A 144,179-nucleotide genomic window follows, 5' to 3' on the forward strand; every position below is an offset into this window, starting at 1 on the left:
ATTTTATTCCATCCTTCTTTGCTAAATTGCTCAAACTCTGTCAGGTTGTATTGGGATTGAGCATGAACAGCCCTTTTCAAATCCGGCAACAAATTTGATTGAGGTCTGGACTTTGACTCAGCCCCTCCAGAATATTCCCCTTGTTGTCTTTAAGAGATTTCTGTGTAGCTTTTGTTGTATACTCCCAGTCATCAAATCTTCTCTCATAGTTCTCTTGCAGACTGAATAAGATTGTACTTCGGGATTTTCCAATATTTTATTTATTTATTTTCCCCTCTATCTTTACAAGCCTTCCAGGGCAGACTGCCGAGAAGAATCCACACAACATGATGCTGCCATCACCATGCTTCACAGTGGGGATGGTGTGTTTGTGGTGATATGCAATGTTTGGTGTCCACCGTGTTGTCTGATGGCCAAAAAGTACCATTTTGGTCTCATCAAACCAAAGAAGCTTCTTCTACTTGACCATGAAGTCTCCCACATGCTTTTTGGCAAACTCTAGTGGAGATTTAATAGGATTTTTTTTTCAACAATGGCTTTCTTTTTGCCACTTTCTCATAAAGCTTTGACTGATATAGAACCTGGGTAATCTGTGTATGCAGGGTCTCTCCCATCTCATCTATCTCACCTATGGCTACTCCTTGGTGACCTCTCTCTCTAGTCTCCTCCTGCGCTGTCACTTAATTTGTGAGGATGACTTGATCTAAGCAGATTTAAAACATGTCTCCTATTCCCTCCATTTTTTGATGATAGATTTAGTTGAACTTTGGAGGATGTTCAGTGCCTGGGATTCTTCTGTGTTAATATCCTGGCTTTCTAGTAACCTTGTCTCTGATTTCAGTGGAGTGTTCTTTTGTCTTCATGGTGTAATGGTAGCCAGGAATACTAATTAACCAGTGAGTATATCTTCCACATACAGGTATCTTTATACTATAACCACTTGAGACTTTTTCACTGCACTCAGGCAATCCCCATTTCACCAACTGTCAGACTGCTAGCACCATTTGTCTGGACCTCTGTTGAATTAGGTCAGTCACTTCAAAGAGGGTGAATATTTATGCGTCACTTATTTTAAAAACATACTTTTTATACTGCATGTGGATGATGTTGATAAGCTGATTTTTCTCCATTCCTATCACCTCATATAGACCATGTGCTTGTCCTGTCCTCTACCCTCTCCTACCTCTTCTTTAAGCCATGCTTAGCTGCTGCTTCTTGGCTTATTGCTACATTTACCACCAACTGTAGGCATTCAGTTGGCGTAGCCTCTTTCCAGGAAGTTTTGCTTGCTGCCAGACCAAAGCCCCCTTTGTGTTGTTGGACATGGCTCTCTATATCCCAGTGTCAGAGTGGGGACGTTGTATTCAAGGCTGCTGTGGCCTCTCTGTTGCTAAGGTTGGAGTAGCGCCTTTTACCAGGGTGTCCCAGAATTCTGTACGTTATGTCCAGCCTGGTTCGGCACATTTGTATTCCTGTAGCACACTACAGACTGGAATCTCTGCATGAGGCATCCTGGAAGCCCAAGCCCGGTCCTTATGTGTGCATTCAACACTCTGTTCAGCCAACTGACATGAGATAATGACATCATGGATGGTCATTTACTTTACTTCCACCATTATTGTTTGGCAGCAGATTTGAAGGCAAACATTTGCCAACATTCCCACTAACATAATGAGAAATAAGAGATAAACCTGATCCCTGTGTCAAAGGAAATAGAGAAAATGTATTTTTTCCACCAAATGTTCCAGCAAGCAGTGGGAGAGAGTCCAGGACACATGATTCATACAAATCCCCCTGGACCCAAATCTATTCATAATGGGTTCATATCCATCCATTTGAGGGTAATAACCCTTTTTTGTTCTGAGAAATATGATTGCCATAGCTAAAGAGATTTATTGCCCTGTCAGGGCAAAATGTCAGTATGCTGAGTTTGGGTTAAAGGATTTCTGAATTATATAGGACTCAAACCTTAAACTAAATACTCTCAGGTTATTTCCACAACATCTGGAGTCCTTGCTACTATATTCAGAAGACAGACAAGCCAATATGAAGGAAGCAGCTGGGAACATTAAAGTAGCCCTCTACAAATAGGCAGTGTTATTTGTGGATGCAGGATAACATGATGTTACTCAATGTTTTGACCATTAAGATCTTCTTAAAACAATCTTAGTAGGAAAAAAGTATGATGTGGCTGTATGGCTACAGATTCAGCATGATTAAGAAATTAAGATAAGCACCTTAGTTGCTTTGAGTTGATGATTATACAACATGCTGAAAGTGTGAAATTGTTAATTTGTTAAAGGAAGAAGATTTAGGGTCCCTCAGACCAGACTGAACCGATACAAACATTCATTTGTGCCCATGTCCATTAAATTTCTGAACAACTGGTGATGTAAGATGTGCCAAGAGGTTGTGCAATATGCCAGTATGCCACTGCTGCCAGATGTTTGCTTTAAATGTAGATGTAGAAAACTGTTAGATGGATATGCTGCTGCTACAGGATGTAATGTTATAAGTTCTGTATGATCTTTATGTATGTATTTACTGATTTTGTAACTGTGGGACAGAGTCCAGGATAAATTTCCCTACGAGGAACTTAAAGTCTATCTTATCTTATCTTATCTTATCTTAATTTATCAGTATATCAATTGATTCATAGAAACATTAAGAGTTTTTGAGGAATCATTTCAGATGAGTTAGTCTAAAAGTCATTTTTGAGTTAAACTGAAGGGCAGCTTGTTGTCAGGTCAGTGGATGTGTTTTTGTTTGACTCAGCTAAATGAATCTCACACCTTCTTACTTGAGTTTTCAATCACTACACATAGACTTAAAACTTGTCTTTTTGCATGGTGTTAATGATGACGTTGTAGATTTTAGCTTCACATCAGGAATTTCATATTAGAACATTTTTGCAATATGTGGCTGTTAAATAAAAATCCAGAAGCATGATTATGAAAATATGAAGGGCTGCACACATGCATGAGGCTGATCATGTTTACATGCTGTTGGAAAAGGTTGAATTATTGAGTTAGTTTGACCAAAACAGGATTTGCAGAGGAATATTAACATGTCAGCACAACTCTAACGGTGCAAAATTGACTTTGTCAAAGTTGGACTAACACAGGGCAGCACAGTGGTTAGCACTATTGCACCACTGTAAGAAAGTTCCTCTTCTGAATCCTGGTCTGACAGGGCCTCTGTGTGGAGTTGTTCTTCCCATGCATGTGTGGGTTCTCTTTCTGTGTGGTTAATATTTCAGTTTCAAACATTTCAGAGTTGCTTTTAACACACAAAGTTTAATTTTACCTCTGAGTGATGGTCACCAGTGTTGGAGTAATATAACAGTGTTGGTCCATCAGTGTTAATCCAACCCTCTAGAGAGTCAATTTATCTGAGCTTCTCCCACTGTCTTTTTAAGCCTGGGTGGTATGTGGGCAGAGTTTTCCCATCATGCCCATGGGCAGAGTGTTGTTATGTCCATAAGATGTGTTTAAATATGTTTAAAAGTATTTATATTTATTTGAATATGTTTAGATGTTATCTTTGATTACTGGGGTTCCTTATAAAATAACACTGTTAGTGTTAAAATTGATCACTATAAGAATGTTAGTGTTAAAATTGATCACTATAAGAGCGTCATGGCATCAACACCTTCTAATGTGTAAATTTAACTCAGAACCTGTGAGAATTACATTAACTCAGGGAAAGTGTTAAATTTAACATAATGGGATTTAAACCAACATTAATGATTTTTCTGTGTGTGTGTATATCAGCCCTGTGAGTGACTGGAAACCTGTCCATGATGTACTTTGCAGTGTAGCTGCAAAGCTACCTTACTTGGGCAGTGGTAGTTCAGATATAGATAATGGATGGGACAAGCACACTTGAATCATGTGGCTCAAGATTAATTCACTTGCATGAACACAGCTCATTTAAAGCAGACTGAACATGCTCAATGCTCTACAGCGGTGGTTTTAAAGCTTTTCTTTGCTGAAGGGACACCTGAGAACAAGCCAAAATCCCAATGCACAGCATATCCAAATCCACGCAAAATAGCCTATTCAAAACATGTTACACTAACTTTAGTTGTTGTCAACTTGTAGTTTTAATGTATGGTTGTACAAGTTCCCATTGTTCATCAAGACCTGCCTCAAGGCAATCCTGCTCAACTCAGCTTTATTTTTATTTGTGTAGCACCTTCCATACATAAGACATGTAGCCCAAATGCTTTACAGGGAACAAACAGACATCAAAGATCAATAAAAACAAAAAAGAACAACTGATAGTTGGGAATAGAAATTTAAAAAATGAGGAAATAAAATTAATACAGTAAAGAGAATAAAATATTAAAAAGCCAATAAAATACAAAAACATAAGTTAAACAGTGAAAACACTAAGGTAAAAATATACAAGTGTAAAAATGACTTAATGTTAGAAGTCTTCAGTTTTCTTTTAAAAACATCACTGGAGCTGGTTAGTCTAATGTCCAGAGGGATTGAATTCAAAAGTTATGGGGCATAAAAACAGAAAGCTCTCTCCCCTGTGCTTGTGTGAGTTACATGAGGGACATTTAAAAGTGAAGCAGTCGAGGACCTAAGGGATCTAGCAGGGACATAAAATGAAAGGAGGTCTGTGATGTATGGACCATGTACAGCTTTAAAAGCAAATAAAATAACTTTAAAATCAATTCTAAAAGAAACTAGAAGCCAATGCAGAGTTTTTAAAAGGGTGGTAATGTGCTCATCTCTCTTCTTTCTGGTTAAAACTATTGCAGCAGAATTCTGAATCAGCTGTAGTTTTTTTTTTTTTTTTTTTTTACTTTTGGGGTTGTCCAATAAAAAGGGAGTTACAATAATCCAAATGGTTGGTTAATAAAAGCGTGAATTAAAAAAGTCAGCGTTTTTTTGTGTTAAAAGAAAAGTCTTTCTTTGATAATGTTTCTAAGATGGAAAAAAAGATGTACTTATTACCTTATTAGAATGTGGGTTAAAATTTAAATCTGGATTTAAACCCACTCCCATGTTTGTGACACTTGTTTGAATGCTCTACAGTTTTTCAACTTTGACCAAGAAGTCAAATAACACTCATGATAACCAGCAGAAGTTGCGCTGCTGTTGTTATCCTCATCAGCCAGAAGGATTAAATCCACTGTATTTGTACCTAATGTAAATGGTAGGACTATAAGTAATGCTAATAAAATACCCATGTTTTTGCCATTCGACTTACATACAGTTGGCTGCTTGCTACATTTTTAACAAAGTGAACTGGAACTTATTTCTGCAGGTAACAAGCACCAGAATTGTCCGTTGATAAATCCTATTTTTTCCAGTGCTGGGACAAGGACAGTAGTCCAGCTAAACTGAAGTGTAATTACAGCGGTAAATGGACTTGAGCTTGTATTTGGAAATGGAGTTTAATTAACACTGTCAATTTTGCTGTGTAATTTCCTTTATTATGAAGGTGTGGCTTTACCTGAAAAACCTGGTTGGAGATCTATTGTCATGTTGTTCTTTCCAACAAGGAAATATCACATTTTACTGTCAAACTCCTTAGAAGTTACTCTGTACGTTTAGGAAATCTTAAATTCAATTCTTGTACTTACTAGGCTTGAGTACCTTTATGTAATTGTCTGTCTCATGATGACAAAGCATGTTAAATAAGACATTCAATAAGTCATTTCACATGCAGCTGCACAAACAGCTGTCTTTGTGTAACCCTATAGCTTATCATTCTTGTAACACACCCTTGCTTTGTTTTGCTTTGTCACTGGGATATTTTGTGATTCTTATATTTTCTTCTTTACAAAAGAAGAGCTCTATTTGAGCTTCCAAACTCTCCTTTTAAATGGCTCAGAACAATTCACTGTTAATTTTGTCATAAGAGATTTTAAGTGGTTAAAAAAATACAGACCCTAGCAAATGTAAAGCAATGTTTTTGCTGCAGTAATCCTTTGACAACTGATATCAAGTCAAAACCATGTTAAATCCAGTGACAGCTGGAAACTCAAGAAGTTTAGGGTTGCTGAAAAGTTATTAAGGAATAAGAGGCTGATTACCTCTGGTGATTAGGTGATATGCAAACATTAAATCTAAGAGCGCCCTGTTGTACAACAGGAAGTATTTAAGATCTTTCTTGCCATGTCACATTAATTAGAAACAAATAAATCTTATTTAACTGATTTGAACATTCCCAACTGGAGATTCTGACACAGTACAAACAGCTGCACTCACTCTTTTCTCAGTTTACCATCTGACTTCTGCAGATTTAAACATTATTATTTAACATATCTGCACAGTGAGAGTCCCTGACAGAGCCAGATGTTGTTGGCACACTTAAAAGGTGCATTTTTCTCCCACACATTAACACTGTGCTGTAGAGTAATTATGAGCTGAGTGTTTGCTTGTGTTGCACAGAGGCATTATCATGAGGGTAGAGAAATGTGGCACATACCAGAGGCTGTTCAGGGCTGGAAACCAAATGGAAAAAATGTTACAGAGCAGACTGAAGCACTTCTTGTATAAAATGATCAAATCAGTGTCTGACTCTCTAACTTGCTCTTTTTAAATGTATCTTTGCCTTGCTGTCATGCTCTAGATAACAGTTCCCAGTCTTTCCTTTATTTAGTCTTTTCTTTTATAATCACCATTTCCACTACATTGTCCTCAAATTGGGTTTTTCTGTACCCTCTCGCTCTTTTTTCTGTACATATTAGCTGCCAAAAGACCCCCTCGACTCTGGGGCCCCATTTGCCTCTTGGCTAAAAGAAATCCCCATCCATCACAGCATGAATAAGCAACAGACACACTAAAATGTGACTGAAACCCACACAAACATATACACAAACATAATGCAAATTAAAGAGTTTGCACACACACACTGCAGGTCTTTGGCTCCCCAATAAAATACAGCATTTCCACGCTTGGATTGGTCATGCTTCCTCTTCTTTCCTTTTGTATTTTTTATGAATGAATAATTAATGGATCCCTGTTGTTTTTCAGCTGACCAGGACAGAAGAAAATTGGTTAAAAAACTTATGCATGGCGGGGTAACCACAGTAAAAAGCCTATCCCACTCTCTTCCACTGTTATGCTCTTTGTTTACTCCTGACAATTACTTAAGTGAAATGACTTCAAACTGCACAAACCTGTTTGAAAGCTGCCATACTTGAGCAGCTTGCATCTGATTTTTCTCCTGGAACTATTTAGCTGCTGCGCCTGGACTGTTTGAATGAAACAGTCTCAACAAGTGTTGAATAAGCTGAAAGTAACTGAATATTGTGTGACCTATGCCATGAAGAACATGTAGCCTAAATAAACGAGTGGTTGAACTGTTTCTGTTAAAAAAAAAAATCATATGTAGAATGTGCATGCTTGATTTATGCTTTTTTTTCCTTAGGTTTGAAAAGAAATGCATTTCTCTTACCAGAAACATTATTTTTTGGTTAACTATCTCATTATCTTACAGACTGTACATCTTATCTTCTGAATTTCTCAAAAATGCATTTATTCTCCTGGAGGGGATCGACTTCTATATTTTGGGGCATTTGTTTCAGGGCTTAAGCTGTAACAGATGAAAAATCTGATACCCGATCTCCATAATATGTGGATCGTCTGGATAAAATTTGTCGTACAGTGTTATACTGATCTGTGAGCTGACGCATGCGCAGCTCACAGGAAAGGGCTTATGGGTACAGGAAGTGCAAAATGGCGATGGACGGAATGATGTCCACGTCTTCGGGTCTATCTTACCACAATGCCGGGGATTTTTACCCCAGAAAGTTCGGCCCAAAGCCGGACGTGGTACCGTCCGGGGTTACCGAGAGGAAAGTGGGACCGCTGGATAAACCTGACATGGTGTCCGTGGACGTTATTAATATCAGCGATTCAGGTTTGTTATGCTAACCGGCTAACGGCTAACAACACGTAATCAATCAGACGGCTTTGCTAACGAGGCTAACAGCTGATTCTGAGCTTGACTGTAAACGTCAATTCACTTTTAGCTGTTTCATAGGCTGTTTATTGTCAGGAGTTGTTATTGATATAACAACGTTGGCTTGAACAGCGTCTTTTGACTAGCTAACCGGTCAACGTGTCCGTCTGAGTCCCTGTTCTTCCTCTGTTTTGACTTTTGCATCTCAGTAAGAAGCGCTTTAACAACCGTGAATACACAATAATGGGGCACCCTGCTCTGCAGTGTAGCTTGGGGCTAACATTCATTTTGGACCTCGTGATAATGCTTAGAGTTTTATTTGGGATAACGAAACGCAGCAGGAAATGAAAGTCTCGTTAAAAACAATCAACACAAACTCAAGGTGAAATAGTAGCAACAAGAACAGACGCTTAGTACAATCCTGTATAGTAAAAATAGAAATTAAACATATTAACACAATCTAAACTAAAGACAGATGTAAACAAACGAGTTCTCAGCCTTGTTTTTGACATAGGATAAAGAATTTGTGCAAATTGTTTTGTTTGGGAAATCTTTATGTCATGGAACATTAGTGCATAAAATGAATCTCAATAATGGGAGTGCAAACTATATGAAAGCCAAACGGGCTTGCATGTTTATACACTGACCTAAAGCCTCCTCTAGCCACTCTGCCATTTGCCCAGATCAGTGAAGGGCTGCAGTGACGGTTGTTCTTCTGGAGCTTTGTCCCATCTTCACACAGGATCTCTGGAGCTCAGTCATGTGACCATTGGGTTCTTGTTCACCTCTTACTAAAGACTTTCTCCCCTGATTGCTCAGTTTGACCACCAGCTCTTTGAAGAGTCTGTTGTGGTGTGTTTAGATTGTGCCTAGAATTATGGAGGCCACTGTGCTCTTGGGAACCTTCAGTGCAGCAGGATTTTTTTTGTAGCCATCTGCAGATCTGTGTGTAGGAACAACACTGTCTTTGAGCTCTGCAGGCTTTTTACTTTGACCTCATGGTGTACTCTGATATGCAATGTCAGCTGTGAGGCCTTCTACAGAGAGATGTGTGCCTTTCCAAATCATATCCAGTCAGTTTAATTAAACACAGGTGGAGTCCAATCAAGGTGTAGAAACATCTCAGCAAAGACTGACAGAAATGTAAAGAACTTGTGCTGAATTTCAAAGTATATCTGCAAAGGGTATGAATACTTATGTCAATGTGATATTTTAGTTGTTATCTTTTTAGTAAGTTTACACACTATTCTAAAATTTTGTTTTTCTTTTGTCATGATTGGGTATTGGGTGTACATACACATAACAAAATTGAAAATGTGAAGGGGGTCTGAATACCTTCTAAATGCACTGAGCATGCAGATTGTAATAAAAGCATGTGTGCAGGGTTTCTCTAAAGGATATTAACTTGTGGAGTTTTTAAGAAGTTTTTGGAACTCTGTCATGATGATTTTACCAACCATATAATTCAGTTAATAAATGGAGTTTGATGTAGTTCTGTGGTTTGATTCTAGAGAAGCTGCTTTTTCATCAGGCAGTAGCATCTATGTTATAAATTGCTGCAAAAGTTTAATGGTCTCATGTTATATGGTGGTTCACCTAAAGCTTTACTGAGATATTACTGCATGTAAAATTGTCTTATAGCACGTTAATTTTTTAGCACATAAGTTAAAAGTTTATGATAGGCCAAATTGCAAGATTAATATGTAATGTTGTTTTGTACTGGCAGAAAGTTTGAACAACGCTCTAATAATAAGACAAGTTACATTATGAAGTACCAACTTTTTTTTGCAAAGGAAAGAACACACAAAAACTTTGTGTCTCTGTCAGACAGACTTTCTGGTTTTGTTGCTGCATGTGGGTGATTGTATCTGTATTCCTCCACAGATGTCCACTTACACAGGAAGAAGCATGAACACGACACATATGTCTTGGTGAGTGTCCTTCAGAGTTTCGTGAATTATATAGGTTTCAGTAGTGCTCACCTTTTATTTTGGCTTAGTATCTTTTATCTCCGCTCTATCATCACTCTATTTGTTTTCTCATACAGTTTCATTGTTTTGATTTAAAATTGACAATCAATCAAGGAAGATTACATACAGTTGTCAAAATATTTGATAGATATTATGTGCTTTAGTGATTTGTGTCAGGTCATACTTAAAATGCTGAGGTTTTTAAGGGAAAAAGAGTATTTGTTTTTTTAACTCAGAGATTACATTGATGGAAAACCAATAAGAGTGAGTGCCTGCAACCTGTTGCTTAAACAAAGTAGTGATATGGAGAGAGAAGATGTTGTGTTCCGATTGTTTCACAGGGGATACACTTTAAAGAAGTCCTTCAAGTCTGCATGGACATTAAGGAAGATTCTGGATTTTGTTTGACTGATGCTGAGGACATGCCTCTCTCTGTCTGCTACTTGTCTCTCCAATCAACCCTCCATTGCACCCTCTGACAGTTTAAAAATAAAAAGACAAAATAAAAAGCAATCAAATAATCCTGTAGTTTGCCTTAATCTGAAGATGTACTGACACAAAAATAGTCTGATCCGATGTTACAGGACAGTGTTGGGCTTTGCTCTCTCATAATAATCAGATATGCAGATTTATAAGAAATCTGTCCATGTTTTTTTCCTTTGGTTTGTGCAAATATCCACAGCCCCTTTTTTGCAGAGATGCTCTGTAATATCATCTAGCTGTCGTACACTGACTCACCACATGGTGTCAGTATAGATCACAATTTGTGTCTAACTCTGCTTTACAGTCACAGTCAAGATAAACCTGATTGTACTCTGATTCATCTTCCTGAAAACAAAACAATAATTTCTGATAGCACTTAATTTGCTGCTCACTCTTTCTACACCCAATTAAGTGTGATATTGTATCATTTCTGTGAATTTAGGTTTGATAATTGATTATTTTTTATGTTTTTACATTTGCAGGGAACCATTCATCCATTCAGGCGGACGCACCGGTCCATCTTTGGGAAACTTTTGCAGGAATTCAGACTTGTGTCCTCAGATAGACGAGTAAGTGTTTTAGAAATTAGTGGCGCATATTTCTTTCATGTGCTTGTTATCTTTTGGAGGCTTTTACCTTTTGATCATTGGCCAACTTCGTCCACCTGGTCCATATTATCCGAACTTCATTGTCTTGGTTTTCCCTGACTAGTTATCATCCAAAGAATCCTTGTTTTTTAATCCCATTCTGCTCTAATCTGTTGCTGTTTGGCTGTGTAAGACAAAAAAACAGAATCCAAACACCTCCAGTAATCCTGTTTGCCTAGCAGGTCACCATGTTCCAGTGAAAACCTTAAAGTAAAATACAAAGGGTTATACACTGAAAGCTGGTCCTCTTTGGCTAACCTGCTATGACTGATAATTTTAAACTGCAGTCTTAGTTTCTGTATAGTTTATGATGTGTCTGCTCAGGCTGAAGCTTTTCCTGTAGTGATTCTATGCATGTTAAAAACCCCCAGAGATATTAGGAATTAATTTCTGTACCAGTTTGAACCATCTACAAAATGTGTAAGCTGTAATGTAGTTTGAACACAAGGCCTAACTTGATGGAAGATGAAATAATTTCTTTCTTTTTCCACAAGAAGAGGCATAGTCTCTGTCCAACAACAAAATATGGTGTAATCAACTAATGCTTTACTAGAAAATTAAGCCATTTGATGTTTTTATTTTTGCACTATCTGTAGATTAAGATGTAGCTTCTTTTTTCCATAATCATACATCCTCATGTTTTATTCATGTTTTGTGGCTTAACTGCAGTTAATGGAAGTTATTGTCATCTAATTCCTGTAGAACTTTAAAATTAGTTTGGAATGTAAAGTGCTTCACAATGTATAATAATAATAATGATAATAATACTAATAGTAATGATATAATCATTTTTGTTATTGTTATTATTATTATTATAGATGCACAAAATGTAAGAGTCTGGGCTGATGCCATTACTGATGTTTGTCTCTTTTTTACTTCTTTAAGTGTAACACTCCCACAATGCCAACATTTCTCCCGGATTTGACCGCGAAAACAGACCACAGTTTGAAAAAAAAAAAAAAACACACCTTCTACAAAATAATACATCTGATTTAGCTGCTAGCTGTGCAGAATGGCAGCATTACATTGATACAACACAACAGAGAAACATCCGCTACTGACATCGGTTCTTCCTCACATCGGTTGTTAATGGCCAGTGTTTGTCAAAACAGTTATTATTAATGTGGATCGATGCATCTGTGCATCTCTTATTTTTGTTTTCATTTCTATTCATTTTCTTACTCTAATTGTTTTTGAAAAACATTTTCTGTTTTTTTGCCTTATTTAAGAGAGGACAGCAGAAGAGAGACAGGGAACATGGGGAGAGAGAGTGTGTGTGTGTGTGGGGCACCAAACAACGACACCACCGGGAATCCTTTCCAGGACCATGGTCTGTACATATAGGCATCTACTGTAAATACTGAGCCAATCCGGCTTCCGTTCTTATTCTTATGTAAAAATTAATCCATTCAGATTAGGGCTGTCAATATTTATCAACAGTCCTATTCGAATTTGATTGATTATTTTTTACAGGTTACGAATTATATTTAAGTATGTATGCACATTTTTTAATATGTATGTAAAACGTTCAGTTGCTTTAATCACTGTGTAGTTACACATTTGTCCACTAGAGGACCCTCCAATATTACGTTACAGATTGCAATGAAGAAATAATGAGCTAAAAGCAAAAGTAGTTAATGTTAATTTTTATGTACTTTTTTTTTTTTTTTTTTAAGATTGATTTTTGGGCTTTTTCGTGCCTTTATTAAATTGAACCCAGGTCGCTTGTGTATATGGTGCGCGCCTTAACCACTCGACTACTGGCGCGGCCCAATTTTTATGTACTTTTTTAGTGCAAACACAGCCACTTGCACCATTTAGAGGCTTTTAACAAGTGTTTTGGTACTGATGGTCAACTTTAAAACAAACGGGTTAGAAATTAAATGTGAAACAAAAGTAAATTAAATTGCGCCGCAATTTATCATCATTTATACATCATGTTTATAGTAACCAAAACATTAAAAAATGTTGGTACCATCTTGTTCCTGCAAATTTTTACCTAAAAACGGGAGGTGATCCTCGTCTTCTGAATAAAGAACGGAGCGTTTTTTTGTTCACTATCGTCCCAGCCATAAAGAAAACCCTCTCCACCCCGACAGAGGTGACCGGGATGCACAGGTTACAGCGTACTTCTTGACAAAAGAAAATTCTGAAAAGGTTGAAAAATGTCTTAATTTTCCATTAATTATCAAAGAGAAAAGTGTGTGTTCCTAAGTAAATTTAACAAGCACAGTGCATATCTTTACCAGAGCTCAAAGCAAACAGATCACTTCACCAACAGAGTCACCTCTTAAGTGTGTGTGTGTGGGGGTGGGTGGGTGTGCGTGTGTGTGTGAGAGAGTGTATTCCAGTTCTCAGTGGCACCTCGTCCTCTGACTGCTGGTTAAAAGTATTAACGTTACTGTCATGGGCTTGGTCTGGGTCAATGTGTGTACGTTTAGTACTTGAGATTGGTCTCGACACTTTTAAGGTCTCAACTTGACCTGAACTCCATTTTAACTCAGGCTTGTCTTTATGTTGGACAAAGAGGACTCTTAGTTCTATTTAAAGACTGGCCAAGACCACAACATTTCATTAGCCTGTATGAATAATGTCTCATTAGAAATACTGTGACTGACCTCAATCCTCCCTTGTGTCTAAAGTGTATTGATTTAAAGTGTAAGTGAACCCCCAGCTCAGAGCTAATTCTGCCCACCTCCGTAATTCAAAAAATGCACAGAAAGTGAACAGTTTGGTTCTGAGAGGAGGGAGGGGAAAAGGACGGCGTTTTCCAGATGAGGTGGGAGTGACAGTGATGTCCCCTTGTCAGAGAGATACACGGACACAGTCCCACAGCACTGCTGCCTCATAGCGAACTTTTAAAGTGGAGTTTTCCCCTCTAGCATCCCCCTAACGCAGGCTATAATGTCGTGGTGGACCGCGGTGGTTCTGAGTACTACCTGTTCAGTCCATTGGCTCCAGCAGTGGCGTTACTATAGCTGGAGCTCTCAGAGCCGAGACAGTGCAGGTGCAGGCGGGAGAGGATGGGAGTGGTCTCTGTATTGTAAAGTCAGTTAGAGGCGGTAACGCTCTACCTTTTATAAAGTGTTTGTGACGTAGAAACCAACCATCGGTCGGTTTCTACATCACATAAGCCCCACCTTTTCAGAAAAGATTTTTCAAGGCAGATGTCTGCTTGAGCTAATTAAAAGCCATAAAATCCAGACTTTTATCAGTTTGGTGCAAATTTCAGCTATAATACCAACACTGATGTGTTTTATTATAGTTCAGTCAGATACATCAGTGTACAGTTGAAAAAAAAATGTTGAAATGTTCACTACCTCTTTAATACTCTAAAGACAATTGTTTTTTCAGTCAAACAGAAGGATGGTTAAGTGGTTTAGGTGGATGGTAAAAAAATGGAAAAGTAGTAATGATTAACAAAGTTAAAATTAATATAAAAACAGTTATATTATTAAATCAATACATATTGTATATAGAACCTAAATATGCATATGTACATGTGTGAATTCGGCTCATAGGCAGTACAGTTACAGGATGGAATATTGGATGGATATTTTGGGTCTCATTTTGGGAGTAAATCTCTAAAGCCCTGGTCTTCTCTTGGTCGGAATATCCTGGTCTGATATCCTACTTTTAGTCATCAGTTGTACCAGGTTTTGGAAGTCTTGACTAGACTATACATAGTATGCATAATATATGCATAATACATGCATACCTTGGTCTTGGGAGGCCTGATTGTTTTCCAACATGCAGATTAAACCTTAGAAATTGCCATTTGCATGTCAACAGCACAACTTTGGAATACAAGTTTATTAGTACAGCTTTTTTTGGCATTTTGTGGGTGGTCTGTTGGGGTCTCTCCCCCATTTAATACAATACCACCAGTGTAAACATCAACAAATCTGCAGTGTGTAATTTGCCTGATAAACATGAATTACATATTCCACCTCAGAAAAAAACACTGAATTTACCACTGTGAAAACAGGACACAACAATAGAGACTGCTGTAGTTTTTTCCACCTTAGAAACAGGTTTAACCTTAAAAACTTGTCTAACCTTAAAAAACATGTTTAGTTCAAATAATTGGATTTATTTTTTACTTAAGCTGTATTTAAAAATGTAATTACTGTGTTGACAACAAAACAGGGGCAGATGTACACTCTGAGCTGGAATGCTTCCAAGTGATAATGTATGTTAGAGGATCTCAAACAGGATTGTTTTATGTGATTGGTTGTGTGTGTGTCAGCGTTATTGTACTATAATCCACTTTGACCTAACACTGGCGGGGGTCTTGCTTCCCCAAAGAGCCTTGGATTGGATTACACGGTGTCGTACACGGCTTAGGGGCCAAACATAGTTCAAAGGGGCGAAAGTTGAGATGTTCTTCCTCAGCACCCATTTTCTGTTTCTGTGCAGAAATAAAATCCAAGTCAGTTTCAGGTCCAAAGTCAGTGATGGGGAGTACTCTGCTGAAATCTGTTGTCTTCAAAGCTTAACTTTTCATGACGTTTTGGGCCACGTCTGGCAATAATCAGACAAGCAAACTATAAGTCCTGATTTGTCATTTGTCTAAAATACCTTTGGATAAGAAACTGTGTACAAACTAAGCTACCATCCAGATTTGAATATTGGCTCCTAACATCTTTTCTCATTAAAACAATGATCATCATACCTTCAAATGTTACCCTACAGAACAGATGTTGACACTCATCAGGAACATTTATGCCTTTAATTCAGCAGAACCATGATGCTTAGAAGCAAAACTAGAACACAACGATAGTAGTGTTTTATTTTAACTGTCTTTAAAGCACCACTGTAACCAGAGATTTTACTATTTGTTCCTTTTGAAATTCAAATTGAAGGGTAAACTGCGTGGACAGACGATATTAGGTTTTTTTTTTTTTCTTTTTGCCAAACTTTCTGTAAAATTTCCATTTAAATGGTTTAGCTTTTTGGGTTCAACAGGCATCCATATACTAGTACAGAGGCTGTTGTCGTCATCACATTTTTGTCAAGAAGTAAAACATTATAAAATGACATGTTGAAATGAATTAGCTGTATTTAGTTCTCAACATCCAGCATGTAAATATTAATACACACATCTTGTTTTTTCAGCTTACAGCTCTACTGTCTAGTAGAGACCTGATCAGAAACACAGGCTTGTTGCACCAGCCATGTGTAGATTCTTGCTGTAGAGGATATGGACACTAGACCCTACATGGAAACTCAATAGTTTTGAACGTCTTTAGTTGTGTCATTTTTTAGCACTGCATGGGTCATAAGGTTTCTCATATCTAGAGGAGCAAAAAGAAAAAAAACTGTTATTGATACAGATAAGATGCTTTCCAATGATCAAAAAGAATTTTTCTTAATACAAAGTTAGTTCCAGTGTCATCTTTCAGGTCCAATTGTATCTGAACAGATTCATTCCTACATAAGAATAAGAAGAAGAACAGGAGCCGGATTGGCTCAGCTGGCATGGCAGGCGCCTATGTGTAGAGGTGATGGTCCTTGACACACTGATCGTGGGAAGGATCCCCAGTCTTGGTGCTGTTTGGTGCATGTCCTCCCCGCCACTCTCTCTCCCCATATTTACTGTATCTCATTGGCTATCCTATCTAAGTAAAGGCAGAAAAGCCAGAAAAATAGTCTTTTAAAGAATCCACTTAAAGACAAGGTAAGTCAATGAATGAATGAATGCAGCAGAAAATATATATATACAAAAAGTCACCATGAGTTGGGGTTGATTAGGTCACGCTGCGTGTACTCGGGCAGCCCAAGTTTAAGTACGGCCTGCGGCTTCTTTCCTGCATGTCTCACCCCCACTCTCTAAATTTCCAACTCTTATCAACTATCCTCTCTAAATGAAGGCATAAAAAACTCTAAATATATCTTAAAAAACTGAATGAATGGGAAGCAGTGATCACGTTACACAACCACTGTGCAGTCAGTTCAGTGTTGCATGTAATGAAGCTGGTTATACATGTATATATTAGGGATGTTTCCAGGTGAATCCTTTCATATCTGGTTAAACACAACTTTTCCTTGTGCTTAGCTGACTCGTCTAAAGTTAAGAAAAAAAACTGTCAAAATTGAACAGTGTTAATGTCACACAGGATCACAGCATTAGTGGGTAAACCTTGCTAAATTGATTTGCTGAGTGAAGCTCATGTTAGCAGAGCTATCACTGCAGCTGACTGTCTACATTCCTATGCTGGATGTGCTGACACATTGCTTTAGTCAAGTGGTTAATATGTGCAAGTTTTACCTGGCACAGCCAGCAGCATCTCAAGCCTTGTCCACAAATTTGTAAGTATTTTTAAGACTGGGGGTTTTTCTCCATCTGCATTCAAAACAAATTCCATCCACCTGCAGCATTTTGCAAACATCTATGTCCACAGGACGATGCCAATACTACTGTACAGAGCACACATATCAACAGTAGTCCATCCTTTACTGTGCAAGTAGGGCTGCTTACTCACAGACAGTGGTAATGTCCTATGTGGGAAAATTCTCTCACTGTTCCTCTGAAATGCCTTTTTCATTTTCACAGTTGTCTCAAGATCAACCAGGTCTTATCCAAAGTACCAACATTAGAAGTGAGTTGTGTCTTTGTAGTGTTTACTAAAGCTGCAGTGAGCTTCGTTGTCCATGCGTCTCTGTTTATCAGCATAGCGAGAACTGCAATTGTGCTAGTACATGTGAGCATGAAGAAAGTTCTGTAGCAAGTCCAGTTAGCACAAGTTTGGCTACGTCCACTGTTGCACGAAACCAAAAGTAACATCCCGTGATGTCAAACAGATGGGAAAACAGCACACAATGTGACGTTACAGGCCAAATACCCAGTTTCCTCATCTACCTGGAAATGCAGTATAGAGTTTCAACAAATCTTCACTCTGAAGGGAGTTTTCAAAAAGTTGTACCGGAAGGTCACACACACCTATGTGTGGACAAGGCCTCAGTTTTCTAGATCAAATACTGCTGAAATAAACTGTTGGCACGAGATGCTGATGTGCTATTATCCATCTAACATACTTTGTTTAAATCTTGGTTGTGGAGCTCTATGGCAGCAATGTAGTTGCCATTAACTGGAGCCTCAGCTAGTTGGGGGTGACTGTGTTACAGTCTAAGCGCGCTTTCACATTAGACCCAGTTGTTTCCCGGCTTGCTTTCGCACTAGCGACATCAAACTGTGCCAGGGCGCACTTGCGTCTGAAATAGCAGGTGGCAGTATGCACGTAGCTGTTTTACAACCCCGCAAAGGAGGAGAAAGAAGAAGAAGCTACCATGGCAACCACAGGGGTCATGACCTGAGCAAAGATTATTTTTGTTTTTACCCGGCAAAGAGTCCATCCTGCAGCCATGGATGATTAAAATCACTTTTAAGATGCCAGCAACTTAGCTCTTCGTATCTGCGCATCTTCTACAGCTCAGAGGATTAAATGGGCTCGTGCTGCACAGATACAGCGGTTTTTGAGGTGACAGGAGACTTTTATTGCCTTTGGACCCCCTCTCACTGACTCCAACTTGTGTTCATCTGTAAGGTGAGTCACAACAGACCATTTATTGGCTAGATTCTGATGATTTTCGCCCTTTATTGAGGAAAAATGTGAACAAACAACTGCGCTGTGAAAATAAGTTTAGTTTTTACGATGATGTCATGAAGCTGATACATCGCTCTGCCCCATATCCGAGCACGGTTGCATTCACATCTCATCCGAACCGTGCCAGAGTCCACTTGAAACACACCCAAGACGACCTCCTGGGCCCGGGCCCGTTGCCAGGGCATGGTTTGTTTGCATTCACACTGCCCAAACGAACCAGACTTTGGGCTCAAGTGCACTCAGATCCGAGACCGGGCCCCTAGTGTGAAAGCCACCTAAGTGACTGTTTGGCTTTAACTTAATTTTGACTCTTTTGTTGATAATGTAAATATGTCCAGTAACAAGTATTAAAAACAGTCATCATAGTGTTGGACTACTTTCCCTTGTCTGCAGTGTTCGATATGTTAAAAACCTTAGACTTTGAATTACATTACACATCTTTGATGTCATGTCTTGCCTCCCAAGAACACCCCTGCTGTCCAACAGTGGAAATACACTACTTTGAGAGATGTATGAAAGAGCACCTCAGGATTTCAGAGGCCCTCTGTCCTGTCATTTTTTTAGAATGGCTGAGGAGGACCTGTGTAAAAAGGATCATTCACTCCAGTTGATTATCACACTGCTCCCTAACCATAACAAGCCATGAAAATAGGCCTGTGTAAACCCAGAGGATGGCTAAAGATATGCAGTTTCTGTAAATTAAGACATTGTGCCAGCACACTCATGAAATTCTAGTGTACTCAAAATTATCTGTCATGTAGTATGTGATGCAACCATAGACTGTAGAAAAAATTGGACAAACCCCGTGTGACATCAGCCGTCTGCTTACAATAGGCAGACTCAAACAGCTCTTGAAGCCAATCCGTGGAGGCTTCCATATTGGAATCGCGGTCTCAACCAAACTTTGGCTCAACCTAACAGCCCGCCCACTAAGCGTGACTTCCTGTCAGCTAGTTAGCTAGCATTCTGGTTGACAGAAAGGGAGCCTCTGCCTGTTGAGCTATCTGTCAATCAAATGAGATGGGCCAATCAGCGCGAAGTAAGGTTTATCCTAAATATAATCTAAACTGTCGTGGTACAAAAACATTCACCCCCTGAACAGTGAGAGCACAATAAGACACTAGCTAAAGAGACACGTTTGGTTTTATGAACCAGGCTGTAAACTGGTTTATTTCTAGTGTGTAAACCGGTTGTTTAACAGGTGTCCAGACGGGACTTCCGGTGTTCCTGCAGCCAGCCTCAAGTGGACATTCATGGTATTGCAATTTTTTGCACTTCTGCATTGGCTTCATTTTTCAGGATCGGAGGGTGCCGCTTGGATGCTACTGAGCGAACAAGTGGATACAGAGCAAGAAACTTTCCTCAGAGTAAAACAATGTCAGCCTCTGCTACAGCCACTAGTATTTATTCATCTTTTGTTGACCATATTTTCAGACTCTTAACAGAAAGTTAGAGTCGAACACAATGCCTGTTGAACAGGAAATGTGTTTGTTGCTGTTGTTCATCAGACACTCCTGCAGGAACACAGTGTCCTGATGAAAGTGGAACATGGACAGAGGCGGAGGAAAGACATGACTGCAGGACAGATGACAGTGAGGACCAGGCGTCATCTCGTTTCTGCTACTGCAACTGAGTTAGAAAACTCCGCTGTCCCCGGTTAACAATCCGCCACCACCATCGCTGCCCAGATTCATTATATAAGTAGGTTTATTTTGAGAGGGGAACACAGCCGCCCTGGAGACACGGAGTCCTGATGGCTCTGATTTGAGCAGACAAAGAACGGGAGAGGACGTTTTTCCTGTTTCACTTAGATCGCTAGAAGCGAACCCCTGCAGGAGGCAGTGGCGGCACACTTCAGGTATCAGTTTGGTCCAAAACTCCCACAAATCCCTTGGCACACACTCCTGCCTGTCAGGTTGAAACTGACCTCCTATTCCTGCTCTCCCTCTTGTCTTCAGAGGCTAAAATGAGTCACGCCTCTGCTCACTACTATGACACACATTTGCTTGGCGCTGCCCAATGATGCAGCAGCATACCACAGCGCTCAGAGATGATGTAATCAGTCCTGGCATCAGCATGGGCTTCTTATTTATTACAGTACCTGGTGACTGAGCCGCTGTACAGGCGCTGCAACTCTGTCACTTCGATGTCACATATAACCTCAATATGCTGGCTCACGGTGACGCCACAGGACAGCCGGTGAGGCCGCTGACAGACAGATGGGGGCAGCAGAGCGTCAAGGATTTAACAACGTCCTCTCTCCTTCAGGCCCTCTGTGTACGTGAAGGGGGGTGGGGAATGTTTTGGGCCAAGCGCTGTCTCTCTGTTTGCACACACAGACACGTGCACGCAGGCATGCTCGTGCACACACACATGTGCACCCACACATGTGCAAGCAAACACACACACACACACATTATGGGTCTCCCATGCCTGTCGCTGGCTAGTACTGTCACCAGACGCCCCAGTGCTGTCATAACACAGCACACCACAGTAATTGTAGATTTCACAGCACTCTGCGCTCCCCACCACGGCATATGACTGCAACATGAAGTGACAGTTCAGGACACACACACACACACTCTCACACATGCACGCGCATGAACACACGTGTACATGTTCCCTTGTTCTCCTCCTTGTCTCTGCTTTGTCTGACAAACACAGACTCAATCCTACTTTCTACTGAGAGTGCCAGTTTAAACTCACGGTTTGGTGTTTTTCTTCATTCAAAATGTTATTGCTCTATCCAATCTGATTGGTCTTTCTGACTAGGATGTGCTCATAATGAATATATCTGCATAAAATAACGTTTTAACCAGTTATTTTCTTAATGTTTGACTTGTACTTACTGCTGACAGACAAAGGCAAAGGAGCGAGTAAAAGCATTCATTCATGATGGAGCTCAAATCCAGAGGTCGCAATTTGCATTGTGCCTTCTCCTACAGCCAGTGTTGGTTCCTTTTATAACTATGAATATAATCTTTACTACTTTTTTTACTAACAGCACACAAAACCCCTTTTCTCCATATTGACATTTTGTAGTCTATTCATTAAACAAAACTACAACTCAAAAAAAAAACAGTTTTGAGCAGAGCAGGAAAGAGCACAAGACGACTGTACTCAGGTAAAAGTACAGCTACTTTGGTTAGAATTTACTTAAGTAGAGGTAAAGTTACTGGTCTAAAACTCTACCCAAGTAAAAGCAAAAAGTAATACATTTTAAGTTCACTCAAGGTACTGAGCACTGAGTTGCTTTTATGATGCCTAAAGGGTGATACAGTAAGATCTTTCCTTAATGCACATTGACAACAAGAATATACAGTATCTTTAACCAGGTTGTTTGGGTAAAGGCCCACCTTCATAAAAAAGTGAAATGCAATAGCTGTTACTGCCCCTGCAGTCACATGTCAATGTGTCCTTGGGCAAAATGATATAACTCTAATATTTAACTAGAAAACATACAAAAATGAAGAATTTTTTTTTGTACACTATTTTAAAAATATGCAGCTAGAATGATTGCAAGATACACAAACCAAAACTGTTCTCTCACCCATCCAAATAATTGAAATCAGGTGTTCCAATCACTTCCATGGCCACAGGTGTATAAAATCAAGCACCTAGGCATGCAGACTGTTTCTACAAACATTTGTGAAAGAATGGGTCGCTCTCAGGAGCTCAGTGAATTCCAGCATGGTACTGTGATAGGATGCCACTTGTGCAACAAGTCCAGTTGTGAAATTTCCTCACTCCTAAATATTCCACAGTCAACTGTCAGTGGTATTATAACAAAGTGGAAGTGACTGGGAACGACAGCAACTCAGCCATGAAGTTGTAAAATATTTCTAAGGCTAAAATGCAAATGCACTGTAAGAGATAGTGTTATGCCTAAGATGTGAAGGTTTAGGTCAGCTCAGTGAATTGATTGTACAATTGAGAGATAAGACAGTTAACACAGAAGGGTGGCTGCATGCTTACAAGACAACACATTGTATTTTCCATATATAGTCAACATTTTTCCACTGCTAAGGTTAGAGTTGTAAGTGAGTGGCTCTTTTTGTATACATTGAGGAGAACAGCTAAGGTTAATGTAAGTGAGACCACTCTTTGTTATACATTAGGGAGGCTAGGCCACAATGGACCAGAAAGTGTTGTAATTCACAGGACTCCTCCTTGCCAGGAAGTGCTTTAGGATCCTTTCACTGTGATAAAGGGAGAGACTTGGCTTTGCTCGGGAGCTTTTCTTCTCTGGGAGCTAACTTTTTCCTGTCTCTGTGCAGAGTGAGGGTGAAGACACACAGATGGGTGATGTTTATGACATTTGTAACTTTATATGTAATCTTTAATAAACTTTGGGTCAATGACCATTTAAGCTGAACTAATCCTTTCTTTGTCCTTCTGCCAATAAAAGAAGAGCGCAAAAGTCTAACAAAGTGATAGGCCACATAAAATGGTGGAGCGGGTTAGCAGATGCTGAGGCGCATAGTGTGCAGACCTCCAGACTTCATGTGGCCTTCAAATTAGCTCAAGAACAGTGGAGAGCTTCATGGAATGGGTTTCCATGGCTGAGTAGCTGCATCCAAGCCATACATCACCAAGTGCAATGCAAAGCGTCAAATGCTTGGTGGAGGGATTATGGTGTGGGGTTGTTTTACAGGAGGTGGGCTTGGCCCCTTAGTTCCAGTGAAAGGAACTCTGAATGCTTCAGCATACCAAGAGATTTTGGACCATTCCATGCTCCCACCTTTGTGGGAACAGTTTGGGGATGGCCCCTTCCTGTTCCAACATGACTGTGCAGCAGTGCACAAAGCAAGGTCCATAAAGACGTGGATGACAGAGTTTGGTGTGGATGAACTTGACTGGCCTGCACAGAGTCTTAACCTCATCTCGATAGAACACCTTTGGGATGAATTAGAGCAGAGACTGAGAGCCAGGACTTCTTGTCCAACATCAGTGTGTGACCTCACAAATGCGCTTCTGGAAGAATGGTCAAAAATTCCCATAAACACACTCCTACACTTTGTGGAAAGCCTTCTCAGAAGAGTTGAAGCTGTTATAGCTGCAAAGGGTAGACCGATGTCATATTAAACCCCATGGATTAAAAATGGGATAAGTTCATATGCGAGTAAAAGCAGGTGAGTGAATACTTTCGGAATATAGTGTATGTAATGCAAAATGTGTCTGCTGCTGCTGCTGCAAAAAGTTTTAAACTGGTATTTTGACACAAATTACAGGTTAGAGAACTATTGCACCATCTGCGATTTGAAAATTGCAGCAGGCCATATTGTGATTTAATCTGATATGAATGGGATTAGCTAATACACATGGTGTGATGGGATCCTGCAAGATCAAAATAAAACAAGATTTCTTGTTGAGGTGAAAACTGTCTTGTGGGATAAGTACACCGAAGCTGTGTAATGCACCAGCTGCCATAACAGAAAAAAAATACTAAACTGGAAAATACGAAGCTATCAAAGGGGAAATGGATGATAAGTTAATTGTAACAGTGTGAAATAATTAAATGCTCCAAGGGGAGAATATATTGTTTATTTAGTTCATGTATGCACTCAGACCTTCTCATAAAGTTGCTCACTTTGTAACTTTGATTAAATCACTGTCTCATCATGTCTTGTTCTTATCTCACCAGTCACTCATCCATCAGATGTTGGCTGCATGAAACATCAGTCAGAAACTTGGCTTGTGTGGTACAGTGGGCCTGTATAGCCTACTGCAGTTGTAAATTCAACAAAACAAACTGTGTGTGCTGTAGAGTGCATAGTTCATTCAGAACACTAAAGTTATAGCCACTTGTAAACACATCCTGTTGTCTCTCACATGCAGAGTAGACAGACACACGTGCATATACATTAACATGCAAAAGCACATCAACATCTTATGTCTAATAAAACCAAAACCTGCTGGGAGTAGCATGTAATAATAACACTGGCTTTATACAGCTACTCGACAGTTGTCCTGCTCATCTGCATTGTGGCATATTGGGATCAAGAAAGTAAAGAAACTAAGAAAGTAAGTAAAGAAACAAAATATGATATGCAGCAACTTTATCAGTATCGGTCCTAATATCTACATCAGTGCATCTCTACTACGTAGATGATAGCCAGTGGGCTCTGGGATTACATTACACAGTCTGCCTCTTCTGCTCTCCACTCAGGCTGCCTTTCTGCCAAAGCCCGCTGAGAGGAATTGGTCTAAACTAGTTGGACCACATGCAGGAACTGGAATGCCTCTTAGCACACAAATTTTGCCTATTCCCTAAAAGTTCTTTCATTATGATTACATAAAATTCTAAGATCTTTGTAAAGTTTGATATGCAGGCTGCTCTTTCTTAGCACTGTTTTCCGCCCTTTCATCCTCTGAAAGTGACCTTCCCTTGAGCCGGTGTGTCTGTGATTCAGACTGCAGTGAACATGTTCGCCTGCATGGCCAGACTCTGTTGACTCCCAGAATTCACCCAAATACTCAAGCACAGCAGGTCAACCGTAGGGCAGGAAACTCACTCTCCATCAGCAGCTCCGAGTCGGTTTGTAGGTTTGGATTGAGATAAGAGGACAGCTGGTCATCTGCCAGAGTGTCGGCTACAGGAAGCTGACTGACAGTCAGGGAAACCCTTTTCTCAGAATACAGTCTGTGAGCACAGTTATAAAAGACTCTGCAGGAGCTTTTTGTCTTTGCATTTTTCATTTGCAGGGGACCATGTAACTTTTTGGGTACCAGGAGATGATATTTTCACTCACCCCATACATAGCAAGGCCTTTTTTAAGTGTACTCTCCCTCACTGTCCTCTACTTCAGCCTCTTGTATGGTAGATGATGAAGATGCATCTCCCTGCCCTTGGTTGAGCGTTCAGTTAGCCTGGTCCAGGTGAATTTATACATCAGGGCTGAGATGCATGTGTGTGGTGGGGTTTCTGTCACAGAAAATGCAAATGTATAGCTAACTAGTACTGTTATGTTGGGATGACTATCAAAATCTGGTACTGACATGGTACCGGTACCAACACATGCAATACCTACCACCTACAGATACCAAATTACAACTCAGAAATTGATACTTCATTTCAATACCCTTTGTATTGAATAAAAGGCAAGAAATATATTGTAGAATTTGTGTAATTTATGTTTTTTTTTATAACTTTCAACACACATTTTTGTCTCAGAAGTAGCTACTTGGATACTGTTTAGGAACTGGCACCATATAAAAGGAATCAATTTAATACCTGCCTACCTGTCAGATGTAAATCACTTTTGACAAAAGTGTCTGCTAAATGACATTGTAACATTGTAATAACTGGTGATGAGTCTTGCATCGCTGTGGAGGAATTTTGGCCCATTCTTCATCATCGAATTGTTTTAACTCAGCCATATTGGAGGTTTTTCCATCATGAACTGCCCATTTAAGGTCCCACCACAGCATCTCAGTTGGACTTAAGCACAGACTATGACTTGGCCACTCCAAAACCTTTTATTTATTTATTTATTTATTTATTTATTTTTTGGAGCTATTCTGGGGTGGACTTGTTGGTATGTTTCGGGTGATGATGTTTATGATGTTCTTTTTATCAAAGGTGTGTTATTTTTACGCCAGATGCAATGGGCCGCACCCGGTTTTTCAGGATGCTATGGATGCCATTTTTTGCCCAGTGTCTTTCTTATGGTTGAGTCATGAACTCTGACCTTAACTGAGGCCAGTGAGGCATGCAGTTCTTTGGATGTCATTCTGGGTTCTTTTGTGACCTCCTGGATGAGTCGTCATTGTACTCTTGGAGTCATTTTGTTTGGCCGACTCCTGGGAAGGTTCACCACTGTTCTCAGTTTTCTCCATTTGTGGATATGTTTGTTTGTTTGTTTGTTTGTTTGTTTGTTAGCAACATAACTCAAAAAGTCATGGACGGATTTTGATGAAATTTTCAGGAAATGTCAGAAAGGGCATAAAGAAGAACTGATTCGATTTTGGGAGTGATACGGATCACCGTCTGGATCCAGGAATTTTTTAAAAGGATTCTGTACTATTGGGAGATAGGGCTAATGGCGGAGGTCTGTGCTGTTACCACTTTACACCAGGAGATGGCGGACATGAGTAACTTATTCAAAGTTTTGGAGTCTATAGAGTGACAAGTCGGAGCGTAACAGAGAGAAAGTCAGTGAATTTTAGCAAGAATACTCACAATGCTGGGAGGAATAGAGAAATATTCACCCTCTGCCATGACTTCCACACGCAGCGAAGCCAATGCTTTGAATCACCATGTCTCCACCCCATCGGGGAGGGAGTAATTAGCGAATTAGATTTTGGGAGTGATCCAGATCACCGTTTGGATCCAGGACTGTTATTAAAGGATTCCTCACTATTGGGAGATAGGGCTGATGGCAGAGGTCTGTGCTTTCTGAGTGCTTTTCTAGTTTCAACCGTTAGGCCAAAAAAAGTTGAGTCATCAAAGTCATCAAGGGAACCCACAGCACCTGACTAGTTGACTAATTGTTTCAGTGGACGGTGACTAGTCGACCATAGGAATAGTCATTAGTTGCATCCCTACTGTTATCTGAGTACGTTGAGAACAGGTGGCACAATTCAGGAAGGAAAAAAAAAAAAAAAGAAAGAGACGAGGCTTAATACCATGTAGCAGTATGGTCTATAGCAACTGCCACCAAGCTTTGAATGCAGGAATGCAATATTTATCTCCTTCAGTGCAGTAGTAGTATTTTCATACCTGATGTACAAAAAGTGTTTATCCAATCACATTGAGTCCATGATGAATGACCCTGACTGGGTCCAGATTCAGAGGTTGAGTTTCTCTGCTCCTTCTATTCTTGTTCTTTAACATATATTTTTTTTGTTTGTCATTTTCAGTCATGGAGGATCCTGCTGTTTGGGGCCCTCAACCTTCTGTGCACTGGCTGTCTGCTGATGTGGTGCAGCTCTACCAACAGCATGGGTGAGCACACAGAACACAGTTATACACATGTAAAACAAATAGATGCAGATAGACACATTCAAACTCTAACTCTATGCACATACTCACACAAAGATGTACACAAACTGACAGAGAGACACAAAGAAAAACACTCATAGTGAGATGTGGACAGAGACACTGACATGCAGAGATACCTGTCTACACACAGTAGACTCTGATTGATGGCTACACTCTCTGTACATGCAGGGATGTACTACATTCACACAGAACGAGTCTTTAAATGTGTGTTAGCAGGGTCAGCTCACCAGAGGGGTGTAGGCTGATCCTGCTACTAACACTGCAGGTGTGTGTGTCTGTATACAGCACGTGTACGCTCGATGGGGGTCGCCTCAGTTAAAATATGGCATTTTAAAGGGCATGCTGTCGAACCGGAGTCCTTCACAGTGTCTCTTTTCACCCTCTGGTGCTACAGCACAGAGAACACATCTGTCACTGTGACGTGTCTGTTGTGTTTTTTTGTACAGCTGCAGCAGAGCATGGCCATGTCCACTGTTTGGCCAATTACATTTAAAACAAGATGTTTAAAGCTTATTCAGGATTCATCACAACTCTTATTTTTATAGCTTTGTATCGGAATAAAAGCAATCTTGAACTCTCCTTCAATTGGAAACAACCAAAAGTTTAGAAGAGAAAATGAAGGCTTTCCATAAAATTGTTATCAAAGCTGTCCTTTCACATACTATGAGAACTTTTTCCAGTCTGACTTTTAGTTTAGGTTATCATGCCCCAGCTGAGAATGGACAGAAACACTGCTATTAGGAGAAAAAAATGTACTAAGTGTATTATTTGAATCATAATGCTTTACTGCTCAATACTCGCAAGTGCATGGGTATTTTCTTAGGCTCAAATTTGTGTTTTACTGAGTTCATCCCTTTTGTCTTTTTTCAATGTAGGACTTTTATCTACTCTAATTTATGTGTCTGCCTGAAGATATATACTCAGTAGATATTAAGCCCATGAAGCACACATGCAGAGATGTTTAGTAGTTCTTTCACATAACTGGGAACGAACTGTCCTTAGAAGAGATGCACCATTGTGAGAAGTAGGACTGATCCCAATACCGGTGTTTAAAATATCAATTTAGTCGACGTCTGATGCCAGTTTGTGTTTTTTCATCACTTCTCTGGTGAAAAGAAAGCAGATCACAATGTCTAAAAAGTCACACCTTTCTCACAGTAAAGCCTCTTTGTTTTATTCAGTAGTTAGGTGATCTGATGATGTGAAGTAATGTTACATGTGCTTTTAATAGGATTAAGTTCAACAATATTTATTTATTTGTCTGTTTGCTGATTAATTAAAACAGATAGACTCTGTTTTGGCTTGCTTAATAAACACAGACTGTGTCCAGTATGTATGTATTACTATCCTTAAGCTCAGCAGTACAGCAGTACTCTGGTCCATCATAAAGGTTATTAAACCATCTTTTCACATCTTGAATAAGATCAGAAAAATATTATTAAACCATACATTACCACAGATCAGTCATTCAAGTCTAGGTCCCGACCCAGGGCTGGGTCAATGCAAATTGTATTTTGGGTCACCAAATAAGTTTTCAGAACTTGACTGACATTTATGATGCAGTACATGTCGAGCTGGATGGGGGAGACTATCCTATCACTCCTGCCCTCTTCACCATAACAAATCACAAAAACAAGGCTCTGCTAACCACTGGATTGTAGGAGAGCCACAGCCACAGTCATGGATTCTTGGCTATTAAAAAAGAAACACATTGTTCCAGACAGCTACTGATGGCCTATGAGGCCAAACATACTAAGAAAGCCTATGCGACGTGCAGTAGGTGGCAACAGAAAGTGCCAGGTCAAGACCAGAATGAGTCCAGCAAAGGAAAAGACATCAGCTAATGTAGGTCTGCTGGCCCAGCCTAAAACTCCTCTAACTTATTTGTTTGTACAGCCAATATTTACAGCTGATATAGGCAGATTTTTGGAGCCAAGTATTGGTTAGAAACATCGTCAGAAATTGTCACATCTGCTGGTACCAATAGCATGCTGATAGTATTGTGCATCCCTACCATATGAGGCCTACATCATTAACATGTGTTCTTTCATCACTTTTACAGCATCCTCAAACACAGGCAGTGCTGCTGCTGGAAACAGTCACACTAAAGGCTTTCTAATAAACATGCGCACATTACACTGCAGCCTTTTTTCATAATGGTCTTTTAAGGGGTTACCATGGCTATTCTTAAATATCTGGGGTTATTACTGACATATTCTACTTCATTGATCAACAAGTTGAATATCTTAACTAAGTAGAAAAAAACAATTAATGTTCACAGTTAAGTTGGATGAACATGTATGACTCAGTTTTGTGTTTTCTGCCCTGAGATCATCAAGTACCAAGGATTTGGGACGTAGAAATTTTGAATACATGCATGAAGTATTAGTTGTCAGCAGCTTCCATAATCTCAGTGTGTGTTAGCTGTGAAAGTGTGTTTGTGTTATCTCATGGGCTGTGTGAGTAGAGCAGCAGAACTTAAAACCATTTCTCTGCTTCACTTGAACCGTCCACTGGCCTCACTCTAGATGTTGTGACAAGCTCATATTGAGGAGGCTAAAACACACACATATGCACAGGCACACACACATGCTTGCTCTCATTCACTCAAACACATCCAAAGTTTCACACAGGGAGCAGTACTTGCAGATTTTAATGGCTATAGAACATCTGCGCTGATTTTGAGTTGGATGATGAGTTAAACTAACGTGACAGGCCAGATAGGCTGTTTCACATATCCATTGTATTGGATTTTTCGCATCTATCTGGGAAACAGTTGATGGTCTGTGTTTGGAAAGGGCAGAACTTCGTCACTGTTCAGCTTAGCCAGCTGGTCAAACTCAGTTGGGAGAAGAGCAAAAAGACCTCCTCCACTAAGAAAAGTTTTCAGTGTAGCTCTCTTCTTGTCTTTTACTAAAGAAATGTGGCCCATTTTTGATTAAACAGCTGCTATGGCTAAATTTGTGCTAACCGGCAGCTGTTGTTTTCAGCCATGCTGTAAAACTAAAGCCAGTTTTGTTCTCCTAAAATTGCTGAATGGTCCATCTGTTTTCAGACCAGCTACAGTTGTGCAATACCATTAAACCTTCCCCAAATGTTCCCACAGTGTGCGATATTACTGCCAGGTGTTCAAAAACCACATTATACAAGAAGCAGGTTTGACCAAGCACTTGCTGGCATGCAAGCAAAGCAAGCCTCTTCAGGTGTTTCATTCAATCCTTCTTCAGAAAGCTTAGTATGTTTTCACTCTTTACTAGGAAACTGAGTTAAATCAGGACAGAGGGTCAGTTGTTGTTTGCTCCTCTTCCTGTGTGAACAATTGCGCATATGCTCCCTCTTTTTTCCCCTGAGATTTTATGTGGAAAAAAAATCCCTAACTTTTCTAAGACAGGCTCTAGATTAAGAAGTACTGTTTTGTGCGCTTTACAGATAAAGATTGGCAATAAACATTTTTTTGCATTTATGATTAAACCAAGCAAACACAGCAAAACCTTGCATACAATTGTGCAGTGCGACAGATGCACATTGAGACAGCTGTTTAGTGAGAAGCAGTGTTTATAGTGAGTGAGGCTCATGTCTGCCACCAACATTAAATCCTCTCAGGGATTCCATCACTCAGGAAAATGCTGCGGTGAAAAGCACAACATGCAACCTTATCCCAGCCCAGCATCTCCGCCTGCAGATACTGCAGAATAAGCCTTACACACATGCACACACACTCACAGCAGTGGCGTCAGGTGTCGTGCAGACAGGAAGCGGAGGACAGAGGTATCGAACACAGGGGGAAGGCGACACCCTTGTCAATACTCGGCCCCAGTGAGAACAGCAGGAGCAGACAGCGACCCGGTCTCAATACTACCAGTCAGATTCATCCTCTTGTAGGAAGTGTGTTTCACTCAGATTCACCAGGACTGGCAGGACTGCAGCTCTCACTCATTTATAGGTTGTTTCCACCAAGCGGTCCGGTTCTGTTTGGTACGGCACGGCAAACTTTTTTTGTAGTTCCATGTATTAAAAGTTGGAAATAGTCCCAAAAACCAACACCTACTGTCCCACTTTTTGGTACCCTTCCGTAGGGATACTAGTCTTATCTATGTGTTCCAAAAAAGTGGAGCTATGCTCACAACTATAGGGGTTTGTACTGACACCACTTTCAGCGCTTGACGTTACTGGTCAGCCGGGCTACAAAACCAAACACAGCTGTCTGCACTATGAGGAGTGGGTGAAAACGAGAGAAAAACTATCGACTTAAATTAGACATATTTGGACTTGACAGAGATCCAGGCTGTTTCCTGGACTGTGGATATTGCTATGTGGCCACAAATCAAGTTTCCTGATGTTAATTTAGACCTGATTTGAAGAACATGAAGCAGAGCCTAAAGGCACACATTAGCTCGGTTCGCCAGGAAAGAATGTGAGAGTAAATTAATATTAAAGTTTTGTAAATACGAAGCTTTAGATTAATTGATTCCCTGTATTGTAGCTAGTTATTTATCTGCTTCTTACTTTAGATAACCTTGGCCAGGTCTCCCTTGAAAAATAGATCTTTGATCTCAGTGGGACTAACCTGGTTAAATACAAGTTAAATAAATAAAACCTATAAAAAGATCGCTCTGCGGTTGTTGAACATGTTTATATAACTTTTAATATTGAATATATTTATATTTATAACTTCAGGCTGCAGCCTAATTTAAAACAAGATCAACGTACCCAGGAGTTCCTACGTAATGTTTGATTTAACATCATATAAACCTTTGATTAATTTTTAAAGTGACAAATTCTCCTAGTACAGCTTTAAACTTTTATATTATGTTGTATAAACTGTTATAGACTGGATATATTTATTTACGTACTTCAGTGTTTAAAAACATTTCTGTACACAAAGTCCATTAGCTGATGATCTGTCTGTGATCAAGATAGTTAAGATGTAATTATTTACAAAACAGAACTTGTCAGATGACATAAAGCTTTTTACTGCTTTACAGCCCATCCTTTCTTCAACTCAGCAGCAGGAACGTCACATGCATAGCCGGGACAGCCTGGGTATCTTTGGAAACTATTTTGGGGTTTTGCATACCGAACCATACCAAACAGTACCCAATCAAACAGAACCTCCTGATGAAAATGTGGCTTCACACTATGCCCACCTGTGTCTTTACTCAGGTATCCATATTATTTTATTTGACCGTATTAATCTTACAGCTAGAAGTTCTGGTTTGCATGTTAAGCTAATGCAGTTTAAACTCTAGTTACCTTTACCACACATAGTAACACATTAGCACAGTTTTTTAAGCACTGAAAGAGTTTTTGTGCTGCTACTTTTGATAAGCAGACTTACTTAAGGAGCATTTTTATGCACTCTACTCCACACACGATGTAAACAGGGCAATGCAATATTTCAAATATCAGTGTATTTCCTGTAGGATTTGTGGTAGTACATGTACAGATAAGTGTTAATGTGTCCATCTTGAGGCTGTCTGAGTACATCCTGTCCTTTCTACTCTACTGTCACATGAACAGACTGCTCTGAGGTCCATTAAATGTATTTACTTCAATGTCGATGCATCACACTGTCACAGTAATCACTGTCTGTTTTCTACTTCTATGTGCTGTTATATACCTTATTATGACTGTATATGTGTGTGTGCGTCAGGGCCAATGAGATCTCTTCATGCCCTCAGCTGTTTGTGAACTCCTATGATGTGGAGCGCTCAGTGTTTGTCTTCTACCTCATTAGTCTAAGGAAACACACATTTACATCTGCTATGCATATTTATTTATATACACCTCATAGAAGGACTAGCACACATACACAAATATGGTTTGTCCACAGGCACATGCAGGAAAAAATCTGTTTATCCTTCCAAAGTATTAGTGTCAACAGAGTCCCGTTCAATGAATGTAGACATGTTTTAGATTTATACTTATTTTTAATCTCCAGTCAGCAAGTGTTTAAAGAGGAGGGGTAAACATTTCAGATACTTTGTGTCACTCTTTAGTTTTCTTTCAAACCCATTTGCCCCTTTTATATTGACAGTATATTCTCTACACACCATCTTTTCATCCTACTCTGCTGTATTATTTGATTCAACTTGAATAATACTGCAGAAAGGGGATGGTAAAAATCTACATTCCTGCTGACCTACTGACCATTTATAACTTTTTGTTAATGCTTGTGAAGTACAAATATAGAACCAGAGCAGGGATGCATGCGAGGGCATAACTGGAAGTCTTGTATAAACACGGCTTAGCCCAAACAGTCGAGGATGCAGGGATATGTGCCCTGGAAAATTGTTGCTAATCGGGTAATCACTGGCTCTGTTGGTCAGCCATTTTGAATACATGCTTATATATTTGTTTGTCTTCAAGAATGAAATGTCCATGTTGTGATCAGCAGAGTCCATTTTTTAAATTCTAATATGTTTAGTTTTTGCATTTTTCTGTCAAAACACCATAGGCAGTACTATCCTTTGAACAAACCTGAAAGATTCAGTCCTTTTGAGAAAACATCCATGGCCTAAGCCCTTTAAGCCACCCCCAGCTCTGCCTATAGATGCACAGTATTGAATTTTTGCAGATGTAGCCGATATACATATAATTCCTAACTAATTTTTCGAATGCTTACACAATAAATACTCAACTTTTTTCTGTAAAGAGCGCCAAATGTCTCCTGTCCAAAAAATGTCTGAGTCAAGCGTAACTTGGAGAGAAGCGGGAAGTAGACAGTCTGGTAGAGCTCTAGGCAACCACCACCTCAACCTGATGGTATATTTGTACATTCTACCAATATTTAAGGCTGATTTCTGATTTATATTGCTAATATGTATAGCTGATATATCAGCTGTGATTATAAGCTGAAATGTTCATATCTACCAACACCATTATATTCCTTTTAAGCCATTATCTTCTAATACCGATAGCTTGAAGAAAAAAAAAAAAAAACCAATTCTACATGCCTTAACAAGAGTAGGAACTCTCTATATGACCAGTATTTAATCTAGATAATTACAACTTAAAGCTCCTCTGACTAACTTTGGTGGTTATCCTTTTTATTTATTTATTTATTGCCATTTATTTTTTGGCACCTATTGTGGAAAAAAAAGGCACGTTTTATTTCTTGCCATTCTTGTTCTGTACATGTTTGTCATCTTTAATAACAAAAACTTCTGATCTTTTTTTAAATGTCTGAACTCACAGTAAATCTTTAGCATGGACACCTTAAAAAGTGCTGTTTCTACAGTGCTCTGACTAATTCCCTACCTGTGACTGGTTAGCAAGCTTCAAAATAATAAAGTAGAAATAATCAATCTTCAAACTAACGGTGTAGTTTGTAGAGATCTAATGGGATCAAATTCTCACAGTATGATAATACTTTAGTCACAGGATCACAGTATGGTATTAATTGCTTTATCAAATAAACCCAAACAACAAATTCAGACTTGGAAAGAAAGTGACATCGGCATTTATTAAACAACAATTGCACTTTAAACATCACAAAATGTGCTAAAGTGCAGCCGGTGTGCATTAGGCTTAAAAATATGAACTTGTACTTTGGCTCCAGTGTTTACTAACCATCTAAAACCTTCATTGTCTATCACCGAAAATGGACGTAGGTCTATGGTGATACATTCACTGATGCACCTTGTGATCTCTTGAGCCCTAGCGCTGTTGTGGGGAAGTATGATCATGAACGGTTCCTTGACAGTGTTGGCTTGGTAAGATTCTTCTCCTCACATCTCTGCAAATCTTTTCAGGGTGATGATTTGCCAAGTGGCTCCTTATGTTACTTGTATTCCCCATCAAGTGTGTCACTGCAGTATGGCGGTGTCTGCATATTGCTTCTCGTTTGTCCGTCTCCTTTCTCATTTGCTGACAACAGGAAACCAAAAGGCTTCCGCATGTCACATTAAAAGTTGCTGGAGACTTCAAAAATCTTGAAACTTGTCTCTCTGTTCCCCTTCACCACTCGTAGCATCCACCATATTAGACCAAGCCAGCGCCTGTGCTCCAGGCCTGAGCACAGTTACCTCTTGTACATATTGTCATCAGATAATATGACACATGCTTGGCTTTGCTTAGAAGAAGTGTGATCTGAATCAGCATAACTGAGAACAACACTGAGTCTGCAGCTTTACAGTCTTGTCCACCACACCTTTTCCTGTGCATGAGTATCCATACTGCTGAAACCTACCCCTGTCATCTGTGCCGGTGCTAAGGAAGTGTACCATGCTTGAGTACAGTATGGAGCACTTGCACACAGGTAATACAAACTGGACTTTGGCTGCGAAACATACCGGGGTAACTTAAGGATTGCGTGGTGTGAGTCCGCACTTGATTTCAGTTTTTAGCAGCCAGAAACTCCTTACAGTAGCTTTGAAGATCAAATTTTATTTAGATTTAAGTAAAATCTTGTCCATTTTTAAAACAGAAGATTTTTTTTCTGGTAAGTGTTTGGTGTATTTACATGGACCAATACCAACAAGCAACTTGTAAACATCAAACCTTAAAACTAGTGAATGTTTGAAGAACGTGTTCTGTAAGAATATACATTATCCATGGAGAATGTGGGTAGGTCTTATGATAATGTTAGATTAATATTGAGATGGACTGTTCTAAGAGGGGTATATATAACATGATCATGTTGGACTTCAGCTAATGGCTTAAGTTGCAGGCTTTGAATTATTGTGATTATTTTCAGCTCATTATTTTGCAGTTCAGATTTTTAATAATTTCTGTGTTTGTTTCAGTGCAGGATGGACAGTCAGAGCCCTCTCTGCGTTTGCTAAGATGTGTTCATCCAACGCCTTCGGTGCACTTCTACCGTTACTTTAAATGAAGCATAACCTATATGAAAGCCCCCCCCACACGCACACACACACCCCACACACCCACACACACACCCACACACACACCCCAAACACATACATACACACACGTAAATGTCCCTGCTGACCCCCCTCTGTGAGCATAATACCAAGTTCTAGACCAACTGCCACACCGAAGCACAGAAAGCCTCATATATACATACTGTACATGTTCCTGCACATGCTGCAGGATCTCATGCATGGAAACACACACATGCCGCACACACGCACATACACTGCTGTGCCCCCATTAGATCATGGCTAACGGCTTAACAGACGAGTTAATGCACTCAGTATTCCACACACACACACATACAACAATCTGTTCCATGTTCTCCTCTTGGCTGTCAGCATGTTTGCAAACACATACACACATGCACACACACAGAGCCGTATGGACTCTATACATGCCTAGCTAGCGCTGAGGCGGTTAACCTCTTGTTGACCTGTGAAGCTGCTGAAAGAGATAATCATTGTGCAGCTCATGCAGACCCTCCAATCCTGACGTCCAGCCCTCTGTATGCATGTTAGTTAGATCATGGGACAGATTGTCGTATGTGGGTTGGGGTTAAACTAATAATGTCTTACAAGTAGGATGACCTAATCCTTATTTGAATGAGAAGCAGGGCATGTATTGACTAGATCAGAATTTAAAATGTAAATGCTACCAATAACCTGACGCTACCACATGCTTTGAATATGAGTCAGTGCTGAAAACGTTTGCACTTCAACAAAATTTCTTAAAGCTACATTGTTTTTTTCCTCCACCCCTGGGTTAGCAGAGTAAACTAATGCCATTCATTATTGGCCAAGCACAGAGCAGGATTATCACACCATTTGGGGGGGGGGGGTGAACTTGATGAATGTTGCAGTCAAACATTTCAGCTTACTGGTGGTTTCGCTCTTGTTTGGTCTACAAAAACTGTGTAGAAATGGTCTTTTAATGTTTGACCATCTTCATCAGCTATTAGCTAACCATGTCTGCTAAATGCTGATGCTGCAAAAGTCAGTAATACCGTATGCTGGCGTATTAAAAAATAGACATGGTATTGCTGTAATTACCCTCACTAAGACAGTGCTGTGTGATAAATGAATATATAATAAATTCCTCTATAGCATGTGTCTTTTCCTTCAGCAGCACCACTGCCTGAGTGAAGATGCTTTTAAAGTGACGACAGAAATGTTAATGATGTTGGGCTAATTTGGCAAACAACGAACGCGAGCATATGCTGTATATGGCACATATGTATGCGCCATGGCCGTGCATGGCTGGTACAATGCTGGCACAGTGGCATGGTCCTCTCTCAAGTTAAAATGATTAAAGAGGATCGTTTATGAATATCTATAGGTGCTGCATCCAACAACAGCAAGACATGTCCAACCATGAGCTCCATGAACCTCTTCAATCAGGATTTCACACTAACCACAGCACTGAGACCGCCCTTATCAAAATAACCAACGACCTCCTCACAGCTGCAGATTCTGGACACATCAGCCTCCTCATTCTCCTTGACCTAACCGCTGCCTTCGACACAATATCCCACACCATCCTCCTTGACCGCCTGTCTCACCATCTTGGCATCACTGGTACAGCTCTCTCCTGGTTTCACTCAAATCTCTCACAAAGAAAACAGTTTGTTACCATCGGCACCTCTCACTCACCCCCCGCCCCAGTTAACCAGGGCGTGCCTCAAGGCCCTGTTCTTGGATCTCTCCTTTTCACCATCTACATGCTTCCCCTTGGACAGATTATTCACAAACACGGTCTCAGCTTCCACTCTTATGCAGATGACACCCAACTCTATCTCAGCACCAAACCATCCACTCAGCTCCCTCCGCACTCCCTGGTAAACTGCCTCCACGACATCAAAGCCTGGATGACCTCTAACCAACTCAAACTCAACAGCAATAAAACAGAGCTCATGGTGGTGGCCCCCAAAGCGCTGCTGCAGAAGGTTGGAGATCTCATGCTCGATGTGGACGGGACCTCCATCTGTCCGTCCTCCGAGGTCCGAAACCTGAGCATCATCCTGGACTCCACCCTCTCCTTCCAGTCCCACATAAAGTCTGTCACCAAATCTGCCTTCTATCATCTCAAGAACATCTCCAGACTCCGACCATCACTCCCTGATTCTGTGGCTGAAACACTCATTCATGCTTTCATAACCTCCCGCCTGGACTACTGTAATGGAGTCCTGTCTGGAGTTCCCAGCAAAACCCTGGACAGGCTTCAGTACATCCAAAACTCTGCAGCTAGAGTTCTCACCCGCACTAGACCCTGGCAACACATCACTCCGACCCTCATCCACCTCCACTGGCTCCCTATCAAGTCCCGTATCAACCACAAAGTCCTCCTCCTCACATACAAATCTCTCCATGCTCTGGCTCCCCAGTACCTTTCTGATCTCCTCCATCCATACACACCATCCCGCAACCTTCGATTTTCAGACACTGGCCTACTTTCCATGCCCAAAACCAAACTCCGAACCTATGGAGACAGAGCCTTCAGTGCTGCAGCCCCCACCCTCTGGAACACTCTGCCTGCAGACATTCGTAGCACTTCATCTCTGGACATTTTCAAAAAATGTCTCAAGCACCACCTGTTCACCACAGCCTACAGTCTTCACTAAACCACCCTACACTCATCCTATGCTCACATAGTTTGTCCATGTATATGTGTTCCTGTAAAGCATCCTTGGGTTTCTTGAAAGGCGCTATATAAATCCAAGATATTATTATTATTATTATTAACAATTAAAACCATTGCATGGTTTGTAAAAAAACAAACTTAATATCCCTGTATGTGAAATGTAGATGAAGTTAATCGGTGCTTGTTGGTTATTTAGGAGCTGAGGCATTCTGTAACTTTTTATAAGCTTCCTAATTTTTAATTCCAATCTTGATCTGTTTGAAAGCAGACAGAAAATTACTTTATATTCCCAGATCCTTAATAATACTAGTTGATTATTATTTCTCATGTCCTGTCTGGGAGGAACTGGAAGTGAGGGAGGAGGAAGGAAGAAAAGGTGCATACAGTATGTGTTATATAGGGGGAGGAACAAGAAAGAAACTTAATTTGGTCCTCTTTCCTAATGTAGCTCATTTTACTTAAGTATAAAAAAATGCTTCAACTATAAATCACTTCCATCCTGTACATGCTGCCTCATAAACGTTGCTTCTTTTTTTAGACTTGTAACATTTTGTTAAAGGTATGAAGGAAGTGCCTGTAGATGGGTGTAAATAATGCAACACCTGGCAGTAAAACCATATACCCTGGTAAAACTTGGGGAGGATATGACGGTATGAAAAATGAATATCCTAGTCTTCAGTTTGGTGATGGTACTAGGGCTCACTCCAAATAATGCTGCAGCTTGGTTTTGTGAACACCAACTTGAAGTTGGCCTGTCACACGGGGGCTATCCAGATCAGTCAAATGCAGCATGCCGATTCTTGGAGCAGACACCTACTGACCACTGAAGCAGGGCCTATCACACACCTGATTGTCAGGCGTACCAGCAGTTAAAGACAAGAGTCAGTAGCAACAGCAAAATAAGCTGTTTGGCAAGAAGATTTGGCAAATGGGTACAGCCTACATGCCCAGCTCTGCTGCTCATCCCACAAATACATATTCCTTCCAAATGAGGCACCATCTAAAAGGGAAATAAACACACTTTCCAATGGTGTAAGATTTATTGTCTAGAAGACTGTTACAATAAGGAACTAATATATTAAACACAAATGTTCCTACTTTTTGTGTGAATGTCATATATTTATACATCTAAAATGTAATTATTCACTGTTTATTTATTTATAAGTTAATTGGTATATTTTACAGCTGAAAAATTTGGCCATCAATGTTTTTTTGGTGGGTATTTGTTTATTTATTTGGCCTTTGCGTCCAAGACATAGAATGTCTTTTTTGCCAGGACAGAATGAAGAGTGTGTCATCTTATCAGTCTTTTAAAGTTGTTTAAAATTTTGAATGGGGCTCTACTTTATTTATTTTTCTTTGAAAATGTCTGTTCTTAATTTTTTTCCTCTTTTTTGTGCACATAGAGGCTTTTTGTGTGTGTTAGTGCTGTTTAAGCAGAGCCTTTGTTGCACTGTAGCTGAAACCTAAGCTGATGATGATCCTACACAACTGTGTGTGTGTGTGTGTGCATGTAGTCAAGCCAGTCCTCCCATATCAAATTTTGCAGTGGATAACTAGATCAGCTTTCAGCCCTTTTACAAAGTAAAAGTCATCAGCTTTTTGTCTTACTCAAAGCAACCACAGACACACACACTGCAGTTTGGGTGTTGATGTGTCTGTCCGTCAGTCTGTCTGCTTCTTTTTTCAATCCAACACACACAGACAGCCCACCTCTCTGTGTCACTTACACCCACACACAAACCTCTCAGCTGTCTCTCACCTTAACTCACCTCTCTCTCTTTCTCTCTCTCTCTCTCTTTCTCTTTCTCTCTCTCTCTCTCTCTCTCTCTCTCTCTCTCTCTCTCTCTCTCTCTCTCTCTCTCACACACACACACACCCCCCACCCACACACACATTCTCTTTCCTCTCTCCCTCGGTCTGTCTACCAAAACTTGTCTACCTGACTGCAATCTCCTGTCTTTTCCTCTCCTCCCAGCTGATTGATGGGTGGGCTTCCCTCCATCTCCACAGCATGTGTGTGTCCTGGCATTTAAGATTTCTTTTTATCAATGAGTGTTTAGATAAAAATAAACCCAAACAAGCCCAAAATCCTTAAAAGTTATTACATTGTGTCAAATGCAAAGAAAATAGCACACATTAATTGTCAAATCCTTTCTCACACATTTTCAGTTGAATACTGTAGAAAACAAAATATTGAGTGTTTAAACAGAATTTTTTTTTTAAATATATAGATATTCTTAATTTTTTGTTTGCAACATCTGAAAAAGATGAAGTACATGAGCATGTTTACCACTGAGTTACATGGCCTTATCTTATATTAACAACACCTTAAGCATCTGAGGACACAAGACATTAATTTTTATGCTGTTAAGAATGGATTTCTTTCCCATCCTTGATTGAGGTTCATTTTAAGCTACTCAACAGAGCAGGGCTTCTGTTGTATTTCTTGCTTTATAATGCACCATACATTTTCAGTGGGAGACTAATACCCGCACTCTCTTCTGTGAAAACATGTTATTGTAACGAATGCAGAGTGTAGCTTGGCATTGCCTAGCTGAAATAAGGAGGAAAATCTCTGAAAAGATGTGTGAATGTAAGCAGATAATGCTCCAAAACTTGTATGTACCTCTCAGTATTAATGTTGCCTTCACAGATGTGCAAGTTACCTCATGCCACAGGTACTAATACACCCCCACGCCATCACAAATTTTAGCTTTTTAACTTTGCATTGATAACAATTTGGATGTTCCTTTTCATTTTAAGTCCAGAAAAATCAACAGTCATTATTTCATAAAATAATTTGCAATGTTGAGCTGTCAGACCACAGCACACTTGTCTGCTTTAGATCAGTCCATCTCAGATGAGCTCGAGCCCAGAGAAATTGGCACCACTTCTTGATGTTGTTGATATGGCTTTAGCTTTGCATGGTAGAGTCCTAACTGACATTTGGAGACCCAACTCTATTCTGTATTAACTAATAATGGTTTTCCATTGTGTTCCTGAGCTCATTTTATGATATCCATCACTGAATGATGTGTTTTTTTAATGCAGTACCTTCTGTTGGATCAAAGGTTACAGGGCATTCAGTGTTTTTCGGCCTTATCCAGTTTGTGCAGAGACTTACAGATTCTCTGAAACTTGTGATATTATGGACTATAAATGGTAAATTCTTTAGATGTGCATGTTTAGTGCATGTTTGGAAACAGTGAAAAACTGTTGGACTGCTTATCTGAGCAGTCTTTCACAAAGTGGAGAACCTTGTGCCATTGTTGGTTGTGAACATTGTGAACATTGTGAACTCTCAGGTGTGCTCCTTTTATTCCCAATCATGCTACTTTTACCTGCTGCAAATCACCCTTATTAACTTGTAAAATGTCTCAGGTGTTTTTTTGTCTTTTTCTACACACATCCCAACTTTTTTGGAAAGTTTTGCAGGTATGAATTCAAACTGTGTGCACATAAAAAACTAAGTCCATCAGTTTGAACATTAATAATCTTGTCTCTGTGCTGGTTTTGATTTTATATAGGTTGAAAAGGTTTGCAAATCACTGTATTCTGTTTTACACAATGTTCCAAAATTTTTTGTAATTGGGGTTTGGATATTATAAAACTGGAAACAAGTTGTATTACATGGGAAACAGGCTTTATATGTTTCTTAATCAAGGCATGTGACATTATGGGCTGTAATGGTTCAAAGACTATGTGTCTATCAGTTCCTCAGTAAAGGAGCGCACATTTTGTGCAGGAGAATGCAAAACTTAGTAGTATGAATAATTTTACTGAATTACTTCCCATTCCTAGTGTATTTTTGGTTGAGGTGGCTGCCTGTGTGTCTGTGTGAATCCTCTGAATGAGTGTAACTGTTGAGTGAGTCAGTGTTTTTGTGTGTGTGAGTGCGTTTCCAGCTGTTTTTTGTCCCAGAGCGGAGCTGAGAAACCAGGTCAAGTGTCTGCTCCACAGACCAATAAACACACCCTCCTCCTCCTCCTCCTCCTCCTCCTCCTCCTCCTCACTTCCCTGCTATTTTTCTCCTTCATATTCTCTCCTCCTCATCCTCATCCAAATAATTTTTTTTTCATTTATTAGAACATGAAAATGGCCAGTGAACAGCGGTTTGGTATAATGATAATATTTGAATACTGAGACAGATTTGATCTGTTAAAAATGACCTATGTAAACAAGGCTTGTCTTTGATTTTGTGATTTCATCATGTGCGTCATCACCATGTGTTTGTGCATATCCATAAGTTTGTTTTTCATTAGTTGGTTGAGTGTGCACATGTGATCTGTGGATGTGTGGATGCGTATAAGTCTGTGTGTGTGTGTGTGGGATGTCCCCAGGCCCTCGATGTTCCTGTGTGTCAGAACACAGCTGGTGAAGCAGTGCGTCCCACGGGCCCTTCAGTTCAGCTAGAGCACTCACAGTAACACACTCCTGTGTGCGTCTGCGTCTGTGTGTTTGTCATCAGCTTCTCTTACTCCCAAAACAGCCACCACATCTGCTTTGCTCTCAGTACGGCTCATTCACCTACACAGGCTGATGATGTCTGTGAGTCTGCTCCTATGGGATCCTAAATTGTGAAGGGACAACCCCCTCCAAAGCACTTAGCATTATACAACAATCATTTGTATTATTTATAAATATTTTTAAGCTTTGGCCTATAAATGTGAAACCAATCATAAATGGTTTCTGACTAAAGTTCCAAACCAAAAAGAGATTTATGGTTTAAATGATGTAAAACCAAATAAAACAGCAAATCCTCAAACCTGAGAAACTGGAGCAAACTGAAAAAGCAGACTTCTATTGCTCTCTGTCTTCATGGTCTTTTGCACCCTTGACTTTACATTTAGCTTACCCCAGCTTTCTACAAAATCAATTTGTGCAGTGTTCTGTCAGTTCCTCTTTTTTGAACACACCTTTTAACAGTTGTTTAAGCCATTTTAAAACTGAACCTAATTCAGCAGAATCCTTAACATACCACCACTTTGTTTTTCTAATAGCCATTTTGTTCAACAGATGATGTTACATTGATTATTATCAGCAGGGGGTTTGCAGGGTAAAGGGTCAGGGCACAGGGGGCATGGGGTGGGGTATGTAGCAGTGCTTTTGGTTTAACATGTCACTGCCAGCTGCCTCCCAAATCCCATGAGTAGATAAGAGAATCCATTTTAGTCTGCTCTGGTTTCATATCGACATAAGCTTCTTCTTATTTGGGGATGACAAACAGTCTGTGTGGGCCATTGATGGGCCAGCATGATGTTTGCATTAAGTTTGGTCCACTTTGTTAAAAGTCTTTACAATTACAATTTGTTTTCAATTATTTAAATTTACCAATAAATCAGTGATGGAGTAGTGAATGAAATACCTGTGTGTGTGAGTTAGTTTGTTTTCATGGTATATAATAGTCGTGCTGTGTACATACTCTAAGTTTGTATGAGTTTGTCAAGTATTTTTTGTGTATGTTGGTGTAGCCTGTGGTGGCAGTGTTCCTGACCTCCTCTTTCTCATCCTCTTCTTCTATCACTCTATCCTGCTGTGCTCCTCACAGTGTTTCATCTTCTTCCTCATCTCCTCCTCCTCATTCTCCCTGGGGGAGCCTCCTCACCGCAGCATTTGAGGCGTTCGATAGAAGCTTTTAGTTTACATCTGCAGTGCACATGAGCTGACCTGACACCACGACCCACTGCGTGTGTGCCAGTGCTGTGTGTCTTTGTGGGTGTGAGTGTGTAAGTGTTTGATCTTGGTCTCGGTTTACTGTTTACCGGAACCAGTGACACTAAGCTGCTATTTGCTGTGGTTTGCACATCCTGTTCCTCAATCTGAATGTGTGTGCTTGTTTTTGTATGTTTGTGTGTTTGTATAACTCATTAAGTCAGAAGAACATGAGAAAAATTTGACTTTCCCACAACTAAACATTTTTTATCCCTTTCTTGACATAACAGCATTACACTTAATATTCTGTTTATAATCTTTATTAGCACAGAAGACACAAATACCTCATTGTGACGTATTTGCGCTCTGATCAGTAAATCCTACATCACGTAAAGCCAGCCCTGCTGCATGTATAACATTGCTGTACTTTGCGTTCTTTGAGTATTACTAGTATAGTATTCTCTTTATTACAAACATAATTTATCCAGATAAAGTTCTGACCCACTCACTTACTTTTCTTGAACCATAAGCTTGGCAAAAATTAAACCTGACACCTGATGATCCTGTTCCTGTTTCCTCTGACCCCACCTGCACGAGTGTTTCCTAAAAATGCAACTATAGCCGTGTAAAAAAAAGTCAGTTCATCTCAGAATCACATGAGTTTCTCAGGTACTGAATCAATTCAAAACACTCAGAAACCAAAAGTTGAAAAAAAATTGTTTTGTAACAGCCGGTTTGAGTAAGTCAAACCTGCTGCTGGCATTTTCTTCCATGGACCCACTCCACAGGGGTTGCATGTGGTTAGCCAGCTTAACCCTCTGAGACCAACGTTGTTGTACATGACAAGAAAAGACACAGGCAATTTAGAGTTTAACAACTTTTGAACAATAAATCATATTTGCGTACTTTTTTCCTCTGGAAGCCCTCTGTATTGCTGTTCTAATGACTCTATCCATGCCTTTGTAGCACTTATGGCAGATTCTCTAGCAAGCCTGGAATTTAGGGAACTTTCTGGGATCTTTTAAGATTAAATCCACACCAGTAACTCTGATATTGAATATCTTTATCTATTTTGAAATCCATTTTCAATTGTTTCTGCTGCCAGCTTAGCATGCTAATCCACCTTATTGTCTTCCCACAAAGCTTTGTGGCGGGCTTTAACAACCTTTGCCAAACTTTGTATGTCTTTTCACTAAGCTCATTCAAGACACAGTCTGAATAGCTCATAATAGAGAGAAAGAGAGACAGAGAGCCTGTGATGTGACCCTGTATGTCACTACAGACAGGAACTGCTTGGAATAATGGCTCAAAAACAGCTTATGCATAAAAGCACAAGGACTTTTTCTATAATTATGTGAATACTTGAAATAATTTTTGTCACAGTATGATTATTTTTGAACTTTTTTAACCTCCAAGAGATGGAAGTTTTGTCTTTTTCTCTTTATAGTCCTGAAACTGTCTTTTAAAATTCAAGTGAGTTACTGCAACAAAACATACTGTAAAAGCTCTTGTTGTCCTGAAAATAGAAGGATGATTAGAGCTTGACTGTGCACCACAAGGTTGATGTTTTACAAGTTCTTTTAAGACAAAAAGTCCAGGCGAGATAGTGGGTAAAAAAAGATAAAGGTTCAGATGGTTAAAACAGACTTGAGTGTTAAGAATGATTGTGAATGAAGAAAACGACTTCAGCTGATGTAGGTCTGTTGGCCTGGCCTAAAACTCAACTATTTTATTTATTTGGTAGGGAAATATTCACAGTTGATACAGGCAGATTTTATTGCCAAAATATTGATTTTATATATCGGCAGAAATTTTCATATCTGCAAACACTAGTAACTTACTTTATTAACGAATATCTGCCAATGCCAGTGCTACGCATAATATTGTACATCCTTAGTTAGAAAGAATGATTGGATAAAAACAGGTTAGTTAACATACAGATGAACATTTGAATGGCAAAACAAGTTGGCTTAGCTTTGCTTATTGGGCTGTTTTTAAGACTGGTGGAATCAGGATCCTGATGCATGTGCCCCCCCCCCCCCCCCCTTTACCTGTCTCACTTAGCTGTCCTATCAAAATAAAGACAAAAAAACACACAGAATGTTTAAATACAAGGAAGTTCACCTCTTCAAATTGAGTCTTTTCAGCACATGCTTTCAGTTTGGCTGGTTTCTTTGACCCACAATTAACACATTATTAATTTCATAATGACTATGTGTTTTGTGACCACATTAACAGTGATTGTGCTTACCCTGAGTGCAGTGTGTGTGTTATGGCTGCTGCTCTGCAGACAGCATTAAATATTCATCCTCATGCTCGTATTTCTCTCTCTCATCTATCGTTCCCTTGGTTTTTCTTGTTTCCTCCCTTGCTGTCTTTTTGACTCCTTAAGCTTTGGGTTTGTCCCTCCTTCCTCCCTTCTTTTTGTTATTTATCACCCTCTACAACTTGTCATGAGAGAGACAAGTAAAAGGAAAGAGGGAGTAAGGTTTACTATGATATAAGATCCAATACAATTTGATGAATTTTTAATCTCTTATTCTGTTCTGGGTGTTGAGATCAGGCCCTGGTAGAGCAACCTTGCATGTCTCTATTTCTGTATGTGTTGATCTGTGTTCTTTGTTTCTCTGTTTTTATTAAGATGTGCATCATATTCTCTGTGTATCCTGTTGTGTGTTTTGGAAAATAACCTCCGTGTTTGTTGCTGTGGTATCACATCCACACGTCCTCTGGGTGTCAGTGTTTGTAAGCAGGAGATTTATAAAGAAATTGAACCTGTGTGTGTGCATGTGTGTATTGTGGTGTATATGTAAATGTATCCGAGGACAGCGAAGGGAAATTTCACCCCAGGTATTGATTTGGCGTGGGCCTGTTTCAGGGTCACTGTGATGTCAGCGTTTGTGTTATTATTGCTGTTTTTGTCTGCAGCTTTTGATTCAACACAACAAGATGACATCGAACCTCATTGATCCTAATGGGAAGATGACCCGCTGCATATCAAAATAACAGCAGGATATGGCAAAAGGAAGTTGACTTTAAACAGTATAGAATTGTAGATAAAACACAACAACTCTAATGATTACAAAATAGCAACATTGATTAACCTTTATGAGTAAGTCCTGCCCTCCACTACAATTATCTCAAAGCTCATTACAGGGATGTTTCTGCAAAAGAAATGAAGAAAAATAAAACAGGGCAGGTAATAAAGGCATATAAAGAGAGTATGAAGAAACTTAAATCAGTGCATGTGTCAGTTGAGGATGAGGTCTAACTAGGCATTATGTTACTGCAAAAATCTGCAGAGCCCGAAGTCTATAATAATGGAAAATAAAATCAATAGTTTGGAAAAATGTTTGTCTGGTGAGGTCAGCAAAGGTGACTGTCATAGAACAGGAGGAAGTTAGTACAACAAACATGGCACCACCAGGGGAAGGACATTAGGAATGTAAGCAGGGCATGAATGAGATGGACATGACATATGAGGTTTGCAAGATGTGCTACAAGGAAATAAAATACTGCAGAAATATGATAAACATGAGGGCAAGAGTAATGAGAAATCAGCGAAACTGTTGAGAAAATGGTAAAGATCGCAATATATGGTATCGCAATACTTACAGACTGACAGAGTCTCGAAGTAAGCAGTTGAGTCCAAACTAGCAGCATTACGTCTTTCTTCACACCATACTTAACTCAGTGGTGGTTCGTCAGTTTACCCAGCTTCTCCTCATCTTTAAGTCATATGTTACACTATATGGACAACAGTATTTGGCCACACCTGTTTATTATTGATTTCCAATGTTTCAGTTGGACCGGTTGCCACAGGTGTAAAAGATCAAGCACCTAGCCATGCAGACTCCATTTGCAAACATTTGTGATGTAAAATGGGTCATTCAGAAGAGTTCAGTGACCTCAAGTGTGGTACTGTGACGGATTTTACCTTTGCAATGCACAATTTGTGAACTTTAATTCCTGCTGGATATTTTACAGTCAACTTTAACTGGCATTATTAGGAAGTTGAAGCGTTTAGGAACAGCAGCAACTCTGCCACGAAGCAGAAGACCGCGTAAAAACCCAGAGTGTGGTCCACAACTGCCGATGAGCGTGGTGCGTCAAAGTCACCAACGCTCTGCTGATTCCATCACTGAAAAGTTCTGAACTTCCACTGGCACTAATGTAAGAAAAAATCGGTCTGGCAGGAACTTCATGGAGTGGGTTTCCATGGCCGAGCAGCTGCATGCAGCCCTCACATCTCTGAGCATAGTATAGAGTAGTGTAAAGCACATGACACTGGACTGTGGAGCAGTGGAAACATGTTCTGTGATGAACAAATCGTGCTTTTCTGTTTGGCAGTCGGGTGAGTCTGAGTTTGGTGACTGCAGGGAGAACGTTACCTGCCTGATTGCATTGTGCTGGGGAGGAGGAGGGATAATGGTATGGGGCTGTTTTTCAGGGGTTAGTCTAGGCCCCTTATCTCCAGTGAAGGCCAGTTGTAATGCTTCAGCTTACCAAGACATTTTGGACAATGCCATGCTTCCGACTTTGTGGCAACAGTTTGGGGAAGGCCCTTTTCTATTCCAACATGACTGTACCCCAGTGCACAAAGCAAGGGCTATGAAAGACATGGTTTGATGAGTTTTGTGTGGAGGAACTTGACTGTTCCACACGGAGCCCTGACCTCAACCGATCAAGCACCTTTTGGATGAACTGAAACAGAGATTGTGAGTCAGGCCTTCTCATCCAACATCAGTGGTATAGATTCACACAGAAATCTTGTGGAAAGCCTTCCAAGAAGAGTGGAGGCTGTTATAGCTGCCAAACTCCATATTAAAGTACATGTGTTTGAATATATAATGTCATTACAGCCCATGGTGTAATGGTCAGGTAACTGAATACTTTTGTTTGTGTAATGTACCGAGCCACATCTGGAAATATGTTGTTTTAGGGTGTAGTGGCCCTTTAAATACCAAGAAAAAAAGGTTGAAAAATATCTTTTTGTACTTGGTTTGAATTGTAGTTTTGCACTTTTGTTTAACCAGAAGTTTTCCTCGATGTTTTCACTTACTATCTATTCCTCTTTTGCCAGTGTACGGGATTGTCTCTAACTCTCTCACTCATTCACTTTCTCCCTGCCTGCCTGTCTGTGTTTATGTCTGTCACCCTGTCTATCTGTCTTCTAAACTCTCTCTCACTGCCTGTCTGTCTGCCTCGACCTTTCCTGCTACCCATCTGTCCTCCTCTTACTCTCTCTCTAGCTGCCTGTCGCTGTATCACTCCATCTTTCTCTCTCTCTCTCTCTCTCTCTCTCTCTCTCTCTCTGGCTCTCTCCCTCTCTCTCTCAGTCTCTCTTTCTGTGCCTGTCTCTCCCGGTCATTGCCTCCGGTCTCTCTGTCAGGATTACACGCCGTCAGGTTGGCCAACATAAACGCCGGTGGTGGGGAAACAAAATGTTCTTCTGAACACAAAGCTGCTCTAATCCACTCTCTTCATCCCAGACAGCACAGCCTGATTACTGAGAGATGGGAAGCATTTAGACTGACAGTTATACAGACATGCAGTAAAGCAGGCAAACAGACACAGGGGTCTGCAGTGAGTTTATTGGCTTGTTGGCTGACATACTAATTGGCCTACTAACTGACTAACTGACCCCTCAGCTTACCCATGTGCAGGCTGGCTAATTGGCTGTCAGCCAGGTGGCTGTCCTGGTGATTGACTCAGTGAAAGCCTGACTGACTACCTGATTCAGTGACTCACTAACTGAATGACCTCTACAGGAACTTTCAGTAAAAAAAAAAAAAAAAAAAAAAAAAAGCTTGTTGGCCCTTTGATCCGATGGCAAGCTAATACTGTCAGTCAACCAGGCAGATCTCTTCAGATCTGGATAAAAATCGTTATTGGTGCTTTAGGGAAAGCTTTTTTATAATGCAGTTGAAGGAAGTTAAGAGTTGATTCAAATGCAGTAAATGAGAGAAGGCTGTATAAGATTTACAAAGAATGTGCAATAATTTCAAGTGTAAGAACAGAAACACAATATATAGTTTACTTAATGTCATACTCTAAACCCCACTAAACCACAATCAGATATTTTTGTCTCTAAAATGATTCCACCTCCAGTGCATTGACAGTGCACTTTTTTGTATGCTTGTGCTCAAGGTTCTTTGTCATCTTTTGAAATCTGTTACATTCATTCTGCATCAGACAGCAAGTTTTCTCTCCAGGTTGAAGCATTTTGTTTAACCAGAGTGAAGACAAGAACCTGCAAATTGAAATATTTGTGACTTGAATGGTTGAAATCAATTGTCGTCATCTTTATGGTGAATTTACTGATAAATGTCTGACTGATTTGGGTTAGGTTTTTTTTAAATGCTGAAACCTGAATTTTGATTATGATGCCTTTGTTTCTCTGTTTCCTCATGTCAGCCTTAACTGCCTACACGTACCTCACCATCTTCGACCTTTTTAGGTGAGTAATATCATTGTTTTGACTGTTTAAGTGCACAAATGAGTCTATTAGAGCAGAAAAAGAGATCTTAAATTATGAAATGATGTTGTTTCAGTTCGTGTCATAATCTTCAGTTTACCCAAAGTTTCCGTATTTTCTTTCATATTAAAAGCAGGTCTGTACCCAAACAGGAAGTTAACTACACTCAGCTGAAGAGTAGTGGCCACACACTATGTGATTTTAAGTCCAGTTTTAGGCCAGATTCCAAATTTTACAAAGCAGTTCCCAAACTTATTTTAATTTCCATCAGTAGCATCTCTCTGACTCTTTCCATCGCGCCATAAATAACTGATTTGTTTCTTACCTTCTTTTCTCTCCTTCACTCCTCTTCTCTCTCAGCCTGATCACCTGTCTCATCAGTTCCTGGGTGACCATGAAAAAACCCAGCCAGGTCTACTCCTTTGGGTGAGTTCATCATGAGTAGCTTCAATCTACAGAAGACTGACCTCTGAAATCTGTCAAACAGCTTACTTGCACTAATGTAGACAGGATATTTTATTGCAGAAATACAATAACACAGGCTGTGTCTGAAATCACTCCCTAATCACTGTATAGTGATTATGCCATTTTGTGGTGGTGTCCAAATTCTGAGTAAGCATTGTTATTCACTATATAGTGCACTCATTCTATCCTGCAATGCATTGTGAAAAGTAGTGAACAACTGATGGTCACTAGCCCAGCAGTATTTACCATCAGGCATTGCAGTTCTCAAACATGATGGACAAACAAGAGGAGCACAGGACGGAATCTATGAGCCATTGATGCTAAACTTTTTAATTGTGAGACGGTGATGACGTCATTGCCTGCGGCTGGAGTAGTGTCTGAAATCATTTTTGTGTTTCGCAGTTGAGTCCACTACATAGTCCACTGTATGCTGCTCACTATGTAGTGGATAGGGAGTAGGGAATTTGTGTGTGGTTTTGGACACAGCCACAGACTTTAGTATCGTACTTTGATACTTTGAGACATTTCTCCAGACAGCAAAACTGAAGACATTTGTAGCTATGCTGAAATGATTCATGCAGATTTCATAACACTTTCTTACACCTTTTTTGGATTGGCTAAGGGTCATATTTTGGTGGTGGAGTACCGAAATGAAGTATTGATATCTGCGTGGTAATTTAATCTTTTGTCATGCACAATTTCTGGCAGAATAAACACAATGTTATGAACAGATGCAAATTGGTGAAGTGTCTTCAGCAAGCTGACAGGCTTCGTGACATTATGAAAATCTACAGAGTTTGACTGCACCAGGAAAAGGAGATTCTGAATTATCAAATAAAATAGAATTCTAAACAGTTTTGAAAGTTGAAAGCATCACTCCTCTAAACAGACCTGATAAAACTGAATGTTTTCTTTTGCAGACACTTACACGATACAGTTATTTAGGCTAGTTAGTCAGCCTGTTTGCTGTGATCAAATCACAGCAGAATGTGTTTATTTTGTGTTCAGACCACTGAAGCGAGCCAGGTTTCAGCCTTTGTGTGACCCTCTAAACACAGTCAAACTGTCTCTCAGCAGACAGATGTACCGACTCTCTGACTGCTACTGAAATGGAAAGCCAGTCGTCGGTTTCCATCCAAGAAATCCTGGCACTGATTTGAGCTAACAAGTCATCAGACTGTTTACTGATCAACCTCAAGTAGTGTGAAGAGGCAGTGAATGAATCTAGACACAGTTCCTAGAGAAGTGGGTGAAATTTACTGAACAGTTTGCACCTCAGTGTAAGAACCTGAACCCAGAGTTAGTTTTGGCATCTGTAGAAGGGTGAATTTGAAAGTTTTGTTTAACTCATGAAATCTTCTTGACTGATGGGACAGTAAACTTGAACTTTGAGTCTGAAGGCTTTGAGAGGCAAGTGCAGGTCAAGTCTCAAGTAGCACATCAGCAGTGCAAGTCAACGGCTGGTCGTCGTTTAAATTTGATGTGTTTAGACACATAATTAATTTAGCCTGAAAAGCTTTGAAAAGAAGACAAGATAGTTAGTCTTTACTTTGTCTTCAGTCTCCTCCAGACCTATGCTCTCTGATTCTAACCCTGTATAGCAGATGGATGGATAAGCCTGTTTCCATGTTTCTCACTGGTGAATCCATCTTGTAAAGCTACCATCTGAACAGTTTGGTCCCGGTTAGAAAGTAACAGGACCAATCAATGATGAGGGGCAGTACTTTCAGGCGCGGTAGAGTCATGACGTCCGCAAGCAGCAACAAGTTACCAGTGCAGTTATGGCAGAAGACATTAGCATGGATGCTGCTGGAGCGCCACTGATCAGAACTTGACAACATTTCTTCATTAAAGGAAGAACAAAGAACAGCAGTGAGTTGTTTTCTTTTCAAAAACGACAGAAGTCATGTACTGACATGTCTACAGTTGCCATGGTTTGCGTTATGCAGTTCTCTATGGAGTTTAGTCCTTGGTAGTGGTGCAGCTCGATAGCAGCTAGGCCACATGTTTTGTTGCTCTGTTTGGCCCATAAAGATGTGACAGACAGAACATTCATCCAATCACACCCTGGTTTTTTTTTTTTTTTTCAAAGGCTCTGCCCTTTCCCAAATGCTGTGTATGAGTGGTTTTCCAGATGGATGTGTGAAACACATCCATCTGGTGTCAGGTTACTCTGATTCTGGATAAGTTAAATTGTTGGTGTCAAGCATCCTGTAGTAAACAAAGTAAAATAAAAAAAAACTTCAAATGTCAACCTTTTTAAATAGAAAATAATGCCATCTTGTGTTAATTTCTGTGGTTGGTAAACCCTCAGTATCAATTTCACCACCACTGAAACGGACAGACTCTGTATTTATATATCAGTGTCAGAAGGTCAAATCTCCATCTGTATTTGTGTATACACTCTCATTGACCACTGTCCAGTGACTACACACACTTACAGGGACTTACAGAGGCACCTATAATAAGTCCTAACACAGATGTAACATTGACACAAAACTTTCTGTTGTTGCCATCTGAATTATGAACAGCTGAAAAATATTGAGCTTCTCCAAACTACAGCAAAAGGTTTTTTTGTGTGTGGATGTGAGTGAACTGACCTAACGTATGTGCAGCTGACAGGCGACCTTTGACCCTGAGGTGTGGGAGAGTGGTGACTGAGTGGAAATCTGATTTTAAGCTTCACTTAACCCTCATAATGCCTTTGTTTGTGTATGTTTTGTGCTTGTGTGTGGAATCATTTCATTGTGTGTTTATTTGAGCGTACTGTTTGTGTGTGTATGTGTGTGTGGGGTAATTGATTGTTGCAAGCAGAACAACGGAGCAGATTGCCCAGTTTATCTAGCAGCAGCTTTTGACTGTCTTTAAACCTCACTGAAGCACATCCAAGTTGTCTGGGAATTATTCTGATCCACTTCCATATTAGCTTTTTCTCAAGTTTGGCATCTCAATTTTTAAATATTTCCTTGGCTAGGTTTAATTAGACCATACTATTTTTAATCATTTACCCTAGACCTCTGATGCTTTATGGTTATAGCTAATCACATGAATGTGAAGTTTCAAGTCTGGTAACTATGCATCAAGAGCTGTATCTGCATTCTTTCTGCCTGCTGAAGGAATCTATCAGGGCAGTCCTCAATCACTAATTACTAGGGATGTTGCAGTACGGAACAATTTGATTCGGTACGTACCTCTGTTTGAAGCCACAGTTCTGTATGTTCTTGATACGGTAATTATAGCAAAGACAACACAGAATTTCCTTTTCTAAATTTGGAGCTTTTTTACATTTAAAATAAAAATAATAGGCTGAATTAATTACATTTAAATTAGGAATAATGCTGCAACATCCCTCCAAAAGGTCTTCAGTGAACACAAATACTCAAATACATTCAAATGCTTCAAATACTAAGTTATTTATATTTATTGATATATTGACGTATTTAAACCCTTTCCTGTAACTCTCAAATTTCTCAGCTGACCTTGAACACATCATCATACAACTATTGGTTAGCCCGTGAAGTAAGCTTATTAACATCAATCATGACAATTTCTACATGCTGTATTACTTTTTAAACTGATTTGACCTCTTACAAAGTTTGGGAGCACATTTCACAGCTTATCCGAGTGTATAAAGAGAATGGAGTCTGTCTGGAATCTGAGGAGAATATGGCTGGGAATTGCCACTGATTGCCTTATTTGACTGCGAGTCACAAGGTCCCGATTCGATTCAATATTGATTCATGTCGGGATATTTTTGTTACAAAATCTATGTTGCTTCTACATTTTAAGAGATACTCAGAGAACTTCAGTTGGAAATAGTACAATGAATGTTCCAACTAGGCACATTATTAAAAATAACAGGTTTCTTATTAAAATCGGACCCCAAACTTGTAGTATTTGCATCACTATTTTACATCCATGTGGCACATCCTGGATATAGCCTGTTTTGTCCATTTTAGCTCTGTCTTTGTAGTGTTTAAATCCAAAATTCAGTCTGATATCTTCATGACAGAATCCCTCTCTCCTCCTCCCCTGAGGTCGATAGTTGAAGGCCCTGTGTTTACATTAAATTAAAACCACATAACCAGAGCACCAGTGTTTTAATAGAGAGACCTTGAATTATGGTAATTTCATAAAGGGCTGGTAAGACTTTTTGCTGAAAGGTGGAGGATTAGAATCCTCCATTTGGCTCAGTTAACTTTAATAGATGTTAAAACCCTGTTTTCTCAACAGTTTATATGGTTGTTGATCAGCTGCTTTAAAATCCTTTTTAATGCTTTTTCCCAACAGAAATTGCCTGAAAGAGGCCTTTTAACAGCCAAACTGAGCTCAGTATGCCCTGTTTTTCCTCCTTGTTGCAGTGCTTTAATTGATCCGCTGGATGCAGTGTCAGTGACGCAACTGCCAAATAATGCCACAAATACTTCTGTCTCATCCTTGTCTTTGCCCACTGTTGTATTTTACTCGGAAATAAAGTGTTTCCAAACAAGAGACTTTTATCTGGGAATATTCAGGCTGTCGCTATCATCTGCTGTGGATGTGTAGCTGCCAGGATGGCATGTGTTGTGCTCTCAATTTCCTGTTCGTGTATTAACTTCTCCCACATGTATTTGTTCGGTACACATCTTTCACTCTTCCTAATTAGATAAATGCAAATAAAATAAGTTACCACTGCTGATCCTTGTCTTTCAGCAAAACTAACTACTAACTACTATTACAATGCTCTCTAACCTGATGTGGTGAACTGATTGCATTGATAGCCTCTCATAGAAACAGCGTGGTTTCACACTTTTGTTAATGTAAAAAATGGGGATGAAGTTGTCCAGAAGCTGTGTCAGGAAGCATTGAGTGATAATATCTGGCACAGGAATATGGACTCTAACCTGCAAAGAGGATAGAGAGCAGGTGGTGCTAGTTCTGCTAACATTAGCCACATCTTATGAACCAGCTTCGGTATAAAAACTGCTTTACTGTTGTAGTGTTAAATCAGTTTACAAAATATATTTTCTTGACTTTAGACTTGTTGACTAAATGCAAAAACTAGTGTTATAGCAGACGTAACCTCACTTCACTACAACCCTGTACGTGCCAGTCTCCAGCAGACGGCAGGATTTCTCAGTGGCGCCTGTTTAGATTATCAACAGGCTGTTGGTGGTACAGAGTTTGACCTTTGACCTAGTGGTATAGAGGCGATCAGGCAACAACGGGCACTAAGCTTTTCGAAGAGAGAAAGAGGGTGTGTCTGTTTGTATGTGGCAAAGCTTGTTAAGACGTGGTCCTGTTCTCATATATGTGTGTGTGGTGACTAAAAAAAAACAATTTGTCCGACCAGTGACCCAATGAGAAGACACCTAAAGGTTAATAGGTTGTCTATGTTTAGTGGAGATGAAGGACTGACACACACACAACCACACACACACTTTTTTTACAACCTTTGCTAATGCTTTGAACAACTGATACACTGTTACAGGATTAATCATGGATATTTTGATTTATTTTATGTTTTTCTCTGTCTCATGTTATAAAAATTGAATTTGAATGGATTTTGCGACTTCATGTCAAAATGAGTGACTTAGATAAATGCTTTTAATGGGTATATTCCATATAATAATAGCTTTTTACTGACGCAAGTACTATGGCATTATCTTAATCTAAATTTGAAAATCCAAAACTTTATCATTAAAGAGGTGGTCCACTTTTGCAAACATTAAAAGGGCCATAAGAGAAATCATCCACTTAGCTCTACATCTGCAGATCAGTGTGATGCACTTTATTACAGAATAAAATGTTACCCCTAAGCCCCCCCTCCTCAAACTCTACATGTATGTGACAATGTGCTGTGTATAAATTTATAATGCACTTCACTTAGCATGCACAAAAGCTCTTAGTTTAGTGGTTTATAGCTTCTGCAGTGAGACAGAGCATCAGATCACTGACAGTCAGCATCAGCGTTAACCCTGATAAGCCCCGCAGACCGCTCACTGAGACAAAGCGGCTCATCCTGGATCGACCCCCTGACCTTGTGATGAGGTCAGGAGGTCAGGAACAGTAACAACTATATACTGGCATTTTGTTTTTGGATTTGGCTTGTTTTTTGGTCATATACAGTGCTTAACAAATTTATTAGACCACCTGTCATATTTGTCTCAGAGACCATCCAGCATCATGAAGTGCTTTAATGTGGACTCTTTCATTTCCAGTGAGCTCTCCACGTTTTACCATTTTGAACAGGAATGAGGAATTTCAAACTGAATTCACCTTTTTATACCCAAATTTGAGCCGGCTCACTGGGCTTCTCTGAGAAGTTAGAAATTAATCAAGCATAACACTCAACCACTTAAACAAATTTTTCTGTTCAGGAATGCAAGTAAATAACTATAATTTGACATATTAATCAAGAAATAATAATGTGCTTTACTATTTTATAATTTTTTTTGTAAATCAGTAAATTTGAAAATTCATGGATAACAATAATAATTATATTTTAACATTAAAAATATCATTTGGGTTAAAGAGCTTCTACATATTGGTGTATTAACCATTGCAGAAACATCAAAAATGATTTTGGTAATTACCAATGCTGTTAATTTAGGGCAGCTGTGGCGTAAACCCTACTTTGGGTGTCGTTCTAATAAATTTGTTAAGCACTGTATATGTTTCACATGTGCAGCAGACGGCTCTATATCATGAAAGGTTTAATGCTTTAGACACTGGGGGGATAATAAAAAGTTACACCACATTGGCTAATGTTTAAGATGAATTAAGCAGAAATCACAAAGCTTGCTTCAGACCATGACTTAGTATGAACAAATGCTTTTTAAGCAGCAGATTGTAGCATGCTGCTCATTACTTCAGTAATGCCCACAAGATGCTTTTAGCTATGATCAAAATAGAATTTTTTGTTTAAATGTTAGTGTAAATCTCATGTGCAGGTGAATGTGACCTTTGATGCAACAGTGTTGAGAAGATTACAGAAATTTTTAGTTCTGTATTTTGAAAATCATAAAATAAACCGTTGGCCCTGTCTCATATAAATTAATGTAGTAGATGAAATGGAAGACTGGTCTTTCATTGTGCTTCGTCTGCAAGGTGGTTACACCACCATCATTTTATCTGTAGGGTTTCTCAATGGTCGATATTTGGTTGGATTTCACTGCGCTCCAAGTGAAATAGTTACATCAGGCTTACCCCAGACAAAGCATTCATGTTCTAGAAATATTTCCTTAGGGCTGAACAGAGCAGACCTCAAATTTCAGCTTCAGGTCTGCCATTTTCACCTTTACCTTTACCCGTCCCTTTCCCAAGAAACAGGGAACTTCTGAGGTTGGCTGATATCACATTAAAACATTATTGCTCATGAGAGGACGTGTGCCCTAAAAATAAGCTCACAAGTTTATGGGTGTAGTGTGATTTTTATTCCGAGATTAAGAGTTTGATTTTTTAAATTAATCCAGCGGTGTCTGTAAACTGTGGGATGTGTCTGCTTATGATGTCTGTTGGCGTATTCGAGACTGTGAAACAAGGGTGTTTGAGGCACTTTGATTCCCAGCCTCACAAGCATGTAAAGTAGCTCAGTCACTAAAGTGATAGCAAACTTACTGATACAGACGCTGCCATTTTGGCAAAATTAGTTTAAAAAAATGCACATTTAAGCAGTTCATTATGTGTTATCATTAGAGATGTGGATATTTCAATGTCTTGTGTGTTGTTTTGATTCCAAAACTATTTCCGATTCTTGGAGACAGTTTGATTCAGAATTAACTTTTATTTAAACCGATTCCTGATTCACTATAGATTATCTGTCATTTATCTAAAAAATGCTTGTTTCAGCATCTGCTCCAGTCTGCTGTGCTCTAAGGAGAATTTAATTTTTTTTTTTATAATGAAATCATCAAAAATGTGTCCCAGATAATGCATTTTTAGCCTTTATTTGTAGCTTTTTATCAGCTAACCTAAAACAAGGCAAACATTAAAACAGTAAAAAATGAACAAATGACTTGCCAGATTGAAACAAATAGAGTCTGTGGTAGAGATGGCAGTTGAAACTGAAGATCCAAGGCTTTCAGATGTGATTCAAAAGGGATGTCTATGAGTTTCAAATCCAGCGGGTCTTCATCAAAACATAATTGACAAATAGAGAACAGGTGTTTAAATAGAAGTAGGGTGTGTTGTTACGATTCACTTGACAAAGGTCACAACACCACTGACACAACACAATTTTTAAACATAGATCACAACAACAGAACACATTATTATAGTACAACAAATTGTTCATACTAATGCAAATTTGACAATCTAGTGAGTCACCGATATAGACTTGAAAAAGAGACATATGACTGTATGATCAAATTACGTGCGGAATCAAACATACTGTAATTTGAAATCCACCAGAAATAGGTAGTACAGGCAGCCTCACTGCATATAGAGAGATTGGTGCTTAAAAATAAGAATTACAATTCTGAAGTAAATCAGTTTTTTTAAACCTCTAATTGTCAGCTTTTATTAACTTGGCTGATTTGCAAGGAAAGCAGACTGACTTGTCTTTCTCTACAATCAAACCTCGGTAGCAGCTAATCTTATTCAGGTGGCTAGATAAGGTTTAGGTGACAATGGGCTGATCCACATCATCTTTAATGCAATTTTGTGTTAATGGTGATCATACAAATGCTACAGTACAGCTAAGTGGGAGAGCTGTGCATTTAGTCAGGCAGACACAACATATCATGGAGACTGCTAGCAACAAAGGCAGAGTATTTGGAAGTATTTCACGCTTGTTCTGTCAATCACTTCTGCAACTGCAAGCAATTTTATGCAATGCTTAAATGTCAAAATCACACTTAATACTGAGATTTTTGATGATATTTGCATCAGGACCAAGCACCATTAAAAATCTAGGGCACTTCATATATGTATGAACGTCTGTATTTAAAGTAAACCCCCCATTACCCAGGGTCTCTGCATCTTTGAGCAGCTATTGGTGATATGTATTGATGATTGTCTCACTATGAATAAATAACCCTTCTTGTTTTCTCTCCAGGTTTGAAAGATTTGAGGTGCTGGCAGTGTTTGCCTCCACTGTTTTAGTCCAGCTGGGAGCTTTGTTCATCCTGAAGGAGAGGTGTGTTTTTCCCTCACACTCACACAAAATACTTAAACACTTAAAAACTCTAAGGGAGGCAACAGTTGGAACACAAGACTAAAATTTGATCTCTTTACAAGGTTAAGACTGCAGTTTGAACCAGATTAAGATTCCCATGTCTGTATCTTTGTCTGTGTCTTTGTTTCATGTCTTTGTTTTACAGACTCTGTCTCTTTTGATTAAAATTTCAATTATTCTCTTAGCATGACCCAGCACAATCACTGAAATAGTACTTCCAGAGCAATACACTACATATTTTCAATTGTTTTCTTTCTTATCTTTGTTTTTGTTCCTTACTCAGAATCTCACCAGGTTTTTTTCTCCACTCAGGGTGCATATTTTTTCTCTTTCTTTGCTCCACTTTGCCTTTTAACAATGAAAAAGTGCAATAATTGCTCCCCAGGATATTCAAGACACAAGTGCATGTTTTTTGTGTCACAACAAGAGCTGTAATTACACTAAGATTAATTAACAACCCTCACACAAGGAGGCTCTCATTAAATATAGCTACATAGTTAACAAATAATGTTCTGGCTTTTGTGTTTCCATTTCAAATTTGCATCATAAAATGCCTCGATGTTTCAATTTATTGATCAACCAAAAGCTTTTCTATTATTTATTTCCCCCTTGCTCTTCTTTGTAATACCAAGTTTAAAAATAAGTTATGCTCTAATTTGTTGCAGAAAGGTTTGTCACAAACTAAATATTGTTCAAGTACAAACAAAGAGTAAGTGGTCTTGATAATCACAATTAAGAGTCAAACCTTAAAAACAACACTGAATATTAAAATTCACAACAGATTTTAATTGATAATTGATAATCACTTATTGTGCAAAATGAGTGGATCTTTCTGGTTGTTTCTGTATTTTTGTGTTTCATTTTTTTTCCGCTTCAAAATTCAAGCAACAACGTCACCATCTGAGAACACACACATTTGCTTTAAAGGGGCGGTCATGGATTTACTCTTAAAGGGAAGGAGTGTTTGTTTCTGTGCACGCGCATGGGAGCCTGTGAATTTTTTAGGGCTGTGGGAATGTCGCTGCCTGGCTGTGTCATTCTTTCTAACACAGAAACACACACACACACACCCACGCACACCCCTACCTCCAGGCGTCCTGTGTGGGGTTGTCTTGCGGTCAGTTCTCAGGGAAGGGAGGGGTGTTTTTTCAATATTACAGCACACATACAATAGCTCACTAATGCAGGTCAGGCAGCTGGCGTGCTGGCTGCTTACACTTTGATGTGCAGATGTGTATGTGTGTGGGTGTGTGTGTGTGCATATGTGTGTTTTGGTTATGATGGGTGCTGAACTGATTTTGCAGTCACTGCTTTTTTGTTTCATTAAAAGAAATAACTGATCTACTGTACTTGTGTCTAGGGGTGGATGATTGTATCACTGTTGATCAGTGTTCAACTCGAACATTAAAAAGGCTTAAAGGGATGTTTCAATAGTTTTGAAGTTGGGTTGTATCAGGTACTTGGCTATCGTAGTAGCATTAGCCTTCAGAACAGCTGATCAGGAGGTGACAGCTTCCAAAATGCTGAAACAGCGCTTTAAAGGTACACTTTGTAATATTTTGCCTGCAGTTTTAAGCTGTCTAAACTTGGTAAAAATAAAACATTAAATTCACAGCAAGCCTATTTTAAATAAGTGTGTAATCAACTGAATATGTACATTTTTTTGTTTTTATTAACTTAAAATAGTTTCTTAAAAGGAGGTGGAAAAAGTACAAGACTATTGTAATGCAGTTACTTTGGTTAAACAGTTACCTGTGTAGGAGCAAAAGTTAAAAGTCTATAAATCTAGAAGTGAAAAGTAAGTCATTTAAAGTTTACTCAAAGTATTGAGAAGCTACTTTTGACATCTAAAGGGGTTTAACAGAGAAAAGTGATCCATCCATAATGTGCAATGACAACAAGATAATATGAGGCAGTGAGGCTTAACATGCCAGCAGGACTGACACTTGATGTCCATAAATCCGTGGTGAAGCTAATATGTTTGGCTTTAACGAAGTTAAGGCTAGGTATAACGTCGCAGGGCTTTAAATGCATCGTTAGCCAGCGGAAGCCCATTTATTCTACCAAGCTATCAAGAGCTATAAATTCAACGATTTTCCTGTTCAGCTCCTTACCTTTGCGTGGTCGCTGCTGTATTGTTTAGCTTTGTTGAATGACTAAAGTAGAGGCTGTTGACAAGTTTTCCCTAGCATGAAGTTTGTCATTCTTTATCTTAAAAAAGTCCTTGTAGTCATCAGGTTGATGGTTTTTTTAGATGCAAAATTATAGCGGTGGTGGCTTGTTGCCATGCTCCTCCTTGCATCACATGTACTTTACAAGCGGTGCAGCTACTTTGCTGTCTTGTTCCACACCTCGAACTTCACTCACATGTGACATGTTGAGTTTGTTGTTGGTGCGTGTCATCGCCTGCACTCAATTATGACGTCACGTCATCGGCCATACAGATCGGTGTAAATTTTATTATCAGCCGATACTGATAATTAACCTTTCAAGCTAATACCGGCTGTTACCGATACACTGCCGATAATATTGTGCATCCCTAAACAATATCTTGCATCTCTATTCCAGACTCTATAAACTGCTTAAATAGTAACCCAAAAGTGAGTTAGCACTGACTAAAATGCATTTTAAATCCTTAATGATAAACCAAGTTTTCTATGTTTTCATGATATTATTATTAATAATAATATTAATAATGTTTTCTGTATTGTCTTATATTAACCCTTTAAACAATTGAGAAACCCAGAAATCACACGTCAGATGCTGACTAACAAGTGATTCAAGTTGGACGTCTCTACTGATGTACATTGAATAATGAGTTTGGAACGAAATGATGCTGTAAAGGTCAGTTGAAACTGAACACATCAACCCAATTCAAAATTCAAATCACACCAAAAATCAAAGTAAAATATTGAATTGCAGGAGTTTTATCCCAGCACTCCTAAAATGACTTGGTATCAGTGTGTGGCCCCCATGTGCCTGTTTGCACTCCTGACAACATCTGGACATGCTCCTGATCAGTCAGCAGATGGTGTCCTGGGGGATCTCCTCCCAGACTGGGATCAGGACAGCAGTGGGTCTCTGGACAGTCTGTGATGGTACTTTGCAGCAATGAATGCACTGATACATAACATCCCATAGGTCAGTGATTCTCAAACAGGGGTCCGCGAGTCACAGCTTGGGGATCCTCGAAATAATTCATAATAAATGATTAAAGTGATGCCATGTCATTAAAAAGCAAATACATACATACAGGGACCACAGCACCATAAAACAACCATACTAAACCAATGACTCCCACGTCAATAAAAACTCAGATATGATTGTGACATATCACCTAAATCTATCACTCCTCACTTTGCTCAGGACACACTTGATGTGCATGTCCAGCTAGCAACAATGTATAAATATTTAAGTGTGTCCACTTCATCAAGTGATACTAGGCCCAAACCAGCTAAACGGAGAAAATATGATGACAGCTATCAGGAGTTTGGTTTTACTGAGAACAGCGATAGAAGACCAAAATGTGTTGTGTGTCTGTGTTTGCAAATGAAGCCATGAAGCCCGCCTAGCTTAAGCATTGTCTGATAACAGTGCATGCAGAGTTTAAGGACAAAACAAAAGATTTTTTTCCAACGAAAGGGCAACGAAAATGGCAGTTAACACGTTTAATCAGCGTGAGGGTTATGTGGGGGTCCTTGGAATTTTTTTTGCCCTGTATGGAGTCCTTAGCCCTAAAAAGTTTGAGAACCCCTGCCATAGGTGCTCAGCTGAATGTGGGTCAGGGGAATCTCTGGCCTTCTGATGGCCATCCTCCAGGCCTGCTCCAGGCCCATGCCCCATCTCTCCAGGTATCCTCCCAGCTCCCCCTCCAGCTGCTTGGTGGAAACAACCTATGGCAGAACTTAAAACAAGAGAGGAATCAGTCCAGAAGGATAAAGAGTGGGCAGTTGTCAGAGGCCACCACTTTTGGTGGTTGTCTTGCCTTTGCCCCTCCATTACATCGGTTATCTTTCATTTTCTTTTGCACCAAAGCAGGGGAAATTGCTTCCCTATTGTTCTTCCTTTGTCAGTGGACGGGTTAAATTCCCTGAAGTTTAACTGAATTTGTGTCATTGAGTGACAATTAAGGGCCTGTGTTCAAAGACAGGCTTTTGTGCTGATATGTAAATTTAGTTCAGACCCTTTAACTTCAGTCCTTTGAGCACACAATTTAAAGTTTGAGGATGAACAAATTAACACATTTCAGTCCTTACAACACACTTTAAAATGTTAGGAATGATGATGAAGAATGAAGAAAAAGACTTCAGCTGATGTAGGTCTGTTGATCGAGCCTAAATCTCCACTGACTTATTTCATACAACCAATATTTACAGCTGAGAAAGGCAGATTTTTATAGACAAAATATTGGTTGTAAATATCAGCAGAATTTTCATATCTGCCCATACTGATACCTTTTCAAGCTATCTGCTGATACCAATATTATTCTGATGATGTTGTGCATCCCTACCATGAAGAAATGACTCAGATCTGTTTCTCTTCCACCATTATTGTTGAGAAAACTTATCATAAGCTGAGCAAAAGATGGATGTTTTTGGTTTTGTTTTGTTTTTTTGTTAGCAGTAATAGCCATTATTAGTGTGATGCAGGTATTCTAGACATAGATGTTCTTCTGATAGTGACCAGGAGAACTTCCACACACAAACTAACTTGCAGTAAAATCCTTTTATTTGGACTGTTTCATCAGGCAGGTTTGCTTAAAATCAATTAACTAATGAAGGTGTTGCAACTCTTTTAGCATTTTTGTCATTTCTATTATTTATTTCTAACAGGCTCTTCAGAAGATCGTGGAGCCAGTGGCCTTGTAATATCCGTGCGCTTTATGTGCAGAGGCTGTTAACCTTGATGTGGGCTGCCAACATCCAAATCCAGCCTGTGGCCCCTTTCCCTCATGCAGTTCCCAATCTCTCTCCCCTGACTCTGACTCTATCCATTGTCCTTTAAGCAGTAAAAGCAAAGAAGCCCCATAGTATTTTTTGTTTTGTTTGTTTTTTTGTATATATTATTGGGCTTTTTATGCCTTTATTGAAAGAGGAAAGTGGACAGAATTGGAAATAGGGATGAGAGAGTTGGGGAGAGACATGTGGGAAATAGTGCCACAGGCCAGACTTGAACCCGGGTCGCCCACGCACAAGGGGTGCAGCCCAAACCACTAGGCCATCTGCACCCGTCCCAAAATAACGGTTAAAGAAAATAGGGAATTAATGTTAAAAGTCTGAGATATTATAAGGTTATAGACTCTTCTATAAAATGAATGGCTGAATGAAATGATGAAAATACCATGTGTTTGACTGTCTGTGTGTTCGAGTTTGTTTTATCTTTCTGTTCGTTCACACCTGGCCTCTTCTAGCTTATTTCAACATATCTTGCTATTTATCTCTCTTTGAATTACACTAAAACAGCAGTGAAATAGTCCAACTTGGCCACTGATGTTGACTGTTTTTGTTTGTCTTTGTTTTGTCAGCGTGGAGCGCTTCATGGAGCAGCCTGAGGTCCACACGTAAGTATTACCTCTAGACAAACATCAACACACACACTTACACACATAAACAAATTCCCTTATTACTTTGTGAAATAAATCAGATGCAACAGGATTCAGTCTCACACACACAAACAAATACACACATAGGCACACACAGACAGTGCCAGCTGTTGTCTGAACAGAATATTTCAAACATGTGGGTCAGATGAACAGACAGAGCGTCACAGTCAGAAAGTCAGAATCAGAGAAACTGACTGACAGTATTGTACATTTTTGGTCTCCCTCTGTGACGGTGTGAACTGTTTTTACCCTCACCAGGAGTTTAATCTACTTTACCAATTTACCTGCCAGAGTCTTCTCAGTGCTGTCAGCAAATAAACAGATAAAATGAGAAAAATGAGGGGAAAAACCTGCTCCAATGTTGATTATGTAACAATTCAGAGAAATATCCTTTACTCTCTTCAGTTACACACATCAGACTTCAAGTAATGGCTTTTGTGTCAACAAAACATGAAGGCCGTATAGTAAAAATAAGATGGCAGGGCTAAGCTTTCATTTTTATAGACTAAAATGATGTTAGAATTATTTTTTAATGATTGAATAATTATAGTTTAAAATATTTGTATAACCTAGAGTTACAAAACCGAAAGTTTACAGTATAACACACAGTATCTCTAAATAAGATGACTTTTTTTTTTTAGAATACATTTTATTTATAAAAAATTGTATTATTTGAATACAAAAACAGAAAAAGACAAAGACAAGAGCAGACAGATAATCAAAGACATCAACAAACCAAAAAAAAAAAAAAAGAGAAACCACTCCCTTACAAAAAGGAAAAATAGCAAAAAGGAATTTGCCCACGTCAGTCCAGTGGTTATTAATGTCCATGAATCAAACAGAGGTCATATGGAGAATCCATCAGTCCCAGGTTGCACTCAGTTTAGTGAAGCACAGGGCAAAAATGAAAAGAGTGAAGACCAGCATGTTTCAGACGGAGCAGCTCATGGCGATTACATACGGTAAGGCACAAAAAAACTTTACAAATCAATCAATTACTAGTTTGACACCTCTCCCTCCATATGAATCAATGAAAGGACCCCCAATCTTAAGAAACTTTGACTGAGAGTTAGATGAGGAATATAAATGAGATAGCTTCATTCACGTCCAAGCACTCAATCATTTTCTGCCTTTCACTTCTGTGGTGTAATTGATTGACAGATGTGAGGACATGCCCCCTACTTTCAGCCCACAGGCCACTGACTTTTTACCTGTGACATAACTAATATCAGGTAGGGATGTACAATATTGGATTTTTGCAGATATCCAATATACCGAAGTTTACAAATTCATTTTAGCTGATACCAATATCGATACTGATATACAGTGCTTAACAAATTTATTAGACTACCACCCAAAGTAAGGTTTATGCCACAGCTGCCCTAAATTAACAGCATTGGTAATTACCAAAATACTTTTTTTATGTTTCTGCAATGGTCAGTACACCAATATGTAGAAGCTCTTGAACTGAAATTATTTTGTTAAAGCTAAAACATTAGGGGTGGGTAAAAATATCGATTAATCGATGCATCGCAATATCTCCCCCCCCCCCAATTCAATATCGATTCAGCAAATCCTCTGAATCGATTCACCTCCTGGCCAGTGGTGGTCGCTGTGCATGTGATTCGTGTTGTATGGACGGAGACCCCACTCGACCAGACACCAACCAACCATAACCATGTTATGTGAGGTTTATCACAATTTCAAAGAGGAAAGAAATATTATTTAAGTTTACATGCACTACTATTTCAGTGTTTATACAGAGCTGTCATGTTTTTTACTTTTGTACTCCATATGCACAAATAAGTTATTATTGTGCAAATTTTATTTTCAGATGTTTTATTGCTCAAAAATGTGAGGTGACTTACCAAATATGTTCACATGGGCATGAAAATAATTATTAAAAAATTGTCAGCGGGTTATTTGTGTTTTTCTACTTCTTACGTAATCGACATTGCAGCATTTAAATCAATATGGAATCGAATCGATATCGAATCGAATTGAATCGCAACCTAAAAAATCAAAATCGAATTGAATCATGAGGTTCTTAACAATACCCAGCCCTATAAAACATAATTATTATTGTTGTCCATGAATTTTCAAATTTACTGATTTACAAAAAAACTGAAAAAATAGTAAAGCACATTGTTATTTCTTGATTAATATGTCAAATTATAGTTATTTACTTGCATTACTGAACAGAAGAATGATTATTAGTGGTTGAATGTTATGCTTGATTAATTTCTGACTTCTCAGAGAAGCCCAGTGAGCCGGCTCGAATTTGGGTATAAAAAGGTGAATTCAGTTTGAAATTCCTCATTCCTGTTCAAAATGGTAAAACGTGAAGAGCTCACTGAAAATGAAAGAGTCCACATTAAAGCACTTCATGATGCTGGATGGTCTCTGAGACAAATGACAGGTGGTATAATAAATTTGTTAAGCACTGTATATAAATGTAATTCTAACCTAACATTTCACTCCTTAAATACACTTTTAAAAGTTCATGGATGTACAGAAAAAAACAAACAGCAGTCCTTAGAACAAACTTTAAATTTAAGAAACAGGGCACCAACATCCTAGAAGTTAGGCCATGCATGTATACTGAAGCTTGTCTAACGAGTGTCCTGAGTTCAAGTCCAACTTGTGGCCTTGACCTGCATGCCATTCCCCACTCTCTCTGACTTCTCAAAGAATCCATTGTCCTTTCCCTTCCAAATAAAGCGTATAACAGCTGAGCTGGTCTCATCATATTTGTGGGATTGTAATTAAAATGGGGAGAGCTGTGTCCACTATTAGAAGATGTAGATTTTTTATGACAGATAATTCAATCTGACAGGTCATTCAGTCATCAGTATTGTCTCATCTTGACAGAAAAAAGGTTGAAAAAGGCTGTGCTAGAATTTTTCACCCAATTTTAGCTGGATTACTTCCTGTTTGCCCTGTAATGAAATTACTGCAACAAGTAAGATAAGCTGATGTTTGAATGTAGAAGAAAATATCCAGAAAGGGAAACAGTGAGGAGGAAGACATGGGAAGTACCTGCTAGATTTTGTAAATACTATGAAGCTGCTTCAAACCATTTTTTTTTGCCTTACATTTTCTCTAATTACACAAACATTGGAAAAAGATAAGATCTTTTATCTTAGATTAGTATCCCATTGCTTTGTCAACTATTTTGGATATATTTTAGACATCACACAAAGAAAATCTCCGGTAGTCCAAAAGGTTCAAATTGCTTAAAAGAAACAGCAAAACTTCCCTTTTGAAGCTCCAGTGAAGACTTGGAACTAGTTATGATCATTGCTGAGCAGTGGGAGTCAGATTAAATGATTGACTACATGTTTTTATGGTGACACATTTTACTGTTGAATGGAAACAGGAGCTTCTAGAGAAAAACACACACAAAAAAATAGGCTATCCTGCTTTGACTCGGCTATATCATCAGTTTGGAAAGTTCACCAGCTCCTCTCTGTCTCTCCCCTCACTTCCTGTTTCCATCATCTCTTCATAATAAAACAGATTAGTGGTGGCTTTTATAACCTTAAACACAGCAAGACTTAAACCTGTCTCCTGTGACAAGATTACCCCCCTCGTTTCTCTCCCCTCACTCCCTCATCCCCTCCCGTCATTCCCCTCCTGTCTCTCTCTCTCTCTTGCGCTCCTCTTCTGTGAACCAATGTGATTGGGCGGCATGGGAGACAGACGCTAACCAGAGGGACAGGTGTCTGCGGGGCGGAGAGACAGACGCACACATTCTCTCTCTTTTTAATCTGTTCCTACAGGAAGGTGGGGCTGATCAAGGGGGGGTCATCCAGTTCCTGTGGCTCACTGTTGGGTAGCCCTTCACCTCCTGCTGATTGTTTAGAACAAATTTTAGGCTCTTAAATGGATTGTCTTGTGTGATTAGTGTATTGAAGAGTACAGCCCTGAGTGTGGGTTTCTTTTCCCCTTTAACTTAACACTCTTGTCACACTTCTGTCTTATCCCTCTCCCAGTGTGTGATTTTCCAGGGTACTCAAATTGGATAAAAGTGTAATCAATGCTCTGGTTTCACACATGCACACTCAGATACCCTTTTTCCAACAATCCGGTTCAAGGGCTGGTTCAGAGCCAGTGCTTAGCCAACCACCAGTTTTGTTTTTTTTCATTGCCAAAGAAATGGCTCTGGGCCAGAAAATCTGTTTCCAGTGTGGAACCAACTCCTTGTTGGATCAGAAGATGCCATTTAGGACTTTGGCTCTCTCTGTTTTTACATGAAGTTTAGTCTTCAGCTGTCAGATATTAGTCAGCATAATAACACTCTTTATGTCTCTCTGCAGTGGCCGTCTGCTGGTTGGGACCTTTGTCGCTCTCTTCTTCAACCTGCTGACTCTGCTTTCTGTCAGGAACAAACCCTTCGCTTATGTCTCTGAAGGTACAGTCAACCCCTCCCTCCCAGTTAAATTGTGTTCTTATTTTTTGGTGGTTTTTATTTATTTATTTATGTATTTATTTATTCATGTGTGTTTTTTTGGGGGGGGGGGGGGCTGGATTTAGTTATTTTGTTGATAATCCTAAGTGTCACATGGGATGGGGACAATTTGGCTTTTGTTGTTTTTTCGGGGATTACTGAAGTGAAATGAAATGCTTGCTCACTGCTTGTACGTACAGAAATCACAAAAGGCAGCGAGGGATCAGAGGTTAGTCCCATCCTAATTGTAGAAATCAATAAGTTATAAAACCAAACACAGTTTGGTCTGGGAATATGACAATATGAGTTTGAAAGATTATTTTTAAAAGATTATGGCGGTCTGGTTTGCCCGTTGGAACAGGAAGAGAAACAGATGACGTGTGTTAAAAGAGGTACCGTCACATGTTAAATGGCTTTAAAGAAACAGGTTACATGGCACATCCACATGGATAGAGCACTGATTTTTACTTCTCTGCTAAGGATTAATGTAGTCTATGACTGATTAAACTGCTTCATGTTTTTAATTATTTCATGTTTAAAATGTTTAACATTTTCTAAAACTTGGCAGACACTTCCCCATAGAGGTATACTGTTAAACAAATAAACCGTGTAAGGTGGTATTTGACTGAGAACAATCCTCAGTGAGGAAAACAGGTGAGGGGTGAAGGAGGATAGATCAGCTTGTGGGCTGTGGGTGTCTCATCACTGTAGGCTGAGAGCTAAACTACCATGTTATAGCTCGTGGACATGCAGATTCCATATGGTGAAAAAGATGTTGCTAAAAAAGCGACACAGTTGCACAGAAACTTAACATTGTAGACTTTGCCGAAAGAAATGAAACTCATCACGCCAGAGGACAGGTTAAATCATTTTCCCCTTCTGGAGATTTCTAATGCAGACTACAGCTTAGATACTCGGGCATTTCATGTTCTGGATTTTATGGTTATTCACAGATAAAAACTTTGATTGCATTTACTTACAATTTCATCCACCCCATATTTGTTGTAAAAAAAAAACCCAGTGCCTCTTCTGTAAAAAGGGACAGTCTGATTGTTGTTTTACATTTGGGGCTTCATTCAAAATGTTCAGGGCTCAGCGTTGGCACCTGTGAGTGTGTCGTGCTCTAGGCAACTACCTACACATGATGGTACATTTGTATATTTTGCCTTTATTAAAGGCCGGTATGGGATTTTTACTGCCAATATGTATGATTGATATATTGGCTGCAAATATTAGCAAACAATTTTGCACATGTGTATGCACCTGCACATGCACAGGGGATAACATGTAAACATGCATACAGAGTACACAAAATCTTAGACAGAGGAACTCCACTGTTTCCTTCTTTCTTGTCTTGCCCCCTCTTCTTTTTTCATCCTCTCCTCTTTCTGCCCTCTACATCCTCCACTCTTTATCCTCTCCTCTCCTCTCCTCTCCTCTCCAGCGGCTGAGTCACTATCTGTGTGAGCAGTCTACAGATGAATGAGGTCAGTGTGTGTCAGGGTGTATGTGCAGTGCGTCGGTGTGTTTGTGTGTGTTCGTCAGCTGTCTGCTGTTGTGTTCAGAGCAGTCTCAACATCACTTAACATCTGACATTTTGGGATGGGTGGGGGATGAAACTACACACACATGAACACACACAGGCACTTTATTTTTTACCAAAACACACAACATCTCTCACTCAGGCACACAAACATGCGCACACAAAACACACACACACATTAAATGCACACACATTCTGACAGAGCAAGACTAAAAGTGTATTATGCAACCGTGTTCCAGACAGTGGTAATGTACTGAGCCAGAGGGCCAGGCGGGCTGAGAGACACACACAAACCACACACACACACACACACCTAAACACACTCTCCTCATACACACAGATCATAAATAAGTCACTCTATTAAAATGTTTGTTTAGACTGACTCACCTACTAACAAAACAAACAATCCCCCCATCCCACCCACACACAGACACACAAGCAGATCCACAGACTCAGGTCTGAGCTGGATGAGAATGAAGGGCCTTTGACCGGACATTGAGCCTCCAGGCTTTGGAGTGTCATCAAGCATTAAAGGTGGAACAGCGCCGTGGAGGAAGAGCGCTTATCTTTTTTTAGGAGTAGTGGGTCATCCCTTGGCCCCTCCCTCTTCTGTTCCTTCATCCAAAATTTATTTTTAACCCAAATCATGTTTATGAGGATGACTGCTCCCTGCTTGTCACTGTTTTAACAGTTCAATGCTACAGCGTGTGAGAGACAGTGGGATGTAAAACTGCATCGGTGCTTGTGATGCTTGTTTCAAATGGCTACAGTTTGTATGTTACAGTCTGCTTAAATCTCACAAAATATTTCCAATTTTTAATGTATCTCTACACTTATACATTAAACATGTCAAAAAAAAAAAAAAAATCAGCTGAAAGCTTGTGCCTGCAATGGGAGCACACAGGAAAGAGAGAGAGAGAGGGGAGCATGCAGCATTTGGCAATCCAGGTAGTGAGGACACAAACAGATTGACAGAGACTTGTTCACGAAAAAATAATAGCTTTCAGCAGATATCTTCATTATGACAAGAGTGAGCCAGGAAAGCATTTTTGTGTTTATATGTGCTGTTAAACTGCGCTGCAGTGTTGGAGACCTCTGCCTTTACTCCTGTCTCCTCCAGCAGCAGCACGCAGTTGACAGGCTGAAGTTTCTGTGTAATAACAAACAAAAAAAGAGGATCGATGTGATCATTTCCAAGAGGCAAATAATGCAATAAATAATAGATTATGTCATTTGAAAAGGATCTCTCTTTCCAGCTGCGCACGGATAGGACACACAACGCTTTATGAGATAATCCATGAGATTTTAACAGGCTGAATGAGCTAAATCTGTTCTTAGGGAAAAAAATATATATATTCTCAGCGGATACGTTCATTATGACATGGGCATTTTTGTGTTTATATGCACCGTTAAACTGCGCTGCCATGCTGTGAAACTTCTGCTTTTAAACTCCTGCCTCCTCAGGCTTAAATGCGCAGCTGACAGAATAAAGTTTCTGTGCAACAACAACAAAAAGGATCTATGAGATCACAACAGGCAAGTAATATAAACGTATCACTTGTATTATAAGATTATTTATTTTTTTGTAAAAATGTAAATAGTTTGAAGAATTTTCATCACCAAATGATTGTTTTTTCACTTTTTGTCCCCAAGAGATGGGAGAACAAGTTAATCATTATTGTTCACTGTGTGTAATGCATAGAGATCTCTGAGTTTTAGTTTGTTTTTTTTCTTTTGTCTTTCTAGTCTTGTAACGTAAATTCAAGTGACATCACTGAAGCACATGTATTTTTAAAGCCCAGGTTTTCCTGAAAAAAAAAGGATGTTTAGAGTTTGACTGTACACCACAAGGTAATGTTTTATAAGCTTTTCAAGACAGTAAGTCCAGGCAAGACAAAATGGTTAAGAAATAGCTGAGGGCTTAGAGCAGGGGTGTCAAACTCAATCACAGCAGGGGCTGGATTCTGGATTCAGGCCTAACCTGAAGGCCTAACAGGGTCACCTTTTTCACCATAAACTGTCAACCTCATTTCACCAGTAATGAAGTATGAAAAAGTAGCACTGATGTAAAACGTTTTGACATTTAAAAAGTTAAAAAGATGAGTTTAAAGGCTCACAATCTGACAAAAGTAAATTTATTAGTTCAAATGGTCATAACATGAAATTGAAATTGAAAAATAATGTTTTTTGAAGGCAAATGTATTAGAAAGAAAGTCAAAATTATGAGTTTAAAAAAAGTCAAAATACGAAATTAAATTTGTAATTATGAAATTAAAAGTCAAAATTTGATTCAAAATCGTAAATTGTTAAGTCTAAAATGTCCAACTATGGGATTATGGAGTCAAAGTTTGGAGTTGGAAATATGAGATAAAATACAAAATAATTGGTTATAAAGGTCAAAATATGAAAAAAAAAAATAGAATTATGAATCTTAAAGCTCAAAATAATATATGAAAAGTCAAATTTATGAGTTGAAATGCTCAAAGTACAAAATAAAAAGTCAAAATCCTAAGTTTGAGTCCTAATTGTGAGATGCAAAATTGAAAATGTGAAATAAAAACATAAAATCCTTTTCCTACATTCCTGACTTCTTATCTAAATATTGTTACTCCTTACTTTTTCAGATTTTATGATTTAACAAGAATATCTTTCATCATTAAGGATATGTTTACATTTTTATTCTTGAGGAAATCTGCAGACCTCATACTGACGGGCCAATTATATCAGAAATATGAAAACAACTTGCAGGCCAGATTTAACTGTTCCACGAGCCGGATTTGGCCCCTGGGAGGAATTGGTAAAACTGGTTGTAGTCGGCACGAAACAGTCCCGACAGCTACGTTTGGGGTCCGATATGCATGACGTAATCTGTCAGACGAATGAATGGACTCAATCAATTTGATTTAGATAGTTGTTTACATACATATTAAACTGTACAGGAGGTTACAGTTATTAAAAAATCACAAAAAACACACTACAAATTACATACTGTGAGTACAGAAATTATTTTGAGTCGCGGTGTTGTACAGGGCCTATATATATATATATATATATATTTATATATATATATATAGGTATATATAAAAGGAAGGTACATGCTGATCATCTCTGAGTCAGTTCCTATTTCAGTACAGCACAATGAGATTAAGAACAAATGATAATGCAACAAAAAGCTTGTGATATTTTAAGTTATTTAGACTACCAGGAGGGTGCGTTGAGGAACCTCATAGATACAATTGATCAGAGGATGATGTGCCTTTTTTTTTTTTTTTTTTTTTTGTAAACTCTACCCAATGACCTATCAATTGGTTGGTGCATTGGTTAAATTTCAGTTGACCAATTTTTTTCTTTGGTTGACTTCAAAATAAAAGAAAATACAAAACGAGCTCTAAAATCCTTCACAGCTGTGAATCATTCTGATTAGCCCATTGGTATGACTGCATGGCTCGTCTATAAAGGATCTCCATCAGATTTGGCCAAATATTTGCATGCTGTCTGAATGCATGGTGCCTCTACTTAAATAAATGGACTGTTTTAGTGGATATTTTAAGGCAGACCATTGTGAAATGTTTGTTCTTATTTTCATTACCTGAAAATATGCTTAATACAGCCCCTCAGCAAAGTTGTGTTGTATGTTTACAGTCATTTTAAAGCTCAGTTCTCAAAGCTACATGCTATTATGTCAAACTGAAGTGCAGGAGGTGACTCGGGGTCTTCTCAGCTGATGATTCAGACTGCAATCTTAGCTACGGAGTTCATGTTTCTATTTAAGGACACAATTTTGTAAACCGTCATTTTTTATTCTACAAATTCAGAGTGACAGAAACAGTCTGACGTGTGAATGAAAGATGCATGAATGAATAAATGTATAAGGGTAAATGTGAAGTAAGTGCAAAATGTACTGCTTTTTAATGGCCTCTTACCAAAACCATTGCACCAGTATAGGAAATCCAATATTTGCACCAAACCTGACAGGAAGATATCTAAACACATGAATAAAAGCTGAAACTTCTAATGAGCTAAGGGCTTTTAAAAATTTTTGTTTTTTCCTTCTACACTGTTTGAAACATCCATATAAAAGATGTGTGTGTCTCTCTCTCTCTCTCTCTCTTTTCAGCGGCCAGCAGCAGTTGGCTTCAGGAACATGTGGCAGATCTGAGTCGAAGGTAAGAAATATTTCTATTACTTAATCTCTCTCTCTTATCCCTTCCTTCTTTGTTTTTTAGTCTTTGTCTTCTGTCCCCTGTTACCCTCCCTCCATCTGTCTCTCTTTGCCTTTATCAGCAGTTTTCACTCTCAGGTAGGAACAGTGAGGATCTTCTTACACTGACTCAACACATAACAGAAAAGTGCAGATCCCGTGTGTGTTGTTGCTTACAGTGTGGATCTGTGTGTCCAGGTGTGTGTATACACGGGCGCAGATGGTCAGAGGTTACTCCTGGTCAGTGTCGGGAACATAAGGTCACAGGGTCAGGAGGTCATGAGGAGCCTGCAGGCAATCAGATCAGCTCATTGATTGAGCTTCTTAGAAAATGCTGTTAGTAGAGGAAGTTTTCTTATCATTTATTACTGTAAAATCACCAAAACTGTATTATACACATTAAGCTTGTACAATATGAGGAAAATGTGCAGTGTGTGAGAAAATAGTCAAAAAATGATGATGATATTGCTTAAGGATAAATAAGCAAATCAGAATCAGCTTCATTGGACAAGTATGTTTACACAGTCTAGGAATTAGACTCCTGCTAGCTTTGCTTTCAATTTACATTTATTAACTATTAAATTTGAAAATTAAAAATTGGAAAAAAAATACCTTTAAATAAGTCCATTCCAATCTAATTAGACATTTCAACACAGACATGTAAGTCTTTTGCATTAATGATATTGTTGCAGGAGGTACGAAGGATACAAGAATGCTGAATAGACATGGTCAAAGTTTATTAAATATGCATAAATATGGCAGAGTTTTTTTGTTTAATGTGTGTATGCATATTACCTCTTAAGTTCCTAATTATCTAAGCTTGATTCGCTTGATTATTAGGTCCCAAAACATTGTGTTGTTTTCAGCGAGTGTATCACTGCCTGTGGATTTGTTATAGGTGCATTGATTTATGCACTGTAAATTTGTGCACAAAGTTAAAGACATTATGGCCACAGTTTGCCAAACTGTGCGTATGGTTTACAAATTTGTGAACATGGCTCATAAAACTGTTTTAATTTGATGTGGTTATTAATGTGGCTGAAATCAGTACTGACGTCTCTGCAGTAGTCATCTTTTTAGCACTACATAGCTTTATAGTTGACACAGACAGACAGGCATCTGTCTCATGAATCTAATGGCTTACTAGAGGTGAGTGTCGCCTAAATGTACAAGAAAAGGTCACAGCTTGATAGTCAAGTTAAATAAAGTCAACAATAAGAAAAAGTAGCCAGCTGTGATTAAGTGAACAAATGGCTGTTTGGCTAACAGATCTTGTGGAAAACTCTGATTGGCCCAAACTGAAAGTTCCTCACAAGTGGAAATATTCAAGTACAGAACAAGTAACTGTTATTTGCAGTTCAGTGTTTTGGTTGAATAAACATTATCACCACTGAATACAGTAACATGAGAACACACACATCTGGTCACCTTGTCCCTCTCAACCTGGGTTCAGGGGTCGTGGGTCTCATGTCAGTGTTATCAGAGGGATCATCTGGTAAAATTAGACTTCATCCATCACTGACTGATCGCCTCTCAAGTGTGTGGATGTGTGTTCGATTTAGTGAACTGTAAGATCAGAGTTGGTTCATGTGCTTGTTAGGTTTTATGAGGCTAAAGGCATACATAGAAAATTACACAGATTCAAACCTCTTTCTTTTTCATTAAATCTATCTGTGTTCTGTGTCCACATTTTCACCCGTTGTGTCGTCTTCTTCCCGATTGCCTTCCTGTAGACGTGAGACGGATGTGTTTTGTAAGCAGGGAGCTAAAACTGACCATTGACAGTTTCTGGAAACCCGATGATTGTGGTTGAAGGCAAGTCGATACTTTGCACCAGAATTAAATATCGCTGAAATTTCCAAAATGTTTGCCTAAGAGCAGGAGCTTTTTCTGGTTCCTGCAGAATTTCCAGCAAGTCAGGAAAAACACACTCCTGAAACCCATTTCACAGTTAACCTCTTGAACCTTGGAAAGTAAAATACAGTTTAAAATTATCTATGTTTTAGCTCAGGTAACAAAAAGCAGAAAAGATGTATATAATGTACCAGTGATTCATAAAGCTCTCTGTTTTAACAACATGCTTTCTGTCAGAAAGATTTGTCAGACAGACTTCCCTGATTTGACATGTTAACAACTCTGAAGTTCAAACATGAGGGAGGATGTTGTGAAAGAGGGCAAAATAATTCTGACGTGTTCAGGGTCTCATCAGGCGTCCTGAGGGCAGAATTTCGGTTCTTCCGCTGTGACACATCGAATAAAATATAAGTTATTACGACACATGTTAAATTTTTTCCCAATGTCCCATGTCTGTTGATTCAGGTTTTTATTTTGGTTGTTATGCAGCCTGGTACAGAGACAAAACTCTGTGTGCTGGGCTATTTTTAGACCAAGAACATCTTCTCCCCACACACTAATGGGGCGGCAGTAGCTCTGTACGTAACTACGGTTGGGAACTGGGGGGTCGTCAGTGATGCTGAGCAACTAATCAAGTTCCTGTTTTCAATATTGGCTTCCCACTATCATGGAAATAGAAAATCAAGATTTAACGCCATTGTGCTGAATGCCATGTTTCACCTGTTTTATTCATTAGTCTTGTCATGTGTGGTAAATGGGGCTCTCACCTTTTCTTTACAGTACAGTGTGTGCTCTGCTTCTTACCAAAACAGCTCTTACTTTTAATGTAAGTGTGATACAGAGGGAGCCACAGCATGTACTTAAGTTAGTTTGAATGGTGAGAGAGCAAAAGAGGATGAAGCAGCCATTGGTTGACAAAAAATAAACCGGCCTTTGTCATTATGGAAGAACTGTGGATTCAAGAAGTCAGACCAGGATCAATGTAAAATGACCTGCAGAAATTGTTACATGGTTATCTAACCCATATCCAGGATGTGCTACATGGAGGTGAAATGAAGATGTAAATACAACTAGTTTAGGGTCAATTTTTGATGCAAAACCTGAAATTTTTAATATGTGCCTAGTTGGAACATTCTTTGTACTATTTCCAGCTTAAGTTCTTTAAGAATCTGTTAAATGTAGAAGCAACATAGGATTTTTTACTTAAATATCTCTACATGAATCGATATTGAATCGAATTGAGGATCGAATCAAATCAGGGCCTTGAGAATCAGAATCGAATCGATTCAGGAAATCAGTGGCAATACCCAGCCTTATTTATAACCGTGATCTACCCATCAGTCACAATAATCTTGATGATGGTTTTTGCCATAATCAGGTTGTTGGGTTTCCTTAGTTGTCTTTCCCCTTACTGTTGCTTGTAACTGATGCACTCAATTTGAAGTCAACCATTTTAACTTTAATTCAACAGTTTCATTATTTTTAATCCTAAAGTGTCAATCGCTAGAGCAATGTACTGCTATTAGATGCAGGCCTAGGCCTAAATGTGATTTAAAAAACACAATAATAACAGATTGTAAGTGCTTCAAAAAGCTGGAAAAGTCATCTCTCTTCCTAAATTAGAGAAAACACCATATATTCATTCATTCATTCATTGGCACAGGAGTCCCTAACATCTCTCTTTGTGTTGCCATAGGAACATAGAGACCTACTCTAGCGCAGACTGATGCTTGTTGTCAACCATTGTGATGAATATTACATCCAGCTGTGGGTTCTTGCTTCTGAATCAAAAAGTATACACACACAAAAGTCAGCAGCCCAGTTGGTGCACAGACCGACAGCCTGGAGAGTTCTGTAGCAGAAGTGAGCCCTGATTGGATGAGGAGACCAAAATGAACAGGACGTCCCAGCCTAGTTTCCAGTGTGTTTTAGTGTGTAGAAACCTGTCTTTGTCTATGTGTGTGTTAGCTTGTCTGTGTGTGTCTCTGCTTGTGTGGCTGTCTGTGTGGTAATTGTGTGTCCCTACTTAACCCCAGCAGTGTCTGAGGGCCAACTGGGTTATATAAAGCCTGCTACTCTGTCAGTCTCACCAGCCAAAAGCCTAAGATGTGTCAGTGTGTCTGATAGTTATCAGTGGCTATGGCAAGAAGGGAAGGACAAATATTTAATGTATGATGGGCAGAAGAAAAGTTTGGCTAATGAACAATTTTATCGATAAAAATTCTGATTCTTGTTAGAGTATTTTGATTAAAAAAGATTCATAACATCTCTCTATACAAAAGTTCAGCTCAGTTAAGTTCAAACTTTTTACATAATTTTCAGTACATCATGGCCTCCATAGTAAATTTTTTTATATAAAACAGCAAGGCATTTTGTCTCCATTTAATAAAAGTTTCTACATTTTTATATCCTCCAATCAGGAAGAAGTTGTTTTGATGCTGACATAAATAAATTCTTTAACATTTATGATTGTAAGTAGTCCCTGTAAAGGGATGCTAGATTTTTGTTATCTGTTATGCAGATATGTCCTAACTCTTTTCAGCTGATATTGATATTGGTTTTGGTGTCTGTGTATACCCCCCTTTTTTATTGTAAAGGACAAGAAGTGTGTCCTGTGCAAAGAGAGGCTGAGACAAGCTGAAAAGGAGGATCATATTTGATGGTACACTTGTATATTTTTATGATATTTAAGGCCGATAAATATCTTCTGCTGATATGGCTGCTGTATTGGCTGTAAATGGCAGAAATGTTCATATCTGCCAGTACTCATATTTACCTTTTCAGCTTATATCTGGCCATACCAATTTCATGTTCATAATGTTATGCATCGTTACAAAATACATTACAATGAGCTGCCAATAATGCTACTAGTATCCTATAACACTGGCACCTCTAGTGGCCAGTCAGATTTAGTAAGGCCAGGGCCACCCACAGCACTCACTGAAATTACACCTGACACCCTGTCAGAATTTGCAGAGCCAGCCCAGTGCACACCACTCTATAAAAAGGGACTACTACTCTACATATACAAACACAGGACCACTATATTGTCATTTTACACAGTTTTAGCCAGATATTCCCACACACCCTAATTTGAACTTTTGTATGGAGTTATTATTGTGGCTTTATTCAAGAGCATATTGTCAAGTTTTGAGAAAATGACCTGTTGATTATTTAACAACTGTGGCTTAATTCAAGAGTGTATTTTAAAGTGTTGAGCATGACTAGTTGATTTTGAACTTCGGAGTCTGAAAAAAAATGTACCCTTAAGATCCAGTGGATTGGCCAGATTCTAGTCAGTAAAGAGTGGAAACTGATGAAGCAATTAGCTCAAATGTAGTTATAGCAGCTGTTTTATCAGAACTGGACAGAATTTCTTGATAGAAGAAGAGACAAGATCCACATTGAAAGCTTTTCTTGGGGGAAACAATGTTGTTGCTCTTTTCCTGACTGAGTTTTTTTCCCCAACTGGCTGCACTGAAACAGTAGATAACGATAGCCACTGCCTGATGAAGTCAGGTGATATAGTTTACTTCCGGGGCTGCGCAAGCACTTTGTAAACCCATGTTTTTAAAAGTGCTATACGAATAAAGTTATTATTATTATTATTATTATTACAGCATATGTGTTGTTGCTCTGATTGGCCCAATCATGAATGAGACAGACAGAATGACCTTCAGTGATTTTTCTTTTCAAAGGTTCTGCCCTTCCCAAATACTGACTAAGGACTCTTGTCCAGATGGATGCAAAATGTATTCCCTTCAGTAGCTACATGAAAGTCTATCTGGTGTCAGGTTATCATTACATGTCTAATTGTAAAATTTCAGTTCATCTCAAAGTTTGTTTTTTTTTTAGTAACAAAAATCAACCTCCAAAGAAGAGGTCAAAAATCTGACTTACAACAGTAGTTTATAGCTTGAGTGTTATTTTTCAGATTATTTGATAATGTTGTTTTTCTTTCATTCTGCCACATTGGCTTAGTTATGTACATGTAGTTTTTGTATTTACGTCAATGAAGGGATGTCCTAAATGGTTAATCAGGTGTGTCCCATTGGGCTCTGATAAACTCCCCTGTGCTGCAGTCTTTAGGGGCCCTAAGGGCACTGTGGAGGTAAACAGAAAGCATATGTGAAGCAGCAGTTGACGTCAAAGCAAAATGTCCAATTTAGAGTCTGAACTACAGTATCTGCAATAACCTCATTTGAAATAATTATGTTAAAAAAAGTCAGAGCTCATGAAATTTTAAGGACGTTTTTTGAATTACGTTTTTTTTCCGACCCAGTGTGGAGCCAGTAGACCGGAGTATCCACTATTTGTCTCTGAGCTTTAATCCATCACTCTCTGTCTTCAATGTGTTTGGATTAACACACACATACACAAACAAGGTCACATGGCAAATTATTTCAATGCATCAAGAGGGATTATGGGTTCACTGGAGCTGTCAATCTCATCCCAAACTCTCTACATTTGTTTTTTCCTTTTCGTATACCACGCCTTCTTCTCTGTCTCGCTTTTTTTCTTTAAGTCCTTCAGCCTTTCTATACTTTTCTCTCCTGTGAGGCTCAATATTTTTCTGCACAATTAAAGTGTGTTTTATTTCCATGGTTTTGTTAATAAAATCTGAAATGGGCTCACAACAGGTTTAGTGGATTCAGTAAAACCTGTCCATTTTAGAGGTTATATTTTCATTACAGTAACATTGGCCTAATGTCTTACGCTGTGTCTAATCCTCTAAATACCACTGGATTTTAAGTTAAGTCAACAAATATTATATTTAAAAAAATCTGTCGATAAGACACAATTAATACATGAAATGACATGCCAAAATTGTTAGAGTACTGAAACTACATACACTTTTGTTTTAAATGAAAAATGGGAGTGCACATTGAAGCAGAGATAGAATCCCATACTAATAATAACACAATAAAAATTAAAACCCTCTTTTGATAATATCAATAATGGTAAAATACTTTTGATACAAAACAATAATTTCAACGTTAGAATCAGAGCAGTAAAATCCATTTTAAATTTTCACAACGTTTAAGATTACATGCTTTGGAAATTCATAATCATTTGGTAAAACACTAAAATGAAGAAAGAAATATTCATCAAACAACTTTTGTTGCACACATTAAAGATCATTAAGATTGTTTCAATTTCATGAAATTTTACTGTTAATTTGTTAACTTCATGTTAGACTTCATGTTGTGCATGCCTCATTATGTCTGCAGGAGTGAAAAAGAGCATCTGAAGTCTGCTGAGGAGAAACTTGCTTTTCCAAATGTGTATGTCATTATGTTTGTTTCTGTGGGTCAAGGCTAGGCCTGTTTTAAAAATAATAATCGTCACATGCATCCTGCCAATACACATAACAGATTTTACAGAATCGATATGGTAATAAATGCTGTGATGCCAGTTTTAAAACATACCTTATACTTTGCAGTTAACAAAAAGGCCAGTAGATGGCAGCAGTCATTAAACTGCATGATGCAGTACATGCCTCATTTTTTTTACATCAAAACAAGTTGGTACTCACACTGGTAACAGGGATCATAGCTGCTATCTACAGCTAGCAGTCTTAAAGCAAAGAAACTAGATTATTTTGGGGTTCTTTAAACACCAGAAAGTCAGGAGTTGGACATGAGTCATTCAGACTGTAAGAAGGTAAAGCACTGCAGCAACAACATTCTTCAACAACCCTCAATGGACACCAGGCTAATTAGCAGTTAACAAAAACAGCTAGGCTCACCAGGCTAATCTGTGTCAGTTCAACCAGCATTGAATAATGCTGTAAACTGAAAATTTCCCTCAACTTATAAACAGAATCAGGAGATCATAAGCAGCACTTTATGCTTTATTTGTAAAGACATGAGACAAGCAGCATCACTGATTATTTAAGGCTCATAGCAGTTGCTTCAGACAGTGTGAGTAACACTGTTTAATCCTCACTCATTTGTTTATCACTGAAGCCGTCATATGCCAAAGTAAAGCTATTTAAGTAAAGTCATTTTAACAGATGCAAGTGGGCTTATATTAAATTGAAACCACTGTATTATATGACACTTGGGAAAAACAACAGAGAGGGCAAATTTTAAGTTTAAGTAGTTAATATTACTGTATTTTAAGTAATTACTAGCTAAAGGATTATAGATAGACTATTTAAGCTACTTGGCTCTCTCAGGACCTGAAATTAAGTGTTTTAAAGTTTAAGACCCTTTATACTATACCTGGCCGTATCGTGGCCTTTCTATCATGATATGTAACATATCGTGAGGCTGTGGAAAATACCCATCCCTATTCAGGGCTATGTAAACAGTAGTCTTGAATGACAAGCTGTGCTCATACATCCCAGGTTTGACTATAATTTCCACACAGTCACTGTTTTTTAATATCAGTTTTATAAGATGACAGACATCTTGCGTCAAACAGCCACCAGAATCCTCGTCATGTTTGTGACATTGCTTGATGCTATAGGCTATGGCAGCTTCACTGCATCAACCTTTGACGTATTGGAAATTCAATCTGACACACAGCCCAGGAACGATTTGCCTCAATGTGCATTCATTGATGTATTAATCTTTTCCAAGAACACCGGGTGTGTTACTAAGAGAGTGAATGGGTGAAGCTGTGTTTTTGGGAATCACCTGAATGTTTAAGGGAGAACCAGGCCAGCAGACAGCTGCACTTAGCCTCAGAGTGCCAACTCATGTTAGCTTTTTCATTTATTTATGCAGGAAGGGCAAACCAATGTAGAAGCTTTATTCTAATTTGGCCTCAGTGTTGATTGAAACTGAAAATTCGATTCTTTTAACTTAATAGTGCCTGGTCATTTTTTGTCCACAGAAATAAATACTCTTATGAAAAAGGCATCACAGTGCATGTCATATGAACTGGTTGGCTTCAAGAAGTCCTCCTAAGAAAACCAATGGGTGACGCCATTGACAGTACACCCATGTTTATATACAGTCTGTAGTTTTTCTCTACTTGAAGAAGGTGATATTTGACCCTTACATTGACCTCTCTGTGAGCATCATGCCACAACAGCTATTTAAATTTTCGTGTATTTATTCCTCTTTAAAATGTGATTGCAGTTTTTTCCCCTCAGTAAATGAAAGAGGAGTTATTGATGTGTGTCCTCAGCAACCTCTTTTAATTAAACTAACAGCAGTCACGCCCTGCTGACTAAATCTGCTTCTCAGACACTCAGAGAACACAGCTGTCATTTAAACCTTAAAACGTCATATGATTCTCTGTCACCATCTAATGCCACATCTTCATGAGTCATTTCATAACATCATGATTTCAGACCAAATCAAGCCTCCATATAGACATCTCCCCCTGCTGTGGTGCCTTTGAACAAGACTCCATATCTGTAGATCACTTTATAGTAGGGCTGTTCAATTATGGCAAAAATCATTATTCACGATTACTCAGTGACCTTTAACATCCGCTTCAATGGACGAAAACAATCTTAGCACTTTAGCGCTTTAACCATCTAATTTTTAGGTAGTTTCTTAATGTCTCCTTTCAAAATTTTAAGATAGGCTTTGGGTCATTTCTGAATACATTCCTTTTCAATCCACAAGCAACTTGTATAGAAAACTATCAACTTATTTCTATGAAATTATTTGGATAAAAACGCCTTATTACCAGAGAACTGCCACAATGTGATGAAAAATTATTTTATAAATATTTTATTACTGGGTAAATACTTCCTTTATATTGCTGGATTTCTGAGTGATTGCTTATAAAATTCTAAGTTTTTACTGGGTTAGAACAACATTATTCTTGTCAAATTACTTGATGATTATACTTGTTACTATAAAATTACTAGGTAATTACTCTAAAATTGCTAGGTAATTACTGTGTAATCAGGGTTCACTAAAAAATAAAGTATTGCCAAAGTGTTCACATCACCAGAAACCAATGAGATATTTCCCCTTTTTTAACTTGTGTGCTATTTTTAGACTTGGTGCTTAATCAGTATATTAATATGGACAAATTACATCTTTTTGATAAAATGTTTTTTGCAACCCTCTTTTTAACCAGTAGAGGGAGCTATGTGCTCCTCTTGTCAAAGTTGGTAGTATAAGCAGTGGCACTCAGCAGCCTCCCTTCTGATCAAGAAAAAATATGCATTGTTTTGGTTGTAATCATACAACCTAAAATGACTGATATTTTAAGAAGAAAAATATGTAAAAATGGATATTAGTAAATTTTTATTGTCAGATGATTAAAATAAAAGAATAATATTTTTCACAAATTGACTTCAATTTTGTGTTTTTAAAGAAACTGAAATTTTACAAAAAAAAAAATATAAATAATTAAATAAATTAAAAATCAGGGATGTCCCAATCCCGATCGTATGTATCGGATAGGAGCAGAGCATTTTTAATTGATCAGAGATCGGCAATATGATCCGATCGGCCCAGCCAATCATTTACATCAGCTGTTGTAAACGGAGCACAATTTACAACAGGCCGTAAATGCATCAGTAACACAACAAAGCTACAGCAGCAACATTAGCATTCCTGTATTTAAAATGTCAGTGGTGTGGGAAAACTTCAAACATGAAAGTGAAAACAGTCCAGTGGCCACTTGCAGCATCTGTAACACGACCATTTCAAGAGGTGGTAGCAGCAGTTAACACTACAAGTTTGATCCATAAACATACAGCGGAATATGTTGACTTTGCTATACGCAACAGGTTGCTTCACCGAAGCAACACAATCTGGACTTTAAGAGGAAAGACAAATACCCTTGAGAGAGCAAAAAGGCAAAAAAGATAAAAGAAAAAGTGGTCAAATTCATTGCTTTGCAAAACCAGCCCATCTCTGTGGTGGAGAATTGGGGTTTTTGACATTTTCTTGAGCTTTTAGACCCACGCTATGCCCTGCCATCTCGACATTACATTACTGACATTGCCTTGCCGTAGCTGTATAACAAAGTACATGACAGCATACTAGAGAATTTAAAAAGCAAATTCGCCACCATTAGCTTCACTAAAGACATTTAGAACGCTGATGTTTGCCCCCTGTCACTACTGAGCCTCACTGCACAGTCCTCCACCTTCAAGTTAAAACGTGCACAGTTTTTTAGATTGTCTTTATAATTAACACCGAAGTGTACTGAAAACATAAAGGTGATCATTTTTCAGGAAATTGAGAATTCTGTTGGCCACATGTCAGAGTCTCAGAACATTTATTTTGAATCAAAGTTCATCAAACCTAAGTATAACAACAAACAGGGTTTTAAGCCTGAGCAAAAGTCTGTTGTGTTTTTGGATTAAGTAGCTTTAATCCTTCAGCTTCTACAGAATTTTACCAAGTAGGGATTTTTATCCAACCAGTGTGTCGGCTGTAATAAGCCTTTTAGATTTAGGGAAAAAAAATCTCTTCTTGCACAGATTCTAAATCCAAGTCTCTGCTTTTTCTCCTCCTTAATTTCTGAGGAGTTTTAAAGGGAAGCCTTGTTCACTGTTGCAGAGAGAGGTTGCAGTATGTAGAGGGGGGTTATACGAGCTTAGACCGCTGTTTCAAACCCTGCAGCAACATAACATGAAACAAAACAAGAATGATCCAATCAACTCCAGTTCAAGTCCACAAAAGTCAATTAAGACAGTGTGATCGGGTTAAAGGCCTAATCCCAAAGACAAACATAAACACGAGGAAGCTCCAGCTTAGAGAGAAGGAGGAAACAGACCCATTCCTCCAGAGACGCCAGGGAACAGATGGAGAAGTTGGTTTGTTTAGTTAAATATGAATCAACTGCTGTTATTATTTTTTGTTGTGTACTTTCTGAGGTCAATGGACTTGTGTACTGTTGAAAAGAGCTATTGTCCAACAAAACTGCCTGTGGATTTACTGTAGCCAAAGTAAAAGGTATTTGTTATGCACAAACATGACCCTAAACCATAACAAATCCTATTTTACAAAACAGAAAATAAAAAAACAAGATAAAGAGGAGGCGTCTATTACGCTTAACCAGTGTCTCCCAAAGTTTGGGCCGGGACCCATTAGTGGGCCCCAGAGGTACCGTAGGTGGGCCATGGGAGGTCAATTACAATAACATAAAAATCAGATAAATTTGGGGGGGGGGGGATGTAATTACATTTTAAAGGATCAGAAAATACTTGAGCACGTTTTTATTTTGTCTCAGAAGTAACATACAGAAGTTTCAACTCATGTCATTTTTTGCCCTACACGTGGCTCTGTATGTGTCTGACTGGCTGACTGAGTGATGTTCCGTTCAGAGCCATACCATACAGAGTTGCGCTATGGGCGGGGTTTCATTGTACAGGAAGCCGTCACTAATGGCTGCCTCCACTGCTGAGATTACCTCAGATATGGCTTTAGCACTGAGTGCATTTTGCTAGAACTGGAGAGCGTTTCTGTATGAAATAAAAGTGTTTTCGTTCCTCTGCTGACCTGCTTTGACATGAGTGTGTGATAGTTACAGGGAGAGGAGTTACTTGTTGTGTGAATGCTTGTGCTCAATGGCTGCTAGTGGAGCGATTAGCTTGGAATTAGCCACTGTGGCACTTTGGTCAGAACTGGATATTATTTATTTTTAAAACAAACGCTGGTGGCAACACTGAAAACTTTCTGTGACAGAAAAGGTGTTTTCACTCTTTTGCCAACCTGCTTCGGCATTAGTTTGTTATAGTTACGGGAAAGGGTTAGTTGTTGCGAGTGGTTGTATACAATGGCTGCTAGAACTGGACATCCATCCATCCATCCATCAATTTTCTATACTGCTTATGCTGTTTGGGGTCGCAGAGAACTGGACAATGTGTCCTAATTTAAACAAGGGCAGAGAGCAAAACGAATATACTCTATGTATCACCCACCCCTACTTTTAATCATTTATTTTGTCTGATGTATGTAACTGGTGTCACGATTTGACGATTTGGTATTGGACTGACTGGTGACACTCCATTAAACAATCTATTGTACCACTCACTTCCCTGTTTGAGGCATTTATCAGTGTCTTCTGAGAAAGTTTGTAATTCAGTTTGCAGGGCCACAGAGTTTATAGAGTTGAATATTGGAAAAGAAAATTTCAGTGAATTTGCAGATGACTGATTAAAACAAAATAAAAGGCAGGTGATCATTAATTGATCTTTTTGGCCTCACAAACACTTTCCAAGTAATGTTATTGTTTCTGAAAGCAATGTATTTGTATTGAAATCAGGGCTGTCAAAATTAACACGTTAATGTGGATTAATCCATCATCATGATTAATCTGATTAAAAATTTTAAAGCAATTAACCCATCTACGCAGCGCAGATTGACTCAAAATCCCTGAAACGTCTCTGGCAATGCATTTTGGGCAGTTTGTCAAAGTAGGGTTACCATCGAGCATGCTGCTGCGCATGCGCAAAATATGATAAATTAAAGGTAAATATTTATTTCAGACTCGTCATTCAAGGGCTTTGGTGGGCCCAGAAGATTTTCAGGTCTCAATTTGTGATGCAGGATTCTGAGGTTTGGGAAGGACTGCTCTTAACAATACTTACTGAGCAGTATCAGATGCACTGAGTTGCTCGTGACAGTATAACAATTTAAAACCGACTCAATTATTTGTAAATTACCAAATTATTTGCCCCGATCATTACAAAAGCATGTTATACATTTCATATCGTTAATGTAAGCTATCCATCAATTCTTTTCATTAACAAGGAGGGGGCAGGGGGGAGGGTTACAACCTGGACTGGTCCCCAGTCAGTTACAGAGAAAAACAACCAGGCGTTTTCACACCTCTAGTTCAGTTGATCTGGTCTGAATCCTGCAACATTGTTGCATTTGATGTTAAGTTTGGTGGTCTGCATTCACAAGCAGACCAACCTTGTGATGAACGAGGAAAATGCTCTGATTGGTCAATTTCTTGTGTTTAATGAATATATGGGCAAACAATTTTGACATTTTGATCCTAGATGAATACATTTAAGACGAATAGTTCTACATCATGAATAAATCTTGAATAAATTAATGTGAATTTTAAAAATCATGTGAGGAGCAAACTTTGTTTATTGTGCCCTATAAGGCAATCTAAATCAATGTGATAAAGTTAACAAATTACATCATTTGCACTAACTAAACAACAGCAGATGACAATATTCAACAGGAGAGATCTAAGATGGCCAGTTCATAGGGGTGAATCAACATGCTCAACAACACTTGCAAGCTGGTACCAAAAAAGTTATCTGCAGACTATTCAGCTACAAAACAAACAAAACTGTGGTTGTTATTTATTTTGTTGTGCTCAATTCACTTATCTTTGCAGATTTTATGTTAATCAGTGTATGTTGTTTTTGCAAACATTTCACACTGATGCACTATTCTTAGGGTAAAATTCTATTGGTCATTTTAGATTTTTCAGATTTGTTATCTTCACAGTGAGATTGTACGAGTTCACCTCTGTTGTTTTTATTCTTGGGAGTGTTTGGAAGTGATCATGTGCACTAATCTTGTTTTTCTTTGTTTATGTGTCTGTGTTTGTGTTTCCTTGTACAGTTTGTGTGGCATCATTCCAGGTCTGAGCAGTGTGCTGCTGCCTCGTATGAATCCCTTCGTCCTGATTAACATGGCAGGAGCTCTTTCCCTCTGCATCACCTATATGCTCATAGAAATCAAGTAAGAATTAATGTTCCTTTGCAAACAGCTGGTAAATCCACCTAAATCTTCAGTGTCCTTCACTGTTAACAAACATCTTTTAAATAAAGCTTCTCAATTTAATGTTCCTTGTCCCAGTTTTAAACTGGTTATATCTTTGTCTGCACTAAACTTAAAATGTGTCCTGGAGTTCAACATCCCTGTGGGAGAAAAACCTGGATGGGAAATGAGACTTTTTAATTGGTGGCAAAAGTGTGGTGACTTGCTCCTTAAATCATTTAAAGTGATGGTGATAAAAATATAAAAAGAGGGTTCACCAAGGGTTCATTCAGTCCAACATTTGCATGTTTCACTGGCTAAGAATATAAAAGAAGGAAAATATATCATCACTACTTTTTGGACAACAGATAATTTCATAATTTAAAGAAATAATAAGGAAGTGGCTGAAAACCAACATCACAAACATGTTTTTAACACCAAATGTGGTCCGATCTCCCCTTCAGACTTTGAGTATCCAGTGTCTTTGTATCTGCTTTTCACACAGGAAACAACAAAATATAAAAAGTATTGAGAATCTTGATGTTAATACTGAAGATTGTGCTGAAATAACAGTGATACATGATAACAATATTGGAGTTTCCCAACCTGTGTGTGAGGTCAGACAAACATGACCACTGTTGGAATTTGGTCTATAGCCTCTTTCATACTTGCATTGCATCCCTGAATTCATCTCATCATCACACAGAGCTGCAAGTAGTAACTCGATGTTGTTTGTGTTTTCTCAGTAACTATAATGCAGTGGACACAGCCTCAGCAGTCGCCATTGCTCTTATGACATTTGGCACCATGTATCCTATGAGCGTCTACAGCGGCAAAGTGCTGCTTCAGGTATAACCAATACAACGTGCATTTTGAACTAACGCTGAGTCACTGAGGATGGTTTAATTACAATTTATGTTGTTACCTTTCATTCACAGACAACACCGTCTCACATCATTGGACAGCTGGACAAACTGCTCAGAGAGGTGAGTCATTTTAAGAGCCCTGTATTTTCAAACCTGTACTTATTTATGTATTTTTTTCTTTTGGATAATGTCAGTCAAATTACAACTCAGAAACTCTAATCGCTAAATCAATATATCCATATCATATATCAATAGATATGTGTTTATATACAGTGCTTAACAAATTTATTAGACCACCTGTCATATAAACAAGAAAACATAAATATTTTAGAAATCTTTCAAAAACTTGTTTAAAATGACCTTTTGTGTAATTGTGCAAATGCCTGACTGTTAGCTTCTCTCCCTAATCCATAACTTGAAAGTCAGAAGGGGATGTATAAAAACTCACTACATAGTGTTTTAGATCAGAGTATTCATAGTCTTACTATGGCACTGCAGGGAGTTGATTACATGTTGATTCTTAGCGCTTAATCGCTTCTTTTTGTGTCCAATCAGGTGTCAACTTTGGAAGGAGTGCTGGAGGTTCGCAATGAGCACTTCTGGACTGTTGGCTTCGGATCTCTGGTATGTAACTGCCAAGAAAAAAAACAAGAGATGCAGATCAAAAAAATAATACAAATTAAAAAAGTTAGTAGTGTGATAAATCTAATCACAATCAGGATGTCAAGAGGTGCGATTTCATAATCACATACTTAAAAGATTTACAAAAGTGCCTGCAGAAAAGTCGTTAAATTTACAGTGCACTGTCGCACTTTATAGAAATTTTTCTTCTTTTTTTAATAAGAAAGAACTTTAATTTTTTGAAAAATAAACATTTATTTCAAAAACAGTAAAACGTCATGTGTTTTTATGCTACTTAGCCTAATACTTGTATGGTGTAAGTTGAGAGACAGATTTCAGTACTATCAATATTCTCTGCATATTCCATAGCAACTGAGCAGTTAGACTTATGATATGTATATATGTATATTTTCAACACAGATGCAATATTGTCCATTGTGTTCTTTTTTTAACCCATAAGAGACATTTTTTAGCTTTTCAGTTTTATTTAGTTTCAAGCTATTTTGGCTGTGTTGAATGAATATAGCTCAATTTTGCCAGAGGATATTCTTGTTTTTTTATTCAGAATTGCCATGTCAGTTCCTCATATTAGCCTAAAATGGCTAAGCTACACAAAAAACTGACAGATTTGTTCCTAATGAAAAAATGTCCCTTTGAAAACCATTGAAAATGCCATTGTTGATCCCATATTTATCTTAACATAAACTAGGACTTTGAGTGTGTGTGGGTTTTTTTAATCTGACACTGTGGAAAAATAATGCATCAAAATCAATGTTGCTGCCAGTCACTGACCCATCTCAGGCCCTGACAATAATAATAAACAAATACCCCTTGAAATGTATTTTATGGAAATTATTTTAGTGTTTTGCTTACATAACTGTGGAATAATGTAAACATACTGGGCTTTGAAGTGTTAAAAAACAAACAGATATGTTTAACATGTGACATGTATATTTCAGGCTGAAGTACTTTTAAAAGACTGACTTGTTTTAATTAAAAAATCTTTAATTATCTTTATCTTCAGAGCAGTTTTTGGAACTCCTAATTTTTATAGATAAAGCTATTTTTAAAACCTGATGCTAAAAAGACAAACTGCTCTAAATCCAATCAGTTTCTGTTACTCATATTATCCTTATATGCGATTAATTGCAATTAATCACAAAGCCTGTAATTAAATAGAATACTTTCTCTAATTGCTTGACAGCACTATCATGTAAACATCTAATACATTTCAGCAGAACAGTCACACAGGGCAGCTGAAGCTTCCTGCTCCACAATGTTAGGGATGTGACCTTAGTCACAGTCTGACTCCTCTATCAGCACTTATCTGTTTCATCCTGTGTTCTTTCACTATCCCACCCCCCAGCCCCATTTCCCCTGCCCTCCTGTTAGTTTGTTTGTTTTGTCTCATTCTGTGTTTGTCTCTCGACCCCCCTCCTCATGTCGCTGATCCGCTTCTGTCATTCGTCGGTTCTGAGTGACGATCAGCAGTGAATTTGTTCACTCAGACGTAAAGAAGGAACAAGTCATTCATGCGGAGATGTTCTCGCTCTTCTCTCTCTCCTCCCCCTCTTCCTCCAGATTTTGGAGGGAACACTGTTGATGTCTGTGTTGCTTTGTCATCTTGTATGTTTTATGTTGTAGTAGCGATAATCAAGCCCAGCTGGCTTGCAAGACGACTGATGGTATTGGAAACGAACACACAGACACACAAAGCCATCACAGACACAAAGCCACACACACATATACTCTCTGATATCTTTTATTTATTCATTTTAAATGTATTAAACCACAAAAACCTCATTGAGATTGAAAAATCTCATTTAAAAAGTTGCCCTGGCCAAAATCTGAATACCTTTACATAGTAAAACTCTGTACAAAACTTGATATTGATCACTGCTAACTTAACTGCTCTTGACTTAAAGCTTCATAAATGACAAAAAAAAGGACCATCTCCAGAAGTTTTTGTCTTTTATTCATTTTTCTTGTCATTTATTTATTTGTTGCAGTGTTGTACTGTTTTCTTTAGCTGCTTTAAAAGCTTCAAGTATCGGGATGATTTTTTAGATTTTAGGTCAGAAGGCAATATTTCATCATGGATTTCTAACTACAAATTTCTTCAGGCAAAGACCTGCAAGTGCCTTTAGCAAAGGTTTCCACGCAATTCATTCACTCTGACTTGAGGTAGAACCCATGCAACAGTAATTTAGTTCTTAATGTCCACTTGCTAACTCTACTCTAAAGCCTAGTTCAGATATATGCATATAATCCACACAATAGCATATGTTGTTGGTCTGCGTAGCCCTGGACCTTTGGAGTGGTCTTCTTATGTCGCCGGACATGCATCTCCACAAAACTCTTAACTATGAGTCAAAATGACCCAGACCCATTTTTGGGTCAGGATCCTGCCTGTCTTGACCAGGACACTCTTGTAAATGAGATTTTTAATCTTGTGAGGTTTTCCTGGTTCAATAAAGTCAAGTAAAAATAAATGTGCTTTTAAAAGTTGTTCAATATAGCTTTTTTTCCATGTAGAAAAAAGAGGAAGAATTACTTTATTAAACAGGGATATCTACACGTTTCGACTCCAGCGAGTCTTCATTAGGACAGGATGTCGTAGATATCCTGGTTTAATAAACGACTTTTATTACTTCAGTGTCTCAGATTCTCCGTTTTGACTGCCATCTATACTAAGGACTCTTTTTGCAAGTAATCTGGCAAGTAGTTGTTTCTCTTTTTTTTTTTTTTTTTTCAACATTATATCCATGTCCTCTTATCCTGAAATGCACCTGATCCTGGTTGTTAAGTTTTGGATACTTTTGACCTCATGTAGCACTCACCCACCTTTTTTCATTGTTTTTTTATATTTAGGATCCAAATGTTATAATAAATCAATTTGAACACTTTCAAAAATCTGGATTGCGAGGTGGTGGGTTCTGATGTCTGAGCAGTTGAGAACCACTGCTCCAGAGTGAGATAAATGGCTGGAGGCAACAAGTTTGTAAACGTTTTGCATTTTCATTACCATTTCTGTAATCTGTTTTTTTCTGCTGGTTTGTCAGTTAAGTTTTAATTGTGCAGAAATGCTTTTTTAGTGTAAGTTTTAGTTTTTTTGGCAACAAGGGGATTCTTGTCAAGGGCGAGACCCAAAAGAGCCTGAAAAAGTACACATCATACAATTTTGGCTTCTCTTCATTTTCACTTTGTTTATTCAATTCAAGAACTGAAATTAACTATTGTATGAAGTCTACTTCAATCAAACCAGGCCATTTTACAACCACCAGGCTTGGTGGTATATTTTAGTCAGTCTGCTGCCGTCATATACTAAAGAGATTTTCAGTCAGTTTTTCTACACACAGATTTAAGTTTTAGTTATTTTTCTTTCTTTTTAATTTTTATTTAGCTTCAGTTAACTGAAATGACCTTTAAATTTTAGTTTAAGTTAACCATGACAACCTTGGCAGGAAACAACCATTTCTTGAAATCTATTTTCAGACATTTAGGAAGATGCTGATGTTCATGATCCTCAGTCTTCAATGCTGTGTCAAAGTGTGTCTGCTTGTATGTAAGTAGCAGTAGTACCTCCTGCTGCCTTTGGGGGGAGCCACGTCCTCTCTTCTTCATCTTTCTTGACGTTTATCGTTGTTTTTATGTCTGTCAGCGATGCTGCTGCTCCTGTTGTTCCCTCTGATGTTCCTGCAGTTACACAACTGTTGGTTGTTGGCCCACTGCTAACAGAGCAGCTGTCCAAACTGATTTGACCCTCTGACTGCACTTCTGCCCCACGGGGAGACTCTGTGTGTGCGTCTGTATGCTTGTTTGTTATTTGTGTGTATGTACTCTGTCCTTTTAAGGTCTGAATGTTCCCATGAGGATGATGAAATTAGCAAACTGACAAAATTTAGAGTTCAGTTTAGCGTTTAAGGTTAAACTTCAAGAGTCAGAGGCTGATTGCTAAGGTGAGGTTTGCTGATGAAGATAATTTAGTCATTGAAAAATTAATTTCACCAGCTGTTAGAAGTTACTTTTGTATAGAAAATGCTGAAGAAAGCTGTATCATTTCAAAACTGTCTGGTAACATGAGGAATTTTTTCATCTGTTTTTATCCTGATCACATGATCCCAAACCCAACACTACAATTAATTGTTATGCTCCAAATCCTGGTCATGCACAGGTTAGCAACCTTAAATGACTTGGCTTGAATATGTGCTTTGTAATTTTACAAGCTAGCAGGAATACTTTCCAAGTATTAGTTTCTGGGAGAAAGCTAGTGAATGGGCAATGGCATGTAGGAAATGAGCCACACATTAGAGTGGAGCCCAGGCCACTCACTTTAAGGGCAACAAACCTGAAAGTAGATTGTGCTAACTTACTGTTAGACCAGCCTGCCCCCCATTAAAAGAAATAGTTTCTGCCACTCCATAGGTTTAGGATTACAATTTAAGCCGAGGTCAGACGACACAAGTTTTTTGTCTGTAACAATGTCACTGTATCAGATTAGGCGACCACAGAGCTATAAAATGAATAATATGCTAGCATGATGCTATTCTGATGGCAGTGACTCACTGGTTGCTATTTCTCTCCAACATTTCTCTTTGTTAGTCAGTCATAGTTGTTTCTATATAACGCCTTAAAGGCAGAGATGTTGGCAGAGCTCAGTCTCAATCCTCAATCTTTCCATCTCACAGCCACAACTTGATCACTCTTCTTTCAGTGCATGGGCAGACCGTTCTTATTATTAACGTCACAGATCAAATCATAGAGGGCAGAACAAAAATCGGATATGCTTGACATTTTGTCGGGAGGTTGTAAGGTGTTTCAGATGTCTCCTTGATCGATATTCACTATGATAAACTACACAAGACAAAACACACAATTTTCAGGGTGACAAGTCCCAAAACCTTAAAACTGGCAGGTCAGGCAGTAACTGTACTGATAACATGTAGTCTGGCCTCAGCTTTAGCCATTAAAAACGTGCAAATGCATCTTCTGAATTAAGTTAATATTTCAGTTTTGTTTTGTTTTTTTTGAGAGAAAAATTTGAAACTCTAAATTCTAAAGACTGTTTTTTATACTGATTATCCACCTCGTTTAAGTGGGTTTTTGGTTATTTATTGCAAATGATAATAAGGGATGATGAACATAATTCGTGAAGCAAAAAAAAATTGAATTTGACAAGATTTGTTATCAAATAAAAACTGAAAAGATATCTTTAGATATCAGAGGACTAACTGCTTTCTCTTTGTTTAGATGAGCAGCAGTAGTCTGTAAGGACTTCATTTGGGAATCAGAGGGTTGGTCTGGTGGCGGGAAAAGTTGAAGTTCACTGCAGTATTGCAGATGTGCATCAAACACCCAATTGCTAGGGAGTCTTCATGCCCAGTCCTGCACTCGCATACCTCCTTATTGGTACATGTCCACAGTAGTGATGTTTTTACGTAAATAATTTTACATCCTATTAACACAAATTATGATAGCATTTTAACACTGTAATGGTGTGAAGAATGTCGCTAACATTAGCAGTGTAAGCACCGCCAGCCTTCAGTCCTCTTTTAAGGTCTTTTTAACATTCATATCCTGTGCTGACTGCTATCACTTATTTCTTGGACTATGAAAATACAACCCAACACAGCCTCTGGATAACTTTACCCCTGTTTTCTGCATTGAAATAGTGCTGTGCTGTTCCTTCAAGACCCTATCTGTGCTATCAGTTAACCTTTGTTTACATCAGGTAACAGCACTGTGGCATCAAGACTAGTCATTAGAAGCAGGTACGGTGGCTTCTAGAGGCAGGTGACCTGCATTACAGTTTATAGGGTTCCTTTGGCTGGGATTGTTGGCCTGAACTGATAAAAAAAAAAAACTAAGAATTAAGAATTAATTCAACAGACTTTTAATTCTGTTGTTGGCTACCAAGGGATCCAAATTTATATGTTTAACCAGCTAATCATGAGCATACTTAGTCTATAGGATCCCGTTGGTTCATGTGATTGCTTTCTGCTCTCTATGTGTATAGCATGTTCAATTTTAAAGTAAAAACACTGAGTTTTTCCTCAGGGATTAATGAATAAAGTATATGGAAAAGTGTTGTCATTATGTTTTCATGTAAAATCATAAAACACTAATGAACTTTTTGCCCCCTGCCCCTCCTCATACCCCCTTTTTCTGCCTCTCTCCCAATTCTCTGCCCCTTTGTCTTTCAGGCTGGCTCTGCCCACGTCCGTATCCGCCGGGATGCCAATGAGCAGCTGGTTCTCGCTCACGTCACCAACCGTCTGCTGCCCCTCGTCTCTACGCTCACCGTCCAGATTTTTAAAGACGACTGGACCAGACCAATCCTCACAGGGGCCCTCTCCTCCTCTGCGGCCTCTGTCCCCCCTCTGGGTTCTGCTGAAGGCTACACCTCCCTCTCCTCCTCATCTCTGCCTCCTCTGCTCTACTCCTCCACAGGAGAGATGGACCCGCTGACCTCCACACCCTCCAAACCCAGCAGCCCTCCTCCAGAGTTTGCCTTTGACACACCAGGGAGGAATGTGCAACCAGTTGTCCTTCCAACGCCGGGACACCATACCCACAGGCCGTATGGAGGCCTTGGACTGGCCTACGGAGCATCGCCCTACACGGGAATGCTGAGTCAGGGCCTGACGAGGCCTGGAGGTGGACTTGGACTTGGAGTACAGGGTTTGGGAGCAGGATATGGATTGGGTGTGAGTGGGGCGTCAACTCAAAGTTACAGAACTGCCTATGGAGGGGCCACAGCGCCGCTCCAGTTCGGAAACAGCAACCCTCTGTCTTCACAGTCACAGTACAGACAATATAGACCGTGAATGTGCAAAGATGAACTGTGCTTCTGTACCTCTAAAAGACTGTCCTTGTGGAGGTCAAGTTTCACTAAAAGTCTGATGAGATTTGTTTTATTTTTGCAGGCAGGATGATCAACGCTACAGTGTTAAGTCCAAATGCAAAATGACGGTAACTTTAGAGTGAAAATGAGTTTTGTGTAAATGTTGTTGTATAAGTTCTCTTTGGGTTTGGAAAAGCAGTAGTGGGATTCTTGTGCTATTTATTTCACAGTGATGGGGACCAAGAGGTGGACTTTGGGTTTGATATGGTATGCTTTTTTAAATCAGGATGTCAGGAAGCCACCTCACTGTTGCAAAAAAACTGTGTCCAAACAAATTGTAACTTTTGTAACAGGAAACACTGAGAGTTAAAAATATTGGAAACATTCCTGGTGAGAGGGAAACAAATCTTTTTGATTGAACAGTCATTGTTTTAATTTGAATTTCAGGAATCTGAAGACTAGGATCCAAATGGTTTGACAGTATTACATATTTCAGATTACTAATGCATTACAAGAAAACCTGTAGTGAGGAGGTCACAGTGGAGCTCATGGCCTGCTAAAGGAAAGGATTGGTTTAACTTACAGTCTGTTGGGCCAAATTGAGGGAGGAGATTGACAGTAGGGATGTGATTTCAAAATACCAGTTAAATAATTACTCGTCAGCTGAAATGCATTGACACATCTGCTCCAAAGTGTTGCCTTAAGGAGTCATTAAGGCTCATTTATGCTCTAAGGCTGGCCACACACTAGATGATTCAACAATTCATAAAACATGGGAGACCACAGATGAGAACAAATTCAAACGATTTTTCATCTTGTAATCCTCTGAACGGCTACATGAGACAACTCAGCCAGACCGTTAGACCACACACCTGTCCACCTGCCAATGACTTTGCATGATCATGTGACTTCAGAAGAAAAACAAATATGGATGTCTGTCCGTACCCTTGGCTCTTCCCTCCATAATAAGCTGTCCTGGCATGTGTTACAGATGCACCCTGGTTGGAAGGAAGGTACAGTTGTGTTTGCTTGTGGGCTGTGCCTACGTAACAGAGCTGGTGATGCCTTCACTCAGGATACGCCCCCATGAATGTTGGGGGAGGAAAATCTTGCCTCAAATCAGGCTTAAAATCTTGTTTTGTGTGGCCAGCCTAAGTTTGAAACGCATTCAGATATGGATGGAGCTGTCTGTACTCTGCATTTTGTCAGGTTTTCTCTTAAAGCTTATGAATACGTATCAAATGTTGCAATACCACTTCTAACCATGGGGGCAGTATTGAACAGTATAATCAGCAGTTCAAGCAAGAATAGCAAAACACAACAAAGAAGAATAATTTGAAAATAGCAGAAATTTACTCAAACTGTGAGGAGATATTGCTTCATTTGTTGTAAGTAATTAAAAACTACAAACACCACATGTTAGCTCAACTGGGCACAGAGACAGACAATTACAAGAGAACAGCTAGGCAGAGGATGGATGGAGGAGCAACGAAGGAGATGTGGAGGTCTGTGCCAGACAGCAGCAGACTCTGGTGATTAATCTTTAAACATCCACCCCAACATAACACACAAGTGGGTGTGTGGGCAGTGATGGTTTCACTGTTTAAAATGCATTAAGATATTTACATATATAAAGGGAGCATAAATGAGCCTGAAGTTGTACTCTTTGGATTAATAAATGAAATATTACTTGAGAACCACCCCTTATTTTCATTTAAAAAGAAAAAAAACAGCTCTCTAAAAAAAGGAGAAGCATTTTTACTTACTTTCCCCAAATTCAATATCCATGTTTTAATGAACCAAAATTTCCCTCCTTTGCCTCTGCATTAAGGACAAATTTGTTAAATCATACCATTTTGTCTGTAGAGCTGGCGCTGTGTGATTAAGAGTGGAAACCATAATATAGATCAAGTATGTTTGAAGTGGGAAGTGGGATTTGCTCAACTAATGCTCAACCCAAAATTTAAAAAATGATTTATAAAGAAAAAGAAAAAGTAGAAAAGGAAATTCAAAGTTGTGCTCTTTTGGAAGCAGGATGCTGAATATTTATACATTTTTTTCTTTATTTGACTAACGGTGTCTCAATCATAAGAATTATTCTAATCTCCTATACTCTCTGGACACCCACATAGGTGTTTATAATTCCTCCGGCTGACAAGGCCAGGACAGGTTAATAAAAGACGAAACTGTGGTGAGAATTTATGATGTAATAAATTCAAAGCACCAACAGGAGTGATAACAGGTCAGTCCTACAAAAACAGAATTATCAGGGTATTGGAGCTGTCAGTCAAACAAACTTGTCCACACCCACACAATCCTGAGAAGAGGTCTAATCATAGCCTCAATCACTCACACCTGTGTGTCCAGGACGTTTAAAAATATATTAACAAGTAAGGCAGGATACTGAATATATCATCAGCCTTGGAGTCAACATAATGTTCTCATCTTAATATCACCTGTCTTTAGATTATTTTGTGTTTTTCCTCCATACTTCTTAAAAGGAATCCTGTATCTTCTTGTGTCATTTGGGCTGCAGAAAAATGATGGTACATTTGTGTTGTCTGTTCTATACATGATGAAATACAGAGCCTATGTTTAACAATGGGATGAAAGGAGCATTTTATGTTTGTTTAATTGCTATGTTGACAGGCTGAAGAGTGATGGGATCTTATTTTGAAGCTTTAATCTGAACTAAGGAGAAGTGTCACAAACCAGATTTCCTTAAGGGTCGTTCCTTACAGGTCACAGGGTGAGGGGAAGTGTGATAAATGTTGTTTTGCTGCATCAGAGGTGAGATACCAAACATTTGTGAACTGAACATGAAAACACGGTCCTTATCCAGAACTGACAGACCAACAGTAAAATGTCAGAAAAGTTCATAAAGACGAAAAACTGAGTGACACTCAGCCCTGTGGAGATATACCCCATGTATGTTTATTTAAAGACGAAAATGAGGAGACTTATTAAAAAAAGTTCATCAAAGAGTTGTCTTGCTTCTTTCTTTTTTAATTGTTCCTCCTTTTTTGTATCCCAGCTATCATTTGCCAGATGATGAGCAATTTTTCTTTTGATCTATTTTACATAATATTGAAGTGCTAATATTTTTGTATGTGCTGTTACTTTGGTTAAAACTAAGCAATAGTAAAATTAATCATATCAAATTGTACAAGTACCCAAAAAACTGCTCAACTACAGTAAATGTAATTCGTTACTATCCACCTCTGGTTTTAAGGTTTAAATGCTACATTATAAGTTTTTAAACCGGATCAATCAGGTATGTGGTAAACATACACACTTTTTATTCTGGTAAATTGAGTTTTAAGTTGGAAATAAGTGTTCTGACTAGATACTGAATTCTTCTGTATTCTGTATGGATGAGTCTTAAATCCCCCTAAGAGTTGTCTGTCTCTAATCCATTTACGTCTGCAGGTATCACAGATCATCAGTGTCTTATGACTGCTCACCTTTCAAGGCTTCACATCTCATTATCACATTCTGACATGAACTCTTGACCTCCTGACCTCACTACATCTGTTGTTCAGGTGATATCCCGTCTTCTTTTACAAAGCTGATAAGAAAGTAGGCAGAACTACTTCAGGTACAGGTACAAAAAAAGATGAGTACCTTTTCCAGGTAAAGATGCACAATATTGGGTATTAGCTGATATACAGATATCCAAATGTAGCTCAGACTTAAAACCACAGTCTGTTTTCAAAGGCCTAAATGATGTTTTTACATGTGTACCACTCTTACACCTTACAGGCTACCGCTGCCGTAGATTGTAATTTTGAAAACATACAATCTTCTGAGCTTTGAGAGCTTCATGCGTCTTTATTTCCTTAAATTAGTTTTTAAATGTGTTAATAATCTTGCCCCTGAACGCTTATCCAAATTTGTCCAAAGACAGAACAGCAGCAGAGTAACAAGAAGCGCAGTGAATGGAAACAAAAACGTAGATCAACATTTGGACAGTCAGCCTTCTCTATTAAAGGTGCAGTGTGTAATATTTAGCCTAGTAGCATTTAGCAAAACAAGCTTGGTTAAAATGAAACATAACATTTATAAGTAGATTGATCTAAATTAGTGTTGACATCTGATAACACATTTTTTAAATTTATGTTTTAAATTAACTTAGAATAAGCCTTTTATTCATACATAGGGAGGGTCCCCTCTAAGGATGCTGCCATCTTGGATTTTTGCATTTTGCCTGTTTCTATGGCACCATAGAAGGAACCAAATAACAGTTAAGCATGTTTTGATTTTTAAACTTCACTGGTTCCCACAGTTATCACCAGAGAAATGATTATCACACTCTAGAATTGACTGTTGGATGTTGACAGTCCCAATTTTACACACTGCACCTTTAAAGGCTGTAAACTTTGGAATTCATTACCAACCGAAATAAAACTAATCACAGATTTAAAATCCATCACTGCAAAGGTAAAGTGCTGGCTGAAAGCAAACTAGAGCTATAGTTATTCTTAGATTGTCATGTTTTTAACTTCATATTTGAACTGGTTTATAGAATTTGTTTTGGGGTTTTTTATGTGGATATGTATTTTATTGTCCTTTTATTCTGTAAACTCTTGTGCCATTTTATGCAGTTAAATGTTGTACATGTTATGAACCGTTTACTCAAAGGCACAACTACGGATGAGAGTTAGAAATTAGCAATTGCTAAAAACTCTTTGCAGCACATCAGATTCATGCTCTGTTGTGTCACTATGTTAAACTGCATCGTCCCGATAAAATAAATTCAGATTCAAATGGCGGAGCTTCTCAGCAAACAAAATTGATGCCACAACTGGAGATGTGCAAAAACATTTTTTCTGCCAAGACAAGCTTTTGGTGAGGCTTTGTGCTCGTTTTACAAAAAAATGCTTTCCAATTCTGATAAAACTGCCGCTTTCCTACAGCTACATCCGAACTAATAGCTACTGCGGTAGCAGCCATTGGATACACCGGACAACCCCACTCATAACTTGGAAGCAGACCGGAAGAAGAGCAAAAACCATCTTTCCTTTCAATCTTACTATCTGGTCTTGTTTTAATAAAGACATGTTGTCCAGTTCTGGCCAGCCTTTTCCCCTGTAACTCTCACAAACTCATGCCGAAGCAGGTCGGCAGAAGAGTGAAAATATCTGTCACATTATGAAAAGCTTTTAGTGTTGTGTTTATTCTTTATTTCACACAGATGTAATTCAGTTCTAGTAAAACTGACGCTATACAAAAACTACATCCAATGTAATCACCGCGGAGGAGGCCGCCATTGCAAATGGCTGCTGGTAGAGGTAAACGCTGCCCATGTACAAAAGATTGTTTGCTTGTATTCTTGTCCCTTTTCTGCCTCTTCATTGGCACTTTTCTATTAGCTTCAGTTTTCAGACCTGGAGGCATATGTCATGTAAAGGTCACATATTATGCAAAATACATTTTTTCAGGCTTTACTAGCAAAAATATGTGCCCCTGGCCTGTCCACAGTCCTCTCAAGTACCAGAACCCCCCTCCACCTTTCAGGTGTGCTGAAACAAGATTTCCCCTCATGATGTTATGTAGGGAGTTATCACCGCCCCCAAGCTCAGTTGGCCCTCCCCATCTGGAAGAAAGTTCCACCCTCCTTTTTTTCTGATCCTTGATCAGGAGAGCCACATCCATGAAGCCACATCCATTTCCTGAGAGGGGTGGAGTCAGGGGCAGAGTTAGACAGCTCAACATTTAAAACCACAGACACAGAAACAGGTCAGTCTGAGCAGGGCTGAAACAGAGGGGTTTTAAGACATGCCCGAATCCAATACTGGAGTGTTTTTTTAGCAACAAACTTCACAGGCATGTTTTGGGGGCCTCTGAGACCAATATAAACTTGTCTTAAAAGGGTAAAATATGTGACCTTTGATATGAATCTTAAACCTCTCTGTAAACCTCTTAAAACATCTCTAATACTCAATGTAAAACTCCTTAAAATAAAAGACTACAAATGTGAAAAGTGTAGACACATTTTACTGGTTGAAGGAAAATTATTTCAGTAAGACTGCTGTTATCAGGGTTAAAAGCTTAAGCTCACTAGTGAATAAAGACACTGCAATGGAAGTCAAACCAGGACACTCTTTTGACGACTCTTGGCTAAAACCCAGACATGTTCCCTCCCTTGTTTTTATTTTAGCCACACGTTGCTTCTCCTTCATGATAATGTATGACACACTTTAGCGACTTAGCAGTGTCTGGTCATTATTTTGTCCCCTGCAATCATGTTACCCTTTTGGCCCGCAGTTCGTCGCCCTCGCATCCTTATCAGCCTGGAAAATATTCAAATGAATGAGCGGTGCTGCAGGCCGCAGAGTGAGGCTGAGGTGAGGAGACAGCTTTGAGTCCAGCAGAGCAGCAATGTGTTAAGAGGCCAAAAGGCTTCTGACCCTGTTACTGACAGACCCGCCTGGTCTCAAAAAACACTAATAAGCCCAAGTTCCCCTTTTTTTTCCAGACCAGTACTCATTGATCAGTGGGTTTGTTTAAAATCTAACAAAGGGAAGAGGATCTGGCACATTTTCCCTTAGAGGGAAGCTTTTCCAGGAGTTAAATCAGTTAACAAGGTGGATGTTTGTGGGCTTTGTTCCAAAACATGATTAAATACAGCGGCTGTGGAAGTGCCAAACATTACGAAATGCTCACTGACAAACCACTTGAGCTCTGGCTTTCTTCTCCAAAACAAATTAAAACTGCCCTGTGAAGTTTCCTCTGATGCAGCTCTGTTTACAGCACAAGGCCTTGGATAACCCCATCTTATGCAGTGATGACTTACAGCAGGGCATCTTCCCATTAACTCCTGTGTTGCAGTTTTCCTTGATCATCTAATTCAAGATCTGTGCGTTAATGATTAAAAACACCAGAATTAGAATCTCTCACTTCCTGCATTAAGATGAGGAAAGACCATGATGGTGCACTTGTACACCAACATCCCCCTCCTTCTCATTAAGAAAGAAGTGATGGGTGTTGAGGCTATACCAGTTGAGAACCAGTGCTTCAGACACTAACTTTATCAGAATGGGATTTCACAGCTGTGCTGTACTTAGGTTTTCCCATCATTACATCTTTCTACGTCACAACCATTCTTTAACAGCGTAATATTGGTGTCCCAGTCTGTCATCAGGCATCATGATGCAGACATGGGCGATTCTGCATCAATGCAGAGGCAGCTCATAACCCATGCAGGCAGGAGCTGCATGTATATTTTCTTTCTGTAGCTTAACCTACAGTAAAAACTCCAAAAATGACCATGTAGTCTATCTTAAATGTTGCAACTTTTCTTGTCTTTGTAGAAGCAGTGGTCTGACTTGTTTATCCGACTTTCAACTGGAAGTGGCAAATGGACTGTTGTAAAGTTGTATTTACAACTCATGAACTCAGTCTTTCACAGAGCACCGCAATCTTGACGGCAATGCTGGCACAAAGCATTAAGTGTCATAAAAGCTGTGATTTTGATCTGTTTTCAGAACATTTTGATGTTTCTCAGTGCATTTTTAGACATTGTAGACAAAGCACTACCCTGCGGTTGCATGTAGTGTGCAGCAACAGTCTTGTAATGCATGAAGTACTGCGCAATGGGTTGTTTTAAAAGTTCATAAGCTTGCAGCTGGTAAATGCTGCTAAAAACAAGGACTAGCTAACGCAAGAATGGTATCCAACATTTTTCCAACTCATCATGGTTGTGTCAAAAGGAACGCAAACAGCTGGAAAATCAGTTTTTTCTGGTGAATGTGACGTCATTCCCAGTCAACATCTGACTTCTGGGGTAAATGGAATGCAGCATTACTCTCTGGAGATACAGCGCAGTCATGGAAGATTAGAAAAAAAGATAGCAAGAAGGGTGTTTAAATCAGGGATTAACAGATGCTAATATGTTTGTTGTCCCAACCAACAATTTAAAAACTAGTTTATGCCGTATGCTTTAGTGCCACTGCAATCATTAAATGCTGAACTGTCAAACATTACTTGGATACAAAAGCACATCCATGAAGTGGATGTCTGATGACACGGAAATAAATGAACTAAAAGCCCAATATGATCAATTTACTGCCATTCTTACACAATCAAAGATTGCCCAACAATCTGCCAACAATGTTCCCTTACAGTCACTTTAGTTTGTCAATATAAAAGCCCTTGAAATGACCCAGGAGGCTCCCTGTCACATTTTCAGCTTGATTTGTAAATCCTAACAGGGATTTCTCATTAAATGAGAGATGTGTAAGAGTCAGTTGATGAAGCTATTTAATTTCAATATGTTACATTATTAATTTAAATTTCATTTCTTTTCATCTTTATTTATTTCGAACATGTATAAAAATGAAAAAATAATAATTATAAAAGTATAAAAACAAACAATCAGAGATAGTCACCATGATAAACACAGTCACCCATGCGTTTGCAAAAAACAAAAAAAGATAGACTGTTGACTCTTTTATTACCAATTACTACAATTGAGTTTTTAATTTTTTTTCCATAATTATAACATTTACAACAATGAATATCTATTCAGGAACCAATGGTTCTTATAATATATTGACTATAATATATGCTACATATAAACAAATATACACATAATATTTCACCTATATATAATACATAAGTTCTATACATATGATATCCCATACGCACATAAATGTTTCATAAATTAATAGAAAGGGAATGTCCTAAGTAAACCTTCTTAAATAATTCAGCCTATTTCTATGTGTCTTTTCCAAAAGCTGTATTTTTTCATGCAACCTTGTACTTTAAGATTAGAATATTACTAACATTTTTTATTGTTGATGTTATTCAATATCATTCAAATGTCTGTTATGACTCACAGATGAACACAAGTTGCAGTCATTCAGATGAGATGCAAAGGAAATAAAAGCCTCCTGTAGCCTCAAAAACTGCTCATTCACACAATCTGAGCTGCACACAGATGTGCAGATACGTAGAGTGGCGTTCCTGACATCTGAAGAAGTGATTCTAAAAACATCTATGGGGGTAGGATGGACTTTTTTGCCAGCTTGAAATAAACAATCTTTTCTCAGGTCACGACCTGAGTGGCCACCATGGTAGTTTGTTCCTCTTCTCCTTCGTGGCGGGTTTGTAAACCAGCTACATGCATACTGCCACCTGTTGCATCAGACTGAGTACATACTCAGTCTGAGTCGCCTGAGGACAGATCGATGTAGCTAGTGTGAAGGCAAGCCGGGGGGGGGGGGATACAGGAATTGTGCCATCCGAGTTTGATGTGAAAGCACCGTTAGAACCCACAGTGCTGTTGTCCCCTGCTGGCTCCACTGATTCTGTCCTGTTTAAAGCCTCTGCTACTACCTCTGATATCAAGCACAGAGGTTGGATCTCCTCGTCCCTCTATTACCTCTGCATTAAATTCATATTGAAGGTATGACATGACTGAGTTGTGAATACACACTTTGAACCGGCAGTCTGAACAAGGCTGATATGGATGTTACATTGACTTATTGTGGTTCTTTCAAGGTTCTCCTCTGGTGCAGCCCCTTACAGAGCTGTTTTCGTCTGTTACCTTTGTCTGCTGCTAAAAGGGAACAAATGTGTGCACTCAGGCTATAAAGCCTGCAAATATAAAGGCTGAATCCCAAATAAAGCATTAATGCTGAGGCTTTCAGAAAAACATGATCACACAGCTGAGCTGAACCTTGTCTAACAACTTGTTTTAGGTTGTTATATTTAGGTTACAGCATAGCCGTTCCTCTCGCACCACCCTCTGGACAAACTTTACAGTTTCTGTCCCCACTAGTGGAACAGATGTGAGAATATCAGACTTTTCTCTCTGTTGCTCTCGGCCAACGGTTGTGCTCTCTGCTGTGTAATGAGCTTTACAGCCTCGCGGGACTGTAACAGAATTTATACTCTCATTTGATGTTGATCAAAGCTCTTCCAATGATTCTAAGAATTGTTGGAGCTAAAACAATTAGTTAATATTCATTGCTCATATTTCCCCCAGCACTCACTTAGACACCCAAACAGCCGCTCCGTCATTCACCCCGAAACCAGTTTAAGTGCCTCGTCTGAAGAATTTCATTTCCTCTCCAAAAGAGGATAATCCCTCCTCTGTTTTTGTTCGGTGGCTTTTCAAAGAGATTTTCAACAAACAATCAAAGAAGTACTTTGCCCTCAGAGCTTAGTGGGACTTCTGCTCCCCAAGCGTTGGATGTGCTCAACAGCCCTAAGCCTTTAAAAAAGGTCCCCTGGCATTTTAAAGTTTAGAGCTGTGGCGTTTGTATTAGTGTTGACTTCACATGCTTGTTACAAAACAAATGGGCATAGAGCCTTTGTAATCTGTGCTGAAAATCCCTGGAAAATGAACAAGATCTGTGCTGCTGCCGCTCAGCTTTCTGGGTCATCCTGACACGGGCTTCATATTCACACTGCTGGGGTCACCATGCTCATGCTACAGGGCCAGCTTAACTGCAAACCCCCAGGCACCTGGGCAAGTGTGCTGACAAGTCTGGGTCAGAGGAGCAAAATACAGATTAAAGCTTGTGTATTCACATTCACAGCAGTTATTTTGTGAACCAGAAGAGCCAGGAGAGGGCAATCATGGCCCTTGATCCTTCATGGGTATCATCAGAGCCACCCTGGCCAAAGTGAGGCCCTAAGCAGACTCTGATATGAGGCCCTACTCGCATGGCTGGAGCTGTTTCCAATCTAACGGGACTTTAGTACATTAAAATAATTACCAACACAGTCTCCTCTGACCTCGGACACATGGCTAAAAATGTTCCAGATCAATCAGCTTACTGAAATTACTCCTCTGACCAGTCTGTGGCACAAACAGGTGAGACATCGGTGTGCTATGGAGGGAGTTAACTCCTCTCACACAGTCAACCTCAACTGTGCCATTATTATTTTTATTATTTAACATAAAATGAATGAAAAGTCGGTCCCTCATGGCTAACTTGTCTGGCACAGTAAATGAAACAGTAAAACAAAATGGCACTGACCTCCTGGCTGTGTGTAAAAGTGCTGTTATGTACAGCCAGGAGGAGAGAGAGGGAGAAACCTCCTCTTATCTGCCCTCATATCTCACTGTTTATCAGAGGAAAGGAGAAAGAAACACTGCAGATTTTCCCAGTGCAAATGTTTTTTAGAATATGCATAATTTATTCGCAAAATTGCGTGGCTCTTGATGTGCATAGAAAGGCGCAACATAATTTGAATTATTCACATTCTCGTATCGTTTATTCCCATCACCCTTAATATGCAAAGGCCTTAAAAAGGAGGCACAGTTTAGATCGTTATCCAGGAAAGCTAGTTTTCAGTTGCGCTTTGGCTGAAGATTTTTCCTGAGGGGCACTGATTGCTTGGATATACAGAAACTTTCAGCTTAGTTAGTTTACCCTCGGAAAAATTCCCCTCGTGGAGTCTCCAACATTGAAGAGGATCCATCTCACTGTCTGCATTTGATGTGGACAGGTAGGCCTCCAGTTCCCCATCTACTGCCTCTTTTATTGATGAGGAGGCAGACATGACAGTTGCAGTTACAGTACCTGAGGTCTATAAAACACTTGCCAGTGTTTTTCTTACTTTCTTTGGTTCTATTTCTTCTTTGGCCTCAGGGCCTTGTGATGTGGAGAGAGATGCTGCTGGAGGCCGTTGCTGTACTTGCAGAGTCAGCATGGACTCCAGCTCAGACACAGCTCTGGCGTGTATTGCTTCTTTCTTGAAACTTTCAGTGTAATGTGTTTGAAAACTTCTGATCAACAAGTGAGGCCATATCCAGCAAAACATCAGTGATAAGATACCAGCATTCACCAGTAGTCTAGGATAGTTTTCTTCATTGTTTTCATCTGCTCGGTCTTCAAGAGGTGGACTTTGAGGAGGTGAAGCACTGGTTTGAAATGAGAAAAACACATAGTCCTCCTTTCCTGATAGTGTATCAATGAGGTCCCTTAAGTGGACCCAGGGTCTTCTTTGTGGATTCCATCATGCCATTATCTTGCAGTGTTGATGCCAAATGTCTTGTCTTCTTTCAAGACCTGAGAAACTGGCTTTTCATGGTCCAGGACTCACTCAATCATAGGAGGTCTGGAACTCCATCATGTCAGTGACTCTGATGAGTTTCTGTTTAGGTAGTTTCAATTTTGCCTGAGCCTTTACCAAGTCCCTCTTTGTCTTCTAGCTAAAAGAGAATACTGACCGCTTTCTTGAATATCAGAACAAAGAAAAGAAAAAATAAACATAGCTGTAAATAAACCAGAAAACTCTGTTATTGTTACTTATGGTGGTTGAAAACGATTGCAGGCCCTTGATCTCTCATAAAGGGTGTACAATTTGTGCATCATGGACTCTGTCATAGCTGTCTAGAGTTGATATAAACCTAATTTTAAAAATAGAAGATTATAAAACACAACAACTAGAACCTGTGTGTTGAGATAGATAAAGAAGACACCCCTATATTAGTCCCGATTACCCCGTGTTACCAGCTCTGAGCTCACAACCTCATGAATGAGTTTCCCAGCAGTTCAACTCTCCCTCCTCCTCTCCCTCCTCCTCCTCCTCCATCTTCCTCCCTTGCTCTCTTTGTTTTGACTCAACCTGTCAGCCGCCTCAAAACAACACATTGGGCCCCGTGGTGAGCCGCGAGCAGCAGCATCTGAAGAAAGACCGGCTCTCTACATGGGTTCTGTGGTCAGGGTTACAACAGACAAATGCCTACGACTTCAAGCCAATGTTTTAACGTCAGAAGCATCTACTCAAGCTTATTTGCATGATTTTAGGTCCTAAACTGTAACGATGAGACAAAAAGTGGAACGCTTTTAACTGGAACAAATTTGGAAGATATGCTTCCATTTACTGACGATAGCTTACAGGAGAAAGGACATTGAGGTGCCAGTTTAAAAGATTACTGGTATTTTTATGTGTTTGCCCTGAATGCCGACCAATAAGAGACTCGCTCATAGACTCATTCTAGCTCCAGTTTAGCTGGCCTCACACTACCCGATTTTAAGACCGATTTATGGCCAGATTTCACAAGCCAGGTGTTAAAAACACAACTGTACCTTCATTCCAGCCAGGATTTCATCCTGATTCTTTTCCTTGTTTTATGATTTTTGCTGCAACTATAACACATGCCAGAAGAGGCTGTTGTTGAAGGGCAGCAAGCTGTCGATATCAACAATAATCTGCGTTTGTTTTTGCTCTGAAGTCACATTTGATCACGCAAGATTCTGTGAAATCTCATGCTAGTAATCTTCACTGTGAGGCCTTTGGCATGTTGGAAGGTTTGTGGTCTCCAGTTGTCTGACGTTCTTGCTGAATCATCTAGTGTCTGTGTTCAGAGGATCATAAGATGAACAACTGTTGGAAGTTCTCCTTGTGTCTGCGCTCTCCCACATATTCTAAATCCTTTAATCTGTGGTTCAGTAGGTAGAGCTGGTTGTCTCGTGATCAGAAGGTATCGGGTTTGATCCCCATCCTGCTGTCATATATTAGTGTGTCCTTTGGCGAGACACTGAACTCCAGTTTTCTCAAACTACTTGGTCAGTAGCATGTAAATGAGTATGGATGCATTCGAACTGAATTACCTGAAACTGATGGCCAACTCTTCATAGCAACCTTTGTCATCAGTGTGTGAATGCAGAGTGAGTGGGTATGAATGGGTGGGTTTGACCTGCACTGCAAAAGTGCTTTGAGTAGCCAGATGACCAGAAAAGTGCTATGCAATCTCAAGTCCATTTACCGTTTAAGATTTGAAAATCGTGTGTGGCCAGTCTAAATGGGACTGAACTCCTCGTTCTACCACCTTGATGTAAAAAAGCTGTGGGATGGGGTGTCTAAAGATGATTGTGTATTAGGTTTCTGTTTCCTCTGTCTTTGTCAGTTTGTCTGATTGTCCTCCTGTTTATCCTTCCTGTGAATCTCTTGTGACTACCTCCAGTGTTCCCCAGTGTTTTATTAGGTGAGCTCTGGGTTATGTATTTTACAGCCTTTTGTGCTTTTTGATTTTGGATTAGTTTTGTTGTATTTTTTGCCTTTTTGAGTTATTAAACCTTTATGCATCTGTGCCTTGCGTGTGGGTCCTACTTTTGTTTGTGTTTTTGAAAACCTGACAACAGTAACCACAATCCCAGAGTCTCTCTCTCTAAATACATATATACACACACAAACTACACTATATTAAGACACTGGGCTGTAATTTCGTAGACCAGGCACAGGCGCAGCGCACCTGCCCTGCGCCGCACCTACGCCGCGCCAACGGGGTGTGTCCAGGGCATTTTGCAATTTTCGTGCACGGCGGAGTCCGGCGTCCCTCCCACCGGCGCAAGTGGCAAAGAGGGAGGAGAGAAGGTGTGAGTGGGTTTAACACAGCCGAGTGTAATCTCCACCAATCAAATGAACGCCTCTCCTCGCCTTTAAATGCACTGCGAGCAAGGCGCAGTGCCAATTTCACCTCACCACCACCATGGACGAAGACAGCAGCAGCAGCTCCAGGTGGACAAACTTCTCCCAGGAGGAAACTGATGTGCTGGTCCAGGAGGTCCAAGCTCGCAGTACCAGAATATATGGTAATGCTAACAGACCTCCACGGGCTGATGATGCAAAAACTGCCTGGGAGGAAGTTACTGATATTGTCAATCAACTTTGCCCAGATATTCTGAGAACCGCTGCCCAATGTAAAAAACGGTTCGATGATGTAAGGAGAAGGGCCAAAAAGAAGCTGTCAGAGCAAAGAAGGCACACAGTGGCCACCGGGCTGCGCATCAGAGGCCACGATGCGCGTCACCGTGTGGACCACCTTGCAGGACAGATTTAACCTGTTCCTGTGTCATGAATAGGAGTACAAAATTAAGTGACAATTACATTAAACACAGTAGCAGGCTAATGCAGGCATCATGCTTGTGATCCACCTGCATTCCTGCTCTGTCATCGCCAAACAGGAGAACCTTTGGTGATATATTCTCTCCCGGTATCTCCTCCTCATCCTCCTTGCAATAATGTACTCCATCTTTTTAGATCACGTTAAGAATAAAGATTAAAACAGAGAAATATGGACAATCACAGGTAAATCCTTAAGACACAGACTGACTTACATTTATTCAGCAAGCGTCTCTCTTTCTTTTTTCTTTTCTTTTGAATTTCGTGAGATGAGAGAAGCCGAATATATACTCCATATCGGATGCCGTGGCTGTTTGTGGTTGGCTGAGAGATGTGAACTCGCTAGTTTTAATCACTCCCAGCTGCCATCAGGTTGAGTTTTAATTATGCGTGACAAACATCTTTGATCTGACATCAGATGTGACGGGACAATTTATATAGATACAAATGTATATGCTGGTTCAGACGGTTACATTAAATAGTGGTTGCTGTGATTGTTCATTGCATTGAAATGTGCCTGACACTCTGGAAACCTGCATGTGAGGTTTTGGTGATGTGTGTGCACTGCGTGCCTGACAGCCAAATTACCACTACACCGGGCACGCTTTGCCTGCGCCGAGAATAGACCAGGTTGGAGCTGGCGAGCTTTCAGCGCACCTTCCTTGCAGTGTTTTGGCACGAAATTGTCACTGCGCCAAGCTGAATCTGTCGACACCTCCCCCTGGTGCGCCGCCACACCCATCTCAGCGCAGCCCGATCTACCAAATTGCCAAATTGGCTGCGCACGGTGCGTGGGGTGCGCCACGCTCTGTCACCCTGCGCCACCTTGCGCTGCGCCACGAAATTAGAGCCCCTTATCATTGTCATGTTCATACTAGAATACATTAAAGATGATTGTAGAAAAAAGGTCAGTTCGCAATTATAGGAATAAAAGGATCACAGTTGATAGTGGGATAGTTCCTTTATCCTTGCAAAAAAAGGTAGGTAGCCTTAAACCTTTGCATTTTGGTCAATTTCCAAACATCATTTTTGTGGGGGATCAAATGTTTTAAAACTAGAGTGACAGGGTTGCTGGTTGGCTTGGTTCATGGATTAAAAATATGGATATAAGGGTTTTGGGAAATGTCAATGGAGGATTTCAATGACAAATTTACTTCTGGAACCAGAGATGTTGAATGAGTTTGTTGCCCTCAATTGCTAAAGATCAGAAAAGAGTGGTAGCAACACAGTTAAACTTTGTTGCCTGGCACTTGTGCTCCAGAAATTAAAAAAGTGATTACTGTGTCACCTGAGATCTTCTGTAACTTCATTGCCTGTGAAAGATACAGTGCAAAACCTTACACATTCCCACATTGTAATATCATGCTAAGTTATGCTAAGTCAAGTCCTGTTAATAAAGTTAACAAAGGATAGTCGCAGCCTCCTGATAATTCTACACACTACAGTTACACTACAATTATTACACCAGCCTGTCGGCTCTTTTAAAGGTGATTGCGAAGTTATGAAAATCAGAAAAAAAGCGAACACAGAATTATGCCCAGAACAAGACCACAGTAAGTAACATTTCCCCACTGTGTTTTTCTTTTAATGTAAAGAAGCGGCTTGTTGCTGCAACTTTTTTAGGTTATGGTGACCTTTTGTACATGCAAGCCTCTGCAGTGTCTCCATATGGTTGATACTGCCAACCATCACCATGCATCCTTGAGGTTCATTACAAATTGCAAAGCTCTGACACACCATTGTTAGTTGTGCTCTCGGGTTGGATGGCCCGCTTTGGCGACCCGCAGGCTCATTCACTGGTACACCTTTATTTATAAGGCAATTCTTGGTCTGCTTCCCCTCTATCTTTGTGTTTTTATTGTGCAGAGAAGTACTGAACAGTATCCTTTGTGTTCTCAGGGATTCTTTCTGCTCTCTGTCCCAAACGCTCAGACAGAAATTGGGAAAAAGGGCTTTTGGGTACTCTGCACCCTCAGCCTGGAATCTGTTGCAGAATGACTTAAAGCTCAAGGAACTGGTGTCTTTAAATATTTTTAAATCTAAAATGAAAGACATGGAGCAGACGCTTTAGGATAGTTTAAATTCAAAATGTTGTGATTTGTAAATTGTACTTTGTGTCTCTTTGAATTTATGTCTTTAACTTTGTGCTTTTGCTGCTGCCTGTCTTGGCCAGGTCTCCCTTGAAAAAAAGGTTTTTAATCTCAATGGGACCAACCTGGTTAAATAAGGGTTAAATAAAAATAAAATAATGTTTCATGCACTGACCACTCCAAATAACCAGTTAACATTCGGTTTTCTGTATTTTAAGGCTGTTAATTGCCAGAAATCTCATCTTTTCTGTTCATCACTCTTCATTTACAGCGCCGTGAAAAAGTATTTATCCCCTTTCTGATTCCTGACTTTTTTGCATATTTATCACACTCAAATGTTTTGGATCATTAAACCAATTTTAATATCTCACAAAGATAACCCAAGTAAATACAAAATACAGTTTCTAAATGATGATTTTATTCAGTATGGGGGAAAAAAATCCAAACCTATCTGACCCTGTGTGAAAAAGTAATTGCCCCCTGAACCTAATAACTGGTTGTTCCATCCTTGGCAGCAATAACTGAAATCAAGTGTTTGTGATAACTGGTGATGAGTCTTTCACATCGCTGTGGAGGAATTTTGGCCCACTCTTCTTCACAGAATTGTCTTAACTCAGCCTACTGGAGGGTTTTCAGCATGAACTGCCTGTTTAAGGTCACACCACAGCATCTCAGCTGGATGTAAGTCCGGACCCTGACTGGACTACTCCAAAACCTTAATGTTGTTTTTCTTGAGACATTCAGAGGTGGACTTGCTGGTATGTTTCAGGTCGTTGTCCTGCTGCATAACCCAAGAGTGCTTGAGCTTGAGGGCACAAACTGAGGGCCAGATATTCACCTTACCAGGATTTTCTGGTAGACAGCAGAATTCATTGCTCCATCAATCACAGCAAGTGGTCCAGGTCCTGAAGCAGCAAAGCAGCCCCAGACCATCGCACTGCAACCATGTTTGACTGTTGGCATGATAGTCATTTTATCAAATGCTGTGTTATTTTTACGCCAGATGGCTGAACACCCTCCAAAGTTCAACTTTTGTCTCATCAGTCCACAGAATATATCTCCAAAAGTCTTAGGGATCATCAAGAAGTTACTTGGCAAATGTGAGACGAGCCTTTGTGTTCTTTTTTTTCAGCAGTGGTGTTCACCTTGGTACTCTCCCATGGGTGCCATTTTTGCCCAGTGTCTTCTTTATGGTTGAGTCACGAACTCTGACCTTAACTGAGGCCAGTGGGGCCTGCAGTTCTTTGGATGTGGTTCTGGGTTCTTTTGTGACCTCCTGGATGAGTCGTCATTGCATTCTTGGAGTCATTTTGGTTGGCCGACCATTCCTGGATGGTTCACCACTGTTCCCAGTTTTCTCCATTTGTGGATAATGGCTCTGACTGTGGTTTGCTGGAGTCCCAAAGCCTTGGAAATGGCTTAATAAGCTTTTCCAGACTGATAGATTTCAATCGCTTTGTTTTTTCATTTGTTCTTGAATTTCTTTGGATCTTGGTATGATGCATTTCTTTTTGAGTTCCTGTAGCTACTTCACTTTGTCTGACAGCTTCTATTTAAGTGATTTCATGATTCAACAGGTCTTGAGGTAATAAGGCCTGGGTGTGGCCAGTGAAATTGAACTTAGCTTTCCAAGAACTGTGGTTGATCACAGATAACTTATGATTTAACAAGGGGGGCAATTACTTTTTCACACAGGGTCAGATAGGTTTGGATTTTTTCTGCCCATAATAAATAAAATCACCCTTTAGACACTGCCTCTAGTATTTATTTGGGTTGTTTTTGTGAGATATTAAAATTGGCTTGATGATCCGAGACATTTAAGTGTGATAAATTTCCAAAAAACAGGAATTAGAATGGGAGCAAATACTTTTTCACTGCACTGTAGATGGAATGTTTCCACTCAGACAAGGGAGAAGTATCCTGATGTATTGTTCACTAGCATGAACTAAGGAGCTTCAAAGGACTACATTTACCATCAACACACATAATATGTCCATATGAAGTGAATTACTGCATAAATATCATATGCATTAATATGACTGCAGTGCAAGAGGTCATGGTGTTAATGCTGTTGGAGGTTGTGTGAGGTCACTGTGTGTGTGAAAACTGGGGCAGAAAACAGAGGGGGCGTGGCCTTTGACATCACAGATACATATGATCCTCCAAGGTACTTAAAGAGAAATGTAATGTCTGTATGTATTTGATTACATCACCATCCATAGAAAGCGGTATAAATCAGTGTGTGTGTGGGTGAGTGTGCGTGTGCTCGCCTGCATGTGAGTGACGCAGTGTGTGTGTGTGTGTGTGTGTGTGTGAGTGACGTAGAGTGTGTGAGTGTGCATGCGTTTACATGTTGTGTAACTCTGGCAGTGAACACTGTGTTCAGACAGGCAGGATCACTGCATCTGTTTACAGCAACCTCCGGATTAGATGAGACCTCACACTTCAAATAGAGACTAATCCAACACACACACACACGCACGCACGCACACACACACATGCTGAGTCCAGCGGGAACATTAAAGTCGCTGACCTAATCCACACAGTTCAAATCGGAGCACTTAGAGTCACAGTTGCAATCATGGATTCTGCATCCAACCAAAACCACCAACACTGAACCACATCAGAATCATCTCTACTAGTAACACAAATACTAATCTCCAACTTCCTGATGGCACACAATACAAACACAATTTATTTACAGTGTCAGTTTTTTTATATTTTGTGTGGTTTTGTTTTTTTTTTCCAACATGAATAATAATCTGAGCAAAAGAGGCCAAAAGTAGAGATCTCATAGTCAACTTAAACCAGTAATTTCAGTAACAACTAGCAGGTGGTGACTCTTATTTTTGCAAAAATTAAGCATAATTGTATAATGAGAAAATTAACCTACATTTTTTGGGATTTTTTTTCTGCCTTTATTTGGACAGGACAGCTATGGAGAGACAGGAATTGTGCAGAGAGTGTGGGGGTTGACATGCACCAGACAGCATCCAGGTCTGGAGTTGAACTTGTGACCAGTGAGATGTGTTTCTGCTGCAGCAGCAGGGCGGCGCCATCGAGCTGAACTTGCACTTGCCTGTGTTTGACATAGATGCTGTTTGACATGTCGCCGCCTCCTCGTTCTCTCCCAGTCAAACAGAGTGCTTCACTCCCATTAACAATGCAGTGTGTGCTAGTGTGGGTGTGTGTGTGGGCGTGGGGTGTGTGTGTGTGTGTTTGGTTTTTCAAACCCTGACTCCTGTATTTAATCTGACAGTTGCTTCTTATATGTCAGTTATTCTTGTTTGAATGATGCATGTTGATGTACATTTAAATAATACTTTAACTCTTTAATGCACCGCTTATCACGGATTTAATCATTTAAATGAGAAGTAAACCACTTCTTATACATGAATTAATTTTTATTTTAAAGTGCTGATTATGTACTCAAAAAACAAAGGCAACATAAGAAAATACCCAAAATATGTCAAAATGGAGAAAGCTTAAACAGCCCTAAGAGATTTAACCGTAATCTCCATGTGCTAGGCTATAAATATAAATATATTTTAAAAAATCATTGATATAAATAGAGAAAATAACACAAAATAAATGGAAACAACTTTTTTTTTTTGCTTTTTTCTATTTTTATACCTATATTCATATTTTACAAACATAAACATCAGCCTTTTACATCTCAGACAGATGTGTCCTCAGTTAAACATGAAATCTGCCATCGATTTTAACAGTTTTCCAAATTCTGTTTTCTTTTTAACTGCAAGGAACAAGTATGTTTTAATTAAAAGATTATTTTGGGAGGCTTTTTGCCTTTATTAGATAGGACAGCTGAAGAGAGACAGGAAATATGCTGCGGGAGAATAGGGAAAGACGTGTGCCCAGGGGTCTAGCTAGGGATTTAGGGCCCCTAGAAAGAATATTACACAGGTCCTCCTTAACCGGCTAGCCAAGCAACAAACGTTGCCTCATTTTTACAGATATCCCTGCATTTTAATGTGTTTTTGAACCATAATTTCCCTATTTATGAGCAATATTTTTACTAAATTTACTTGCATTATTTTGCAGTGCTGGACCACACCATTTGAACATTTCTAAGGCAGGAGCCCCCAATATTGTATTTTACTATATTTGATACAAAGTCTGTTCAGTCTGTTCACCAATTCATTTAGTCACTTTTGATTCAATAATGACACTAAATGCAAAGAAAAGTACATAAAATTACTCTTTTCATCGTGGGCTTCTCAAGGGCTTCTTCCTACTGTGGGCCAAACCAGCGCCTCAAAGAACATTTAATGACATGACTATATCAAAAATTTACATCCCAACTCTCTCATGAACTCTCGCTTTGACTCACAGTTTAACCTTCAAGAAATGATTAATGTTAACATGTATTAACAAGGCCTGTGGTCAACCAAAGAAAAACTTGGTCAACTGAAATTACACCCACAAACTGACAAATGAATTGGTTGTAGAGATAAAAAAGTAAAAAGCAAGAGAGGGAAAACCTTTACTTTCAAAATTCGTTTGATCCATGACAGGCTCCTTAATGCATCTCCTCTGGTGAAAAAACAAATGAAAGCTAGCGAAACACATGAGAGATTGCAAAAATGTGTTTGCACTGAGGACAGGCTTCGATCTAGCCACTCTGTCATATTGATGGAAGGCTGTAGTGACAGTTGTCCTTCTAGAACTTTGTCCCATCTCCACACAGGATCTCTGGAGCTCTGTCAGTGACCGTCAGGTTCTTGGTCACCTCCCTTACTAAGGTCTTTCTCCCCTGATTTCTCAGTTTGGCTGGGTGACCAGTTCTTGGAAGAGTCCTGGTTGTGCCAAACTTCTTCCATTGAGAATTATGGACGCCACTGTGCTCTTGGGAACCTTCAGTGCAGCAGAATTTGTTTAGTAGTTTTTCCTAAATCTGTGCCTTGCAACAATCCTGTCTCTGAGCTCTGCAGGCAGTTCCTTTGACCTCATGGCTTGGTTTTTGCTCTGATATTCATTGTCAGCTGTGAGGCCTTCTATAAAGAGGTGTGTGCCTTTCCAAATCATGTCAAATCAATTTATTTTACCACAGGTGGGATCCATGATGGTGTAGCATACCTCAGCAGAGAGAAATGGGAGGAGCCTAAGCTCAATTTGAAGTCTTTTTGCAAAGGGTCTTAATACTTATCTCAGTGTGGTACAGTTTTTTATTTTTTTTTTAAATAAATTTGCAACATTTCTAAAATTCTGTTTTCACTTTGTTGTTATGGGTTACTAAGTATGATCAATTAGTATAAAAATGTTTTTTTTTTTTTGACTGTAGCATCAAGCTGCAACATAGCAAAACATAAAAAGCGAAGGGGGTCTGAATACTTTCTGAATGCGCTCTGTAAGAACCAGCAGCTCTACGCTGCTTGGATTGTTGAACATTTCTGTCACATTACTGAAGCAGCAGTACTCCAGTAATGTTGTAAAGGTAAGATACTGACCAAACATGTTTTAATTCAAATCACCTTTCTGTGAAGGAATTGCAGAAAGCAGACAGGTATCACATCTAAGAGTCAATATTGCCTCAGGATTGGGCTGACTGTCTAGTTAGACTGAGCGTCTGAATGGAAACTTGCATACATCTTAAACTTGTTTGTTTCATTTTAAGAAACAAACTCGTTTGTTTCATTTTAAGATGACAATCATGATTCTGAAATGTCAGATTTACATGCGTAACTTGCTATTGATCTTAGGCTGTCAATAACCACAAAAGCATATGGATTTTATATTTTAAAGGTTTTAAATTCAAAATAACCCAATCTTTTCAATTTTTCCCATTCATTTTGATGGAACATTTTCACCCAGAATGGGACAGGGCGGCATTGCTTGGACAGACTACCCAGATGGGTCGATCTTATGAATAGGCTTTAGACGGCTTCCTTGTTTTATTTTGATGTTTAATATCATATAGCCTCTTTTTCAGTCAAATTCATTGAACTTACCTCCATATCTCGATCAAAATCAATAACCAAAGGCTTCCACTAGCTGTAACGAGCCCCACCATCACCTGCACACTCTGCCTGTGCACTCATTTTGCATGACTGGACCTATAGGGTACACTATCCTGTTTAAGATCCTGCCATGAACTACATTTATTATTTATTTTTTCAAAGGTTGTTCCTGTCCATGTCTTTCAGCTACAGCTATATGTGAAATATACTGTATTGACTGAAGTGACATTAATTTAGACGGTTTTGAATCGCTGTTAAAAAGGTCTCCGATTTTAATTTTGCCCTCAGCAGAAGAATAATCTGCATTTAAAAATCAAGTGACCATCAATAATGGTTAGTTTCCAACACAGTTTGGGTGCAAATGTCTTTACGTTCTGTGTATACATGTGTGTGTGCGCGCATTACATCCCTCAATCAACAATAGGTGTTGTATCGACTGTCTATGGATGGGTGGGCAGATGGGTTGGTTGGTTTGTTTAGCAGGAACACTGAAAGGGCAGCAGGGTTAGCTGTGTTTCCATACAACAGCAAAGTGCCACAGGGCTGAGGGGGGGATGGTGTGTGTATTGCTGTGTGTGTGTTACTGGTAGAGAGAAAGAGCAGGGATGTAGACGAGGGATAAACAAGGCCCAGAGGTCAGAAAAGCAAATGTGACCTGAATATTGCTGGTTTGAAGGTCGGGCTGCCTGTTTGGGAGAAATGAAAAAATTATAAAATAAACACAGCAAAGCAGACGTTTATCTTGAAAATATTTCCCCCCTTGAATGTTTCTTTATATGTTGAAGGTTTCTTTAAAGGTAAAGGAGAACCATTAGATTCTGAAAACTTACAGACTAAACTTTACACATAGAAACCACAGCTGACTACCATCAACAGGCTTGTCTTCTAATCAGCTGATTCTGGTAAATACTTGCTGCTTAAACTGTTATCGTGTGCCTTTGATGCATATGGGCTACATATCTTGCATTATGGTTTCTGTGTATGACTGTTTTTTGTATGCCTGGAGCTCTGTTTGCTGCCGCTCCTGTACACTCTTGAAAAGGAGACTTTTAATCTCATTGAGTTTTTCTCCTGGTTAAATAAAGGTTAAAAAATAATTAATTGGTTTACAGTTGACAGAATACTAAACTCTCATAGAATCCACACCTTATATTGGTGCAGGGTTTTACTCCAAAATGCAATTTGCAGTATTAAAATATCACCCATTTAAGGCTGGCTGCAAAAACCCAAAGAAGTCCCATTAGAACCAACATGAATCAACATGCCAGTTCTCATTAGTTTTCTCTTTTTTTTTTTAAAGTTTTTATGAAAGTAAAGTACTACATAATTAAGCAATACAAAAGTTATGGTGGATTTGACAAGTTGGCACAACATTTAGAGGCTAGACTTCACTTCAGCTAAATCCCATTTCTGTGTTTTTATACCATTGTCTGGATTATACTACCTAAATGACTTGTTTCAGTAACCAAGATATCCATTTCAGCCTGCCTCAACTCCACCACTTCATCATCCCATTGACTCAGAAGTTAGTTGAAGTCAAGATTTTCAATATAGCAACTGTTCACTGTTTATTTTGTCAGCTAAAACTATGAATAAAAGTATTAGTCAACAACCGTTTTCCATGAGGACGACAAGACTAAGACTAGCTAGAAATAGATCTTTGATGACAAAAACTCTGAAATATAGTTTCTATTCTTTGGGTAAATCAGTTAAAACACAATGCATCTGTAGCTTATCTACCTCTCAGCTGTAGAAAGCAGGGATCCAAGGTTTGGCAGAGTGCACAGGCATCAAATTTGGGAAAGATGTGGTGATTGAAAGTAAAGACTGAAATATAAGGACCTTCTATGGACTAAAACTCGGCTAAAATGTTTTGTTGACTGAAACTAGACTAAAACTACAAAAGTAGAAATGACTAAAATGTAGGAGTGTAATGGGTCACAGTTTAGGTACAGGTTTGGTTCATTGGTAAAATAGAAGCATAAGTTCTACCCTCTTTACTTTTAAATCTTGTTTTAGAAAACAGTGAAGAGAAGTTAGCTAAAGGAAGAAAATGCCTCATCTCACCACTCCTCTGCTTCTGCACACGTAGCTGACTTTTCTTCTTTGTGTGTTTTGTTTTCCCTGCTTCTTCTTTGTTGGTTGTTTAAAAGGAGTTAGCTAACACTTAAGAGCATTATTGCCACCCCCATTGGCAGGTAAAACTGTCATCTGTTATTGCAGTTTTTCTCTGTTCAGACCATAGAGATGTAGAAAGAATTTAGATCATGGATCTCTGTGGACCATACTGCCACCCATCAAACAGTGACAGTTCGGGGGAATACAAATACCTTGTATACAAGTGTGCATTTAGGTGCTCTGTTTAGACTCCGTTATATGAGTTATGATTTTTTCATGAGTAATACACACTGTAGCCAGTTATTTTTTTTTATCTCCACGTATCAGCATTTAGCCTTTAATAAGCTTTTAAATAACAAGGTGAGGATGTCACCGCAAACCACATAAATCATAAATATGCTCTAAAACACACATATTTAATTTTCATCATTATGTTTTATCAATTTTAATATTCTAATGAGAAATTGCACTGTTCACGTCCTTGTTGCTTTTAATGTAGCATTTTTTTTTAGAGAAAAACTCTTTATCCATGCTTAATACTCCACAGCTTGTACCAACTATCACAGGCAGTTTCCATACCAAAAGGATCAGACTGTTGTCTACACTACTGTCAATTTTAAAAGTAATAAATACGAGAAACCTGGAATTAGGCCTATAAATTTGGGACTTATGTTTCTATTTTACCGATAAACCAAACCCATACCAAACCTTTGCCCAAAAACAAAGGTAGGAACCAAAGCGTGACCTCTGTGAACCGTTACACCCCTATCAATACTCTTTAACATCCCTATTAACTGATAAAACATTTGTTGTGCTGTTTTGTAGTATTATACATCCTTCTGTGTATCCTAACAGATTAAGTTAGTCATTTGGATTTATAATTTGGAATAGTAGTGTAAAATTTTAAACACCAATTAATTTTTGAAAAATTTGGGCTTTTCATGCCTTTATTTCACAGGAGGGGGACAGTGGATAGAATCAGAAATGGGAGAGACATGCCATAAAAAGCCACAGGCCGGATTTGAACCTCAGCTGCCCACGTACATGGGTAGCACCTTAGACTACTAGGCTATCAGTGCACCCCTTAACAGCCAATTTAATAAAAATGCTATGTTTAAACCAGGCCCATAAATACAGTAAATATGACCAGAAGGACCAGGCCTGAAGAGAATTTGCATGACCTCCAGCAGGGTGGGGTGGATTTTTTGGGGCAAAATTTAAGCTCTACTGTAAAGCAAAAATGTCCCTAATGATACTGATACACAACACTATTTTTTTTAAACGTTAGGACTTTTATTTGTAGATTTATACTTGTCCTCTGTTTCAGGTCTCTGTGATCAGTGCAGTGTCTGCGGAGCAAAGCTGGGTCACCCAGGGTGACATCATGACACCTTCGTCTCCAACACATAGGCCCTGCATGCTGCACAACACTTGGCCAAACACCTCCCAGCTTTTTAAAATGCATCTCCCAGTGTGAACATAAGGCATTTTATGCCACAATTGATGTATAAAGACTGAGCTTGAAGCACACAGACATGCTTCTGCTGAATAATGTCTGTAACGGTGGTCTTTAGATTTGTCTGTACAACTAAATATTCTGTAAAGAAACAGAAACACATATTCTTTTACTAGATCTTTGATTGTGTTGTTAGATGCATCTCGTCCTCTTCTGGTTCTAACACATTTTTACCCGTCCAGATTTAAGCTAGGTCAGTCAGAACTGGTTATCCTTTGTGGGGCAGATGAAGGAACGTATTAAATCACCAATTTGCCAGCCTGAATCTGCCGTCACATCAGTGTTAAATTAATCACCCACAAATAGTTGGGATGAGCATCAGCTGAAATACTGCACACCTTGTTGTCCAACTCAGTTATGTTATAGTGAGTCTTTTTCCTGCTGAACCATACACTTTTGACCATTTATTTTATTATTTTTCATTGTACATTTATAAGTAATCAGAAAAAAATGCTTAAAGTATTAGATGTCATTGCAAACGTATGATGAGTCCAAGAGAGCCAGAAGAGAGAAAGAGAGTGGCAGTTACCCTCAAAGTGCCTCTTTACCTTCATCTTCCCCTCTACACACAAACATACACACACTTCCTACTCATTGAAAAGTGCTCACAGACATTCAGCCGGCTACGCGAACACAGACACTTATCACCACCCTTGACTAACCCCATTGGCTGCCGTTTATGTGTGTGTGTATGTGCGTGTGCATGTGTGTGTTTGATGCTCATGCGGAGCGACAGCCGGGTCTCCAGGTCACTCTCGGGGACATCTCAGGGCCCCGGTCAGTTCTGGCTGCCCGCCAAACTGTCTCCATGGCCGGGCTGAGGGGGGCAAGGAGCGGCCCATTCTGTCCCAACACCTACACACACCAACACAAACACACAGTGAGTGGGTTACTTATTAGTGTCTTGCAGAGATGCACACTAGTCACTTTTTGCAAGTCCAAACCAAGTCTAAAGTCTTTGGTCACAAGTCCAAGTTAAGTCTCAAGTCTCCGATGGTTGTAATGAGCGTTCTGTGTCTGTTCATTATCAATAAGCAACAATGCAGATTCTAACATTCATATGACATTAAGGAAACATTAACCAAATAGCATTTTAACAATGCACACTCCCTTGGCTCAGGCAGGCGGGACACAGACACACAGCTGGAGTGCACACACAAACAGCGCTGACGCTGGTCAGAGAGGAGCTTTAATGCAGGAGAAAAGAGTGAAGGTATTCTGAAACTTTTGCCCTCAACAGACTGAAGCCTGAAGTCAACAACAACAACATTTTAGCATGCATTTCAGAGTAGGTGTGTGCGTGAGGGTCGCGTTTGTGTGTCATTGTTATGCAGCATGAAAGAAGACGAGGAAGAGAGGAGAGCAGCCATTGGTGCTGTGTAAAAGACGCACAAACTGTCAAACGGAAGGGGAGGAAAGGGGGAAAGAGCGACAGGGGGACAAGAGATCATGATGGAAAAATTAAAAACCGAAGATGCGCACGAGCCCCAAATCACGAGTCTCAAGTCTTTTGCACACAAGTCCAAGTTAAGTCTCAAGTCACTGATGTGTGCGACTTAAGTGCGACAGTCCCCATCTCTGATGTCTTGTGTTCATTAGTGTGAGTAAAATATATTTACATGTTTTATAAATGCAGTGATCCCTTTATCCTTTTTAATAGTCAGGTTGCTGTTTAATCAGTCGTGTAAAATCCTGCAGTGTAGTTTATTAAAAAATATCAGTTTGAATACAAATAGTTTCCTCACCCTCACAATTCATCTTTGAGGTGTTACATCTTTTAGAATTCCCTTCATTTTTATGCCATGTAGTTTGCATTAAAAGAGAAAACTCATGCTTAAAAATCATTACAAAAAAAAAATATTTGCAGATTTACATATTAAACCATTTTTCACAACAAACCTCAGTGCTAGAATAACAGCTGATTTGGCTTCAGAGAATCATCTTTTTTCATGCGGGAGTTTAACTCATTCTCTTTATTAGAGACATTACATTTCCCAATTTACAGCAGTGAAAACCACTGTTAACACAGAGGTGAGTTCCTCCGTATTTTTCTACTCTACAAACTGTGTTTATACATTTAATAGCTGTCGCTATTGTCCTTCAAACTCATTTGCTTTCAAATTCTTCTTTTTTCATGGAAAAAATTTTACTGAATGTGACTACAAATATTTTTATTACCCTTCAGAAAACCTGTTTAAAATAAATTGAAGGGAAATCTTAAACAGTCAGTTCAAGTCAGGTATAGGAGCACATGCCAGCCCACTGGGTCCTAAGCACCCAGTGTCCGGTGAGCTGGATCAAGTCCCGGAAAGCATGCCAGGTGCCGGTAAAAGCACAGATGCCATTCCCATATCTAGACCCTTCCCATCCCTGCTCTCCTGACCATGCCTGTATTAGACACACGGTATTGCCAATAATGCGCCAAAGAGAAGTTGTCACAAAGGCCCATCCAGGCCTCACAAGAGTATAGTAAGACCGGAAGGACCAAGGACTGAAAGACTTTCCTCTGCATGCTCAGAACTGGGACCCCCCCCCCACTGTCCTGCTCAGCAAACTAATCACCCCATGCACAAGTCCAAGTCCGCGGTTGATCTTGGCCCTCAAAGTACGCGGATTGATGGATTACAAAACCAAGGTAGGTGAACTGCTCTACGACTTCCATACTCTCACCATTCACAGACACAGTGAATATCCTTTATTTTTTATTTTGGTGAAGAAATTTGTTGGATAAAATGGTTTAGTTAAATCATTATGTAACCATCTCTGCTCATCAGAGAGAGAGAGACCATTAGTTTTTAGGCCTTCACAATCTTTCTCCACGACTACCTTCAAGAGAAACTTCAAATATATACTAGAAGATTTTTGGCTTGATTCCCAGCTCCTATAGTCACATGTCGATGTGTCCTTGGGCAAGACACCTGACCCCAAATCACTCCTACTGCGGTGTCAGTGGTGTGTGAATTTGTACGATTGTCAATACAGACGATTCCTTTACATTGTAGCCTTCTCCATCAGTGCAAGTGGGGTGGATGGGAGTGAGTGGGTAAGTTTGACCTGTTGTGTAAAAGAACTTTGAGTTGTCACAATATAGCACCTAAAAGAGGTGCTATACAACAGGGGTCAACAGATTATCAGCCTGGCTGATTACTGAGACCATTTGGCTCTTTATTTTACAGATCATCGATGACATTAATTAATCAGTGTGCACAGTGGTTCCACTGCAAAGTGTTTTCTTCACCTCTGGCTTTATTTTCACTTTTCACAGTCTCACTAAATGTCTTGTGTGCAACACAATCTGATTGGCCTGATATCACTTGAGTACAACTCAAGCAACATTTAAGTAGCTGGTATCACTTCCTGCTGCTACTATGTTGCTCTGCTACTATAGTTTCTCATGCAGATGGACCTTTCTTAATTTTTGGATCATGCAATTTCACTTTTGCTACAATAAGTACATTTTGTATGTCATATTGGTTCCAGATATCAGTTATCGGTGTTATGAGCCACTAATAATTGCTATCAGTATTAGCTCTAAAACCCCGATTGGCCGACCCCCACTATACAAGCTCAAGTCCATTAACTGACCAGGATTGTCTTAAAATATCTTGTACTATTGAAGCAAACTATAGGATCACACAGTGTCACTGTGTTGTCAGTGATCGTCTTCATCTAAAGGTAACTTATCATCAAGCATTTACAAAATTGTACTCATCCTCATTGTGTTTACATGAAGTAAAAAAAACCTTCGTCTTGACTACATTTAATGCAAAATAATATTGAGAGGAAAATCACAAATGACAAGAATTCTAATTGCAGTCAGCATGTTTGCAAAAATACATTTATGAATCTGTAGTGACAAGGCAGACATTAACCTTAGATTTCACTGTTGTCACTCTCCAGCCTCTTAGAGAAAGTAAGCCTTATGAAAGCTGGAAAGAAAATGTAACAAAGCTTTTTATCTGAAATATAAATTAACCCTGTAACTGTATAATGATAATTATTTTTTAAAAATGCCTTCCAGTGGATTTTTCATTTTACATGCGATACAAACAAAATATGTGAAATACTACAGCAAGTTTCCCTTTGGGGGGGGGGGGGGGTTAGAAGGTTAAACAAACATCTCTGTTTCAAAAAAATTATGTGAGGTTTCAGGCAATAAAGGGATACGTTTTAACAACTGGACTGTCTCTTGTCTCAATACTGATCGGAAAGGGAATTTAGAGGTCCTTGGCCAGTGGTTCCCTACCTTTTTCACTCAGTCAATCAGGATGTAAGTTTGTGCATACAGACAGACGGACAATGTCATTAAGACATTCCTCTCCATGCTGCCACTCTCACTCGTCCCTGGGCCTCTTTCTTTCTGTTTTTTTTTTTTTCCTTCCAGTGCCCCACATACACACTCCCTTTCACACACTGTCTTATTACCTCCTGAGTGTGTGTGTTTGGTGTCTGTGCATGTGTGACAGAGCAGGGTGTCTGTGTTTGGACTTCCTTGCTGTGAGCCTTCAGTCCGGCTTGGAGCGGCAGCTGCAGCACACTTGTGGAGGTTCGGACCAAGCTGTCTAAAGGGCCAGGCTTCACCAGTTACACCAGGAAAGCAGGAGCTTCACTCTGATTGGCTGTCTGACAGGAAGTGCAAAACAACTGAAGACCAGAGGAGGAAGAGCAGGAAACAGGGATAAAACATTTAAGGTAAGACACAAGTTCACGGTTCATTACTCTCTGCAGGGTTTTGTAGTTGTTGATTTAATATTGCAGAGTATGTTTGCTGTGTATGCAAGCTAAAGTCCCATAATGCATTGCACACAGAGACAAGTCCATGACCACATCATCTCCTGTTATCAAAAAAGCAACCTCAACATGCTGTTTGGGCCACAGCCACAGAAAAAAACACAATCCCATTTTCAGATGAGTTCACATTTGGGACACATTTTGAAACAGGAGAGAGATTTTAACAGAAGTCAGAATAACGACCCCACATCCTGCTGGAATGATCACCCTAAAAAATTAAAATGTGCGATATAGGTCATGTATAATATGGGTAGTGTGAAACAAATGTTGTGCTTTTCTTCATAAAGGTGGATTGTATGTTAAAGTCTACTTCAGAGGCAGAAAAATGTGTATAGCACTTTGAGTATAAACAAGGCCATCCATAAGGGGAAAATAGGAGAGCTTTCTGGGGCCCTGCCAAACTGGGAGTACATGAGGGTCCACAAACTCATGGTTCATTGTAAATTTAAGCTGTGTTAACCTTATTGTGATCTTAAAATGAATAATAACCACTCTTATCAAAGAAAAAAAAGGAATTTTATTTATTTATGCTGTGGTACATTAAAGGCTTCCTAAAAATGTAAACACCTTTTCTTAAAACAGAATTATCTTTTTATTGGTCATGTTAACTATGTGGATGGGCACACTGATCTAAAAGATTAGGAAAGTATTGTTGGACTTCATAGACATGATGCACACAAACATCAGGAGGCCAGGAAACAATGTAGAAGAAACTCAGACAACTTTAATTGAAAATAATTTATAAATTGTAAAAAGAGGCAAAAAAGGGTTAAATGTGGCAAAAGAGTGGTAAAAAATGGGAAAAATGGTTTTAGATTGGCAACAAGAAGGGGCAAAGTTGGGTGAAAAATGGTGAAACATTTCAAGAAGTAGCATGAATAAATAATTTCATCAGAACCCAACAGTAGTCTGACACTTTTCTGCTCCAAATGAGGCGACTGTTAGCCAGGACGCTTGCTAGCATCAATGCTACTGAACCAACACACTCACACTGACTTCATCAACTAATATCAACTGGGGAGGGCCCAATCTCTGGGTTTTACAAGGGGCCCAGGCAATTTATGGGCAGGCCTGAGTACAAAACAACCGTACCCATGGAGATAATAGTGTGTTGTATTACATCGAATCGCATCACATATCATCATGTAGTATTGTATCATCATATCCTGTTCTATTTTATCCCATATATCATTCATCCATCCATTTTCCATACTGCTTATCCCGTTGGGGGTCGCAGGGGGGGCTGGAGCCTATCCCAGCTGTCATTGGGCGAGAGGCGGGTTACACCCTGGTGACTGGTCGCCAGTCAATCCCAGGGCTGACATATAGAGACAGACAACCAGGCACGCTCCCACTCACACCTACGGCCAATTTAGAGTCACCAATTAACCTAATGAGCATGTTTTTAGTGGTGGGAGGAAGCCGGAGTAACCGGAGAGAACCCACGCATGCACGGGGAGAACATGCAAACTCCTCACAGAAAGGCCCTGACCGGGACCCATATATCATATGAAATCATATAGTTTTATATAGTATCATATCATTTTGTATTGTTTTGCATGGTATTGCATGGCATGGCCTCACATGATCATATCCTATCATACTATGTCGTATCACATTGCATCAATGTATCGTCTCATCTCACATCACAACTAACCATATCCTAATGTGTCATATCATGGTATCATATTGTATTGTTCTACATCATTAATAACCTTACGTCTTATATCCCAATGTATCATATCGTATCAGCTGTACCAAGATTCATTCAATCTTTTTGCTGGAACATTGTCAGCCATTTAGATTAAATTAAAATATTTATAAAGCTCTTTTAGAGCAAACTGGGTTTGCACCGAAGTTCTGTACATGCAAGCATGAAAAACATAGGACATATAAAAACAACAATTAAAAGAAATGGGCAGGCCATCAACATTTTATTTTTCTATACTTGTTATAGCATCACTCAAAAAGATTATTTGATACCAAAATTCAGTTCAACCACATCATTAATAATGATAGTAATAAAAATAATGTAATAGTGCAGCACCTTAAAAACAAACTTTTATATCAATGGTCTGTCATTTGAGTAATAAGTTACAGTAACCTTAGCACCTTATTGAATTAAATAAAAAATAATAATGCACAGATACAGAAATTTGTAATTTAATTTATAAAAAGGATGAAATGATAAGACTGCAATTCTTTTTTTTTCAAAGCTTGAAATATGTTTTTTATTTTGCACATTTAGATCTACAAAAGATCTACAGTTCAGACTTTTTACAGCAAAACCCTCTCCACTTATAGCACTAAACCAGCATACAGGAACAATATCCTGAGCTTTGAGGTCGGCTTTTATCCTACTAGTAACCTCTCAAAAGATGTTAAATTTCAAAGGAGGCTTTAATTTCAGGGCAGAGAGCATATAAGCTCAGTCCCTACACACCCCTTGCTTCCATCACTTAACCCTACCCTTCCATGTTGCATATTCATGTCTAAGGACAGGGTGTAATGATTCTTATTGGAATAGATGGGTAGGGTAAAGTGCTACGGCTGCATGCCCTTTCAAAACTGAGATTTCCCAGAGACACACTCGAAACCAAGGTTTAGGGGAAGTTTCCTAGAATGCCTTGCAAATCATTAGCAGGATGGCTGCTCAAACATCAAAAGACATACCCAAATGTCTCATCAGGAATGTCTTATTTTGTATGAGGTAAACTATTACTACCTTCCCCTGTAACTCTACTTTGAGTGGCATGTGGACACTCGAAATGAGAGGTAGGAGTAAAAGTTAGAAATGGGACCAAGCCATAGTCTGTATCGTGAGATACTGCTGTTTTGTTGGAAATGTGTTAGAAACGTTTTTCTGTGACTGTAGAGAGCCAGGTATCAAGAAGAAACTGAGTCACTTAAAGTTGTTTTTGTTGGGGCTCTCTTACTCAGTGTATTTGATAAGAGGTAAGCTCCAAAGATGAGGAGGTAGACCCTATTCACACGTGACTAGTACGACCTGGGGACTCCTGGTAATTTGTAGAAATTGTGCAGGACGTTGATGTTAATAAACCATGTCTATAATTTTTTGATTAAAAATTCCAGGACAAATTATTATATTTCAGCACACACAGAGGTCCACAGGTAATTCTAATCCTGAGCAAATTTGCATCTCTGTAATTTAGGGTGGCAAATTATGTTTTTTTATGGTCCGTGCAGCTTTACGAAAAAAAAAAATAGAAGCAGCGTAGGAGATTATTAAAACATAGGTTATTAATAGTGCTCTTCTTTCAGTTAATTTCAGTGTATGTGTAAAAATGGTATTATTTGACCTAACTTATTTATTTAAACTCTACTGTCCAATTGTGGGTGTGCACACACTGCTGCCCTCTTCATACCACAGTGCTTCTGCTCTGCTTCCTACAGTTTCTCTTTGCAAGTGCCTGGTCTTATATCAGCATTATTTAGCTGTATATTTCATGCATAACACAATTTACAGTTTTAAATGAGTCCCACAACATTCAACAGCTAGGCTACAACAGCTGATCTGCGTGAGGAGGGTTATTATGGATGCGCAACAATCCAAAACTTATAGAGCAGGAGAGGTTTATATTGAATATTAGATGTCTCCTATCTCATACATTAACAGGAGGGGTACTCAATTTTCACTCAGTTCCTGGGTCTGATCAGCTGCTGATACACACTTACACAACCTCGATGCGTAAAAGGGAAGAGCTAGGGGAGATTGTTCACTAGTTCATTAGTCATGGACAGCTTGCTACAGATCACAAAAATGTGAAAATATATAAACATAGAGGACGTGTTTTCTATTAGAAACTCTGATTAACAGTATGGAAAGGACACATGGAGGAAATGTCCCCAGCAAAACATGTCTGAACATTACCTTTTGTAATATGAACTTCAGAAATAAAATTCACTGAGCGTTTTCATTCCTGCAGCCCTGCAGCACCCTTATGTCTTCCTTCAGAAATGTGAGTGGATTATGAACTTTGCTTATCCCGTACGAATGCACAGCACCAACCACATGTCAAGGTGTAATTCATATACTATCAGAGATACGCAGTTAATACCAGACCCTGGGAACAGTTCTTTAGCAACAGAGATGTGACTGGATTTCATCACTGAGGGCTCTGTCAGATATCACTCTCATGTTTATAGCTATGTGTTGGTGTGCATCAGCTGTAATAACATTTCATCTTTATCTGGCTCTCTGAGTGCAGTGAAATATTCAAATACTACACAGGTCTAAACATTGACTCTCAGTGTGTTTGTGGTTTGTGTGTTACTCTCCATGTTCTATAATAATATTCAGTCGCCATCCCCTCACACAGGAAAATGTGTTATAACTATTATCATCATTATTCAAAGCCATAACAGTCAAATCTCCTGATATTTAGCTTGTAGCCTCTAGTCCCTTGGTTCCCCACCCGGGGTCTGGGACCCCCTAAAGGGGGCGCCAGAGACCTTGGAAGGGGGATGAGGCTCTGTCTGCCTTGAGGGTGCACATATTAACAGAAATGGTATAACACTTATAAATAACTCATACAATGATTGGTGGTAAAAGAATTTGTTTTTAGGGCTACTTTGGATTTACAAAAAAAAAAAGTACAGATTTATTTTTGGGCATTTTGTGCCTTTATTGGATAGAGGAGGACCGTGGATAGAGTCAGAATCGGGGAAGAGAGTGGGGAGAGACATGTGGCAAAGGGCCACAGGCTGGATTTGAACCTGGACCGCCCGCGTGCATGGGACATGCCTTAAACCACTAAGCCAACTGCGCGTTCCAAAAATAATTAAAATTTGTGTTCATTTTGGCCACAAAGTATCACTATTTTTTTTCTTGTCGGTCCTCGGGAGGCTGAAGTTTTCTTAAAGTGTGTGTGTGTGTGTGTTTGTTCGTGTGGGGAGGGGGAATACTTGATCGTATATTTCTCAAAAACTCCAGTGCCTAAACCAGATAACATTATTTCCCAGGATTTTTATAACCAGGGCTTTTTTAAGACTGATCAGGACACCTAATGGGTTCCACAAGGTGAACTCTGTGATGTATAAATTATTTATGAATATTAATCTCATTTATTTTAGGCTTTGTAATTAATTGGTGATTTTAGAAGGATTACAGTACTGGTAGACTTAAGGATAATATTAACAAAACACTCAGAAAGGACTTGTTTCTTCATGGCATCAAAACCTTTCATTAGCTTTTGATACAGAAGAAGTGGAGACCAAGGGCAGACTGTCCACCAACTACTCAATCTGTAGAATCTGGATTTTATCCATAGAATTTTAAAGATTAAGAGCAAATAATTTTTTTACGTGTTCCAGTCAAAAGTTACTACTACTAGTCAAAAGCTACTTTAGCTGGTTGTGTGATAGCATCAGAGTGTGATTAATCAGCATGCATTTTTAAATCACGTTTCACCCGATGATTAATAAATAAAAATTAATCAAATATTTTGACAGCACTAATAAAAACACTTCAATTATTGTCCAGTGACACACAAGTTCCAACTACATGTGCTTGTTAAAACATGTCATTATTTTAACAGTGGAAAGTGTTAAACATACACATCTTTCTTGGTCCTTAAATGAAGCCAAGATCAAATTTTGATTACCGATTACAAATTAATCTTTTTGTAATTGTTCATTTCAGCCAAAAGAGAACTTTTATAGCTGTAAAATATAAAAATTAACAAATACAAAATTCTTATCATGTTTGCCTAGATGTCAAAAGCCTAAATAAATGGAGTTAACCAAACTAAAGAGAGAAAAATAAATAAATAAATGTGCAAATATAGTTATTTAAGAAGTCAGTGCAGTTTTAATGGGCAATTTCTGCAAGAAAATGTTCAATCAAAAAATTCGAGTCTTATTTTCTACTGATTGGCTTATTGTTTTATAAATTTTTACCCTCTAAATAATCACATTACTTAGTCATGTTTGAACAGCTTAACATGTGCTGATGCCAGCATGCATGTGTGCAATACACTCATTTCTTCTTTAATGCTCTTGTGTTTGTCTTTGGTTGTTTGATGCTTTGTTCCATGCTCGTCTCATAAACTTGAATCTTTGGGCTTTTTTTGGCCTCATAAATGGATTAATGTGACAGGAGTGCGAACCTGTGTTGACACTCTGATCTAAGAGTGAACAGATCGATGTGTGTGTGTGTGTGTGTTTTTTTGAGTGCAAATGTGTGTGTGAATTATTCAGTGTGGGAGCCATCAGGGGGCAGCAGAGTCCCTGCTGGACTCTGCTGCTGTGAGGATGTTTCAGCCTGTGTGACAGTTTGTAAGTGAACACAATACAACAGACACAATGACTGTTGACAGTCATGTTGAAGCTTTGGCTGTCTGAGAAGCTGATTGGACTCCAGGGGTAGTTTGTGGGGAATAAATTATGATCAGCAGCGCGTCAAATAAACATAGATTTTATAGGTTTAGGCCTCTAATCACAGTTCAAACAGGTCAAGTGTGAAATCCTCGTTGAGGGCAGAAAACAGTTTTTCAGACTTTGGTTTTGTTGTAACCAGATTACTGGAGCTTATTGAGCTGTCGCCGTCAAATCAGCATATTTTATGCTTTATTATTTAAGAAGGTGACAGATTAAAGTGAGAAACAGCAGCGTTATTGTATTTCTCAAAACGTCCTGCTCCAAACACACAAACACTCTCCTTGTCTATGTGTAAATCTCATTTTTAGGGACCGACCTCTGCAGCCACAAGGGGACCTGTAGAATTGGATCATCGTTACATCCTGGATTACATCCATGAAATCAGAATTAATCTGCATGGAGAAATTGCAGCCTATACATCCATCACACATGATCCCAGAATCCCTTTTTTCCTGTCTGATTGGTGTCAGCAGTGTTTTGACCTCTGGATGATACACTCAAAATCAGGTCAGTCCATAAACTCCCATATGCGCTAGGAAAAACAGCGCTGATGTAAAGTCAAACTATCTCCAGACTGTACTTTCTGTTATACTACCTGTGACTTCCAACCTCAGCGTGGGAATTATTAAAGGATTAAACCTGATCAGTACTGAGTTGTGCAAACTAATGCTAGGATTAACATCCTGTCAACAAACACTACACAACAACACGGATAATGAAGGTGCAAGTTCTCCTAAATAAAATTAAAAAGTCCTGCAAACATACACAGATTATCCTGCAGGAACAGTCAAATTCATGCATATCCTAAACATGCTGCATTAAAGAATAGAGGTCTTATATTTCATAAGATGTAAAAGCTAGATTTAGTCTTTCCCTTTCAAGTTTTTTTTTTTTTGGCCAGTTTAAAAATTAGACTGGTATTTTTTTTAAGATTTACTTTTGGGCCTTTTCATGCCTATATTTGATAGAAGAAGGACAGTGGATAGATTTGAAACAGGGAGGAGAGTGGGGAGACACATGCAGTTAAAGGGCAACTGGCTGGATTTGAACCAGGGTTGTCTGCGTACATAGGTAGCACCATAAACCACTCAACCATCCGCGCGCCAAAAACAATTAAACTAGTATTGATGAAGTCAGAAACTTGTCAAACCTTGGGAAATCACGCCAGCTTGACATCATCGTGCACTGTTTTTATTGTGTGATTGCATAAAAGCAAAGGAACGTTTTGCACTGGAATCACTTTGTGTCAAAAATGTGATTTTTAGGCTCTCTTTAAGTTTTTGTTTGATTTCAAAAGGCAGAGTAAAACAGGAAATATGATCCTTTCTATTTTAAATAAAAGTTAATTTTATATGTGGTATACTGTTCCATACTGTACAGCAGTGCTTCTCAAACTTTCAGCCCACACACCCCCAAAACAAAGGTGCCAGAGACCCAGGACCCCCTGTACCTGGAGATGGTTGAAGCAGAGTTTAACACAGCTGTGCTCACTGTCCTCAAAGGGGTCCCGACCTCCATGTTGAGAACCACTACTGTACAGTACAGGCACTGGTATTTTATTTTATTTTATTTTTTGTACATTTGGCATTTAACTTCATTTTTAAAAAATATAAAAAAAAAAAAAGTTTTTACTATTCTCCAATCTTTCATTCTGTAAAAATGATGTCCATATTTTTAACTCTCGTTTTAACTGTGTTCACAAAACCCTTCCACTGCTGTGTATATAATGGTTTATCCCTGCATTTAGCTTGATTTTGGCTCACTTGTACATCTTTACCCACGCCGATGAAATCGGCGGGGGGTTATGTAAAGGGTTCCGTATCTTTGTATGTTTCTTTGTTTGTTTGTTTGTATGTGTACAAGATAACTCGAGAACGGAAAGTCGAATCTTCACCAAACTTTTAGGGAATATTGGGATAGTGACAGGGAAGAATCGATTAGATTTTGGTGATGATCCGCGCACCCGTTCGGTTTTTCTCGGACTTCGAATTTTGAACATCATAGTAATCAATGGGAGCATGAGTTCCTCGGTGGCGCTGCTTAGGCGTGGGTCTGTCGCCTCAGACGGCCATTCTAGTTTTATATATAATTTACACTGCTTAGGAATCCCTCACAGTCTTTGATTGAAAGAATGTCATTATGTTCTCCACATATTTTAGTAAAAAAATTATTTTAAACCTGGGCATTGTTTAGTACAGGGGTTACAGAGCCCAGACCCCCCCTTACAGCAAAGTTAAACACAGCTGTGCACTCTATGCTTTTAATTCCACATAAATCTCACAAAATTACCATGTTGTTGTTGTACATACAACTATTATTTTGCATATTCTTAAAAAAAGGGGTTAAATATACAATTTGAAATCATTTAGTAGACAATAAAAGCCCTATACATATGCATTCTGTCATTTTTTGCTTGATATACTGCATGTAATTTTACCACTTTCATGTGCATGTTTACTGCATTTTCTAAATTTCTAGCTCTTGAAATTACAGCTTTTTCATATTTTTACCTACATTTTCTTTAATTGAAATTTTAGAAAATCAGTTTTCCTTTTTTTTTGTGTGTTTTTTTTTTAAGTTAAATTTAAAAAATTTCCTTATTTCATAATGTTGAGGCTGTGCTGAAAACTTGAGCTTGGTAAATGTTTTCTGAGTGTTTGATATTGTAAAAAGTATTGACAGAACAGCAAGGAAAAAAATCTTCTAGGGTTAAATAAAAGTTTGAAAAATATTTTTAACATTAAATAAAGGTTTGAAAAATATTTTTAACATTAGAGGGACTCTAAAGTCTTACAAATCTGTTTAAGATAAGTTAAGATATTCCTTTATTCTCCACAGGGGGGAAATTCCAAAATTCCAGAATGCCCAAAACTCTGCTGCTAGAGTTCTGACCCACACCAGACCCTGGCTGCACCACTCCAACCCCCATCCACCTTCACTGGCTACCTATCAGGTCCCGCTTCAACTACAAAATCTTCCTCCTCACATACAAATCTCTCCATGCCTTGGCCCCTCAGTACCTCTCAGACCTCCTACATCCTTATGCCACACCTCGCAACCTTCGGTCTCCAGACACTGGCCTGCTCTCCATACCTAAAACCAAACTCTGAACCTATGGAGACAGAGCCTTCAGTGCTGCAGCTCCCACCCTCTGGAACACTCTGCCTGCAGACATCCGCAACCTGCGCTCCATGTTTGGGCGTTTTCAAAAAGTGAAACAGAGGGCAAATAAAAGTAGTTTAACAAACCTTTTGTACATTGTAACTACATGAATTACAAGTAAGGTAATGTAATGTCTTTTTCGACTAGTATACTGAGAAGTTAAAATTTTGTGTGAACAATGATCCAACTTCTATGAATGTTTTTCATCCAAAGTTGATCTTACGATCCTTTAATATTGAGCAGTTCTAACATCCATCTGAGTGACAGAGTCTCTTAATTTTCAGTGTCTATTATTTATCATTTATTTAATCATCATTTAATCCTTTAACTGTTAAATGTGTTAGCAGAATCTGACATCTTTACAGTTGTTGAAAACATTTACAGAAAAGAAAAAATCAGCAAAATCAGTGTTCAAAGCATTTTGGAAAAGGTTGGATATTTTCAAAATACCTTCATTCGTTCATCAGATCTTCGACAGTAATTGTATTCATGGTTCATGCACCACTATTTGGTGCTTGCAGCCCTACAACAAATACAGCTGCTCGGTCAAAAAATGTATCCTATGCAAGGTTATTATAGTTTTGGATATTTCATTAGTTTTTAATTTTTATTTCATTTTTACTTTTTGTTTTGAATTTCAATTAAGTTTTTAATTATTTTTTTCATATGGTTTTTTTAGTTTAGTCTAGTTTTTATTTAGTAAAATCATCGTTTTAGGTTAGTTTTTATTAGTTTTAGTTTTATTGGCAATATGGGGAACTTGTAAGGGGCAAGACCCAAAAGGGCTCTTCACTTTTCTCTTTATTTATTCAATTTTTATGTTTGTTTACAACTCAAGACCCAAAATGACCACTGTTTAAAGTATTTCCATTCAAAATGAGGTGACTTTACACTCTCCAGGCTGGGTGTCCATGTCAATCAGTCTGCTGCTTTCAAAGACTAAAACTAAGATTTTGTCTCTAATTTTGTTTTATTTTAGTTAGTTTTGTCATCACAGAATTTTTATTTAGTTTCAGTTAACTAAAATGATTTTTACAATTTAGTTTTAGTTATTTAGTTAGTTTTAGTTAACTGTAATAACCTTGATCCTACGTGGCAGTACCCACACCCCAATCTAGGCGGTGGTAATGTTAATAACTGCCAACTGCTGCTTAACAACAAACGAAGAAGAGGAGGAAGCAGACACAACAAATGACCACGTGACTAACATCGCAAGAAGACCCACTTCCATCTTTAAATCTGCCGTGTCGGGAAACTTCAGCTTCAGGAAACACGTCAAATATTTAAATGAATATCAGACCACATCACCCAGACATGTCAGGTCCTGGTGAAAGGCTAAAGAAAACAGGTGTTCAACAACTTATCCCTGCTGTCTTCAAAAGGCTGAGAGGGTCAAAGACATTATTGAAGATAATACATTGTAAAGCCTATGCATATGAAGTCGTAGACGACCCTGGTCTCCAGTATGTATCAAAACTGCTCAAGCCTTGTTACAACAACCATCCCATATGTAATCCAGTCTGTGGTCCTTCACTAGTGGATTGCAAACAGCCATGACCATTAATCTCAAATATGATGCACTGCCTCCAAATACACATATTTTACTGAGTGTTATACTTTACATTTATTTTGATAAATATATTTTGATTATTGTACTGCTTTTTGTTTTTTCAAATTTAGTTTTTTTCTGTTTAATGTTAAATACACTTCAGGCTGTACCAGCTATCACAGGTACTTCTAATCAACAGTAGACTGCCGTCAGTTCAGGGTAGAAATGAGTCATTCGGAACTTTTGTTGCATTTTTCTCCTGATGAACCAAATTTGAACGAACTGTGACGCCAAAACCAAGGTACCAACGGAACCATGACCTCTGTGAGGCATTCCACCCTCATCATTTTTTTCTCCTTTCTTTGATCTTGGGACATGAATGAGAGCATCCCCTCATTTACTGACACTGTAAGTATGATCGAGTATAGTGGATTAAACAAATAAATGCAACACAAGTGAAAAAACAAAACTTAAATAATCAGGAGCACCAGGAAAAAAAAAGCAACAACAGAAGTTTAATAGTTTTTTCAAAATCATGATGTTTTACTTTAATATCTGGTGACAATTGGTGTTTTAATTTTTGCCGTGAGGGGTTCACAAAAGCTGAAGGATATTCTCCCAATTTTCCGAATACTGGGGAAGCATGATATAGAGTCTAATGGTTTAAGAGAAGAGGCTGTGGCATGTCTGAAGATCACATCTCTGTAATCCATAACAGAGAAAATCACTTTCTGACAATTAGATTCCCACAGAAATGGACATTTGAAATACTATCAGAATGATCTTGGTCTCTAGCGAAGAGCACATATTTTGTTGATCAAAATTCAGAATGAAATTCAATGTATGTTTTGAGCTGTGTACGTTGCACTACTGCCCAAGGCAAATTTCCCCTCTGGGACAATGAAGTATATCTTATCTTAAATTCAGACCTATTTTGCAGTTTGTGAAGTTATTTAGAGGTGAAAACAGCGAAGAGAGAGTGAAGGGAGACATACAGAAAAGAAACCCAGGCTGCTCGTGTACATAGGGGGCTACCTAACCACTAGGTCATTTGCACCGTTTGTTAAATATTTGTAATATTTCAGTAAAGTGTCTGCAGATCTATACAAAATTGTATCATCAGCATTAAGATGGGTAATTCAGTTTGATAATGTGGATGCAAATTTATTCATATGAAATGTTAAAAGTAGAGGACCCAAAACAAAACCTTGAGGAACCCCACTGAATAGAGGTTAATGTGCCAGTGTTAATTTTGACAGCTATTTTTTAAATTCAATCTTAGCGTTTAGATTAAAGGCATTTAAGTTTTAGTCTCATTTTAGTCATTTCTACCTTTTATAGTTTCGTTCTAGTTTTATTCGATGGAAAACTCAAAGACAAGTTTGTCTAGTTTAAGTAAATAAAAGGTCTCCACATTTTAGTCTAATTTTTTTCACACATTTATTCTCTTGAATCTGAAACAAGATGGCTGGATAGCTCAATGGTTTACATTGCTGACATAGTGGTCATAGGGCAAGGTCCTTAACGCCATTGTAAGTCCCAGTTGTAAGTCATGTTGGATAAAAGCTTCTGCTAAATTACACTGTAAATTGTAAGTACCAAATCATCTTCGTTCTATGCGTCCTGCCAAACCTAATTTCCCTGCTTTCTACAGCTGAAAGGCAGAAGAGCTACAGATATGTTGTTTTTTGAAAGATGTACCCACTGCGGTGAAATACAGTAGACTTTGCATGTCTGACGAAAACTAATAAACATTTTAGTCTTGTTTTTATTCTTCTTGACAAAACCAAACGTACTTTTGGTCTGAGTTTTAGTAACTAAAGACCATTTTTGCAAGTCGTAGGGTGAATCCCATTTCTACCCCTTAGCTCTTTCTTAGCCCTTCTCCTTGGTTTTGCACGTTCACGTCAGGTGAAGTGGTATCCTAATTCTCTTTTGAATCGAGGTCTAGGACTAAGGGCCAAGGGCTGCATAGCCCTTGAAACGAAAGTTTTTCAGGACCACACTTAAAACCAAGGGGTATGATAATCCCCTCCATGCACTGCGTTCAATTGCAAAATGGCACAACAGTTTATGAAGGAGGCACACAAACTTAAAAATGTTTTCGGCATAATGATTATAGAAAACACAACGGTTGTATTTTCTCTCAATTCAATCTTTAGCCACCG

At 39.0% G+C, this 144,179-nt stretch overlaps 1 protein-coding gene across 1 annotated transcript; it reads left to right on the top strand.

Moving 5' to 3' along the window:
• Positions 1 to 7,698: 7,698 nt before the first annotated feature.
• Positions 7,699 to 102,520, top strand: slc30a6 (solute carrier family 30 member 6). Its single transcript, XM_041789474.1, has 15 exons — positions 7,699 to 7,887; positions 9,814 to 9,860; positions 10,865 to 10,951; positions 27,499 to 27,583; positions 51,227 to 51,269; positions 51,648 to 51,713; positions 60,790 to 60,870; positions 66,434 to 66,469; positions 70,831 to 70,925; positions 76,622 to 76,670; positions 91,075 to 91,194; positions 91,959 to 92,061; positions 92,151 to 92,198; positions 92,634 to 92,702; positions 98,903 to 102,520. Exons 1-15 carry the CDS (start codon positions 7,704 to 7,706, stop codon positions 99,524 to 99,526), a joined length of 1,737 nt encoding a protein of 578 aa, XP_041645408.1. The 5' UTR covers positions 7,699 to 7,703; the 3' UTR covers positions 99,527 to 102,520.
• The last annotated feature ends 41,659 nt before the right edge of the window (positions 102,521 to 144,179 follow it).

This window comes from Cheilinus undulatus, linkage group 6, assembly GCF_018320785.1.
Source record: "Cheilinus undulatus linkage group 6, ASM1832078v1, whole genome shotgun sequence".
NCBI lineage: Eukaryota > Metazoa > Chordata > Actinopteri > Labriformes > Labridae > Cheilinus > Cheilinus undulatus.

Bases quoted from the DNA above. Each gene is read 5' to 3' on its own strand.
- slc30a6 (XM_041789474.1), top strand. From the start codon at position 7,704: ATGGCGATGGACGGAATGATGTCCACGTCTTCGGGTCTATCTTACCAC. The intron at 51,270-51,647 runs GTGAGTAATATC...CTTCTCTCTCAG, and splicing joins ACCATCTTCGACCTTTTTAG to CCTGATCACCTGTCTCATCA. The intron at 70,926-76,621 runs GTACAGTCAACC...CTCTCTTTTCAG, and splicing joins CTTCGCTTATGTCTCTGAAG to CGGCCAGCAGCAGTTGGCTT.